This window comes from Sorex fumeus, unplaced genomic scaffold (assembly GCF_029834395.1).
Source record: "Sorex fumeus unplaced genomic scaffold, SorFum_2.1 ptg000037l, whole genome shotgun sequence".
NCBI classification, from domain to species: Eukaryota; Metazoa; Chordata; class Mammalia; order Eulipotyphla; family Soricidae; genus Sorex; species Sorex fumeus.
Window position 1 is genome coordinate 383,336 of NW_026606094.1, and position 144,179 is coordinate 527,514.

Genomic DNA, 144,179 nt, shown 5'->3' on the forward strand with positions numbered 1-144,179 from the left:
GGCACAACCTTTTCCCCATCACCATTTGCTGTTCTCCAGCAACCAGCCTGACCTGGGGGTCAGACACAATGAGCAGCTGAGCTGTCAGCCTCTGGCCCAGCCCTTCCTGTGAGGGCCCCTTCCTGCCCCGAGCCGGCTTTGTCCCCATCCTTCCTTCCTGAGTGGCTGAGGCCCTCCTGCCAGCCCAGGCTGGAGCCCAGTTCCGAGCTTTTGTATTTGACAACCTGTGAGCAGAGCATCTCGCTGTTGCCCTGGGGGCATGGGATGCACCCCCTCGGCCCTCCCGGGGACCTGTGCAGGGTGGGTGGGTGGGCCAGGCTCACATCCTCCACATCTCCACTTTCCGAACTGTCCAGAAGATGTAAAAGGAAGAGTTTCCGCCCAGGAGGAATTTCCGCCCAGAGATACTGTTCTTGCTACATTTCCTGAACCAGCAGGCTGCTAAGGCTTGGCTGCAGAATTAAAGATCACATTGAAACCTTGAGAGACTGCACTTTTTGGTTGTTGTTTGGGGGCCACAGGGATGGTGCTCATGGATCACTCCTGTATCCCTCAGGGAATTAAAAATGGTACCCCAAGAACCAGCTGGGAAGCGAACACCCTTCACTGTGCTCTCTCTCCAACCTGAGGTTGCGTATTTTTCAAATTTCCTCCTTCTCTCACATTTTTCCCTCTCCCAGCTTCAAAGAATGGCCTTTAAATCATAGATTACCAAACTCTTGTCAGACTAAACCTGAATCAATGTAAAACTTTAAAAAAAAATGCTGACGCCAGGGCCAGAGACATAGTACAACAGGAAAGGGGCTTTGCTTTGCACGTAGCTGATCTGGGTTCGATCCCTGGCACTGCACATGGTCTCCCCAGACCTGACAGGAGTGATTGAATTAGGAATCAGTTCCTCGGTTGCAGGGGCCATCCTTTTTGGAGGGAGGTGGAGAAAGGAGTTGGTGGGGCCCCACCCAGCGGTGTGCAGGAGGATATTCCTGGCTCTCACCTCAGGAATGAGCCTTGGAGGTGCTCAAGGGACCATACATGGTACTGGGGACTGACACGGGCTGGGCTGCACATTCTCTCCAACCCAGAATCGAGTCTCCTTTGTGGTGCTGGGGTGCTCTTAGACCCTCCACATGGAGAATACTCCTATCCCCTCGGAGAACCAGATGCTGGGGCCCCCAGTTGAAGGCAGGGCAGACAGAAGGTACTCTGTTCTCAGCAATCCCTACAGGTGAGCTGTGACACAACACGGTTGGTCTGTTGGGTTTCATTCTGTTTGGAAGAGCATTTTTTTCACCAATGAGAATGTCACACCTGGAACTGAAAGTCTAAAGCCACTGAAACCGAGTAAGGCATGGAGATCCCTCCCTGCCTGCCCAAATGGGCCGTATCTCCGAAGCCAGGGAAACGGCGGACTTCATGCTTTGGCCGCTCTGCCGTCTCCCAAGTATCTGATACACGCAGAGTCTGTTTCTTTGCCCTGGGCAGCAGCTGGGAGCAGAAGCCAAAGGATAGAGACCGGAGGGTGGGGGTGGGGCGGTGTAGAGTTTTAGCTGTCAGGGGCCAGGACACACTGTAAGTTATGACTGGGGTGTCTCTTTTCTTGGACTTTGGGGACATGTCCAGCGGTGCTCAGGGCTTACTCCTGGCTCTCTGCTTGGAGGAGCTGAGGGGATCAGATTCAGATCAATACTGGGGATCATATCAAGGTTCACCAAATACAACGCAAGTGCTGTAACCCCTAGGCTTTGTCTCCTTCTCTGGCTTGGCATTGTGTTTTTCCCTCCGTAGAGGTGTCTATCTCTAAGGTCAATCCCTTGGAGGGTGCATCGGAGCAGATGGCTGGCCGGCAGTGAGAGTGAAAAAGAATGAAGCGCTGGTGTCACTGTGGGCGGGGGTCAGGCTATGGACTTGGGGAGGGGGCGGTGTCTGGGCAGAGCAGTGAGGGTGTGGGAGGGAGACTGGCAGAGGGAGCCACTGCATGGTCAAGGCCTGAACTAGGAACTGTGGTTGCATCCCCAAAAGCTCTTCTGAGGGTCCTTCCCGGGGCTCATGGTGCTGTTCTGGTGAACTTCCTGCCTTTCCTCTGAATTCCCGCAGCCTCTCCACCCCTTCAGCAAAGTCTGGAAACACTCGGGCCTAGTGGTGCTTTGGGGAGATGAGAGATGGGGCAGCAGAAAGGGGTGCTGATGTCACCATTGCTCCCATGCTGCGGTTCTTTTGGGGGTGGCGGGGGGTCATGTTCCACTGAGGGCATGGCTGGAGCCCACAGAAAATTGGGCAGAGTCCATAGCACAAAGTGGCCCCAGCAGGGCAGGTGAGGGCAGGGAGGTGGGGCAGTCACCAAAGTCACCTGGTGAGTGCGCTCTGTCTCTGTCTGTTTCTCTCTGTCTCTCTCTCTCTCTCTCTCTCACACACACACACACACACACACACACACACACACACACACACACACACACACAGAGTCCCACCACACGATCAATCAAGGTGGTCTTGAGCCAAATAGATCTGGATAAGATTTATTGATCAGACTGTTTTAGAAAACCAACAGCAAAACACTGACAAGGTACATAAATACAGATTGGACATTTTTGGGTAAATTCACTATGTCTCCTACCTGCTGGCAGGAACCCGGGGGAGGTGGGAAGCTGTCCCGACCATATGGCATGCACACCAGACTGCAAAAGGACTCCCACACTACTGCACAGGACTGTGGCGAAGAGCTGAGCGCCAGGCAAGCATCGTGCAGCCCAAGCACACCTCAGATCAAGAGCCTATACCGGGACGTGCCCCGTGGAGGCTGCGTGCAGGGGGCCCCCCCCTTTCTGGCCTAGGTGCCCCTGTCAAACCCGTGCCCGCAGGGGCCTTGAGAGGGAGACGCCTGGAGCTGGAGCTGCCCCCACACTCGGCGAGGCTGCGGCTCGAGTGCAAGTAGTCAGGGTGGTTCTGCAGCCTGCTTGGTGTTCTAGAGCGGCCCCCGGGTCCCAGGGAGCACTGCAAGCCCGCACACAGAGCAGAGCCTCTTCGGAAGTCCTATTATAAAGGGGGGATGTGGGGGCGGGGAGAGAAAAAAACGTGGACAACGGACTCACGAGATGGCACCACTTCTGAAGCACGACGCAGGAATTTCTGTTCTAACACCAGACCGGGGAAGAGGCTGCTTTCTAAGGGTGCTGGGAGGGGAACCCCCACGGCCGGGTTCGGGGATGGGCGCGTGCACAGGGAGGTCAGCACACAATTCCGCCCAGTGCTCCATGAGTCCTGAGGTACAGGGGAAACCAAGGAAATGGAAGCGGATGGTGACCAGTGTTGGGAGCCGACGCTCCTAGGGCCAGAAACCCTCATCGCTCCTGGCATTCAATGTCAGGACAACGAAGAAGAAGGGAGAATGGCTTTTTGTGCTACATCAGAGTTGCTGGCGGGCGCACGGTTCTGAGATGGGCATCACCTCCGACCGCCCGGAAGACCACACGGGAAGAAACCAACCAGACTCTGCAGGACGCAGTGGGAGAGGATGAGTCGCCCTCTCCTATAGGCCGAGGAATATGGCTGGAGAAGGTATTTCCAAAGGGGAAACAGACCAGGGTCCTGCCTGCAGGGACGGAAAAGTAAGCAGTGTGTGTCCAGCGCCAAAGAGATGTGCTGGAAAGAGGGGAGCACCTCTGCCCCTGCCGACCAGCGCCTACCCTCCCCTGGATGCTAAGAGTTCTGCGGTGGGAGCAGGAGACACAGCCTAGATCTCGGGGCAAGGTACCATGCTGAAGTCAGGAGCCCAGCCGGCTCCCAGCTACGGCAATGGCAAGTGTCCCCAGACCGGCGAATCACAGCTGCTTCTTCTGCTTTCCACTTCAGTTTCCCATTAGCCCTTGTTCCACAGAAAGGAAGGTGCTCTTGGGAAAGGGAGGTGTGTGTGTGTGGGGGGGGGGGGGCGGGTGCAGGGAAGGAGTATGAATGAACCGATCACTGCATGGAAAAGCTGAAACACTGACTATGGATTTCAACTAACTGTGCTTTACTCTTGCTACGCTCGATAACCAAAGGTCATGGCCAGGTACCTTCGCTTAGAAATGTTAGCACTTATGATTATATTTGAAAATCTAGCTAGCGTACTGGACATGAAGAGTTTACAGCAAAAGTTGACATCATGTCCCTAGGACCCTGAAAAAGAGACAGATTCTGCCAGTGGAGAAAGGATTTGAGTTTGGCCCCTGAACAATAGTTAAAATTTCAATCTACTCTATACTGGGATTCATAGATTTTTCCCCCCCCCCAAGATGTGAAAATTACTCTATTAAATGAAGAAAGCATCGTGGTCTTCATTTCATAAAGCACTGCATTCACAAAGATAAATTAGTATATACACAGGAGAACTGAGAGCATTAAATACTAGATTTTAAGTCTTCATCTATTTGGGAAACTCCTTCTAGGTAAACTTCCCTTATTTTTTTCTGAGCAAGGAAATGTAGGAAGAGATGCAAACAGGAAAGAGTTGAGAGATGCCTGGGGAAAAAAGTCTCAAGTCTGACAAACCCAAGGGACACCGAGCCTCTAGGAAAGGGAGTTAAGAGGACATGAACGTGTACATCCCAGTGGACCGAGAGGGCTTACAGCAGCCGACTGTGGCGTAAAATGCGGTTATTATCGTCTTTCCCCACGACAGACAGAAAGGCGTCTACCTGCTTTATCGTCACAGCCTACATATAATCTGTATATATCTCTACGTGTTTCAATAATATTGCACTTCAGTTACGGGACGGCGGGACGCGGCTAGGAGTGCCTCCTTGAGGCACAGAGCAGCAGGTATGAACTTGCCCAAGTCAAGAGAGGGTAAAGAATCTGGAGCGCTGGCTAACGGTCTGCTAAGATGCCTGGCAACCTGGCACCGGAAATTCTAGTCGCCCCGCCTCCCCATCACACACCGAGTTTCATTTGGCATCCAAAACAAGTTATGAGCGTGTGGCACTCCGAGGAGCAGCCGGCCGCACGCTCACGAGCGTTAGAGACACTTTGGACCGAGAACGCGTGCTGGGGTGAAAACTCGCACAAGGCCTTGGGTGTCAGAAGGCCCAAGTCGACCTCAAAGAAGACTGCCCTGGGAGTGCGCTTAAAAAAGGGTACGAGCAAGTGGGGGCGGTCCCTCCACCACTTGCCCCCTCCCCAGCACCATGGCAGCTCCTCAGGCCCAGGGAAGGAGAAGGACGACCGGGGCATTCAGTCTTTGGTCCCTGTGTGACTCCATGACAGAAGGCCTTACCCCACCCCGGACAGCAGGACCCGGTCCATCCCGGACAGATCTCCCCCCACGACCTGGAGCCATGCGGCAGATTTCTCTTTTGAACCCAGGACGTGCATCCGTGCGCCCGGTGGGTGGCCAGAGGCGCAAGGCCCAGCAGACTTGCTATGGCAAGAGGGAGGGCTGGGGCCCTGGGTCTGTGGCTACCCTCACGCCCCCAGGACACACAGGGGCTCTTCAGAATGCACTGACGCAACCCTGCGGAAGAGGTGCCGTACTAAGGCCCACTGGGTGTCTGAACCTCAAGGCCCTTTTTTTCTTTTCTAGAACTGAACACCAGGTGCTAACTTTCTAGTTGCAAGGAGGATCTAAAATCCCTTTCTGGGATGAAGTGGTAGTGGGGTTGGGGGGTGGGGGTTTGGGGGGGGGGGGAAGAAAGAACAAAAGCGAAGTGAAAACAGGCACTTAAAGGAAATACAGGTCCCCACTCTCTGGGCGGGATCTCCAGGTGTGAAGCAAGGGGCAAGGTCTGTCACCTCTCTTAGAATTCAGAACCAAACCCAAGCAGGGCTGAAATGTTACACCAAAATGATAGGTGGCCCTGCTCCTCCCTCGTGCGAGGTTTGAAAACGAGACTGAGTTCTTCAGCAAGGATGGCTGTGGGCCCCCGCCCCTCCCCCCAACCCCCAGACCCTTCATCCGATTCCCAGTGGCAGCACCATGCACGGGAGAGCAGGCAGGAGAGGAGGCGATGGGCGAACAGAAGCAGGGCCCCGTTAGCGCTCGAGGGACAAGACCAGTAGCCTGAGAAGAGGGCGGGTGCGCGGCCCTAGGAAAGAAACAAGATCGGAGACAAACGGCCGTGCACGAGAAAAGGCCTCTGTCCCCGGGCACGATGCTACATATTTCAGGGATCGACAGTTCCCTGTGAAGAGATCAGAGATGCTTGAGACCGCTGAGACGCAGAAGCGCGTTTCGAAACTGCCCAGGATGAAATATCTGCAACCACCAGAAATGTCTGAAGTGTCCTTGGCGCACGACGATTTCTAAGAGCAACAAGAAATAGCACAACCACAACACACAAGGGCATCCGCCACCCACACGCCCACTCTAACCCCAGCTGGCACCATGAGGACAGGAGACCGTCTCGATCCAAGAGCTGCTCGATGCTTCGCTCTCCACCGAAGCCAGAGCGTGGGTTTGGGGGTCACCACGAGGCCAGACAGGTGTCACCCACTTCTGCCAGGAGACCCAGCCTCCTGCCCATGTCTTTCTGAAGACACAGCTTTATTCACCGAGGCGCTACAGACGACCTGAAAGGTTCTCAAGGTTGGCCTTCTTGTTCTAGCCCCCAAATTTCTGGGTTTCCATTGATTTCATTTTTGATTCTATTGGTGATGTTGCTTAGAACAGTCAAGGATTGGCTGACATGGTCCTATGTTCAGAATTCCTTAAAAAAAATGTTTTTTAAAAAAATCTTATCCTGATTCAAAACATCATTAAGGTGATTTCAGACTTCACCCCCAACTCCATTTGGTAGAGGAAGGATGTGAGTGTGTGCGTGTGAGTGTGTGGTGGGGGTGGGCGGTGGGCAAAAAAGAAGAGAAGCAAAGTAAGCACGAGGGAAAATGAGATTTCCATAAACTGAAAACCAACTTACAGAAAGGCATCTGATGTATTTTCTGAGTAAGGCCTTGATCAGGGTAACCAATCCTCTGTAGCACATTCTACACTGCCCATAAATAAAGGAGTCTCTTTAAATTAACATTTCCAGTATCAATGAACAGTCCAGAAATCTTCATTTCAAGCGCTCGATGAGTCCCTGTGTGAGTCCCAGGTGCAGAAGCTGTGTTCGGGAGAGGTTTGCTAGGTTGGGGAAGGCCGCGAGCAGCTTCTCCCAGGCCAGTTCCAGCAGGCTCGGTACCACCAGCCAGATCTTAAACAGTGACCCAGTCCGTTTGTTCTCGTGGATGTTGACCACTCCTCCGTGAATATACATACACCCAGCCTAGGAGCAAATGGCAAGCAGAGAGGACAGATTCAAAAGCCAGGGACAAACACATGCAGACTGATGCCTCTACCCCCAAGTGAACAGCAGTGCGGGCCGAGCTGAGATATGGTGGAACAGCACCTCACCAAGCCCAGTCTAGTCCAGAGAAACCAAAGGGAGCAAGAAGAGTTAAACGATGGTTTTTACTTATTTACCTGTATGTTCGTTTATCGCTTTTTTAAAAAACATCACACCTGGCAATACACAGGGGTTACTCCTGGCTCTGCACTCAGGAATTATTCCTGGCGATGCTCAGGGAATGCTGGGGATTGAACCCGGGTCGGCCTTGTGCAAGGCAAACACCCTACCCACTATACTATCGCTCTTGCCCCATGAGTGACTTTTAAGAGGGAAAATTCTTGTCCCCTCCCTCCCCACACACCTTTTTTTTTTGTATTTTAACAACTACAACAAGAATTAAAGTACGCAGAGTGTCAAATACTGAGCAAACAGAGGCAAAGATAAAGGTCTTCGCCGTCAAGGAATGAGTGGGGTTTTTAAACTGTTAAGGACAGATGCTGCACTTGATCTGAGCCAAAGGCTGAGAAGCGATCACAGCTCTCTAACAACACAGAGGGGAGGAGACTCTCCTGCTCTCCTGGGTGAAACCTCTGACCTCACCATCAGGCCTGAACGGTGGCCTTTCTGTCACAGTTTACTGCCTGGCTGGCTGGTTCTGGGACCACTCTCAGTTGTGCTCAGGAGTTACACTAGCCTGGTGCACAGGGGTCACTGGGAGACCTGGCAGGGCTGCGACCCGAACCCCACCCCTATTACACATGCCAGGCCAGTGCTGTGCCCCAGACCAAATCTCCGGCTATGTTTGGGCTCCGCTTTTCTCAGAAAAATGGCCAAGCTCTGAAAGGAGGTTTTTTTTGTTTGTTTGTTTTTTTGTTTTTGGGGTCATACCCAGTGGTGCTCAGAGGTTACTTCCGGCTCTGCACTCAGGAATTACTCCTGGAGGTGCTTGGGGGAACCATATGGATGCTAGGGATTGAACCCGGGTCAGCTGCATGCAAGGCAAACAAGACCCTCCCTGCTGTACTATCACTCTGGCCCCTGGAAGGAGGTTTTTACAAGCACAGTCTCAGCCCAAGGGAGTGTCCTACCAGGAAATGTTTCTCCTTGCTAGCGTCTCTGCGAAGAACCCATGCCACCTGCGGCTGTGTTAAGGAAGACCGGACAATCCCAACTTACCGGCGTGACCGCTGCGCAGTGGAAATAGACGGGCTCTGGCATGGTAGCCGGGAGCTTGACCCACTGGAAAGTCTGCAGGTTCAGCTTCCAGATGTCTCCCAGGATCACTTCCCCATTGTAGCCCCCGCAAATGAACACGTCTAGGAAGAAGAGCGAGCCAGGGTCACACAGAGGCAAAGGGCCCCAGTGGTGGTCACTCCCGGTCCAGGAGCTGCCCCCCCCACCAGGGGTGCCCCAGGCCCTGCGCGCTCTCTCTCTCTCTCTCTCTCTCTCTCTCTCTCTCTCTCTCTCTCTCCTCTCTCCTTTCTCTCCTCTCTCTCTCCTTTCTCTCTCTCTCTCTCTGAGATTTCCAGCAGTGCTCAGGGGCTACTCCGGGCTTGGTGCTAGGAGATCACTCCCCATAGTGCTCAGGGGACCATGTGGTGCTGGGGAATGAATGTGGGTTCTCACATGCAAAATACCCCTGTGAGCTATCTTCTTGGCCCAATTATACCTCTTTTAAGGGGTTATCATTAATATATATGGGATATTCACATTTGCTTTTGCATGCAATAATCTAAATTCAATCCCCGACACCACTTAGGATTCCCCAAGCACCACCAGCACTGACCCCTGATCACAGTGCCAAGACTAAGCTTTGAGTACTGCTGGGTGTGGACTCAAAACGAACAAAAAATAAAGAAGAAGATATTCTCAGCATATATACAACTCCAAACCTGAAAGCAGAATGTTACTTAGAAGGCTTACCATTTTTTATTTGAACACAACTGTGACATCTTCGGGCTGCAGGAAAACCTGCCAGACGCAAAAACATAGGAATTCCATTAGTCACAGAAAGACTTGGCATAACGCAGACAAGGGCAGAGCAAAAGGCCACTACAAGCAAGCAACCTACTCAAGAATAATCCCTCTGTCGCATTAAGCAAACACTGTCTAGTCCTTTTCATCCATTCCCAGCTCCCATAAAAATAATGTCATCATCAGTCTCGTGATGGCATCGTGTGGTAAGGTAGGTGCTCGGAGTCTTAGGAAAGGGTTACTACTGGCTTCCCCAGCCCTCGGACCCACAGAGACAGGGAGTTCTTGATTTAAGTGCCGATTTGTATCCCACCCACATTCACCCACATGCAAAGAATTTAACAACTTCCTAGAAGTCTCTTGCTCAGTGCTGAGGAAGAGGAGTGGGGGTCTGAGGAATATAAATTCAATCTCAGACTAGTTTAGGACTTACTTTCTTCCTCTACTACAACTGAACGTATAAAATACTTTTGTTAAAATTAAAAGAGACTTGGGGAGGGAGTGACAGTATAGTGGGTAGTTGCTTGCCTTGCAGTGGCTAATTCAGGTTCAATCCCCAGCAACCCCATATGCCCTCCCTCCCCCCCAGCACCACCAGGAGTAATTCCCGAGTATTGGGTGTGGCCCAACCACCCAGTATCACCCACTCCCAGCGCAAAAAAAAAAAAAGAGACAATATTTCAATTTTACCTATTTTTTCATGAGGTTTTGTTGCAATTTCCTCCCATGCATTTGTTTCAAGGTTGTAAGCGTGGATCTTGAGAGAGAAAGAGAGGCAGAGAGTTAGAGAGAGAGAGAAGGAGAAAGGGAGAGAGGGCAAAAGGAAGAGAGAGAGAAAAGAAAAGAAGATAGTCACAAATAATCTGTTATCCTGAAAACTCAATTTTAACAACATACATTCTTGGTTGAAAAGTCTTTCTTTGGGGGCTGGAGTGATAGTAAAGCAGGGAAGGTGTCTGCCTTCCATGTGGCCAACCTGAGTTTAATTCCGGCATCCCATATGGTCCCCTGAGCACTGCCGGGAGTGATTCCTGAGTGAAGAGCCAGGAGTAACCCCTAGTATTGCCAGGTGTGCCCCAAACAGCCAAAAAATAAGTCTTTCTTTGCTTTTCTCTGATCTTTCATGGTTCTAATACCAGTTAAATATGAAGTGAAGCAGTTGAAAATTAAACATGGGCTGGAGAGACAGATCGATGAGCTGACCATATTGGATCCTCTGTACTGCACATCCCCCCCCGCCCCAAGCACTACCTGAAGCAAGCCGTGAGCATGGATTGGGGTGGGGGGTAATCCCTTAAGCACCTTTAAGTGCCCCATCCAAAAAAAAAGGACCCACATTATCTAATTTCAAATTTTTTTTTTTTTGGTAAGTGTGGAACTGGTGGGAATGGCATATGCTGGGATGAACCCGGGGCCTCACACATACGAGGCAGATTCTCTGCCTGAGTCACAGCCTCATTCCTATGGCATCGACTTTCATAAATCACAGGGGAAAAGATGTAGCACAAGAAGCTGAAACAGTAGCACAGCAGGTAGCTGCCCTGTACACAGCTGACTTGGGTTCAATTCCCACCCCACCCCCCAGCATATCTGGTTCCCAGAGCACCACCACAAGTGATCCCTAAGCACAGAGCCAGGAGTAAGCCCTGAGCATCGCTTTAGGTATGCCCCCTCCAAAAAAAAATTTTAAAAAGCAAAAATGTTAGAACTCCTGCAGCTACTCTATTTTCCATGATGTCACTTTATAGATTCCAGAGAAAAGCAAACACTGGTGAGAACAAAAATGCAGGGCTGACAAAGCTGGAGAAAGGCCAGCGAGGGCCCGGAGCAGCCAGAGCCTGGGCACCTGATCCCAAGGCGGGGGAGGAAGTGGGGCTGGGAAGACGTGAAGAGGGAGGAGCAAAGGCCTGCCTGGCTCTGCACACCGCACCGCAGAGAGACCGCGGGCAGCAGGATGGGACGGACAGACAGACAGTCTGGGAGCCCTGGCCCTGATTAACTAGACTCTCCATTCAGGCGACTCTATCTTCCTTCCGATCCTTTTCCTCTGCCAGCTGACACTGGAGATAATTTCCATTGTTTCTGTCTCTTTGGGGGAACCTCACAGTGAAGCTATGGGCCACCAGAACTGCACCCAGCACTGGGAAGGAGGCCCCACGGTGCCGGAGATAGAACCCTGGGCGGGTGCTCCTGCCCTCTGCGTCATCTCCCCAGTGACCCAGAGACCACTTTCACGAAGAACATTCAGTGTTAATAAGCCCACCACCACCTGGAATGTGCAGAGTTTGGTCTTACTTTATAGAGTACTCATGCAGGGGCAACAGGACAGCGAGACGATGCTTGCCTGGCACTGTCGATCCGACCCAGGTTCAGTCCACAGCACCATATATGGTCACTCTTGCCCCACCAGGGGTGATCTCTGAGCACAGAGCCAGGAGCATGCCCTGACACTGCCAGGTGTGGCCCAGAGACCAAAAACAAACAAAAATGTCTCATACAAAATAAGTGTTGGTCAAGAACCTGCTTAAGAATAAATACCTGTAGTAACAGAATTGACTTGCTAGCCTGTGCCTGACCAAGGCCTCTGTCTATTCCTCCCTCTCTCTCTTTTTACATATACCTTGTTTAAGGAATAAGCTGTCCAGGAAGTACCGCCTCCTAAGATGTAAATCCTCTGCCCATCATGTGCGATTTCATGTCTGTACCTGAGAAGAAACAACAGAATCCATTTATAAGTAGTGAAAACAACCTACTTAAGACTGGGTCCCGGGCTTCTAATCGCACCATTATCACTATTAGTTCAAAATTATACATGGCACATGATAGGCATTACTAGGCAACCAGTAAGAATGCAGGCATGGAGGATGATTACTATAATAAGAACAAATTTTCTTATCATCAATGGGGGGGGGAGGGAAATTGTGTAACACCAGCTAGGCTATGAGCCATCCTACACACACACATACACACACACACACACACAGGAAATGATTGGAAAGATACATTCAAACTATTAACTCGTTATTTCCAAGTTTAGCTTTTGTTTACATTTTCAAGATTTTTCTCCAACCCTTTTTTATGGTATGAGTGATGACTTTGTATAAGAGAGGAATTTATTACAAGAGTTTTTTAAAAAAAAGTGATTTTCCTATGTTTAATTAGAAACCGTACACTATGGGCTTTCAAATTAAGATATTTAAGATATACAAAGATATTAGAAAGTTATGCTACAGAGAACTGTGGATGTAATGTGAAACACCTACCAGAACTTTCATCCAAACAGTCTACCTAGAAGCTGAAACAATTTATAATATGTCCATAAAATGATTTAAAGGCAACCATGTGAAAATGCTTTGAAAACTTAATCTATTTTCTCCCTTCCCTGAAGGCCCTGGTGCTGATAAAATAAATTACATCAAAATTATTCCGGCAACCGTCCGTCAGCCAAGCCCTCTCACGGCAGCTCTGCAGTGACCAGCCCACCAACACGGCATGGCACAGAGAAAGTCCTCCCTGGCAACCACACCATTTTGTTTAAGGCCACAAAGAGATGTTGGATTAGCCTAAACACCCTTTTGCCATCTTTGCTTTTAAAACTGGAGGGCCTAAGGTGACAGTACAGTGGGCAGGGGTTTTGCCTGGCACTTGGTCATCCTGGCTCCAAACCCTAGCATCCCACATGGTCCCCCATTAGTGCCAGGAGTGATTCCTGAGTGCAGAGCCAGGAGTAATCCCTGAGGATCGCCAGGTGTAGCCCCAAAACAAACATAAATAAATAAATCTGGGTAAGAAAATCTTTTTTTTTAATTGAATCTTTGTGAGCTACAGTTACAAAGCTTTCATGTTTCAGTCATACAATGATCAAACACCCATCCCTCACCAGTGCACATTTTCCACCACCAATATCCCCAGCACCCCTCCCCCCACCTCCGTCCCACCCCTCCCCCCGCCTCTATGGCAGACAATTTCCCTCTTTCTCTCTACTTTAGGGTATTATGGTTTGCAATACAGATACTGAGAGGTCATCACGTTTGGTCCTTTATCTACTTTCAGCACACATCTCCCATCCCAAACGATCCCTCCGAACGATCAATCAAGAGATCATTGATTTAGTGATCTCTTCTTTATCCCGGTTGCCTTCTCCCACAGCTCATGCACGAGGCAGGCTTCCAACTGTGGAGCAATCTTCCTGGTCCTTGTCTCTACTGTCCTCAGGTGTCCGTCTCATATTGTGTTATTTTATATTTCACAAATGAATGCAGTCATTCTATGTCTTGTCCCTCTCTTTCTGACTCATTTCACTTAACATGATACTCTCCATGTCCACCCACTTATAAGCAAATTTCATGATTTCATCTTTCCTAACAGCTACATAGTATTCCATTGTGTAGATGTACCAAAGTAAGAAAATCTTTTTAAGTTTTTCTAGAGAGTGTAACTGCATGATGAGGCAAGTGGAAGACCTAGGTTCGCTAGCAGCAACTCAGGATCACTGGCTCTTTGGAGAGAGCCAACAGAGTACATAAAACAAATGTCCCACTCGTTCCCTCCTTTTCTCCTTCTTTCCTCCTTCACTTCCTTCCTTCCCTCTCTCTCTTTTTTTAAAAAAGTTTTATTACTTCCCTCAAAGAGGCTACAATCTAGTCAGAGAAGCAGAACATATTTTCATTTCTTTCCTGTCTTCTCTGCCCTTATCCCATCATTCAGAACTTCTTTTCTTTCTGAACCTGACCCCCTTCCTCCTTTCATTTAATTATTTAATTTTTATCTTTTTGAGTCACACTCAGCAACGCTTATGGGTTACTCCTAGTTCTGCACTCAGAAATTAATTCTGGTGGTGCTCAGGGGACCATTTGGGATGCAGGGGATCAAACCTGGGTCCACAAGATGATAGCTCCCCACTGAGCTATCACTCCAGTCCCCCCTTGTCTCTTTTTAAGTTGTTTTTTTTTCCCCTTTTCCTTTCTATGAAATGGGACCATATGTGATACCAGGGATTTGAAGCAGTGTCAGCCACAAGCAAAGCAAGTACCTTAGTCCCTGTACTTTCTCTCTGGCCCCTTCCTTCTCTCATTCAACCCTCCCTCAGTTCCTTCCCTCTTTGCTTCTGTCTAGCCAATCAACCCTCATTAAGTACCACTTAAGGGAATGGTATTTGTACCCTGTGTACAACTGTGATAACCACTATACTACAAAAACTGGCGGTTATCACAGCTGATAGCACCGTGGTAGGGCGTTTGCACAGACAGCCCGGCAGAGCCGGGTTCGATCCCTCCGCCCCTCTCGGAGAGCCTGGCAAGCTACCGAGAGTATCTCGCCCAATATGCCAAACACAGTAACAACAAGTTTCAAAATGGAGATGTTACCGGGCCTGCTCGAGCAAATTGATGAACAATGGGAGGACAGTGTTGTTTGACAGAGTACAGCTGTGAGCAAAGAAGCAAAAGGATTCTAACGTGCAATTTAAGAAGGGAAATGAAAACCAAGAAAGAAATTACCCTTATTTACAATATAAAAATTAGTTATAATTGCTACCATTGGTTTCTTCTACAGTGTTGCTGTCATCTTAGGAGGAAACAGCATGAAAAAAATTCGATGGTTCAGAGAGATACATCATTCCCTCACCACAATACCCTTCCTTAACATTGACCTGAAACTGAACGTAATAGCCAGTTAATTACTTTACTCAGACCAAAGGGTTGTTTTTTTTTCTCCAAACCATATTATCAACATTCTGGGGGGAAAAAAGTGAAAAAGTAAAATCTAGCAAGAAATAATACATCTGCTTTATTTGGTTTGATCTGATTTTTTTTTTTTTTTGGCCACACCAGCTGTGCTCAGATCCCTGGCTCTGTGCTCAGGGATGTCTCCTGGTGGGGTTCTGGGGACCATATGGGATTCCAGGGATAGAACACGCTCAGCCACGTGAAAGGCAAGTGCCCTGCCTGCTGTCATATCTCTCAGCCCTCAAACATGCTTTCCTTGAACCCTCGATCATCACCTCTCTTCCGGGAGATCACAGGACAGGTTGTTTGGTTTCAGTTGTGTCCACTCTCTGGTATTGAGGTCCAGTTTGTGCAGGTCTGTGCTGTAAATGTAGCCAGTTGTGCCCCCAAAAACATAAAGGGAGCCATTGATGATCGCCATGGCCTAGAAACAAGAGGGGGAAACGACAGATTTCTTAACACTTGACTGCAGGTTGCCAGAGACCCCAGAAGTCAGGTTTCCTAAAGCTTTCTTGTACTTTTTAACTTTCTAACACATCAGACCCTGGAGCCTGGGGATATGGCTCAGAGGCAGAGCGGCTGCCTGCCAGGCCTGAGTCCAAGAGCCTGACCCCGGCAATTCTGCCAGCACACTCGGTGCAGCCTCCGCCCAGCACCAGAGCAGTAACAAAGAAAAGAGAAGGGACTTTTTTTTTTAAAAGGAATTAATTTTTTTTTTTTTTTGAGTCTGGTGCCTTAGATCACTCGGCGATTTGGGCTGGAGCGATAGCACAGCAGGTAGTGCATTTGCCTTGCACGCGGCCAACATGGCCGACCTGAGTTCGATTCCTCCGCCCCTCTCGGAGAGCCTGGGCAAGCTACCGAGAATATCTCGCCTGCACGGCAAAGCCTTGCAAGCTACCTGTGACGTATTCGATATGCCAAACACAGTAACAATTGTCACAATGGAGACATTACTGGGCCCACTCGAGCAAATCGATGAACAACGGGATGACAGTGCTTTAATTTTTTTTTTTAATTGAATGGCTCTGAGGTAGACCCTTACTAAAGCTGTTCATGATAGGTTCCAGTCATACAGTGTTCCGACACCCATTCCTCCACCAGTGTACATTTCCTAGCACCAGTGTCCCCAGTTTCTCTCCCATCACGCCCCACACCCCACACCCCATTTAAGGAATATTTTTTAGTTAATAAAATAGCAGACACTTAGAGGACTTCAGAGTTAGAGAACCCAAAGATTAATTTTAGAAAGGTAAGTCTTCCTAAAGAATTTCAATACCTAGAAATGCAAAGGAGAGGTCAAATGATCCCTAAGGCTTTCAGCCAGTCAGACACTTACAGACCACAAAAATTTCTAATAAAACTCATTTTTTTCCTAAGCTGTCTGAAAGGGAAAAGGCGCAGGCAGAAGATGCCAGAATCCCATACGTAAGGCGTCTTGAGTTGATAGTCCTAAAACCCTGACATTCCCTCAGACTCTTCGGTGCGGGGGAAGGCATTGTTAGGATCACTCCTTAGAGCTCTGGTGTGTCCTGGCGGGGTCCACATGCAGCCCAGAAGCCAGCTGGCAGAGAAAGTGCCCACCAGCCCTGAGGGCCTCCGAAGGATGGTGGGCTGTCCCTGGCAAACTCGGATATAATTTTTCCAACCTAAAGTTTAACGTGCTGAAATCTCACTGGAAAAACAATCTCTACACAGTTCAGTTTGGCTCCAATTAATTAGAAGTATCTTAATGAAGTATAGTGGTCATCTACTCTAGGACCTAGATGGGAAAGGTTGTCAATGAATTATCATACTCGAAAGATGAGGGGACCACACAGTGGGGGTGGGAGTGGGGCTAGAGTGGGATGTGGCCTTTACAGAAAGTTCCAGACAGCGTTAAGTCACTAAGTTGGATCAAAAACAAAAAGGGGGGACAGAGCAACGGCACATTAGGTAGGGAGCGTTTCTTGTATGTGGCTGACCTGATTCAATCCCCAGCATCACATATGGTCCCCCAGTCAACCAGGAGTTGCTTCCTGAGCCAGCCTGTTGTGGCCGAAACAAAACAACAACCAAAAAAAAAAAAAAAAAAAGGAAAGAAGGCAAGCTATCAGATTTAGGAATTATAATTCTACATTAGAACTGAAAACTCAAATACAAATATTAACCCATATGCCTGCCACAGAGGCCAGGGGTGGGATGGGGTAGGGGTGACGGGAGGGATACCAGGAACATTGGTGGTGAAAAATGTGCACTGGTGAAGGGATGGGTGTTCAATCATTGTATGATGGAAACTCAATCATGAAAGCTTTATAACTGAACTCACGGTGATTCAATAAAAAATAAATAAAAATATTAACCCACAGTAAGACATTTTTTTTTCCAGGGCAAGAGAGATAGAACAGCGGGTAAGAAAGGTGCTTGCTTTGCACGTGACAACCCAAGTTTGATCCCAGGAGCCCATATGGCCCCCACAAGTACCGCCAGGAGTGATTCCTGAGTGTAGCCAGGAGTAATCCCTGTGCGTCAGCTGGTGTATCCCAAATGCTCCTCCCTCCCTCCCTGATGAAAAATGATCTTTCCTTTCACTTGAAAGACCATGGGATGGAGGACATAGCCAGCCCCCGATACCTGTCCGTAGATGCGGCTGGGCTTCTTCCCCCGGCAGCTGAGCAGTGCCCATCGCTTATACTTCACGTTACAGACATGGACATCGTTGCCGTTGCTCTCACCAAAGGGAATGCCGGTGCCTCCAAACACTAACAGGTTGTTTCCATGCAGCACGACTGGGGAGGGAGAAGACAAGTTCCACTGACGCACTGGCTACCTGCAGTAACCCCGAAGAGCTGAGGGCTGAAACGCGTCAGCACTCACGCACTCAGGACGGCTCTGGCCACCGCCACCTCCTTCCCACAGAGTTGCGTGGGGAGGGACCCACGGCCAGGGCGGGGACTAAAGGCCAGAGCTCACTGCTTGGTACCGGGCTTGTATCCAAGACCCATCTCTGGAGCTCCGGAGAGACTGTGCACGCAGTGCTAAATGACGCAAACTACCAAGCACTCCCGCCCATTACAACCGCCCAAGTGCACAGGGAAGCAGAGAATGAAATACCATCTTTGCCTCAGCAAAGAACCACTGAGAGGAGGGATGAAGGGATAAAAGAATCATTCCGTTTTTTACCAGGGGAATTATCTTCACATTTCAAATTATAGCTTCTGTCATCTTAATCCGCACCACATAAAATGCAAGCCTGATACCCTGCTAGCAATTCTGGCATTCTTTCCTATGTATTCTGCAACTGCTGTGCAAGTGTGCACACACATACATGCTTACATGTACTCTCCATCGCTCTCTGATGGCCAAAGAGTGCTACCGTCTGATATAAATGGCGTTCTCCAGCGTTTCACTCAACAGAGCGTGAACGATCAACAGCCAGGGCTCTGCGGCCAGCAAGAACTACACTTCAATTCTCATGGAGCCTTATAAAAATTAGTGTCTCTAAATTTATCTTTCCAACAATTGTCTGAGGTAGGGTGGACCGTTATCTTGTCCATTTTTATAGCTGATAACCAGAAATTGAAAACAGTTTAAAATCAGCATTTCTCTGGGGCTAGAATGCTATTACAGAAGGAAGAGAAGGTGCTTGCCTTGCATGCAGCTGACTCAAAGTTCGTTCCCAGCACCCCATATGGTCCCCAAAGCATGGTCAGAAGTGACCCCTGAGCACAGAACCAGAAATAAGTCCCAAACACTGCCAGGTGTGGCCACAAAACCAAAATAAATAAATAAAAATCATTATTTTCTCAACCAGGGGCCTTATGGTCCCCATAAAGGCTTCCAGGACATTCCAAGGGGGTCACAGGTAAAAGTCAATGGGGGACACCATGGCAGGAGACTAGGGGGCCAAGCAGTAGGAGAGGAAGCCTAGAGGAAGAAAACAAAGTAGAAAGAAGTTCACAGTGAGAGAAAGGGTGCGAAATACTGGTTCAATACTGGCTAGAGGCATAGAAAGAACCTTGCCAAGGGGCTGGAGCCATAGCACAGCAGGTAGGGAACCTGCCTTGCATGCGGCCAACCCAGGTTCTATCTCTGGTATCCCATCTGATCCCCCACACCCCCCCAGGAGTGATTCCTGAGCAGAGAGCCCCGAGTATTACCCACCGCATCCAAAGGAAGTTGTGAGGACTGGCTGGATCCCAGGTGCGCACTGCTCTGCTCAGCGTCACTATAAACCCCCTTCGATGGCCTTCTGTTACATTTTCCCTGGTGTATATGTTATTCTCTATACTAAACTCTGCAATATTAATCTCAATTCATAGGAAAGGATCTTGAAACTAAAGGTCATCTAGCAAGGACTGGAGAAACAGCACAGGGGATAAGACACCTGCCTTGTACACAGCTGACCCTGGGTGAATCCCAGGCTTCGCATTTGGTTCTCCAAGTACCCTCAAGCATGATCCCAGAGCACAGAGCCGGGACTAAGCCCTGAGCATCACTGGGTGTGCTCAAAACCCATCCAATCCCCACAACAACAACAATAATAATTTTTAAAAGATCAGCTGGCAGGTAAATGGTATACAACTAGATTAAAACTCAGGCCTAGGCTATTATTATTGCCACTGGGAAAAAATAGGTCCAAGCACATAGCTGCATCCTATGTCAGTTATTACAGTCGGGAGCTGCATAAGGTCGGCTGGCCCACGACAGGCAGCACACATGCCATGCCCGACAGGCAACACGCATGCCTGGTGCCCCCAGCCCCACCAGGCGACGCAAGCCGGCCCCACAATCATCCGCCCGCCCGGACCTCGCCGGCACTCACGTGACATGGACGCCAGCTCCCGGGGCATGTAGCCGTCGGTGCCCATCTGGTGCCAGACTCCCGTGGCGAAATGGTAGCGCCAGAGCTCCCGGAAGAGCGGGTAGTCCTCGTTGTCCGGCCCGCCCGACTCGTCGTAGTCGGGGTTGTAGCCTCCGAACACGTAGAGGTTGGTGCTGTCGGCCACGCAGCGGTGCCCGCTCCGAGCCGGCGGGGGTCGGTGGCCTGCAGGAGGGGGAGAGCGGGGTCTTGGTGGGCCGGCTCTGCGGCCGGAGGAGGGGCGCGGCCGGGGCAAGGCTTTTAGGTGCTGAGGTTATTTTAAGGATTTCCCATGTGCTACTTAGCATTTTAAGGAGCTAGTCTCCACTCCTATTTCATAGGACTGTTTTCAGGGTTTGTATCTATAGGATGATCCGCCCCCCCAAGAGCACCAAAATGACATTATAAAACTCGGGGTGGGGGTGGGGGAATGGCTGATAATTAGGAGTTTTCAAGAAAAGGGGGAGGAATTTAATAATCCCAAAGCTTAAAGGATAGTTCATTTCCTTAAAGGAAAAAAAATAAATCAGACCCAAAGGCCAACTCAGTTTAACTGTAAATATTAGGATATTATATAAATATGATCGCAAATGTGAGTCAGAAATTTTTAAATGCACATACATAAAACCTTTGATTTTTCCACTATACACTTTAAAAAGAAAGCTGGCTTATAAAGAGTTTGATGTGAACTTTATAATTTAGATGCCATGTCAGTCACTATGGCTATCCACAAAAAGATGCTTATGTTTATGTCTGAGATAAATATACTTGGAGCATCTTTCATCCTATTAGGAACTTCACTGATAATAACTATTTCTATAATTTATATTTAAAAGCTTTCTGAAGTTTAAATTATATGAACTAGTTCACTAGAATTACTTCACTAAGATTATTTTAATTTAAAAAATTATATTATGTCTGCTGCCCTTGCCATTTTTATACCAGTCTCCACAAACCCTTTCATAGCAATACAGCCAAAGATGTTTAAATATATCAGGATGGGGTAAGAAGTGATTCTGGCTCTCAGCCTCTAAATACACGTCTACTTTCCTATGCTGGAAATAGATACTAGTGTAATGTTAATTTGCCAGACAACTGGGAGCCTAACAAGCAACTTTTACACAAGTATTTATTACCAACGTGACATAGGCCTGATGCTTTTATTTTTCCAAATAAAAAACCCACTTTGAGACCAGAGCAATAGTACAGCAGGTAGGGAGTTTGCCAACCCAAGTTCAATCCCCGGCATCCCATATGGCGCCCCTAAGCACTGCCAGGAGTAACCCCTGAGTATTGCTAGGGGTATGACCCAAAAAGCCAAAAGGGAAAAAAAAAAAAACATTTCCAGAAACAGAAAAGAAACAGCCCAGTCACTAATACACCAATGATGTTCTCTGAATTCAGCCTGACCTGTCAGTCCCGGGACTGGTCTCCAGCTCGAACCCAGCCCCGTCGCCCTCCCGGCTAAGGCTAGTTTTGCCCTCACAGCCCAGCCTGCATCAGTCTTGCTCTGCTGCGAAAGCAGAATCCCTCGCCTTTGACCGGTTTGCTCTCCCTCCCCTCACGCCCATCTGAGCAAAGGCTTCCAGTCTCACCCATGCAATCTTTACTCTATGAGGCCCCTCACAACTCAGTACTGTATTAGGATGCTCATGTACAATAAGTGGTAAGATTGGTGCACTGCAATTATGGAAATAACATGAGCGCAACATGAGGCAAAGTAAAGTCAGAAGATCTGCCAATGTGCTGGGATTTATCTCAAGCAGTGAACTCCATTTCTCAACTCAAACACATGAGGGTGGGTGTGGAAGAAAGGGCAAAGGCTCCTAGAACTATCAAGGTTTGGATCCATGTTCTTTCTCGCTACTTCCTTGAGCCAGTTGCTGAACCCCCACTTGATCACTTGACATCCCGTTACTTATCGATTTGCTCGAGCGGGCGCCAGTAATATCTCCATTCGTCCCTGTTGCATGCTAGTGTAGCCCAATGGCGTCTGCTTGGTCTAACGACCCCCCACTGAACGTAAGTTTTCTCATCTAGACAGGGGGCTGCGGCTACTGTGGCTCACAGATTTCTTACATATAGGAAGTTAAATTGCTTAGTGATGTATATAAGCATCCTTCCAGAGGCTGTGCAATACCTGAGGGTAGAGACCCCTAACTGCCTTCATCCTTTTATTACCAAGACTAATGGGTACAGAAAACACTGGACACATTTATAACTCGATTTCTCTACTTCTCTCAACACCCCCTGCCCCACCCATGCCAGGGATCAAACCCGGGGCCTCACACCTGCAAGGTAGGCATTCTACCACTGAGTCCCAACTCCAACCCAGTATTTCTTCTGTTCTCTAAGTGAACTTTAAACTTCTCAAAAGCAACGATCACAGATAACGAATATCCTGTACAACACCTAACACAGTTGGGGATCTACAATAGGCACACGAATTAACGTTGAATTTGGCTTCTGGGCAGGGTAGACAAGGATAATCAAAGCAGTGTACCACTCTGGGTGGATTTCAAGTTTTGTTTTGCTTTGTTTGGTTTTGTTTTGAGGAGACTCCAGGCTGTGCTCGGGGTTTATTCCTGGCTCTGTGCTTAGGGATCACCCCTAGCACGGCTCATGTGGTGCTGGGGATTGAACCTGGGTCAGCTGCATGCACGATAAGTGCTTTATCCCATGTACGATCACTCTGGCTGCTAACTCTTTTTGTAGTGCTGGGCCTCAAACCCAAGACGTCAAACATGCAAAGTAAATTCTCTACCACTGAACTTTATCCTGGGTCTTCGATATTATCATGGTTAAACTTAAGAGAGACAATTTCAGGAAGGAGAGTTGGATTATGCGATGGTCTCTGCTTTTAAGAACTGGCAAGACACAAAATGTTAAGAAAAAATAGGGGTAAAACACATGCCTTATGTGTAAGAGGGGCCCTATATTTGACTTCTGGTACTCCCAAACAAACACAAAACACTGAGCAAAGTTACAATGATCAATAGGTGAGAGCTCTGGGAATCTCTATCACAGCATTTGCTTCATTAGCCACAGTCAAAATAATTTTGTTTTTTTCTTCAGGGGGTAGGGGGGCACACCTAGTGGTGCTCAGGAATGATTCCTGGCAGTGAATCATTCAGGGGGCCTTATGGGATGCAGGTGATCAAAGTCTGGTCAAAAACATGCAGGGCAAATGCCCCACCCACTGTACTAGCTCCCCAGCCCTTCAGTATAATCTTAGAAATGGTATCATGCAGGGCTGAGGCTGCACACATGTACCATATGCCCGCAGTACCACACAGCCTCCTCAGCAGCACCACATGTGGCCCTGGAGGTCCCTAAACACTGGGGGAGCCCTGGAGGTCTCCGGAGCCACAGGGCCTGAGCAGCACTGCATCCTCCGACCCTCACACCCAGTTGCCAGCTCACTGGCTTGAGTATCATCAGGAGTGGCCCTGGCACTCCTGAGCCTCACTTGGGAGACAAGCTCCCCCCAAATAAACCAAAATGCTTTGAGGAAAATATGGCAAGAAATGCAATGTATTCGAGGATTTCGCCTAAGTGGCTATACATCAGAAGACGACAATTCCTAAAAAAACACTGCCAACTATTTTTATGACAAAACTCATGAATATGAATCAAAGGCTAAGGACTTCGCGAGAAGATGACTTTACATTTATTCATGCTCATTCATTCAGGGAGTCAAAAATATCCTATTGGACACCTGCTCTGGCCCATCTGTAGGTGCTGGGGCAGGAGGACATGCTGCTGGTATCTCTGCCCTCGGGAGCCCTGAGCTGCGGCCACACAGTCTGAAGCAGCGCCTACGGGTAATATCTAATTCTCCTGGGCTGGGAATGAGGCTGGTCCAAATCCAACAGGTCTGAAGAGTACCCACTGAATTTTAAAGACCCAGGATCCGAAAAAGATGTTAAATTACTAATTTTGATTTTAAATCTATGCAAAAAATGATTCCTTTTCCTGGGTTGAACAAAAACGGCAAAATTAACATCAGTTTCTATTTTTTGGTGGGAGAGGGAGTACCAAGGATTGAACCAGGGCCTCATTCACTTTGCTGTCTGTCTTTTCTTTTTTAAACAGGGCTACTAGAGAATTTTTTATTTTGTAGCTCATGTAATGTTCCTACTGGACAACACTGAATCTATCTCAATCGCTGGCTTCTGTAAATAATTTCATTATCTATGCAAATTAAACTGCAGGGGAAAGAGCATCTGATCAATGTTTGATAAATATTAAACATCCCTGTCAAGAAACTACTAGCTGGGAGTAAAGAGATAATTCTTCTTTCTCTATATCAGTAACTGCAGATTTCTTGGAAAATACTTATAGTCCCAGAGTGACTAACTCATGAGAAAGCTGAATTTCATTTTGAACAAATCATGGGAATCTGTCAGGCTAATGTCATGGAAACTAAACATTAATTTTCATTATGCAAGGTAAAGCACAGGCTCACCAATCTTGATCAAAATGAATTTGGGGGTTTTAGCATCTTTAAAGCAGTTAGGTGATTCCTCTCTTGAATTCCCCATGAACAAATCCCACACTTCCAAAAGTGCCTTCTACAAATATCTCCCGCAGGGCTGGGTCACCTGACTCAGTTTTAGAACTGGACCTGGAGCCAAGCTGAGCTCTCTGCATGCAGCAGGCGGAAGGGGTGTGTGCCCAGGACAGCCGACCCATCAGCTCCCCCACGTGCTCAGCATGTCACCAGGACTGGCTCAGAAACTTACAGGAGGCAGGAAAATGGACTTAGCTTCTGGCAAATGCAGAGAGAAGCCAGCTACCTGTGTTTACTCCACACATTTTTTTTTTTAATTTTTGGGCCATATCTGCTGTGCTCATGGCTTACTCTTGGCTCTGCTCAGAGAGAACTGCTGGTGGTACTTGGGGGACCACACACAGCACTGGGATCAAACCCAGTGAGCAGCATCCAAGGCAAGCATTACCCGTTGCATTAGCTCTCTGGCCCTACAACCAGCATTTTAATAAGGCTTCTTTCCCACATACTTATATGCGAGCATTTCTAGAAATACAATTTCTGGGTCAAAGGACTATATATTCAAAATTGTTAGATGCAATATTGGCATAGCAATGTATCTCGCGCCAGAAAGTGGAACAATTTGTCCTGCCTCCTAGAAGTACAATGGTGTATGTGACCTATCTCGTCATGCTCTTTTTAATTTAATTTGTGCAAACTGGTGCCAGGCTACTTTTTATTTTCCTGGTTTACTAGTTCACATGTTTATTGGATTACTTGCACTTCTCTGGGGAAGCACTAGATCACATCTATTGCCCACTTTTCTTTCCATTGGGTTGTTTTCTCACAGATCTATAGAAAGTCTTTCTTCCAGACTGCTACTTGTCTTTTTACTTTCTAGGGTGGCTGGCTCAGTCTTTTCATTCAAGGTTCATTTGCCTTAAATCTCTACATTGTTACTAAACCATAAAAGTAGTTTCATTTCTAACAAAATCCTTTGCTCCTCTCGGACAGCCTGGCAAGCTACCGAGAGTATTCAATATGCCAAACACAGTAACAAGAAGTTTCACAATGGAGACCTTACTGGGCGTGCTCAAGCAAATCGATGAACAACGGGAGGACATACAATGTTCATATTAAAAACATGACCACACCCAGAACTTGTTATTGTTATTATAATTATTATTAGTTGGGGGGCCACCAGTTGTAGTTACTGGTTTTGGCATATCGAATACACAGCGGATAGCTTGCCAGGCTCTTCCGTGGGGGCGGAATACTCTCGGTAGCTTGCCAGTCTTTCCGAGAGGTTTGAGGCCCTCCATGTTCCCGGAGCGAAGAGATGCCATTGGGCTACACTAGCACGCGACAGGGACAAATGGAGACGTTACTGGCGCCCGCTCGAGCAAATCGACGACTAACGGGAAGTTAAGTGATTAAGTGATTAAGTGGGGGGCCACAGCTTGTGATGCTCAGGGCTTACTCCTGGCTCTGCACTGAGATCATCCAAGGTGGTGTTCAGGGAAGTATTACCGAGTGACAGGAATCAAACCCTGGTTGGCTGTGTGCAAGACAAGAGCCCCGCCCCCTGTATTCTCCTTCCAGCCCCAGAACGTATTTTTATATATTTTATGAGGTGTGGCTCTATTTCCTATCACTACCACTTCCCCCACCCACCACCCACACCCTACTCAATAAAAAAAAAAAAGGCTACTGTCTCCTAATCACTTGTGAAACATACTTTCTATGTTGGTTGAAATAACACTTTAATTTTCTTCTAAATTAATATGTTCTTGAGCGTAATTAGGAAAATCCCAACACCAGGTCTAATCACCCTGGGCCAAAGTCTATTGATCGTAAAGAATGCACACAATCAATATAAAACAACATCACAGAATCCTAAGTGCAAAGCTTGCAAATGAAGTAGCATATAACATTTACTGCTGAGTTAGTCCATTACTTACAAGGTGTAGCTATTCTCTGGATATATTAGCAAACACTGGTGGTAAAGTAATTTTATTTTGAAAATCCTATTTTTATTATTTTTATTGTGGGGGGCTATACCTGGCAGCACTCAGGGCTTATTCCTGGCTCTGCACTCAAGGATTACACTGGCAGGACTCAGGGGGGTCACATGGGGTGCCAGGGATCGAACCCAGATTGGCCACATGCAAAGCAAATGCCCTACCTGCTGTACTATTGCTCCAGCCCGGTTAAGTCATTTTGCATATGCATATATCTGTTGCTTAAATTATGAAATAATTAAAAACATCAAATACCCTAGCAGAAAAACTCAGCTGAACAGGTCAGTCAGTGGCCTGAAAAGACAAGTCCCCTATTGTCCAGCTGGAATCCTGCACTGGACAGCCAAGGCAGTGGAGCCAGCTGGCTCCAACTCCCTGCTGTCCCAGAGGCCCTCCCACTCCAGAGCCTAAGCAACCCCGGCAAGCCTAAGAGTTGATGGGGTTGCTTTTGCCTAAGAGCGCAAATGTCAATGTCACTTCCTGGTTAAGTGTCTCCAAGCTCTCAGTGAGATACATATAGATACACAGTAAAGATTCAGCTTCTGAGGACCTAAGAACAGAAATTAAAGGGGTGGGGAGTGGGGGGTTGAATTGGGAGGGGAACACTGGTGGAGGGTATGGTGTTGGAATACTATATGCATGAAGCCCTACCATGACCAGTACTGTAAATCATGGAGCCTCGGAACAAAACAAGAAGAATAAAAATAAAGTGAGCTTGCTTTGGCAGACTCTTGTATAGTCAAGAGTTAAGTTTCAAGTCTGAGCAAAGCTTACCTGAGGTCACTGTCACCCTCTAGGACCTAGTTACATGTTAGCATGGGCCACTGGACTCACCCTGTTCCACTAATTCTTGATTTCCATACCACACAAATTATCAGAACTCTGATGTACCTTTCAACATCTAGGACACATTCCCCTGTATATTCTTTTTCAAAATTTCCCCAGCTATTTTTCCCATTTAGTCTTTCAATGAACCCTAAAATCAATCTAAAAAAATCCCATTGGTAGTTCTTTCCAGGTGACCAAACAAATGTCACCAGTAGTGGGACCAAACAACACCATGTGTGGTGAAATGAAAACAGTACTAATTTCTGTTCAAAATGTATATGCCAAATGAAACAACCCCAAACCAAATTCTACACTGTAACTAGTTCATACTATTGTAGAATGTCAAGGCTAAAGATACATGAGAACTGAATGCACAAGGGTTACTCCAGGGTCTGGTTCCAGGCTACTATGATACAACAAATATCACAATCAAGCTGAATCATGGGGCTGGAACAACAGCACAGAAGGTAGGGCATTTGCCTTGCATGCGGCCAACCTGGGTTCAATTCCCAGCATCCCATATGGTCCCCTGAGCACCACCAGGAGTAACCCCTGTGCATCACCAGGTGTGACCTCCCCCCCAAAAAAGGGCCGAATCATGCAGATTTTCTGGTTCGCCAGTGCCTATAAAAGTCATGTTTACATTATACTATAGCTCCATTAAGTATGCAATAGCATTGTTTAAGAAGCAATGTACAGGGCTGGAGTGATAGCACAGCGGGTAGGGCGTTTGCCTTGCACGCAGCCAACATGGAAGACCCAGGTTCGATTCCCAGCATCCCATATGGTCCCCCGAGCACCGCCAGGAGTGATTCCTGAGTGCATGAGCCAGGAGTAACCCCTGAGCATCGCCGGGTGTGACCCAAAAAGCAAAAAAAAAAAAAAATGTCTTTGTTCTTCAGAAATAGACACTAAATTGTGTAGGAGTCAATGGGTATCAGGTCTGCAGTCTACTCTCAAGTGGTTCACACAGAAAACACTGTTCAGGCATATGCATCTATATATTATGCATGGAAAAGGGAAGAAGGGTTCAGCTAATCAGTGGCTGAATAAATAGCAGTACTCCTACATAAAAAAAAAAAAAAGGAAAAGGGAAGGGTTAGATGAGAGAGGAAAGAAAGACAAAGTGAGTGTGATCCAGTACCACCATTTGGGGAATATGAATGAAGAACATGGGGGGGGGGGGGGAATTATCACTCTTGTAACTTCTCTCTGAAATTATGTCTAAACAAATACAAAATAGGGGCTGGAAAGATAGTCCAGCAGGTAGGGCACTTGCCTTGCACATAGCTGAACCAGGTTTGATCCCCAGCATCCCACATGGTCACCCAAGCACCACCAGGTTATTACTGACTGCAGAGCCAGGAGTAATGCCAGAGCATTGCTGGGTGTGGCCCCAAACAAAACAAAACAAAACAAAGCATAAAAAGAAAACTGTTAAATACATCTGGGATACCATGTGAAAGAATATACTTTCTAGCCAGTTATTCTTATCTAGTTTTGCTATTAGTACAGCTAATATTAGCATTGTTTAATATTCGTATGTGAGGGCAGGAATGTGAGTACAGTATGTAGGATGCTTGCCTTGCATGAGGCTACCCTGGGTTGGATCCCCACCCAAGGTTGCCAGGAGTAACCCTTGAGTGCAGAGACAGGAGTAAACCCTGAGCACCACTGGTGTGGCCCAAGAACAACAACAGCAACAAAATATTATTGGGGGCTGGAGCAATAGCACAGCGGGTAGGGCATTTGCCTTGCACACGGCTGACCCAGGTTTGATTCCCAGCATCCCATATGGTCCCCTGAGCACTGCCAGGGATAATTCCTGAGTGCAGAGCCAAGAGTAACCCCTATGCATTGCCAGGTGTGACCCAAAAAGCCAAATGTGTATATATATATATATATATATATATATATATGCACTTATATATATATTAGTATGTGCAGGAAGGGGAAATTATAAGAGATGCAAAAACATGAAAGCTGATCTTTGTTTTTCTTTATTTGGGGGGCTGGGGCAACATCCAGGATACTCAGGAGTCAGTCCTGGCGGTGCTCAGTGGGCATGTTCATTACCAGTGATTGAACTAGGATTGGTGCAAGCAAGGCATGCATCTTACCTGCTGTACACAATCTCTCTCACCCATTTGTTTTGTTTTTGTGGTCACTCCGGTGGTGCTTGATACTGGCTCTGTGCTGACAGGATATGGAGCGCCAGAGATCCAACCCAGGGTTCCCATATGCAATGTGCTCCAATCCTCTGAGTGGTCTCCCCAGCCATTTTCTTTATTTACACTCTTCCACTAGGAACGATAACAAATCAGGCCAGAGCGACAGTACGGAAGGTAGTGGACTTGCCTGGCACATGGTGGACCCAGGTTCGATCCCCAGCATCCTATATGGTTCCCCAAGCACTGCCAGAAGTAATTCCTAAGTGCTGAGCCAGGAGTAAGCCTTACGCACCGCCAGGTGTGACCCCAAAAAACAAAAAAGATGTTTCTGAGATGCCCCCACATTATGAGGGGAAGAACTGACTTGCTTATGTTCACTACCAAACAGTATTTCTTCGTATGAATAAATGCCACGTTTGACTTCCCTAGTCTGTATTACGTGAGTGGACATCTGGGTGGTTTCAAGTCAGGGACTATTTAACATTGCTAGGGCAGTTTTTGTAATGATTTCAGTTGTACAGGGGCCTACTTTTTGTTTGTCTGTTTGCTTTTTTTTGTTTATGGGCCATACCTGCCAGTGTTCAGGGCTTACTCTGGGCTCTGCACTCAGAAATTACTCCTGGTGGCGCTCAGGGACCATATCGGTTGCCAGGGATCAAAGGGGCTCACATTTTGTGGGCTATAAATCTAGCAATAAAATTTTGAAGCCATTAATTAAATAAAATTGTTCTTTACTGGATTATTTACAAAACAGTATTGCTAGTCTTTTTAATGTGACAATTCCTGTGGGTATATAAACTGACCTCACTGTGGTTTTAATATGAATTTCTTTCATTATTAATGAGATTGAGCACCTTTTAACATTTACTGGCTAACTGAAAATTTCCCTTTGGAAAAAGCTGCTCAGGTCTTTTAAATATTCTTCCACCAAGATGCCTTTCTTTTTCTTAGTGGTTTGTAACAAAATTGCTATATATATCCTTGAGATTAAAAAAAAAACAACTTTACTTTTCACCCTATATTATTTCCATATTTATAATTTTCTTTTGATAAGCATATATTATACTCATATATTCTAAAGCAAGGGTGCCAGAGAAATGGTACAGTGAGTAGGGTACTTGCCTCACAATGGCCGATCCAGGTTCAACCCTTGGCACCCCATATGGTCCCCCAAATCCACCAGGAGTGATCCCTGAGCACAAAGCCAGGAGTAAGCCCTGACCACAGCTGGATGCTGCCCAAAAATCAAAGAAAAAATATTCTACAGCAAAAATAAAATGTTTAGCAGTTTGAATTTTCCCTATCCTCAATTTGCATGTCATCTGGAATGTTATAGAATGAATAGATACATAAATATAGACATACATAAATACTACTCTTCTTTTATTTTTTTCACCCAAGTCCTGAATACTTCTATATCTTCTATATCTTAGAAATATTTTTCTAACATAATAGCCTTTGGAGCCTTTAGAAAAACAACTGGTTTTACTAGTTTCTTTGCAACCAGATGCTTATTGAGTTCCTTCCTTCCTTCCTTCCTTCCTTCCTTCCTTCCGTTCTTCCTTCCTTCTTTCCTTTTCTTCCTCCTTTCCTTTCCTTTCCTTTCCTTTCCTTTCCTTTCCTTTCCTTTCCTTCCTTTCTTCCTTCCGTAATTTTCTCCAAATAGCACAGCGGGTAGGGCGTTTGCCTTTCATGCGGCTGACCTGGCCAACCCAAGTTCGATTCCTCCACCCCTCTTGGAGAGCCCGGCAAGCTACCGAGAGTATCTTGCCCGCACGGTAAAGCCCAGCAAGCTGCCGAGAGTATCTTGCCTGCACGGCAAAGCCTGGCAAGCTACCCATGTATTTGATATGCCAAAAACAGTAACAACGAAGTCTCACAATGGAGACATTACTGGGCCCGCTCGAGCAAATCGATGAACAACGGGAAGACAGTGCTACAGTGCTACAGATGCGTGTCATAAACTTTCAGAGATGTTATTTTGACCCACCTAAACATTAATAAAGATGGGTAGAGAGTTCTGTATTCAAAATAATTTTCTCCCAGAACACTGAAGGTGTCTTCTGGCAAGCTATGTTATAGGTGAGACATTCAACATATCATATTCTTAGTCTTAAGCTCCTCTGTTTCCTGATTTCTAGCACTGAAATTCTAAGTAGTTTCATAAAAATTGCCCTTGCATGGGTGGAGGGAATGGTACAGCAGTGTTAAGGTGTTTGTCCCTTCATGGGGCTAAATCCAGTGGATCCTTGGCATCACATGTGGTTCCCAAAGCACCACCAGGAATGACCCCTGAGCACAGAGCCCTAAGAACTACCAGGTGTGGCTTTCCCTACAAAAGACAAATGCCAAAAATTGGTGTCATGCCTATTATTTAACATCCCACCTGCATTTTTATTTCCACAATCAAGGTGACAATGTAGCTACATAATTATTTGGTAATATCTTTTCCGCAAAAGCACTTATTTTTTAACTTTATGGTTCAATCATTTGACTGGGGAAACGTCCATTGATCACTGACCTGCTTTGTTAACCATTTCCATCATAATCAGTTATTTTATTTATTCGTCTTAGTCATCCTCTTTCAATAGTCTCCCTAGTCCCCATTCATGGCCATAAACAAAGGGTGAGCTGATTAGTAACTCTAAGAAGGTCTGAATTTTCTCATCAATCTCATTATTCTATTTCCCCATCTGCAAATATGTGTCGATTCGATAGGGGTTCTCTGCAGGTAAGTGGTACAATGAATGGCAGACAAGTTTCCCCTTAGCAGTCAAGAGAAGGGACGTGGTTTTGCTTTCCGACAGCTCAAACAGGGAAGGGTACATTTTGATGGTACAGGCTTTAAGTATGTCTCAGTCCTTGATGAAGCTCCCTCTTTTTTTCTCCCCAGCCCACACCCCCATTCTAATGTGAAGATCTGGTACCCCAAGTTCTGCCTTGTGTCCGAGCACCCTCACCAAACCCAGCGTACAAGAGAGCTGCTTGCTTCACCCTTCCCAAAGCAACCCCACTATTTTGCTTGAAGAGGGATTCTCAGAGCTTTAACCTCAGAAGCATTGCTGTGGCCAGAGGTTGTTACACGATGGATGGGAGATGAGGAGCAGGGCAAAGAGCTACTTTAGACTTGGCAGTCCCTTATTTGGACCGAACTGCCCCCCAATCTGCTCCCTCTTCCTCCACCCCAAGCTGACCCCAAGCTTACTAAGAAATCTGGACTACTATTCAGGACTAAGTTTTATTCTGTTCTGGTTTCCCAATCCATATAATTCCAGTCGCTATTGCAAAAATGTCTCAAATGTTCTACTTTCATAACAATTCTAGCAGCTAACATGAATTCAACATAGGCTACATAGAAAAAAGTTTCTCAGGGATGGAGCAATAGTACTACAGGGAGGGCACTTGCCTGGAATGCAGCTGACCCAGGTTTGATCCCTAGCACCCCAAATGATCCCCGGAGCCTCACCAGGAGCGATCACTGAGGACAGAGCAAGGAGCAGGCCATGAATACTGGGTGTGACCCAAAACGAAACCAAAACTAAACAAAAAGAATAAGAAATCTGTGCTGGAGAGATAGCACAGCAGGTAAGGCCAACCATGATTCAATCTCACTGTTCCTGGTTCAGTCCCCAGCACCACCTCTGGCCCCCAGGGTACTGCCAGGAGTATGCCCTGAGCAGAGTCAGCAATAGCCTCTAGCAATGACAGGTATGGCCCAACTGCCCCACCCCTCAAATAAGGAACTTGCCCAGAGTTATAAGTTGGTAAATAGCAGTGACTGGATTCAGACAGATGATCTAGCTTCTAATTATTTTTTTTGCTGTTTAATATGATTATTATTTTTTCTTAAAGTAAAGTTATCGTGCCCATTTTGGAGCTAAAAGTGAGAAAGTAAGTGGGTGCATTCTGGCCACCATTCTGTTCTCTAGAACTAAAAGCAATGGCTTTTACTACACCATCATTTTAACCGTTTCTAGAAAATATTCAGGATCTAATGAAGGAATCCAGTGACAGAAAACAAGCCCTGTGAAACTGTTCAATCAAAATCAACCCAGATCATGAACTGGACTCCCCAAATGAAGTTTTCCATTTTGGGAATCCAATCCACATCCTATGTTGTGTAGCTGCTTTAAAAAAAAAAAAATGACACCAAGCAATGGCATTTCCATGTTCTTTGCAACCAACAAATTGACTGGCATTCCTGAGAAGATGGAAATTACCACGTGCTTAGCCCCATCCTCTTCTTAACACGGGACACATGTAACAAACCTCCAATATGCACTGTCCTTCCAGCTAGGCAGGAGACAGGAGAGCCACCAACTCTGTCCTCAGACAGCTGAGGGCAGCTTCCGGCACTCTCCACCAGAGTGCTGGGGGCCCCGCAGCACAGAACAAGCAAACGGGCCTCCCGGGGAGATGCCTGGAAACAAAACTTAGACCAGGTGTTTAAGGATATGCTATTTGTTTGAAGACATTCAACTAAATTTATCATCTTTTCTGTCAAATCTGTCCCCTCTCTTCACCTGTACACTCCTGATAATAAAAAATATACTAATAAAAATAATTTTTTAAATAAATAAAGGTCCATGCAGAAAGCCAGGGCCTATCTTGACTTTTCCTTCCTCTCCTTCAACCCATGTAATTCCACTTCTTTATATTTCAAATCAGTTATCTACTCTATCCAGACTACTGTCTTTGTTCCAGCCCTTGACAATGAAAATAAATTTGTAAGTGGGCTTTGAATAAAATCTCTTACCTAATTGAAAAAACAAAACTCATCCTTTAGCTAGCAATACAGCTCAGTGGTAAAGTGTATACTTCACATGTCCTAGGCTCTATCCCCAGTACCAACAAGTATAAAAACAAAAAGTTGTCCTGAAAACTCCCCCTGCACGGGACACAGTACTCCTCTGGGCCCTCTCAACTTCCTGCACTCTGTTTGTACCACGCTGAACTTCCCACATTTTCTACAAGCACCATGCCCTGTTTCGTTGCTTGGTTCCCCAGTGTAAGATGCTCCAACCCTCCCACCAACACCTGTGCAGTCTTTTCCCTCCTGAAAAGTCAGCCTGACAACCTCCTCTCTCCCTTCCGAGTAACACTTCTGCGGACACCCAGGCCGAAACACCTCTCAGGGCACTTGCCACCGAAAAATTTAAACTCAAATCAGTCGGTAGCTGCTGACTTGATTCTCTCATCTCCAGATCATCCACGCTCACAGAGCACCTGCTACAAGGGAGCAATCAAGAACTACGGAAAAGACAGAAGAATGAACGGAACAGTTAACGAATGAAGGTACTCAAGTCTGTGGAAGCTCGTGAGGTAATCAAAGGCGAACATGGAGAGAAAGACAGAGCACTAGAACAATGCCCCCTTGAGTGGGTAGGAAGGAAGAAAGAAGCTAGTGAAGGCAAACAGAATGAACAGTCAAAGAGATAGGAAGAAAACATCTAGGACTGTAAAGGTAAGAAACCCAAAGGAAGAGAAAAATGTAAGAGGGTGCAAGCAGTCACTAGCCTCAAACCCTGCAGGCAGGTCAGGGCAGGAGAGCACTGAGACAAGGCCCTGTGGACACTATTGATGTGGCACGACCCCCTCCACCCCCAGCACAGTGAGAGACCTGCATGCTCAGCCACTCAGGATCTGAGGGCTTCTACGGTAATCAACGGTATCAGACTTACCTGGGCTACACTCTTTTTCCACAACTGAAAGAAACGGAAAACCAACAACCATCACATGAAAACAAGATCCCACCATCTGGATACATTATTACCTTTGTTTGGGGAACTGGAGGGTGGTGGTGGTGTTCTATTTGTCAATAATAAGTATTATACTAAAGTCTGTAAACAATTTCTTAATTATTTCATTTTAGCCAAACCAACTTGGCTTCCTTGTTGCTAATGAATAAATTAGTGTTCTAATTTATAAATAGAAAAAGAAAACCTGGTATCAAATTAGACATGTGCACATCTTTCCTCCAAAAAAAAAAAAGGGCACTGAAATCACTTCTTTGTATCAATATTTAACTCAGCTATGTGATATGCCAACTCAGTAATTCATCTTAACTCACTCAGGCTTGACGTTATTCGTTTCATGCTCTGTAGTTTGGCTGCTGAAAATAGGTGGGACACCAGATAATCATCGAGAGCAGCTGCAGGATTTCCCCATAGGTTTTTGGTTTTAGTGTTTTGTTTTCTAATAATCTTGTCTGTCAACATTAGATACAGTGCTTTACAAATAATAAGATCTAAATGACAACATGAAGCATGCTTGCATGACAATTTGTTTTATCTAAAAAAACAGTGTGAGCAAAGTTACAATCGTTGGGGCTGGAGTGATAGTACAGAAGGTAGGCTGTTTATCTTGCACATGGCCAACTCAGGTTCAATCCCTGGAAACCCTAGCGGTCCCCTGAGTACCACCAGGAGTGATCCATGAGTACAGAGCCAAGAGTAACCCCTGAAGAGCCCAAAAACAAACAAACAAAAAAAAACAAAACAAATAAACAAAACCCCCAAAGTTACAACCCGTTCCTGAGATTTTTACTTTTCTCAATACAGACTGTTTTTCTGGGGCGGGGCAGTGGAGGGAAAAGCCAAAGGAATGCAACATCTCTAAAAGAGGAAGAATCAGGGCCAGGGCAATAGCATGGTGGATAGGGCATTTGCCTTGCACATAGCTGACCTGTGTTTGATTCCCAGTACCCTATCTGGGATACCAAGCCCCACCGGGAGTGATCCCTGAATGTAGAGCCAAAAGTAAGTAAGCCCTGAGCACTGCCAGGTGTTGGCTCCAAAAACGAACAAAAAAATTAAGAATCACTAGTCCTAAGGATGTGAACATTTGAAAAGCTTTTGATACATACTGCCAAGCTGAGTCCAGAGAGCAGTGTAAAACCCACACTACCTTCACTGTGCAAAACCACTTTCCTAGGCCCTTGCCAACACTGCCAAACTTAAGTTTTTATGACCTAACAGGTAAAAAAAAAAATCTTATTTAAATTGTCATACTTACAACAGTGAAAATATTTATTTGTTGACTTTTTCTATTTATAAACTAGTTATGTTCTTTTACATATTTTCCTCGAGGGCATTGCTTTAAGACTACTGATGGCTCTTTATATATCTATGATATTACCTATTTGTTATATTTCCCCTTTATTATTTTATTTAAGTTTAATATGAGATTTACTAATCATATTTAAAAAATTATTTCCCATGTGCATATTTTATTAATTGTCCAAAGTTCTTTTCTTCCTTTCTTTTTTTGGGATGCCTCTATTCCCTTAAGAATTTTAGTAATCTGGTTACAGCGTAATAGAGATACCAGTGAGATGATTTATCTTTACCACTGAACATACATAAGTCTAAGTCCCTAAAATAATTACAATTCCAATAGTTGTCGACATGAAACATAGGTTTAAAATTAAGTTCTTGATCTCTGTTACTCTAATTTTAGCTGTTTAGATGATTTTTAAAAACCAGAGCTTTGAGTTTAGAAAATTCATTCAATGTTCCCTTAAACCCAAATGAAGCACAGATCTCTTGCTAGTTATCACCCACCTCTCAAAAACCTGTTAGGGATCCTTATGATGGGACAGGACTGAATGAAGCGCCTCCTAACTGGGTCCCATCGTATTTTCTTCTTACCTGTTACCACAATTATCAGCAATAAGTCAGACACATACAACACATGGCAAATAATACATAGTTACTGCAGTTATAAAGACAGAAAAACAGGAAACAAAACAATACTTGAATACAGAAAGAAGTGATGCAAAGTAGCATTTAACCCTGTTTTGGAAGTCAAAACAAAATTAAATTAGTATATAAGCAGTGATGAAGTTTTCAACAATTATCTCCAAAAGAACACAGACAATTATGCGCACCATTTTTGGAATTCTGGTTCAAACAGATTTGCATTCAATAATCACCAATGCCATCTTGTGGCAAAAATTCAGCAGTTTTATGAAAAGAATAGAAACTGACTTTCTCTCTTTTTTTCAAAGTCGGCTGAAGCCAAAATAGGAACTCTGATTATAACCAATTCAGCACAAGTTGGGCTCCTGTTGTCTTCTGGGTTTTGGGAGAATTCTTTGGTCAATTATATGATTAAAGAGGATAAAGTCAATGGCACCATTTTCTAAAAATGAAACAAATGGATTTTGCTACAATGGAAATGTTACAGTAGCTCATTTCAACCAAATAAAACAAGCATTTAACATCTTGGCAGATGGAAGGAGATTTGTCTCCCTGTCCAGGAAGCCGTCAGCTCCACATCAACCCCAATTAAAACGTGCTGTCTTGGCTTTTTCCCTCTGGAGAAGCCCCAGTTCTCTCTTGAATATGTACCTCTCTTTCTCTCACTTCATAATTCTCTTCATTTCTTTAAATAAAACTGCTTTTTTCTTTTTTTAAGAAAAAAGAAAATCCTCACTTCTAGCACGTAAGAGAAATGCCAGATTTCACATAGAAATGTTAAATGGACAATTTAAATTTTGTCTCTTCTGAAAGTTTCAATAACTCCCAAAGATAGCTCTTGTTGGCCATAAAAACAATTAACATTGGAATGCATTCATTTTCCAAAGAGCTTTCACACACATATTACCTCCTTTGATCCTCACAACAACCCTTATGGATTCAAGGGTGATTTCTTAAGCACCTGCTCTGTGAGGGTTACAAAGGGCTGATACCCCAGTTCTCATGAGCTCCTGGGCTGAAGACTTCAGAAACTCAGTAAATCACTGCACTACAGTGAAACAACTGCTGTTAAGAGGGCATTCCAAAAACACTTGGAGGAAATTTTATCCTCTTAATCTTGCATTTAAAATGCTAAAGGAAAATTACATGACAACAATGTAAGAGGCAGGATGCGATCTTTGAGGTTCCACCACTAAAAGCTGCCTCCTCTCCATGCTGCCTACTCTGTCCCTGCTCCTCATCGTTTTGCTTTGGTCATTGGAAATATATTGAGATATTTATCAGCAAGGTCTGGTTAGCTTCATGTAGTAATTGTGCACAGAGACTATAAACTCTGGGCAATTAAATGGTATAATCGGCACATGTAGACTTAAGACAGACTCTTGGACAAGGGGGAGAACTCTTTATCCTACAGAAGAACTTATCTTTTCCTTCGCTAAGTCTTAATTAAATCACTAGTTTCGAAATGTTGCAGATCCTTGCAAGGCTAACACAAAAATCAAAAAATGTGGACAAGGCAATGCGCTTTTCAAATGCTTATATATTCCATTTAAAGGCCTGTCCTTTTCTCGGAGATTCGAAACTTTTAATATTAACATGAATAGTCAGTTTTCTTTACTTGATGAGATTTGGTGTAAAAATGGTTCCTGGGTTTACTTTTTCTTGGAAAAAGTTATTTACAAAACTATGGATATCATATATACTTTTAAAATTTACAGGTTTATGGCATCCATAAACATATAGAGAAACACAGTTTTAAATCAATATAGTATTTATTGATGACTCAAGTTCAACATTGTAAACCACACTGTCAAAGGATACATAAGATGTATAAACACTTCCCTTGCCCTCAAGAAGCTTAAATTCTAATTAGGGAGACAAGACAGACACAGAAAACAATTAGCAATACAAGACAGAATATAACAAGTGATTAGCTTATAATTTGACATTTTATGTATCAAAATCATTAAAATGTACATACCCTTTGACCCAGCTATTCCACTTCTAGGAATTTATTCCTAAAGAAATAATCATATATGCATGGAGAGATGTATAGACAAAGGTACCATGATATCATTTATAATGGTATAAAATTAAAAACACTTTGACTGTCCAATGGTAGGGAGATGGTTAAGTATGCTAAATAAGCATACTTAATTACATTCATATCCTACATTGCACTAAAAATATATAGATACAAGAATATTTACTAACAGGAGAAAACATTCATGATACATTGCAAATGAAAAGTCCAAGGTACAAAGCAGTACTAAAATTTGATACCATTTTAACAAAGAAAAAAGTGTGCACATGTATTCATGAAAAAATGCAGGAAGTATAAACAACAAATTTGAATTATGGTTTTCTCTGGGTGGTTAATATGAGCAACTTTTGTCTTTTTCTCCTTAGTATTTGTCCCAAGCTTTCTCATTACTCTTAGTATTACTTTGGGGCTGGAAATGAGATAATACGCTATAGTAATTTTTTTTAAGTTATGGTCAACAAAATACTGTCAAGAAAAGTAGCAAAGTGTAAATAGTGGCAATGTTTTAGGGGATGGGGATTATTCGAAATTGTGACGATTTATGTTTTAATGGAAAAATATGAGACAAGTTTTGAAAAACGAAGGGAGTAACAACAGTTACTAGTGAACTGGAGTTGTAATGAAAAATCCTTTTTTTCCCCCCTGGGGATCAGAGAGAGCACTAGTACAGCAGGTAGGATGCTTCCTTTGCATCTGGCCAACCTGAGTTCGATTCCCAACACCTCACATGGCCAGGAGTGATGCTGCAGTGCAAAGCAGCGCTAGGTCTGTGAAGGCCAGAGCTGCTCTATGGAGGTTATTCATATCACACAAGCACTGAGTTCAGAACCCACGTTTTCTTTCTGTACCCAAAGAACAGAAAAAAGGAGAAGCTGCACAGAGCCAGTATTTTCCTTTTCGGTTTCAGGTATATATATTCATGGTCTGTCATATTGCACTGAAGCTTCAGTTCTTACATATTCAAACTGTCAGACTTCATTTGTGATTGCTTCTACTCTTCAAAATAAAAACCATCATTCTTCAATGATGTCATCTATGTTTTATTTTTTGCTGACTTTAAGAAGTGTTTCTCATTTTTAATTTAGATTCTTCTGCGATAAATATGACACAGTCACTGACTGAATGGAGACAGTCTGCTGAGCACAACTGGGAGCAAGTTTCCTTTCCCCAAAAGTCCTGCCTTTAAAAAAAAAATATTCATAATCTAACTAAGTAAGAAATGCCTTCAGTGGGCTAAACCATGAGGCATCGCTGATCTGCTTGAAGAGCCTATAGCTCTGGGCACCACCCAAATGGAGGCAAGCAGCCCTCAGTGCGAACCAAGCTCCAAGGAGGGCAGCGGGAGGAAGAACTGGCAGAACTGAAAGCATGGGGGGTTGGGGGGACGGCAGGGAGGGGGGTGTTCAGAGAAGTTACAGAGCAGATCAGTCTCTCACACCTGACTCCACGGGGTAAAGCATTACAGAACGGAAGATTGGCCTCAAGAGAAAAAGCTGTGATACCTCAGGTTGGGATCACCAAGTCAGGACAGAGCCCTGAGTGGACATGAATGCCCTGGCCGAAGAGTTGATGCTTGCACAAAGTCTGGCAGTGGGTACTTCCTATCCCAGTTCAGAGTCAGGGTCAAGGTGCCGCAATCAACAGATAAATTCTGAAGAAGGAATTTCTGAGAAGAAAAGGAAGTCACAAGAAGACTGGCGGGACTCCCCCAAAATGAACAACACAAACCCAGACTTATTCATGAAGAATGGAGTGTGACCAACAGGGGAACGCCAACCCAAAGCAAGTCTACATGTGAAATAAAGACCTTAGAATAAGGACAATTAATGCCCTGATGAACTGACTTAAAAATCAACCTACCACTCATCTGGCAAAGGGTTAATATCCAAGATCTACAATGCACATGTAAAACTCATCAAGAAAAAAATCAACCTCATCAGAAAATGGAAAGAAGAGATGAACAGAAGCCCAAAGAAGGCATACAGACAGAAACTGAGAACTGGTCTTTACCAGGAAGCATGTAACTGCGGGGGGTGGGGGGGGGGGGGTGCGGGAAGAGTCAGATGGACAGGAGCTGTGTGGGACACCAGGACAACAGTGGAGGAAGCTGACATTCTGATGGTGGGTGTGGGGCTGGAATGTTGGATGCATGAACTTCTGCCACTATCGATACTGTGTACAAATCACGGCACCTAAAATAAAACTGTAAAAGATGGCATACAGATGGCCAACAGTATATATTTTTTAAATACTTTATATCACTTATCATCAGGCAAATGCAAATTAAAAACCAATTATCACCCCACACCAGTGAGACAGGCACACACCAAAAAGAAAAAGAAAAAAAAAATCAGTATTGGCCTGAAAGAGGTGGGGGAGGAACCCTCATCCACTGCTGGTGGGAATGTTCACTGGCTCAACCTTTTTTGAAAAATAATATGGACTCTTCTCAAAAAACTATGGGAATTAGCCTTCCATATGACCCAGCAATACCTGTATTCATTGGGGCACAATTCATAACCTGGATTCATAATTTCAAAACCTGGAAACAACTCAAGTGTCCAAGAACAGATGATTAAAGAAACTATGGTACATACACTCCACAGACTACTACTTGTTTTAAGAAACAATGAAACCAGGGCCCAGACTGATAGTACAGTGGGTAGTGTGCATTCTTCACACATGGATGACCAGGGTTCAGACCCTGGCACCACATATGGTCCCCCAACCTCACCAGGAGTGAGCCCAGATGACAGAGGCAGGAGGAAGTCCTGAGCATCACTGGTGTTGCCCAACCCCACCCACCTATGATCTCCTCCAAAAAAAGAGGGAGGGAAGGAGAAAGGGAGGGGGGAGGAGGGAAGGAAGGAAGGAAGGAAGGAAGGAAGGAAGGAAGGAAGGAAGGAAGGAAGGAATTCATTTGCTACATATGGATAGATGTAGAGAGTATCATGGTAAGTGAAGTTCATCAGAAAGACAGGGAAAGATGTAAAATAATCTCCCTCACATGTGGGTATATAAGAAAGCACAGTACGGGGGCTGGAGCGATAGCACGGAGGATAGAGCATTTGCCTTGCATGCAGCCGACCCGGGTTCGATTCCCAGCATCCCATATGGTCCCCCAAGCACCCCAGGAGTAATTCCTGAGTGCAGAACCAGGAGTGGCCCCTGTGCCTCGCCGGGTGTGACCCAAAAAGCAAAAAAAAAAAAAAGAAAGAAAGAAAGAAAAGAAAGTACAGCAGGGGAATAACAGAAGGCCAAAAGCAACCAAAGCTGAGAACTGGTCTACAGAACTGAGTTGATCACAGCAAGGGTGTGGGGATGGGTGGACTGAGGAACACTGAGATGGAGGGTGTGGTGCTAGGACACCGAATGCACTAAATCCTGTCTTAACAGTACTGTGAGTCATGGTACCTAAAATAAAAATAAAATAAAGTCAACTGGAACTCTGAGAAATTGAATTCTGGTCATTAAACTAAAAAGCCTACGAGGTTAAGGACTAAAAATATAGGGGGATGGAGTGATAGTACAGCGGGTAGGGCCTTCACATGGCCGACTAGGGTTCAATCCCTGGTACCCCATATAATTCCCATATGTCCCCTGAGCACCCTCAATAGTGATCCCTGAGCACAGAACCAGGAGTAAGCCCTGAGCACAGCCAGTGCAGTCCCAAAATAGACAATAACAACAACAAATGTATATATACACTTGTATGTGTATATATATGTACATATATATACACACACACATATAAAGAACAAATTAATCTGAAAGATGAATTCAGTAGAGTCACCAGAATATATTATAGAAAAAAAAAGAAGTGTTTTTTTTTCTTTTTTTTATTTAGTCACTGTGAAATTACAAAGTATTCAGGACTGGGTTTCAGGTAAAAGGATACATACATACAATGTTTCAACACTGGTCCCTTCAGAGCATAGAAGTGTTTAGGTGTGTGTGTGTGTGTGTGTTTGTGTGTAAGGTATACAAGAGAACTGAACAATCTCTGCTAATATTTCAACACTTACTGATTCTAAAACTAGAAAGACCAGTATTGAAAGCAGTGTAGTACTGACCGAGGGATGGAACTTTAAACTGACGGCAGACAATTGCAATCCAGGGGCTGGAGTGTTAGTGTGGTGGGTACAGCACTTGCCTTACACACAGCAGACCTAAGTTCAATTCCCAGAACCCCATAGGGCCCCCCTAGCCCCAGCAGGAGTGATCCCTAAGCTCAGAGCCAAGAGTAAGCCCCGAGTACTGCTGGTGTGGCCCAAAACAACAAAGAATTTCAGTCCAATCTATAACCAACTGACATTTTCGGGGTCCCTCCCAAGAGGTGCTCAGGAGGTCCAGGGGTCCCATCTCTGGTAGCAGAGGGGCATCCCATGCTAAGGGCAAACCTCAGGGTTCATACACGCTAAGCATCTGTTCTACCTCTTGAGTCATACCCCAAGTTCCTCAACTTTTGTTTTGCTTTCTTTTTTTAGGTCACACCTGGCAGTGCTCAGAGGTCACTCCCAGTGGAGCTCCAGGAACCATGTGGTGCCAGGATTTGAACTCAGGATTCTGATATGCAAAGCAATGTCCCCCAAATTAATTTTTTTGAGAGGGATGTCTCCCAGTAGTGCCCAAGGGGAATAGGAGATACTCTTAGTGATTATTAGTCAACTCTGCTAGTGGTTCTATGTGCAGGCCTGAATGTGTGAGGCCCTGTGCTGTCAGGATTACTCAGGTCACCCTGGTAGTGTTTGGGGCCCACCCCCAGTAGTGCTTGTGGGGAGGGGGTGTGAGATAGGGGAGGTGAAAGGGGTCCACATGGTGCTAGGAACTGAATATGTGTTAATCTTGTTAAATTAAAGGCATCCAAAGAATGGAGGCAAGGCATGTAACATTAACATCTACTCTCCATCAACAGCACTGAAACAACACTGTCCTCCCATTTTTCATCGATTTTGCTCAAGCAGGCCCAGTAACGTCTCTATTGTGAGACTTGTTACTGTGTTTGGCATATCGAATACGTCACGGGTAGCTTGCCAGGCTTTGCCGTGCAGGCGAGATACTCTCGGTAGCTTGCCGGGCTCTCCGAGAGGGGCGGAGGAATCGAACTCGGGTTGGACATGTTGGCCTCGTGCAAGGCAAACACAGTACCGCTGTGCTATCACTCCAGTCCACTCTCCATCACTCAACTAACTTTGGACAAGTGACAAGACTACTTAATGAGGGAAAGAACAGACTTCCCAGTAGAAAGTCCTGAGGCAGATGCATATGCTTTGAAATCTAGACTTCCATTATCTACTCCAATTCTCAAGTGTGAAAGTAAAATACTTTTTTTAATATGAAAGATGCAAAAAAAAATGTTTACCTCAGACTTCTGGTGAAAGAATTACTCAAGGAAACACATCTGGAATGTAAAAAACTGATCTAAGAATAATGAACAAAGTGCAAAAAAGAGAAGAAACTGAGAAACCAGTTAAGCTTAAATAAGTGCTGACTAGAAGGGAGAGAACAGCAACACAAAACCTCGCCCTTACTCAGTACCATTCAGCACCACAATACCAACAGGAGTAACTGCTGAGTAAGAAGAGCTGCTGGGAGAAGGGAAAGCAGAGGGGATGGTAAAGTCCTCATCGGGTTCAGAACAGCTACAGAAAGTGATTACTCAGATGTCAGCACAGAGAAATACATTTAACTATGTGTAAAAAAGTTAAGACGGGAACGGAAAGAGTCCAGAGTGAGTAGGGCACTTTCCTTGCATAGTTCGATTCCCACCACCATATATGGCTGCCCAAGGTCTGCCAGGAGGAATTCCTGAGCGCAGAGCTTGGAATAAACCCTGGGCACAGCTGGGTGTGGTCAAAAAATTTTTTTTGAAGAATACCCAACAGGGGCCGGAGCAATAGCACAGCAGATAGGACATTTGCCTTGCATGCAGCCGACCCAGGTTCAATTCCCAGCATCCCATATGGTCCCCTGAGCACTGCCAGGAGTAGCTCCTGAGTGGAGAGCCAGGAGGAACCCCTGAGCATCTCCGGGTGTGACGCAAAAAAGGAAAAAAGGGAGGGGGAGAGAGAGAGAGAGAGAGAGAGAGAGAGAGAGAGAGAGAGAGGTAAAGATTATTTAGCATTCAAAACCAATGAAATTAACAAAATAAGGAGAAAAAAACATGATTGTCTCATTAAGTGCATAATATGCATTTGATAAAACTGAACAAATAGAAAAATGGGGGAGGCAGAAATTTCTTCAGCCATATATAAGATGTCTTTTAAAAAACCTACAGATAACAGTTTATTAAATGGAAAAATATGGAGTGCTTCTCACTGAAGACAAGAAATCAGAAAAGGCTGCACGCTATTTCCACTTCTCTCCAAGACTGAATATTCTAGACAGAGTAATAAGACAATACAAGGAAAAGAAAATAAACTAAAACATGGAAAAGGAGACTCTACAAACAATTAAAATGAAGAATCAATTAGGGCTGGGAATGTAATTTAGTTATAGTGTGATGTCTCAAGCATGTGAAGCCTGGGTTCAATCCCCAGCACCACCACACTCCAGAAAAGGAAACTAAACACAGTGATTAGGCAGAAGGTTATTTTTTTTTCACCCAAAAGTACTCTCTCTGGGCTCTCAACTGAGAAACTAACAATAAACTTTTAGACATTTGAAGAGTTTATCTAGCACAAAGCGGCTGGGTATAAGCGATAATGCAAGGAAAATCTCTTTAAAAAAAAATTTTTTTTGGTTCCTGGCACCTTCGCGCCGCTGCGCACGGGCTCCGAACAGGAAGTGGACGGCCGGTGGCTCGGTGGCTCGGCTTGGGTGGGACAGTCGCCAGGGATGGCGGAGCGGGAGGATGGAGCGGGCGTCCGGGCTGCTCTCCTGGACGCTGAGCCGAGTCCTGCGGCTCTCGGGCCTCTCTGAGCGGAGCGCGGCCCGGCAGCCCCGACCATGGAAGAAAAAGCGCTCGAGGTTTACGATTTGATCCGTACTATCCGAGACCCAGAGAAGCCTAACAAGCCTAATACTTTAGAAGAACTGGAAGTGGTGACGGAAAGCTGCGTGGAGGTTCAGGAGCTCAGTGAAGAAGATTATCTGGTTACTATAAGGTTCACTCCAACAGTACCTCATTGCTCTTTGGCGACTCTTACTGGGCTGTGCTTAAGAGTAAAATTTCAGCGTTGTTTACCATTTAAACATAAGTTGGAAATCTACATTTCCGAAGGCACCCACTCCACAGAGGAAGACATCAACAAGCAGATAAATGAGAAAGAACGAGTGGCTGCTGCGATGGAGAACCCGAACTTAAGGGAAATCGTGGAACAATGTGTCCTCGAGCCCGACTAAGGAATAATGTAGGAGCCACAGAACTGCTGTTTGTAAAATGTAAAAGACTCATGTTTAATACCTAGGTGATTTGTACCTCAAAGCATTTTTAGATTATTTCCAAACAAGAATTAATTCAAAGTATTACCTACTTTGTTTCATGTATAACATTCTCAGGATTTGTAACACTTAAATGATCAGAGAAAAAAATATTTTGTAGTTACTGTGTGTAAGATGAGTTGCTATTTTCCTGATAGGACTACTTTTCATGTTAACTATTTACCATACCCAGTTGTATTCAATTTAAATCATTGCTCTTTAAAATAAAGCAGAGTTGATTCTTAAAAATAAATAAATAAACGGTGGGGCTAGAGCGATAGCACAGCGGGTAGGGCGTTTGCCTTGCACTTAGCCCACTTGGTTTCGATTCCCAGCATCCCATATGGTCCCCTGAGCACCACCAGGAGTGATTCCTGAGTGCATGAGCCAGGAGTAACCCCTGTGCATCGCCAGGTATGACCCAAAAAGGAAAAAAAAATTTTTTTTTTAAAAAAATGGTACGGGTACTGGTGCCAGAGTGATAGTACAGAGGGTAGGGCACTTGCCTTGCATGCAGCCAACCTGTGTTCAGTCCCTCATATCCTATATGGTCCCCTGAGTACCACTAGGAGTGATTTCTGAGTGTGGAGCCAGGAGTAACCCACTGCTGGGCGTAGACCCCACCCCCCAAAAAATCACATATTGGGGGCCAAGGATGTGACTAGTGGTAGAGTTCATGCCTTGAATGTTCTTCTAGATCTGATACCTGCACTGTACATACACACACAAGTCACATATTGTATGGTTACATTTATGTAACATTCTGAAATGACAAAATATAGAGATAAGATTACAAGATAAGATTATATCTCTGGGCCTATCAGGGGAGGTGACTGTGATTATAAGAGTGTGACATGAAGAAGCCTTGTGATCTATCTATTCTGGAACTTGATGAGGTGGTCACACAAGTCCACAATTACATTTGCATTTAACACAATACAGCACATACATACAAATAATTGGATGTAACACTGAGGGAATCAGAGTAAGGTTGGTAGATTGTATTAATGTCTATTTCCTGACTGTGTTATAATAAAACAGTAATGAGATATTATTATTCAAGAAAACTCAATGAAAGGCATGTGAATGAAGTTCTATTATTTCCTACAACTGTTTATGAGTCTACAGAATCTCAAAGTATAAAAGTATGAAAATTATACAAAACCTTAATTTTTTAAAAAAATGAGTATTACAGTATGGGACAGACTGTAGGCAAAATAATGTATATACTGGGGCTGGAGAGATACTATATGAGGTAAGGCATTTGCCTTGCATGCAGCTGACACGTGATCTCAAGTTGATCCCAAGTGACACCTCAGCATAGAGTCAGAAGCCCTGAGCACTGCCAGATGTGTGCCCCCCAAACCAAAAATGCTATGTATATAAACAAACAGGAATTTGGAGGGGGGTATATTTTGTTTGTTTGGGGATTCTGGGCTATACCCCAGGTCAAAATAGCTCAGAGACTATTTCTGGCTCTATAGTTAGGGATCACTCCTGGCAGTATTAGGAATCAAATCAGGATTGGCCACAACCTGATTTGAGGTATTTGACTAAGAAGATCTAAGAAGAGCTACTGACAGATAACGCAACCTAAGAATTCTGGTTAGTGATCATGCCACGTGGTATGAGCATTTCAAAAGGAAAGCAAATACTGTCTTCAGAGTTGCTGCAGAGTTGTGCACCATCTCAGAGCTCAAGAGCTCCGTGCCAGTAGCCCGAGGAAAGCCTGAAACACAGCCTGCACTCGATTCCTTGGTGCACCCAGAGGACCGTTTCTATGGAAGATACTTGACATTTGTTTGACTTACTCCATTCCTCTGCCCCTCTCGGAGAGCCCGGCAAGCTACCGAGAGTATCTCGCCCGCACGGCAGGGCCTGGCAAGCTCCCCGTGACGTATTCGATATGCCAAACACAATAACAACAAAGTCTCCAATGGAGACATTACTGGGCCCGCTCGAGCAAATCGATGATCAACAGGAGGGCCTTTACTTACTTACTTACTTACACCTTGGGGTTAGCAGTGACCACTTTATAAGTAATTCTCTTCTTTTTTTTTTCCTTTTTGGGTCACACCCGGCTTTGCACAGGGGTTACTCCTGGCTCATGCACTCAGGAATTACTCCTGGCGGTGCTCAGGGGACCATATGCTAGGAATCGAACCCGGGTTGGCCGCGTGCAAGGCAAACGCCCTACCCGCTGTGCTATCACTCCAGCCCCAGGAAATTTCTTCTTGTGAAATGAGATATCATTTATTGACTGACTAGATTATTCCTAGCACTCAAAGACACTCAGTTAAAAAATTTGCCTTTTGCCTTTCAAAATGAGATGTAGGGTTTTTGTTGCTGGTGTGTGGTGGTCTGTTTTTGGTTCCTTGTTTGTTATAGTTCCAGGGATCAGACCCAGAGGTTCACGCATGCAAGGCTGGTACTCTGCTGTTGTTGAGCTACGCCCCTAGCCCAGAATGAGATCTGAACCCTTATCTTCATACTGTTATGCTTCATGTGTACAGAGCATTCTAAGGAGGCCTCCAGACTGTCTCGAATACTGTCAACACATGTCATGCATCAATATATACAAACTACAGTAAGTTTACTCTAATTTACGATGCCACCTGTACTGCTATGGTTTAGTTAGCATGCTACTAATGAGGATGTGTATGTGTTAGTGTACTTTGTAACAATACTGTTCTCAGAATTCATTTAATCTTCACCACAACTGGAATACCAGATGCTACTGATAAGAGATGCTGTTATGATCCCAATTTACCAGTAAGGAAAGTAAGAGAGATTCAGTGATTTGCACAAGGTGACTTAGCTCAACAACTAAAGAGCTGGGAATCAAGCCCAGGCAGTTTGGATGCAGACCCACTTGGCGATGCTGTAATGCTCTATTCAAGCCAACACCTGGAAATGTGCATAAAAGATGCACCTGACAAATATCTGCTAGATAAATAAATGAATAGAAAGGCAGTGGTTCTCGACTCCAGGCCCACTCTCCTGCTCTCCCAAAGAAGTCGCTCTGATCACCCAAGATTCTGGTACTATGTCCTACTACCCCACCACACTTCCCCTCCTCAAGAAGCAATACCATCCTTGTCCCAGTGGGGCAGGGTTTTCTAAGAGTCAAACATGGGTAACAGTAACTGTGCTGCCATCTTAAATGTATGCACTTTAGAAGTCATTGAGTAAGGACATGAGCAGCCACCGACTGTCCTCCTGTCCTCCTCCTCCTCCTCCTCCTCCTCCTCCGGAGGGAGTCTCAGCGTTCCTCTGTGGGAAAGGCAACTATTTTCCTCCTAGACACCAGTTATTTTATCTTCTGCCTTTGACCACATGCGTTTTAGTTATTTTAAGCATTCTATTTTTAAGTATCTCTCAGTTTATAAACCAATGCAAATATTTTGAACAGAGAGAAATAAATGGTAAGAAGTGAAAATTGCTGGTTTTGCTCTCTCTCTCATTCTCTCTTTTTCTCTCTCTCTCTTTTCTTTTTTTGCAATTTCTGTTGTTTAGCTGAAGTTCCTGGCATAGAGGCACTGCCAGAGTCACATGTGCCTTAGCACAGAGCCAGGAAGAGACCCTATGCACAGCAAGGTCTCCTGCCATGGGGCCAAGGGCTGGATTAACAGCAAAAGCATCTGAGATCCTGAGTGCCTGTGAAGCTGTGAGTGTGCTCCCAGAGATGCCCACACGCTAAGTACAAGGTTATGTTGCTTGGCTGTCCCAGGGCTGCACACAACCAGGTGAATCAAGCAAAGGAAATTCTCCCGCACAAAACCAAGCAAGCAAAACACAGCAAATACAGCCCAGCAAGCCCCCTCCAACTATGGGTGTGTGAGCATGGCAGCCAGGAGTGCAACCCCCAGGAACAGGTCCACAAGCGCCTTGAACACCCTCAGTACATGCTACTACCAACAGGGCACAAGCACCACCACAGAGCACATGTGTGACCTCAGAGGAGACCGACAACCAAGCCTGTGCATGACCCCAGTCATCACAACAAAGGGTAAAAAAAACAAAAATTTGATTAGGTTCCCTGCCATGCTTCATTTTCCTCTTTCCTTTCACTCCAGCCTCTTCTCTTCTCACAGCTGGTGATATTCAAGGGTTACTCCCAGCTCTGCACTCAGGAATTACTCCTAGTGGAGTTCAGGGGACCATATGGGATGCTGGGGATAGAATCTGGGTCAGCCACATACAAGGCAAATGCCCTCCCCATTATTGCTCCAGCCCCTCTTCTCTCATTGAAAGAAAAATGAAAGTCTGATAAGACTTCTTTTCATCCATCACATGTAAAATGAAGTAATCATAGTACACTGAGAGACAAATATCCGGTTTACTCTCTGTTATTTGGTTTATAGGATCCATTGCTGTCAACTGGGTTCAATCCCCAGCACTAGATATGGTACCCCAAACACTGCCAGGTGATCCCTGAGTGAAGAGCCACAAGTAAATCCTAAACGCAGTCAGGTGTTGCCCAAAAATAAAATAAATAACCTGGACTTGACGAAAAGCAATAAATGTTTGTGCTAGGCTAAAGTGGCAAAGCAGCACAACATTTAACAATAAAATTTGAATATCTGACGTCTAAGATTTTTTGAGTCTAATATTTAAAATAAGCTATTTTAAATATTCAGTAATAATACTGTTAAGTAGAGAAAATAAGAAAATTTAAATTCCAAATAAATACTTATAAAAGGATCAGAGAGATAATACAGGAAGTAAGATGCTTGCCTTGTATATAGCTGATTTCCAATCAAATCCCAGCACCACAAACGGTACCTCAAGCACTGCCAGGAGAGATCCCTGAGCACAGAAACAGAAGTAAGTACTGTGTACCATTCTAGGGCCCTCCAAAATCTAAAAAAAAAAAATTTTTTTTTAAACACATCAGAGCTTCTGGTAGCCAAAAATACCAGGTAATGCAGGACTTGTGACTGAAATCTCCAGGCTCACAAAGAATCAGGAATGGGCGAACTCCTCCCATCTCACTGTGCTTCCAGTAGCCTGGAAGTCACGCTCATGAATTGCTTCTGGCACCATATAAGCTCATTAACAGTATGCTCCAGAGACACACAAATAAATCTCTTGCAAGAGAGCAACACAAGAGCAACACACCACAGAGATGTCTCCAGACCCAAAGTCACCATTCAGTTAAAAAAGAAAAGTTAAATCAAATTAACCTCAGCTGTATAACCGTATTTAAAATTTTAGAACTCCTGGAACAACATCTCATACGCTATACCACTGATGTACCAAGAGTCGCACACCACATCTGAGGGGGTATAAAGTAGAAAGCAACCAATATTGGGGAGGAGAAAAAAAAAAATATATATATAAGTACACAAGGCTCAATCTCTAACAACATGTTAGTAATCTCTTATACAAGGGCTTAATGGCTCCAGGGTGAAATATAATAATCTTCCACACTTTCCTCTAAGGAAATTTTCTTGGATCATTTTTAGCGAATTATTTATAATAAGCAATACAAAATAAATTATTTAGGTCCTGTTTTGGGGGCAGGGTTTGGAGATCGAAGTGAAAACATTCAAAATATGGTGGTAGGAAGGTGTAATGGTGGTGGGACTGGTGTTGGAATATTAAATTTAATGACTGTGAACAACTTTATAAAAATTTAATTTAAAATAATACATCAACGCCAGAGCAATAGTTCAGTAGGTAGAGCACTTTTTGCCTTGCACATGGCAAAACCTGGATTCAAAACCTGGTAACATATATGGTCCCCAAAGCCTTTCCGGAAGTGATCCCTGAGCACAGAGGCTGGAGTAAGCCCTAAGTACCACTGGTTGTGGCCTGTCACTGTCACTGTCCTCCCGTTGTTCATCGATTTGCTCGAGCGGGCCCAGTAACGTCTCCATTGGAGACTTTGTTGTTACTGTGTTTGGCATATCGAATACTCTCGGTAGCTTGCCGGGCTCTCCGAGAGGGGCAGAGGAATCGAACTCGGGTCGGCCATGTTGGCTGCGTGCAAGGCAAACGCCCTACCGCTGTGCTATCGCTCCAGCCCCTAAAAACCAAATATATCTCCAATATGAATTCTGCAAGGAGGGCATGATTTCTAGGAAGACATCTGCATGAAGCACTATATTCAGAAATAAATTTTTCCCAAAAATCATATTTTACATGAAACATTTATGTTGAAACTTTTATTTTTCAATAAATTCAGAGGTAAGTTTTAGACTTAAAACCACTACCGAGCAGAAAAACTTTGGACTGCAGCTTTAAGAAGGTATTTCTCTCTCTGACTGGTTTTCACCCTGTTTTTCATCCTTTTTTTTTTTTTATCTTTTCCCTTCATTTCTGTTGCAATGAGGATGGGCCACACACCCACTTGGCTGTGTTGCTCCCTAGGGCAGCAGCCCTGGCTGCTGTGCTGACACCGTCTCTCACTCCTTCGGCTTCCTTCTGGATGAAGAACTCACCAAGGCAAAACCCTGATCACAGTGCTCCTGCCTCTTTGGTTGCAGTGCTCAATGCAAACTGCAGCACCAAGAATCACAGACAGCAGAGCAGCCAGGCTTAAAGGACAGAACCAAGAGGACTTGCACCAGAGCCTGGGGCAGTACTAGAAATCGAACTCTTGGTCTTAAATTACAAGGCAGGTGTTAAAAGCCACTAAGCTAGCCTGGACTTGTTACTAAAATCTCCAGGCTCACAAGGAGTTAAATTAATTTAATTAATTTAATGGTGTTGGAATATTAAAATTAATGGTTAAATTTAATGACACTCTCTTCAATGTTTTGTTTCAAATTTACGTGTATATGTAAACCAAAAACTATTTTCCTTCTCTCTGAAGTTCAAGTTTGGAATGCACATTAGAAATGTCATATCCTGCGGCAGGTTTATGTGATTGTGCTTTATGGAATTTGTTTTATGTGACAGCAAGATATTTGTGGTTAGCATTTGATCAATTATACATCTGATTCAAATGAACCAAGTTGACAGTTTGTTGGTGAAACCATATGGCAGGAGCTACCATGGGTCAAAAGAGAAACAAAGAAAAAGCACCATCCAATTCCAAAGACTATTTCTCACCCAAGACTATCTGATATCTCGCTATTCATCATATTTCTAATTCCACTATTCAATCTTACAGACAACTCATGTTTGCATCTTTCATAAAGCTTAAAGGAAATCTATTGACATGTAGCAAATATGAAACAGAAGGTCACAAAATTGGACTAGACTCTAAATATAGCAGAACGCAATTAAAAAAATTCTGATGTGGTAAGAGAACTGTGAGCAGCGTTCTACTTTAGGAAGGCTACTTTTGTTCTGGGACCAGAGAGAGTACTCACTGTGCTGAATACACGCCCACTGGGGCCAGACAGGGAGCTCAATGGGCCGAGTGCAAGCTGAGTGCAACCCAGCCCCACAAGGTTGTGTGACCCCCAACACCCACAAACACACACAAACACAAAGAGCACCAAGAATGACCTCTGAACAAAGAGCCAGAAGTAGTCTCTGAGCACTTCTCAGTGTGGCCCCAATATATATATATTTTTTTTTCTTATTTTAGTATATAGAGTATAGCATGGACTACATGGACTAGGGAAGGGAAACTGGGAATAAGAAAAACATTGTTTAAATAGTCCACTTGAAGCAGCCAAGGCCTGAGTTTCAGCAATCACAGAATGAACAGGAAAGCCAGGGGGCATAAAAGAAGACAGCAAGGTGCTAAGATCCACGCCGTCTGCACCCAAATGCTGCTCTGTCTCTCACAATTAGCCACATGCCATGGACAAGGTTCTGTTCTCTCAGTCTCAGCTTCCTTCTCTACGAAAAGTGACAATCACAATACTCACTACAAGAAACATTTAGAGAAGTGCTGAGTCAATAATATTGGCATGGGGATACGACCCAAGGGCTTCAAGATGAGCTGGCTGCAAAGCTGAACAAAAGAAAAGCATCACGAGGGAGCCAGGGAGAAAAGGGCCACCTGCCTTGCAAGCATGAGGTCATAAGTTTGATCTCTAGCATTATATCCACCATGTACAAGAATGACTACAGCAACACTGCCAGTTTGGGATCCCTGGTACCCAACAAAGTGATCTTCACCACCATGCGACCAACCAGATGTGTGAGTGCCACGACCAGGATCCGAAAGGTAAATGAACACAACTGCAAATCTCAGCACACACCTGCGCAAAAGATACAACCCAAGTGTGTGCACATACGATCAAGTGTGTGTGAACTCCGACCATCGTAACAAAAAGGCAAGGGTAGTGAAAATTAAATGAAATTAATGTATACATTTTTAAAAAGGCAAAAGTATGCATGAATTTTTAAGTTTTGTAACAAAGAGAACTTTTAAAACACACATACTAAGAGCAAGTGGAAATACTTAATCACTCAGGCAGTACTCAGCCGCAATGTTTTAAATAGCAGGATACCAAAAACAATCTAAATATTTAACAACTGGATGGCTGGTACAGCCACCTAATACAAAATTTTCAGCCACGAAGAACCGGATCATTCTAAATATGTTAATACAAAACAACCCTCCCAAATATGTTTTAGTGGGGTCTTCTTAAGCTGCAGAAAGAATACTTTGAAGATAACATAGAACTGTATGCACAAGTACAAACTCAATTTTTGGAGAGACAGCAGAAATTATCTGTTAAATAATACCCCCTTATTGATCCAGGAGGTAAGATAGACTTTCGTCTCCCTTATGTAACATGTTATTTTACCATACAGTTATGTGGTATTTTCAGTTTCAAAAACTAATGAGAAAACAATATGGAGATACTGAATAGGATGAGTTCAATGATTGAAACCTCATTTATGTACTTAAGAGAATATAACCTTTGTGTATTCAACAAACTTGCCAGTACAGATATCCGGGTAACAGTCAATGGAATTATGGGCTTAAAAATAGTAAAGAAGGGGCTGGAGCGGTTGTAGAGTGGGTAGGATGTTTGCCTTGCATGCAGATGACTTGGGATCAACCCCAACCACCCAATATGGTCCTGAACACTGCCAGGAGTGATTCCTAAGCACAGAGTCTGGAGTACGCCCTGAGTATCACCAGGTGTGGCCCAAAAAGAAAACAAAAAATACTAAAGGGAAAAAAAAAAAGATCACACCACCAGGGGGGCCGGGTAATCCCTGGCACCATTCCCAGGCCCTGGGTAGGTTGGCCCCAGACCTCCAGAGCACCAGCTGAGAGGCCCAATAGAAAAATAAGAGACCAGTCTCTCAACCAACCTTCATGAAATGAGTCACAGTACTGTAATAGCTATACAGAGCCACCACTTTGGAAACTGATGTGATACAACTTCTGAGGCATATCTGCCAAGGTAACTCTCCCTGCTCCTTGAAACAGGCTCTGCTCTTGGAGGCTGCAAAATCCTTCAGAAGTTCTGGTTTTCCTCCTGTTTTACTGACTTTAATTTGCTTCCTTCTCTCCTTCTCACCTTCATGAGTTACCACCCTCTGCCCTTATTTTTATTCAATATGCCTTGATCTCCAGTCCAATGATTCTAAGCACCATCTGTATGTTAATAATTCCAAATTTTATAACTCGAGCCTTCCCCACGCCCTTGAGTTTGATTTATACATCAAGATTGCCTTTCCATGTTTGCCACTCAATGCCTCTTTTGCAGACCACAACACCCAAAAGGAGAGAGAGAACACAGGGGATTGCCCTGCCACAGAGACAGGGGGGATGGGGGGATGGGGGTGGGAGGGATATTATCCATGGTGGTGGAAAATGGGCACTGGTGGAGGGATGGGTATCTGATCATTGTATAATTGAAACCAAAGCACAAAAAATTGTAAATCTACAACTTAAAAAAAAAATAAAATAAAATAAAGGGGAAAAAAAAAAAGATTGCCTTTCCCTTATCCTTTTATTGACAGTCAATAAGCATCTCATCCTGTCATTGCCAAGACAGCCGGAGTTGTTAGTGGTGGTGGTGATAGGGGTAGGAGATAGTGTCAGAATCCAACTAGGGTCTCACACATGCAAGACATATGATACCACTTTAAAGAGCCATATTCCTAATACCCTCCCATTAGAATGCTTTACCAGCCCCAAAACACCACCCCTTCTAATCTACTCCATTCATTTAATGACACCATAATCTATCCAGTTTTTTTTTTTGGGGGGGGGGGGGCCGGGCCACACTCAATGAGCTTACACCTGGTTCTGCATTCAGGGATCACTCTTGGCAGATGCATGGGGGTCCATCAGGGGTGTCAAGGATCAAACCTGGATCAGCCGTGCACAAGGCAAGTGTCCTACTACACTATCTCTCCAGCCTTATCCAGTTGCTCAAAATAAAAACAGAAGTCCATCCTGATTCCTTTTTTCTTCCTATTCCACAGGAAGTCCTGTCAATGCTGCCTTCAAAATATATCTCATAATCAATCCCTTCTCCCCACTTCTACCACTATTCTCTAATCCAAGCCCCCATCATTTTTTAATTTTGTGCCATGCCAGGGATCATGCATGCTAAGGAACGTTCCTGCCCCACCATCCTATTTCTTTGAGAGGAGGGGCAGGACATCCTCTCATGCAGTGCTCAGGGGCCAACCAGAGTAGGCAGCTCAACTCAGGTCTTATGTGGTGCCAGGGACCCCTCAGGGCCACACCAATGGTGTGGGGGGGACTCCAGGACTACCACGGCAATAGTTGGAGTCAGGGGCATATAGTGCTAGGGATTCCCCGTACTATCTCTCAGTCGCCCCATCTTCACCTTTTTTAAACTATTTACCCATCATGCTTTACTTTACCATTTCTCACAAGCCATTCTCCAGTAGCAGCTGGAAGGAGTATTGAAAACTGTAAATTTGGTGGGATAGCCCTCCAGGGACTGAGCACTAAGCATTGAGGCACTAGGTGGCGCTGGGAAGAGTTCCCAGCTCCTATCTACTACTGCATGGTGTGACCCCTAATCCAAAAAAAGGAGTAGGGCAAATAAATTAAAAATGTAAGTCATATCATATCTTTCCCATACTTCAATCAATAGCTTACTTTGTCTCTAGAATAAAGAAAGGCCAAAAATTCGGTTTCAGACACAAAGAATTTGAGAACTATGAGGCATATGGATAGAGATATGGAGGAAGTATGGCCTTCAACAAAGATTTGGGTAGAAGTTACAAAGTTGCCTCTCCTTATCTGCATATGAATGGAAATGTAAAACTTGGATATGAAAAAATACCTAAAGTAAATTAGAAAAAAGAGGCATAGGATCAAGATTCCCATTTTTAAGACCTTACAAAGAGGAAAGATCAACAAAGATTAAAGCTGAGAGATCAGGGGCTGGAGCAATAGCACAGCGGGTAGGGCATTTGCCTTGCACACAGCCGACCTAGGTTCGATTCCCAGCATCCCATATGGTCCCCTGAGCACCGCCAGGAGTAATTCCTGAGTGCATGAACCAAGAGTAACTCCTTTGCATCACCGGGTGTGACCCAAAAAGCAAAAAAAAAAAAAAAAAAGCTGAGAGATCAGGCATCTGTAAAGATGGCTCAAAGGCCGAGCAGATGCTTTGCATATGGGAGGTCTGCGTTCAACCTCTAGTTGGGTACTAGAGCACCAATCTAGTCCCCAGAGCACTGTAGGCATCAACCCCCTGAGGACCATCTGAGAGCAATCCAAGTGTGGCCCCCAAACCAAAATTAAATAGGGACTGCACATATTAACAAAAAAACAGATCCATTATCAGGGAAACACAGGAAAGGATGTTTCAAAATAAAGAGAAACTAAGATAAAAACTGACAACCATCCACTTGATTATAACCATACACAAGTCATTTGTGATTTCAGCAAAAGCTATTTTGAAGACCTGATGGGTAGGAAAAGCAGTGAAGACAGTTAATGCTTTCATGATCTCAGCTATTAAAGGAGAGAGATTAAAAGAGATAAACCTTGTGCAAATTCAAGTGGAATGGGAATGACTCACTGAAGGCACTAAACAGAGTTAGCATAATAATGTAAAATGTTATGAAAGGCAGGAGGGCATGGAATCAAAGCACAAATTCTGCTACAACTACCTGATACGATTCAGCCTAAGTTCCAGTACAAGAGAGTACTCTTTCAAGCAAAAGCTAGGGTAAGGAGGAAACTGGTTTGGTTCGGTTCGGTTCGGTTCGGGTAGGTTAGGTTAGGTTAGGTTTGGGGCCAGACCCAGCAGTGCACAGGGCTTACTTCTGGCTCTGTGCTCAGGGTCTAGAGGGCTCAGGGGACCATAAGGGATGCCAGGAATCAAACCCAGGTCACTCTCCTGCAAGGCAAATGCCTTACCAATGGCACATTCCCTACCTGCTGTACTATCTCTCCAGCCTTGGGAAGTTTGTTTTTTAATTACAGTTGAGGTAACATGGTCACAAGAGTGTTAATGTTTATGTTTTCATTGTACAAAGCTACTGCATCTTCACCACACTAAAGTGCCAAACACCCTCACTATTGTCCTCATGTTACTTCTGATTCGCCTTTTCCTTCCCCCAATCCCCTCTTCCTTGAGTGCTTGGCAATCTCAGTTCAAAGTCAAAGGAACAATGTATGCCTGAAAGTGAATCATAAATATTTTTATAATTCTGTAATTTACAGTCTTTCTATTTTAAAAAAATTATTAAAGGAAGAGGATAAGACTTTGTGAGCAACTGGATAAAGGTTGAATAAAGGGAAGGAACTGAATATGAGTCTCAAGTTTCTTGCCTGAGTCATTAAATTGATGAGAAAACTATTAGAATAAGCAGCACAGAAAGAACAGGTTTGGCAGGAAAGCTGATAAAACTGGTTTTGGACAAGCTGAATTCAAGGTGGTGACATGAGTAGTATCTAGTAACCAATGGCACACAAGCCAGCAAAAGAGGTCTTGGAGGAGACAAATCTGGGCATTGTCAGGATTTTAATAATATCACGCAGGAAAACATGACCAAGAAAGGAAAAGAAACATATACTCTTGGATAGCAACTACTAAGGGGCATACAAGAGAAAATAAGTATGTTTAAGAGCTCAAAGGATAACCAAGAGCTATTTAGGAATAGAGACTTCGATTATTTATTCCCAAAATCTAATACAGGAGATAACAAAATTAACATCTAGAAGAGCTGGGTAGGATGAAGACTAAAAAATATCTAATGGATTTAATGATTAGGACATTATTACCTCAGCAAAACTAGTTAGGGTGAAGACTAAGAGATATCTAATGGATCTGGCTATTAGGGATTAGGACATTATTACCTCAGCAAGAGCATGTGAGTGGAGAACAACTGAGGCAGAAGTGAGACTGCAACAGATGAAAAAAAGAAATTCAAATAAACAACACAATTGTTTTCCCTCCTGAAAGTTTGGCTGTGAAGAAAAGAGGTCAAATAGCACACCAAGTAGGGGGAGAAATACCTACATGATTATTCATGTAGGGCCACTGTCCCTGTCACTGTCCTCCCGTTGTTCATCAATTTGCTCGAGTGGGCCCAGTAATGTATCCATTGTGACACTTGTTACTGTGTTTGGCATATTGAATATGTCACGGGGAGCTTGCCAGGCTTTGCCATGTGAGCGAGATACTCTCAGTACCTTGCCGGGCTCTCCGAGCGGGGCAGAGGAATCAAACCTGGGTCAGCCAGGTCAACCGCGTGCAAGACAAATGCCCTACCCACTGTGCTATCACTCCAACCCCGTGTAGGGTCCAAGTATAGAAAATACTTGGGGGCTTGGGCTGGAGCAATAGTACAATGGGTAGGGCGTCTGCCTTGCACACAGCCGACCCAGGTTTGATTCGTGGCATCCTGTATGGTCCCCAAGCACTGCCAGGAGTAATTCCTGACTCTACAGCCAGGAACAACCCCTGAGCATTGCTGGGTGTGACCCAAAAAGGAAAAAGAAAGAAAAGAAAAGAAAATAGGGGCTTGCCTTACACACATCTGACCTGGGTTGTATCCCTGGCATCCCACATGTTTCCCAAGCACCATCACGAATCAGGAATCATTCCTTAGTGCAGAGCCAAGATTAAGCCCTGAGCATCGCAAGGTGTACCCCCCGCCCAAAATAAAAGAACTGCTGTAAGAGAATAGCTGCTACTTTCTTAATGTACTTTTAAAGGCATAATTCACTCTTTGGGGGTTCCAAAGAGATAGTGAAGCAGGTATGCTGTTCCCTGGCACCCTAAATGGTCCCAAGCCCCTCCAGGAATGATCCCTGACCAAGCACAGAGTCAGGGGTAAGCGTGAGCACTGCTGGTGAGGTCCAAAAAAAAAAAAAAAAACAGAAGGAACAAAAATAATTATAACTCACTGTTTTATATTATTCAAGGAAAAAAGTAAAACATAAAAATGTTGCTATAGGTGTTTTTAAGTAGAATGACTAATGATGATTTTGTTATTTAAAATTTCAACATTTTACAAATTTTAATAATAAGCATGTACTCATTTTCTAGCCGTGGTGGAGGAAGGAGACAGAGAATCGAAGACCTTGCCAGAATGAATGTGTTTCATGAGTAGCAAACACAAGATTCTAATTTAAAGAAGATACACATCCCCAGCAGCATATGGCTCCCCTCTGAGCACAGAGCTAAGAATAGCTCCCGAGCACCGCCGCCGGTGGCCTAAAATAAAAAGGTAAAGAAGACACACAATAAAAGAGATGAAATAATCAGTAGAAAGAGAACAGAAAAGGAATGAAAGATAAAAAGAATACCTGCAGGGTTGGAGAGATAGTACGGTGGGTAGGACTTACACGTGGCCGACCCGGGTTCGATCCCTGGCATCCCATAAGGTTGCCTGAGCACTGTGAGTAATTCCTGAGTGCAGAGCCAGGAGTAACTCCTGAGCATCGCTAGGTGTGACCCAAAAAGCAAATAAAATAAAACAAAAACAATACCTGCACCAAAATGAAGATTTGACTAGAAGTAGCATAAAAGAACACAAACACTACTGCAACATGGTGGTAGAAGAACAAGACTGCTGAAAGGACTAAAGCTCTAAACACATGGAAAAGCATCCCATGTTCATAGAAATTCACATTACTGCAATGTTAATACTGCCCAAACTGAACCACAGATTCAATGTGATGCATGTAAGAATCCCAGCCAAGCTCTGCATACAAACTGATGAGCTGATTTTCAAATTTATGTGGAATGACAAAGCATCCAGAAGAGTCAAAACAATCCTTAAAAGGAACAAAGTTAAAGAATTCAAACATTCTGACTTTAAAACTTGCTATAAAATAATGGTAACTGAAGGCCAAAGAGACAGCACAGGAAGGAAGCAACTACCAGCCCACAGCAGCCCCCACTGGGTCCTGGCACCACATGGTGTTCCCTGAGCACTGGTGTGCGTGGTGCTCCCTTAAACAGACCACAGGACTTAAGGCAGAATGAAGTCAGCACATGGACAGATATAAAGATCAAAGGAATAAAATCAAGACTCTGGAAAGAAATCTATATATTTATGCTCAATTGATTTTCAACAAGGATGCCAAGACTATCCAATGGGGAAAGAATAGTTTTTCAATAAATGGTGCTTAGGATATTGGACAGCCAGCTGAGATAACTCTTAACCTAACATAAGATACAGAGATTCATTCAAATTGAATCAAAAACACAAATGTAAGAGCAAAACTATAAAGATCTTAAGCAGGGGGCAGATTAGTACAGCAGCTAGCACATTTGCCTTGCACACGGCCAACCAGGGTTTGATCCCCAGGCATATGGTCCCCCAGGCTTGCCAATAGTGATCCCTGAGTAAAGAGCCAGGAGCAAGCCCTAAGCACTTTAGGGTGTGGTGAAGTGCTTAGGGTCAAAAGCCATCTTAGGCCAAAACACAGTAATAAATCTTCATGAACTTTCCAGCTGGAAGAGGATTTTTACATATGAAGATAAAAGATGAAACAAAAAAGGAGGAAAAACAGTAAATCTCACTTATCAAAATTAAGAACAAATGTCAAAGAAAGTGAAGATAATCAAAGAACATGAAAAACACTTGCAAATCATATTCCTGATGAGAGGTTTGAGCTAGAGTAAGTAAAGAACTCTTACAACTCAGTTACAAATAGATTAAGAAGGAAAAGGAATAAAAATTCCAACAAGCACATGCAAAGATGCTCAATGTCAATTAAGCTGAAGAAATAAACAGATGGCTGACACTATATGTCATCAAAGAAACACAAATTTAAACCATGAGATACTACCTCATAACCGCTAGAATAGCCAGAATCAGAAAGTAGGCTACCAAGTGTTGGCAAAGAGAACTGGATTCTCGTGCAGAATGTAAAAATCCATCTCCTTAGAAAACATTCTGGCAGTTCTTCAAAAGATTAAACATGGAGTTACCACATGACCCAGCAACATCCTAGGTGTATACCTAAGAGAAGAAAAAATCCAAAGATAGATGACTACAGCAGCATTATTTATTATACCCCCAAGGTGTGTTATAAATGTCAACCAATGGATTAATGAATAACAAAAATGCAATTAGAGGCTACTTAACCTTAAAAAGGAAGCAATGATAACTATCATAGTTGGATGATCTCTGAAAACCTTATGCAAAGATAAAACAGTCTCAAAAGACCAAACACTATACAATCCTAGTCAAAGAGAAAATTCCAAATGGAAATTTGTAGAGATCAGTGACTGCTTTGAATCAAGGTGGAGGTTAGGAGGAAGGAACAGAAGGGTAAGAGTGACAGCTAAAGAATTTGGGGTTTTTCGTGAGGAAATAACAATGTTCTAAAATTGACTAATGGGGTGACTTCACATATCTGAATATACTAATAATCACTGAATTTTATACTTCAAATGAGCAAATTCTAAGCTACGCGAATTCCAACTCAAGAAAGCTATTAAACAAAAATATCAAGAAAAAGTTTAAAGGGGGCAGGAACAATAGTGCAGTGGGGAGGGCATTTGCTTTGCACACGGATCACCAAGGTTAAATCCCCAGCACCCCATATAATCCCCATATGATAAAGGAGTGATCCTTTACACAGAGGCAGAAGTAAGCCCTGAGTACTGCCAGGTGTGGCCCAAAAGTCCAAAAAGAAAAAAGAAAAAGAAAAGAGTCATTAAGATATTTAGAAAACTACAAAAACAAGTCTATAACCTTCTAGACAAAACTAAAACCATTCTCAGAAGGAATTTTATAATTTAAGCACCTGGAAAGAATATTATAAGCATACAACATTAGAAGATTGGAAAGGAAAACAAAATAAACTTAAGGAAAACGACGAGAAAGAGTAAAAACTAGGAAAAAGAATAGAAAAAAAAGAATTTTTTTTTTTAAATATGGGGGCTGGGAAGATAAGCTCAATAGGCTGAAATAAACTTTGCACACAGGAACCCCAGATTCAAGCCCCACACCACAGGGCAAGATTGAGTACTGAGCCAGAGACCCAGAGCACCTGGGAACTGCACCCAACAAAACAACAAAAATATTCAAGGGGCTGAGATCTCGTCTGGTGGCAACCTTTTCAGTATTGGTCACAAGCGCAATCCCAGGTTCTGCCCACATGTGCAGTGTGACCCTGAATCTTACTGGTTGTGCAGCAGTGGGCACACGGCAGCCTGATGTGTGCAGGCACAAATAAAGCACATGGCCTGTGGCAAGCAGAACTAAAAACATACGCACACCACAACCAGGAATGTGATCCTTGTGAGCACCACAGCTAGTGAGCACTACAACCCCAGTGTATGAGTTAGAGTGCCACCCCTCGCACACCGGGGTGTAAGCACTAAGGCATGTGGTCCCTAGAGAGCACCACAGCCAAGCAAGTGTGCAAGTCCCAGTCAACACCAACCGCACAATGGAGAGAAGAGAGAAAAAATACATCCAAGAGCTGATTATAAACAAGCTAAAGAGGGCAAGGTCCACATACACAGAAGTGATACTTAATAATGCAATGATACAGTCACAGTCTGTATCATTCTGTATCATGATCATGATCATTCTGTATCATTCTGTATACAGTCACAGTCTGTATCACAGGCTGGAGCGGTAACAGAGCGGGTAGGCTATTTGCCTTGCACGCAGCCAACCCAGGTTCAATTCCTCCATCCCTCTCAGAGAGTCCGGCAAGCTACCAAGAGTATGCCGCTCACACTGCAGAGCCTGGCAAGTACCTGGTGGCGTATTCGATATACCAAAAACAGCAACAAGTCTCACAATAGAGACTTTACTGGTGTCTGCTCAAGCAAATCAATGAACAATGGGAGGACAGTACTACGACAGTGCTACAGGCACAGTCACAAGAAATTCCTTTTAAATCATTAAATACCATCTTCAAACAAATGAGTTTGAAAATGTGGACAAACTGAATTTTTTCTAGGGCAATATAAATTATTAAAGTTTCCCCAAGTAGGTTGAAATTAAAAGCAAATTATCATAGAAGTAGATAACTATCAATAACATAAATTATTAAAGCTTCCCCAAGTAGATTGAAATTGGAACCTAATTATCGCAGAAGTAGAGATAACTGTCAGAGAACTATTCTCCCTTGCAAAAAGCAAAAGGCCCAATGATTTCACCTTAAGTTCAACCAAAACCTTCAATGCCAGGTAGCCAGAGAGGGAAAGAGGACAAACAGCATAGAAAAAAAGCAAGTTTTAAGAGCCGAGAGAGAGTAAAAAGGGTAGGGCGTTTGCCTTGCACGCAGCCTACCCAGGTTCGATTCCCAGCATCCCATATGGTCCCCTGAGCACCTTCAGGAGTAATTCCTGAGTGAAAAGCCAGGAGCAACCCCTTTGGTATCACCAGGTGTAGCCCAAAAACAAACGAAACAAAAACAAGTTTTAACATCATTTTTATGAAATTGTCATAATCCAATAAAGATGAAACATGAGAAACTATGAAGAAATTTTGCTTAGATAAAATCACAAAATTTCCCAAGCTCAGGAGCTTTTCCCAAGCTCAGAACCCAGCAGCACATTTAAAACACCATGACAAAGTGTACTAATTCAGGAACATGCAAGGACAGTCCAGGAACAGCAAACCTACAGTACAATTCACCACAATAGATAAAAAAGAAAAATTCTGTAATCCCCACAGATGGGGATGACAAGTTGAACAAAGCATACTAGGCATATTCTAAAATATTATAAAATAACAGCTGACTACTTTAACGTGGTAAAACATGCACACATCTACACGAAAGCCAGGTCTAATCTTAAATATAAGCAAGGACTAAAAGCATCTCCTTGAAGTCAGGAATAACACAAAGATTCACAGCTATCTTACTCCGTAATATCGTGGGGAAATACTTGCCAAATCATGTTGACAGAGAAAAGTGTATGGGAACCCCAAAGATCCTGCCTTGCAGGTCTAAAACCACAAATTCAATTCCTGGCACTGCCCCAAATACCATGTGTAACTCCAGCAGCACTGCTTTTCGGGATCACAATGAAGTGTGTGACCTCCTTCCAGCATTGCAACTAACTGTGCAAGCACCACAGCCAGGTACGTGGCTTCCAGCAAGCCCTGCAACCAAAGAGTACTTGAGTACCACCCCGGTAAGTTGTGCAAGCCCCAGCAAGCACCACAACCTTGTATGATCCCAGTCATCACAACTACCATAACAAAAGGAAGAGAGGAATGAGGACCAAAATAAAAAGTCACTGTTTAAAAAAAAAAAAAAAGTCTCTTTACATGGTGGTGAAAGGATAATTCAACTGCAAAACTCAAGGACAAACAACCAGAAAATCATTACAGATAGTATTAGAATTCCAAAGGTGGCTAGATCCAGTATTAATGTGCAGAAATGAGAGCAGTCCATAGCCAAGCCCTGAAAGACAGAACTTAGAAATCCCATTTACAATCAGTATCATAAAATATAGATGCGATACCGAGCTTTTTCTAGACGTTTAGCCCCCACCCCCCGGTTGGTCCTGCTGCCACTGTCGGGGCGATGGGCAGGGCGCTGTGCAGTCCCGTGGCCGAGGTCCTTGCTGGCTGCAGGGCTCACACATTTGCTCAGTGGTGGGGCTCACACACTCTGGCTGAGGTGCTCAGGGTGGGGCGCTGAGGAGCACGCACAGATACTGAGCAGGGGTCCTGATCAGCGGTCACAGATCTTTTTCCGTTGCGGTGCTCAAAGCGGGCAGGCAGTGGTTGACACACTTTAGTTGTGGCGCTCACATACACTTGGCTGGGTGTGGCCAGATGGTGCCAGGGTGGCAGAGAGCAGAGTCAGAGAAACCATGCCGGCCACACGTGGGAACCACCTGGGACAAACTCACCCTCACACACATGCTCACAAAGCAAGTACTTCAGATACTGACACATCCCCCAGTTAGACTAAAAAAAAAAAAAAACACAAAAACAAAAAAAAGAAAACACTTAAATGTCACTGAAGGACAAAAACCAAAAACCTGAACAAGAAACGAATACAGGGGCTGGAGTGATAGCGCAGCGGGTAGTACGTCTGCCTTGCACAAGGCCGACCCGGGTTCGATTCCCAGAATCCCATACAGTCCCCTGAGCACCGCCAGGAGTAATTCCTGAGTGCATGAGCCAGGAGTAACCTCTGTGCATTGCTGGGTGTGACCCAAAAAGCAAAAAAAAAAAAAAAAAGAAATGAATACATATGCCCTGTTCTGGAATAGAGATCAAACCTCAAAAGTATATCAATCATCTCTAAATCAATCTGTACAAATGAATGTAAAAAAAAGTACCAACGAGATTGGAAAGAGAAGCCTGAAGAGCTAATTCTGGGAAACAATGAGAGGATTATATTCAGAAAATGGCCACATCAGGCACAAAGAGGTAAACCGAACAATGAAGGAGAAAAGTAATACTCCCAAATTATAAACAAAAGCAGCATACATACCCATAAAAAAATTGTCATAAGGCCACACCCAGTGGTGCTTGTAGCTTACTCAGGGATCACTCCTAACAGTGCTCAAGGGACCTTACATAGTGACAGGGATCGAACCCAGGTCAGCCACTGCAAAGCAATGTCCCTACCCGCTGTAGTACTGCTTCAGCCCTTCATTTTACTTTTAATTAGGAATAATATTAAAACAGAAGCTCTTTCTTATGACACGACACCTAAAATTTAAAGATGATGACTCTAAAAAGTGTTTTTGTTTAGGAGTCTGGAGAGAAGCTCAAGAGGTAGAGCATGTGCCTAGTTTGTGTGAGGTCCTGAGTTCAATCCCTGGCATGATATGGGCCCCAAAGCATAGCCAGGTGGCACTCAAACACCACACTGTGCAACAAAGGCTTAAGCACTGCACCATTATGCCCACAAACTAGGCCAAGCATCACTGGGTCCAGGGTCACTCCCACCAGAAGCGCTGAGGCAGCCTCCTGCAAAAAAAGTTTTGCCCTGTACCTGCAACCGGGGTTTGATACCCAGCACCTCATATGGTCCCCAAAGCCCACCAGGAGAGATTCTTGAAAGCAGAGCTAGGAATAAGCCCTAAGCACAGGCAGGTGTAGCCCAAAAAACTACCACACAAAAAATTCTTTTATGTTCCTGGCCCACATTTAGCAGTGCTCAGGGGCTACTCCCTGCTCTGTGCTCAGTGGTTATTTCTGGGATGCTCAAAGAAGCATGTAGAGGGGTTACTGAGCCTGGGCCACCTGCATGCAAAGTCCATGCTCAGCTGAGATATCTCTTCAGTCCCCCTATAAAATTTATTTTTTGAATTTTTACTGAAAAATAAACTAGCAATAAGACCAAAAGCAAAATGGCAAACTGAAAATTATCTACAATACATGTCAAAGAGTAGGCACTAATTTCCATAAAACAAAAAATCATAGAAACAAGTATTCCTATATGAAAAAAATAAAAGGGCAAGGGATATAGTTCAGTAGTGGTAGAGACATGCCAAACTGGCAAAAGGCCCTGGATTCCATTTCTGGCACCAATAAATAAGAATAATATATATGAAAAATAAAAGGATAATATAAGATGCTACAAGGAAAACAAACATGACTTTTATGGCTACATATCTGAAAAAAGAAGAAAATATACCTATTAAGCTAGCAACTTATGGGCCAAAGCGGTAGGGCCAGCAGGTGGAGTGTTTGCCTTCACACGGCCAAGCTTGGTTCGATCCCTGGCATGGTCCCCCGAGTACCACCTGGTGTAATTCCTGAGCAAAGAGCCTGGAGTAACCCCTGAGCAACGCCAGGTGTGACCAAAAAGCAAATAAATAAACAAATAAATAAACAGGCAACTTAGAGTGTACTACAGATATTGGTTAGGGTGCTTGCCTTAGATGCAGCGGATCCTAGTTCAATTCCCAGCAACTCATAGGGCCACCCAAGCATCACGAGGAGTGAATCCTGAATGCAGAGCCAGAGAATATCCCTGAGCATCACTGGGTGTGGCCCAAAACACACACACATACACATACACAAAAAGGTTTTAATAATCCACTATTCTGTGACCTCTGACACATGAAGCAGCACTCAACATCACAGTAGACATAAAAAGGCAGAACCTCTATGGAGAGTCACTTGACAGCATTTATCAAATCATAAGTGCTAATTTACTTACAACCAACAATTGTGCCTCTAGAAATTCATTCTAAGGACAGACACAACAATGTGTACAAAGTTATATGCATACAAGATATTCATTGTATCAATCACTTATGTTAGCAAAACTGTAAACATTTTAAGTGCTCATTCAGAAGAAAGAAATGCCACTCTTTTACTTATTTAATTTTTCCACTCCTACTCCGCCATTTACATTCTCTATCTCTTCTAAAATATACACACTAAAAACATCAATGGTTGTTCCTAAGAAAGCCAATTAGCTAGAGTCAAGAAAGAAGGAAAACTAATCTCTATTCTGTGATCTTTTGCACCATTTGGATTTTATTCCATGAATAAACATTGGGTGTAAATTTTAAGAGTTTAGTAATTGTTCACTTTTTTTCTCTGATTTGCTAGCTTTCCAGTTCACATTAGCAACAGTGTTTAACTGTTTTCCCACCTAACACACAGTATTTAAACAGACTTATTATTAAATAATGATAGCAAAATGGGTTTTGGTCTTATCCCCATGATTTTCTTGCCCCTGAACTCTACTTCTACATAACTACAAAAATAGCACTGTTCTCTATTCTTTACTGGGTGTACAGAAACAGTCAGTGGTAGATAACTGGAGAAAGAAATTATGAATTTCTCGGTCTCATGGGACAAACATCATTATTGCAATTATGGGAACAAGTGAGAAGTTGTTTCACAGTGTTTCACGAAGTTTCATCGGCACTGTCACTACAGATACAAGATCAAGTTCTTTATTTTTCATGTTTAAGAACTTTTATTTCCATATGTCTAGAGTCAAAAGGGCTACACTCATCAAATTCACAGGAAATTAACTGCTTACATACAAAGATAATGTTTTAATTTAAATTTAAGAATCTATGTTTGTATGTATGTGTACAAAGCACATATATAGAATTATGATTTGGTAATCCTGATATGAAATGTATGAAATGTCCATATACAAAATTTACATGCACACATGATATATACATATGTGTATATAAATATATGAAAACTAATTGCGCCTAATAAAAAATCATGCAAATGACAAACTTAAAGAGAGCCACATTGTACTATGAGTGTGTACAGGGAGAAGAAAACAGATCAGAAGCATCATAGGAGGTCCTTTTGAGAAACAGAACGTGATCAATCAGAGAACCAAGAGCAGAAACATGATGAGAACAGAATGAGGAAAGAGAGGGGTCCTGGTGATGGAACAGCATTTGCAGTAGCCTTATGGCGGAAAAGGTAATGGTATGTCTAAGGAGGAGGGAAAAGATGCTCTTAGAAGCAAATGAATATGACAAATGACAACTGGAGAGTAAGAAAGAGGGTGAACCACACTGTGACTTTGATGCCAGATGAAGGATTCTGGCTTATCCTAAAAACAACAAAGATCTAGCAAAGTACTGTAAGCAAAGGGGAAAATGGACCCGTGCTTGCAAAAACAGTAGTGCACTGCAGGAAATAGTCTGGGTAAAGGTGGAGGGCTTAGAAGCTACTGCAGAGAGGCCTAAGCAAGGGATAATGGCATGGACTACAATTAGAGAAAAAATTAAAACAGGCTTTGGTGATTGATTATATCTAAAATGTAGAGGAGAGGGAAATATTGAAGCAGATGCATAGCTGCATGAATAAAGATGCTATTACTGAAAGAACACACTCCAGGGTGTTGTTTTATTTCATCTGGGGCCAGACAGAAGTGAAGGACGCAAAGAATAAGGAAGGATCCAGGTGCTCTATATCTGGAAGTCTTTGATGGAGGGGCGGAAAAAAAAAAGTAGTTCTGCTATTTAAAAAAAATTGTTTTAACCTTCAGGATTAACCATGAATAAAACAGTCCTAAACATTGCTCACCCTCCCTTTGGCCTAAAAATCTGTTAAAATATCTTAAAATTAAATCATTCAATCGAGTGGGGGGGAGTGGTTTCTGAGACAATCATTAAGAAAATCAAGGATAGGTGTAAAGAAGAAATTCAAAGTAAAAGCTGAACCCCCCCCCGCCAAACATTCCCAATTCTAAAATGAATAAAAAGTCAGCAGTTGCCTACTTGGAGAAGGAGGAATAAAGTATCAAAGGGGGAAAGGTGCAGAAAGAAGAGGCTTTCTGACCCCAGTGCATGAATTTTCACACATTTGTCTTTACCTCTGGACAAATGGCTGTTCTTGGCCTTTTGTGCTAAGGGAATGCAGAGATAGCTCCACACCTAGGCCCGTTAATAGAAAACATGGCTTCCACTGCCATCAGGTGGTGGCCCTGGGGAAGTGTACCCTGTCCAGGTTCTTGGAGTCTGGGAATGCCAAGCTTGAGTCCCAACATAATTAAGCTAAGATCAAAGACCTAAAAGATTGCAGCAGTAGAGGGCAGTCTGGTGAGTCGCAGGCAAAAAATGTATCTTCTGAGCTCAAAACAGCGTTTCGCTATTTATTTGGGGTGTAAAACAGATACCTGTCCCCTCTTATTCAAGTTAAATATCACACAGTCAGCAATTCTAAGAATGCCCAGTTACTTATGCCGTCAACCCAAACCCAATTCCGGGTACTGTATATTATATTTCTTTAAAAATGCCTTAATATTCATTTTGAAGGCATGTATAAATGGGTTCCCGTGCATTTCTAGCACACATCAATAACCGTATCACAAACATAAGCAATTGTCTCACTGAATATGCACAATTCCCTTTACCTTCAAATTAATCAAATAACAATTTTGTACTCCTGCTTATAAATACAAGACATAGTAAGTAAAACAATTCACAAACCATCATGTTCTCAAAACACATCAGCGATACAAATAACATCACTAATAAAATCAACTTCAACATTATTCACAGAAAACATGGTGAATGATTAACACATCATTCCTGATCGTTCTCATCATGGTAAAAATAAGCTTGCCAATAAAACATGTCATTCTGTGCAGGAATGGAGTCCTTGCTTCCTTCTCCTACGCTTAAGATTCACTTACAAAGGCACTTCTTTCAAATTGTCTTGACATTCACATCAATTCCATTTGTCTTGGTTTTTCTTTTTAAGGCATCTGAACTCAAGGACAGGGAATTTTAGGCCCAAAACGTGAAGTAATGGCACGAGGTCTATTTTCCCCATTCTCAATCAGCTGTCAATGTAGCTGCAGCTTAATTTTCCTCACTAACTACATCCTTGGTCTTTTGTTTTCTCCCCCCCCCCCTTAATGTCCCGACACTATTATCCATTCCGTCTTTGGACATTCCTAACCATTCATAAATCAACTCGTTGTTCCCTAATTCTCAAGGCAGTTTCCCCACCTACCCGTTTCCCACCACCCAACCCCCATTCCCCCTCCTTCCTTGTTTCAGAATACCTAGCACACACACACTGAGAGGTGGCTTTCACCAGGAAATAAAAAAATAAATAAATAAATAAATCATCCTTTGGAATGCTCTTTCCTCTTCTCGCCTCAATTTAAGCACCCTTTAAAGATTAATTTTGCATAGCTAGGCACCCAAGGTCTTCCTTTAAAGCAGATCAAACTGCGGAAGAAGAAGAGACACGGGGTTGGTGGGGGGGGGGAGTGGGGGGAACCTGGTAAGCGAAACATTTGGGAATGTCAATAAGACAGCGGCCTCTGCTTTGAAAAAGAAAACACAACTCTCAGCACAGTGCTTTCAACAGAGAAAAGAAAAGAAAAACAACAACACTTTCCTCCCCCCCCCCCACTCCTCCTCCTCCTCTTCCACCTCCTCCTCCTCCTCCTCTTCCACCACCTCCTCCCCGCCGTATTCCTGTTCCCCTCCTGACCTCAAAGGCACCTTTTCCCTTTTCTCTGATCCCCAGCCCCTCTCCGCTCAGACGAGGGGCCTGCTAAGGAAAAATTAAAATAAAATAAAACAAACCAGAGAAGCAAACCCCGGGAGAAAAGAAAAGGGAGCAGTCACCTCCCCGTCCCGCCCGCCAGCTGTCAGGCGGGACCAGGTCCCACGACTCACCTGGCAGGTGCGGCCGCCCGGAGAGTTGCACGAAGCGGTTGAGCTGGCCAGTGACCCGACCCCCGTTGCCCCCACTGCCCCCGCTGGCCCCGCTACCTCCGCCGCCACCGCCGCCGCCGCCCGCGGCGCCTCCTCCCCTCCGGCGGTTCCTGTCCCAGCCTTGGGCGGCCGACATGACCCGCGAACGATCGCCGCAGCCCCGGCCCGGCAGTCCCCGGCCCGTCGGCACTAGGCACCACGGAGCCTCCTTCCTGGGCTCCTCAAGAGACCCGGGAGCCAGGGGAAGGGGGAGCGCCCGGTCTCGGCGGGGGCCAATGACCGACTTCCTTGGTGACAGACAGCCAATCAGCAGTCGTCTTCTTGGTAGGTGGAGGGAGGCGGGGAGAGACGTGGTAACCATAGCTATGGCTAAAAAAAAAGTGCGGGGGGGGGTGCGGACAGGCAGAAGCAAACGCTCGTCACTCGCATCCACCGGACGGCGGCGCGGGCAGAGCCAGGCGGGCTAGTCGAAAGCCGAGTGCGCGAGGCCCCGCCTGCAGAAAGCGTCCCAGGGACTCCCCGCACGTTCAGCATTCGGGAACTCTTTTCAATAAACACTGAAATCAGACATCCGATATGCACAGATATGCACATATCTGGGGGAGACAGTGTTTTGCCGGCCTTTTGCAGATGACGAATTCTTTCTCGGACCGTTGACACACACAAAGGACTCTCGGAGGAGGGGGAAGGTGGGAGATAAGGGAGGGCGGAGTCAAAGCTTAAATGTAAGAAAAGAGGTTTCATTTGTCCTGTCTGGCAGTTGGACTGGCTGAAGTCCTCCCGTCTCGACTTCCAAAGCAGACCCATCTGAAAGCTGGTTCTCGAGAACGATAAATGTTCGAGCTCGCCAATAATTAGGGGAATTCAAATGAAGACCTCAATGAGAGGTCAATGGCACCTTACTAAAAAGAAAAAAAAAAATTTAGGCCATCAGGAAGTAGAATGCTTAAGAAAAGGTCCTTTCACTGATGCCTAGAGTCTATGTAAATATTTTTTGATCAGTCAAAAAATCCCTTTTGCCTGTAGAAAATCTGAATCAGCCTAGAGACAGGAAGGAGTACAGAAGAAGACTTGATAGGAGGAAAAAGTAGAAGTACGGGTGAGAAATGTCTATTGTTCTAAAATAAAATGTTGGCTTTGCACTTACCAGGCGCAGTGCAAAGTGGGAAAAGACAGTGAGTGATTGGGGGTAAGGTGTGAATTCCTCAGGAGGGGAGGGAGAGTCCGGGGGATTAGGGCGCTCGCATTGCAAACACCCTAAGGCGGTTAGATTCCTCGTACCACACGGGTTCCCCACCCCCCACCCACCCCCCAGCGCTAGAGGATCTACCACGCTGCAAGAGTGGCCCTGGTGTTCCGGACTGCAGAGGTCTTTGCCTAACTGTTTTCGCAGGTTGGTCGAGTGCTGCAGGGCGTGGCCCCTTTAAGCACCCTCACCTACATTGGTGGGGAGTCCAAAAATGAATTAATAATAATAACAATACAGAAATGAAATTAACAAAATTCAAACAACCGGATAAATAAGCAAGTTTCTTCAACAAATAAAAAAAGTCTATTAGTTTTTTTTTAAGTGATGGTTGTAGAACTCTATAGTAAAAAAAAATCATCGAGGGGCCAGAGAAATCATATAAGGGCTTATTCCTGGTCTGTGCTCAGTGATGACTCTTGGTGGTGCTGGAACTCAAACCCCTGCCAGTCGCATGCAGTGCAAGCATCTTACCTGCTGTACTATCACTCTGGGCCAGAACTCACCTTTTAGAGAAACATTTAAAGTATTTACAAATAAAATATTGTGACATTTGGATTATGTGTCAAAATGATCCAGGAAGAGGTTCTGAGCCTGGGAACAGGATGAGATTGTAGATTATGCAAAACTAGACAAGAATTAAAATGTAACTGGATGATGGATACTTCACTATTCCCTCTCTCCTTTGGTGTATGTTTAAATTTTTCCCTCATAAGTTTTTTTTTTAAGTAATTCTTAAGAGGCCTGAAAATAACTCAAAGGGTGAACACTTTCTTGGCTTGCAGAAAGTCTGGATTTGATTCCTTGGCCACCTCTTGGAATAGTCCCCAGCACTTCCAGATATGACCACAAAACAAAACCCCCCAAAATTGGAGAGATAATTGCACATGAAGACTCCCAATGTTTCAAGCCAGAATGTACTTGGGAACCAGTACAGAGACAGAGAAACTTGAACTAGGGGTCAGAGAGATAATAGGGATAAAACTTGCCTTGCACTGCAAGGTGTGGGAAAGAAAGAAAGAAAAAGAAAGGGGAGTCACCACTTGCTCTGCACGCAGCCAACCCAGCATCCCATTTGGTCCCCTGAGCCCACCAGGAGTCATCTCTGAACATAGAGCCAGGAGTAACCCCTGAGCAACATCAGTGTTGCCAAAAACAAACAAACAAAAGACAAAAAGAGGGAGGAAGGAAGGAAGGAAGGAAGGAAGGAAGGAAGGAAGGAAGGAAGGAGAGAATAGAACACTATTCACAATAGCACTTCACAATCGCCAGAGTCTGGAAACAACCCAAGTGCCTAAGAACAGACTGCTGGATAAACAAACTATGGTAAATCTATAGGATGGAATAGTACACAGGCACCAGGAAAGATGAAGTCATGAAATTTGCTCATAAATGGATAGATATGTCAAGTATCATGCTGAGTAAAATAAGCCAGAAGGAACAGGACATACATAGAATGATTGCAATAATTTGGGGGATATTAAAAAAAAAACAGTATGAGACTAATATCCAAGGACAGTAGAAACAAGGCCCAAGAGGACTGGTCCACAGTTCGAAGATTGCAACAAGGGGTCAGGGCAGTTAAGATAGAGAAGGGACCGTTGTGACAGTGATAAATTGGAAATGATCACTCTGGGCAAGAACTGAGTGCTGAAAGGAGGAAAGAGGATATAGATGATAACTTTTCAGTACCTGTACTGCAAACCATAATGCCTAAAAGGAGAAGAGAGAGAGAGAGAGAGAGAGGGAGAGGGAGAGAGAGAAGAAATGTGTCTGCCATAGAGGGCTGTGGGGGGGCGGGGGTAGGTGGCAGGAGGGAAACTCGGGACATTGGTGGTGGGAAATGCACACTGTTGAAAGGATGTGGGCTGGAACATTTATGACTGAAACCCAATCATGAACAACTTTGTTGCTGTGTATCTCACGGTGATTCAATAAAAATAGATAGATAACCTGAATTATAGTTGGCAAATTGGTGAAGATTTGTTATAAGCAGGGCTTTTTCTAAATTCAGAGGCCTTGTGAAAGGAGAGGCTCTCATTTTTGTGTTTTATCTCCAGGAGTTCACAGGAAGATCAAAGAACAATCCCTGAAAGGAACTGTTTTATTCTTCTTTGAAAGGCCTGCCCTGAGGGTTGGAGAGAGTTCTGGTGTTAAGGTGGCAGGTGCCTTGCCTTTGGCTCATCCTGGTTAGATCCCCAGCATCATTTCCTCCCCCAAGCACCACCAGGAGTCACTCCTCAACAGAGGCAGGAATAGCCCCTAGACACTTTTGGTTGTGGAACCCCCAAAACTAAATTCTTTGGGGTTTTTATCATAGCCTACAGATTTAGGAGAAAGAAAATGTTCTCTCGGCATCCTGTTCCATCTAAATATACATAGGATAACAAAAGAACTTGTGAGATCCATAATTCATGACCAAAGAGTTACCAAAAGATTGAAAAGTAGTTTTCTGTGGGCATGGCTCAAGTGGAGAGATGGCCCAAATGGCACTGCAGAGGGAGAGAGGAGCAGAGAGGAGCAGGGTGGGGAATAAACCATCTTACATACAAAGAAAAAACAATGAGAACTAGGGATGGAGAGAGAGTACACTGGACAGGGTGCATGCCTTGCACAAGGTCAAACCCAGTTTGACCCTAAGCATCCTATATGGTCCCCCAAGCCCCATCAGAAGTAATCCCAGAGCAAAGAACCAGGAGGGAGCCCTGAGCACAGTTTAAAAAAAAAAAAAGCAAAAACAAAAATGAGAGCTATATTTGACTTCTCCTCAGAATCCATGCAAGCAGAGAGTGAAGTAAAACATTTGTTATGATGTAGGGGCTGGAGCAATAGCACAGCTGGTAGAGCGTTTGCCTTGCACACGGCCAACCTGGGTTCAATTCCCAGCATCCCATATGGTCCCCTGAGCACCACCAAGAGTAATTCCTGAGTGCAGAGTCAGGAGTAAACCCTGTGCATTTCCAGGTGTGACCAAAAACAAACAAAAAAAAATTAACAAACAAAAAAATTCAGGTGTAGAGCAAAACCAATCAACTTAGAATACTATTTCTTGCAAAATGATCCTTCAGGAGTGAAGGAGGTTGGGGTCAGAGCAATAGTACAGTGGTGGAGAGGAAATTTGCCTCGGCTGATGGGTTCTTTCCCTGGCAGTCCACATGGTCTCCATCAGCCCATATGGTGCCAAAGTACCACCAGGACTGATCCCTGAGTACAGAGCCAACAGTAAGCCCTGACAACCAGGTGTGGCCCAAACTACCACCACCCCCTCACCACCAACAACAACCAAAAGAAGAGTGTAGGTATATTTTCTCAGACAAACTTTCAGGGAATTTCTTGCCAAGTATACCTGCCTTGCAAAAAATATTAAGGGAAGCTCTTTAGCTGAAGAATATGAAGGGAAATGATTCTGATCAGATAAACATGGCTCTATACCGAGAAAGGGAAGCCAATAGAGAATGAAGACATGAAGTAGGTTCACCCAGATTCATGCATCCCTAAGGGGTATGGCTTGAACTTTAGTGAACTTTACTTTCTTGCTTGAGCTGGAGACCCATACTCCCTGTATCACTACCACACCACTCTGAGATCCTTCATTTTCATTGCCAAAGACTAGAGTCTCAAACCAGAAGAAATAGTGTGCTCTGAAAAAAGCAACTGACCCACCTCTTTTTTTTTAGCCATGACTTTGGGGTTGAGGTGGGGGTGGGGAGATTCCCAAGACTTGCTCAGGAGGCCAAAGGCCCCTAAGTAACATGACTACTAAGAGTACTTGGATTATGGGATTATTTTGACCACTGTGGCTGCCCACTGGTGCTTAGCTGACCATGTGGTGGCAGTGGCCGAAGGGGGTCTGGACATGTGCCTATTCCTGCCCATTTACCCTGACAGGGGCCAGAGGAGTGGGTACATTTCCCAAAAAATGTTGGAGATCAGGAAGGTGGCAGCTGAATCAGTTCTTTCTGGAGGCTTCCTGAGTGAGAATATGTTTTATACTTCTCTTCTAGGGATCGGTGCTTGCTGGCGATCCTTGACATTTCTTGGCTTGCAGCTGTGATGCATCAATCTTTTACTTTTCTTTTCTTTTCTTTCCTTTCTTTCTTTCTTTCTTTCTTTTTTCTTTTTTTTTTTTTTTTGATGGTGCATCAAGCTTGACCTTCATCCTCACGTGATATTCTCCTCGTGCATCTTGGTGTCCAAATTTCCTTCTTCTTAGAAGGACAACAGTCATGTGGATTTAATTTATACCCAAATCTGGTATGACTTCCTTATAATTTGATTGCTTCTTCAGAACCCCATTTCCAAGTAAGAGTGCATTAACAGACTCCAGGGAGACATAAATTGTGGGTAGAAGCACTATTCAGATCAGTATGAAATTTCACAGATTCCCTGACATAAGTTAAACAGTATGAATTCTAAAAGAGAGAAATGGTGAAGATGCTAATGTTTATTGTTTTAAATAGGGAGTTGTGTATGTGTATGTGTGTAGTGTCTGGCATGGAATCCAGAGCCTCATACATGCAAGTCAAGTGTACATATAAGACAAATGCAAATGCATGCAAGATGTTTAGCTTTATAACCAAAAGGACAGAGAGAACAAAAGGTAATGCCCTGCCAGAAAGGCAGGGTGGGATGGGGGGGATGGGGGTGGGAGGGATACTGGGATCAGTGGTGGTGGAGAATGGGCACTGGTGGAGGGATGGGTACTCGATCATTGTATAACTGAAACCCAAGCACAAAAATTTGTCAGTCTACAACTGTACCTCATGGTGTATCACTAATAAATTTTTTTCAAAAAGATGTTTAGCTTTATACTTAACTAAGCATCTTGAACATATTACTTTTGGGATTACAGTATAATTATAAAAAATTATATATTTTTTATTTCCTTATCTCTTATAGACTCAGAGACTATAAAATCCAGTTCCCGGAACTGCGACATCTTTTTATGACATCTTATTATCTCATTATTTATGACATCTTATTATCTCATTATTTATGACATCTTATCATTTCATTCCTACTTTGGACAAACTTGCAGGCTATCAAATGTAGCCTGCCCACAGGGCAGAGTCTGGCAAACTCCCTGTGGCGTACCAAATATGCCAAATACCAGTAACAATAATGGGTCTCATTCTCCTAAAGAGCCTTGAATATAATCTCAGGGCTAGGATGAAAGAGACATTACTGGGGCCTGCTCGAGGCAATCGACGAATAACAGGATGATGAATGAATGAATGAATTTCCTTATCTCTGTTGTCAGAATGTCCTCACATATGGTAATACCAAACCAAACCTTCAGTTTAACTGATCCCCAGAACTGAAAAAAAAAAAAGATTCCCCTTAGATATGGCATCAAAAGCATGAGCATATGTAGCATTCAAGCCAACATCCTGGAACCCATTTAGAAATAAATTTCTATACCTGCTATGCAAAACTCAGTTGTCATAACCAGTTTCTAGGAACTGGCAAGCATGCCAAGGGAAGGAAAATTGCATCCATTTGAGAACCAGAGTCTATAGATATAAGAGGAAAGGGAAAGGGAAAGTACTTTGCCCGGATGATAAAGCACTCAGAACATGAAATGACTGGACTAAATGTATAGCTTGCTATAGATAGCAAGATCCTGTGAGTCACACACAGCCTTCAAACAGATCAGCTAAACTTATGTTAGATTTTGAAAAAGTGGGTTATTGGGCAATTGGAGAACTTCTGTCGGTCCTGAAATCACTTGTAGAAATAATAATTTGGAGAGACTTGTTCATTGATTGGCAATCAGAGAAGTGCTCATTGAAACGAGTCCTTTGGTAATGGCTGGTTCAAAGGGTTCATGGTTGATTGAGCTTAGAAAAATGTGTTCACTGGGGGTGATTTGTCATTGACTGAACTTAGAATTGGCTTATTTCTGGAAGTTATTATGGGAATATAAGAACCAAAAAAAAAAAGATCCTTAGTAACTTTTTAGTATCAATATTTCAAACTACAATGCTCAGAAGGAGAGACAGAGACAGAGAAGAAAAGCGCTTGCCATGGAGACAGGCTGGGAAGTAATGGGAGGGCACTGGGAAATGTACACTGGTGGAGAGGTGGATTCTGGAATACTGTATGGCTGAAACCTAAACGCAATCAAGACTAGGCTTGTAAAGGTCTATCTCACAGTGATTCAATAAAAAAAAGTAAAAAAAAAAAGTTTAGTATTCTATATGCTACTGGATTGATGTGGTGTCAATTTGTGAGAGTTCTCTTTTGATTGCTTGATTTTTTTTTTTTTTTTGCTGTTTGGGTCACACCCGGAGATATACAGGGGTTATTCCTGTCCTGTGCACTCAGGAATTACTCCTGGCGGTGCTCAGGGGACCATATGGGATGCTGGGAATCAAACCCAGGTCGGCCACATGCAAGGCAAATGCCCTACCCACTGTGCTATTGCTCCAGCCCCTTGATTTTTTTTAATTTAGTAGAAAACAAGGTAGTCAGGACCTTCTGTTTGTTGCTCTGCCATTCCAGTGAGGTTTGCCTCCAGCTGACATCACTGACATGACTACTCTGGAGTGGGAGACAGAGCCCGTCCTTCCCAGCTAGGTTCCAGCAGCCTCCATACCTGACTTAAGCCATATAAACAGACCCACACTACAGCTCCTGAAGCACATGACCTGTCATGTAGCCACATGATACATCTACTAAACAAATTACATGCTACTCACTGTTGTTCTCCTATCATTTGGTGAAGATGGGCAAAGAAGAAAGAGAGCAACCCCAGGCTAATCCTTTAGCATCTTCCAGTGGTGGGGGTGTATAACTACAAAAACTCACCCCCAGAACAGCAAGAATACTAGAAAACAAATGGGGAAAGCATGTAGAAGCCCACCAAGTTTAATGAGTGAAAATTACATTGCTGAAGACAGAAACAACACCAATCAGCTCAGTAAATCCTCAGACAATGTCTTTAGTGACACCATGATAAGGGTGTTCAATGAGTTCAAAGAAATGACAGTACAAGTAGTGGGCAAAGCACACAAAGCTTTGTGCTTTTTTTTTCTTTTTGGGTCACACCTGATGATGCACAGGGGTTCCTCCTGGCTCTGCACTCAGGAATTACTCCTGGCGGTGCTCAGGGGACAATATGGGATGCTGGGAATCGAACCCGGGTTGACCACATGCAAGGCAAACAACCCACTGTACTATTGTTCCAGCTCCTTTGTGGGTTTTTTTTTGTTTTGCTTTTTGGGTCACACCTGGCGATGTACAGGGGTTACTCCTGGCTTTGCACTCAGGAATTACTCCTAGAAGTGCTCAGGGGACCATGTGGGATGCTGGGAATCGAACCCAGGTTGGCCACGTGCAAGGCAAATGCCCTACACGCTGTGCTATCACTCCAGCCCCCACTTTGTGCTTTTTTTAAAATAAATTTAATTTAAAAAAATTTAGAAAGCTGTTGCAATCATAAATGGCAGAAAAGCAGATCACAGGAAGTTGATAATTTAAAAAGTTTACAAAAGCTCTGAATAACAGAAGCTGAGTTCTAAGATAAGGAGGAAACCGCTAGGAAACAACAGAAGGTGGCAAACAGCCTGAAAATAAATGAAGAGCACACCAGAGAACTATGGGATGAGTTCTAGAGAAACAATATAAAAATCATCAGAGTCCCTGAAGGACAAAAGGGCAAAAGTGATAAAGAAACAACAATGAAACACAGACAAGAATCACTCAGAGTTGGGCCAGAGAGATAGTATAGTGGGTAGGGCTTACCTTGCACACAGCTGACCAGGCACCACATATATTCTCTGAGCAGCCCCAGGAGTGATCCCTGAGCATAGAGTCAGAAGTTAGCTCTGAGCACTGCCATGTATGGCCCAAAAAATAAAAATAAGCAACAAAAAAAACTCAAGATGGTCTTTAGCAAGTGAGGACTTAGTTACTTTTTAGTTTGATGATGCCAGGGATAGAATCCAGGTCCTCAAACTTGCCAGGCAGGTGCTCTACCACTGAGGACATCCCTGTCCCATTAAGTAAGGTCTTTAAGAGACCATAATCATAGGGGCTGGAGAGACAGTAAAGGGTTAAGACACTTGCCTTGCACATGGATGACCCTGATTTGATTCCTCACACACCATATGGTCCCTGAGTCTGCCAGGAGAGACCTCTGAGCATAAAACCAGGAGTAAGCCTGAACACCGGGTGTGTGTGTGTGTGTGTGTGTGTGTGTGTGTGTGGTCTAAAACAAAAAACAAACAAAACAAAACATTCAGAACTATGGGAAAATGCACTTGTTTGGTGACTCTACCCTAAACTACATCCCTTTTGTTCACAGCCAACCAGTGTCAAAAGGACACACTCAAGTATTTGTCAGACAAAAAACGGAATGATCAGTCACATCAGATGTCATGGGCTGTGAAGCCCTCCTATACCATGAGTGACAGTTGCCATTTCCTCACTTCTAAAAAAGATAGAACTGGGGTCAGAGAGATTATGTAGAGGGTAGCGCCCTGCATGTGGCTGACCTGGGTTTGATCCCATTCCATACAGTGCTTTGAGTATAGCCAGGAATGATTTCTGAGTATAGAGCTGAGAGTAAGCCCTGAGTATCAGTAAAACACTGATGGTTGGAAGGATCACTTTGGATGGGAAATGTGTGCTGGAAGCGGGGTAAAGGATCAAATATGATGGCCTCTCAGTATGAGAAAGAGAGGAGAGAGAGAGAGAGAGAGAGAGAGAGAGAGAGAGAGAGAGAGAGAGAGAAGTGCCTGTCATAGAGATGGGGTGGGATGGCAGGTGGGCTAAAGGGGATATTGGTGGTGGAAAATGTACACTGGTGGAGGGATGGGTGTTGTGGGAACATTATATGACTAAAACCCAATCATGAAAGCTTTTTAACTGTATCTCACGGTGACTAAAAAAAAATAATAAAATTAATATAGAATAATGATAATAATGAAGCTAGAACTGAGAAAGGCCACATGCATTCATTATAGAAGCCTGATAACACTATAAGGCTTCTGGTGGGCCCCCCATCACTGAAGCATTGGGAACGCTTTGCAGCCTCCGCTTGGTACCAGCCCCCAGCCCGCAGCTCCAGACGCTTCACGTAGGTTCCCAGCAAGAGTGGGCGCGGGGAGATCGCGCGCGGCCCGCCGGCCAAATCACGCGAGACCGCTTCCCCCTTTCCCACTCCCCCTCCCCTTCCCCCCTCCTCTTCCCCCTCCCTCCCCTCTCCCCCTCCTCCCCCCGCGCGAGGCGCTCAACCGCCCAGAACGGAAGTTCCTGAGCCGCCCGGGCCGCGGGGGGAAGCGAGTCGGCAGCGGACCAAGATGGCGGCGCCCACGGAGGGGCTCGCGTTCGCCTCAGGGGTGGAAAAGACTTGGGGCGCGCTGGTTCGCTCCCCAGAAGGAACGCCCCAGAAAGTCCGGCAGCTGATCGATGAAGGCATCGTCCCGGAAGAGGGGGCGGCGGAAACGTGAGTGGGCGAGGCGGGGAGCGGGGCCGGGGCTGTTTTCCCCCTCTCAGGCCCGGGCTGGGGTCGCCTCAGACAGGCCAGCGCGCGTGTGGACATGGGTGTGTGTGGGGGGGGGGGTAGGGGGCTTCTTCCCGGACCCTGTAAGACGCGGGGGGGCGTTGGGCAGAAACAGCGAGAAACTGGTGGTACCCCCATTGATTCGGTATTTGGATCCACTTGGGGGACGTCGAACCGAAATCGGCTTTGACGTGGCGGGATTTCGCCTCACGACAGGTGCGGGAGGAAGAAAAAGGAGGAAAAAAGAAAGAAAAGGAAAAAAAAAACCCGCCGACTGCACCGCTGACTTCTGAGTTTCTTACTTAATAATTAGCCTTGGGCCGCCTGGCCAGGTCGAGGGAACGCCCTCTCGATAATAATCTCTCCAAGGGCAGTTACTATAAAATGACTGCCGTAGACCTGGAAGGGGAACCAGTTCCATGGGGGGTGCAGTTATCGAGCTAGGGGAAGATTAAAAAGCAATGTCCTCACAAGTTTGATTGTTAAAAAAAAAAAAAGTTACGTGCCTAGCCGCAGGTCCGTTATTTGCCATGACTTTGATGTCGTTATGGCTAAAATGGACTTAAAAATGGGTCTAAAAGTAGGTATATCGAGCACAACAGGGTACTAAATACCAGTGGTTTCCAGGGGTGACAAAAATGATAGATTCTGCCGAGTTTTAAAAATCACCTTTAATTCAGAGGGCGGGGGATACACAGTACAGTGGGTTGGGCTCTTGCCTTTCCCTGTGGCCAACTGAGATGGGCCCTCCCTCCCTCCAGCATTTCCAGGTGGAACCCCTGAGCATCACAGTGTGTCCCAAAAACAAACAACAAAACAAAACGAAAACACTTTTTTTTTTTTACATTTAAAGTTTTTTTTTTTTTAATTTTTGGGTCACACCTGGCGATGCTCAGGGGTTACTCCTGGCTCTGCACTCAGGAATTACACCTGGTGGTGCTCAGGGGACCATATGGGATGCTGGGAATCGAACCCTGGTTGGCCGTGTGCAAGGCAAACGCCCTACCTGCTGTGACGTCACTCCAGCCCCGATTGAAGGAAATTCTTTTCGGCCAGAGTAAGTTAGTAAAGGAAATAGTGTTTTACCCCCTTCCAAGTTGGGAGCCTCCAGTTTTTTCTAAAAGCTACATTTGCCTGAGATTCGCTGTGATTTCTTTATGGGAGATTCCTAGGCTGGAGCCATAGCACAGCGGTAGGGCGTTTGCCTTACAAGCGGCCAACATGGCCGACCCGAGTTCGATTCCTCCGCCCCTCTCGGAGAGCCCGGCAAGCTACCGAGAGTATTCGATATGCCAGACACAGTAACAACAAAGTCTCCAATGGAGACGTTACTGGGCCCGCTCGAGCAAATCGACGATCAACGGGAGGGCCTTTACCTTTTACCTTACTTTGACATAGTTGGTCCCGTCCCATTTATTACCGAAATTGTCACTTGACTCCAGCCGCTTCTCCTCTTTTCTCTCTCCCCGCTAGACACTTTCATTGAAAATGAGAGAATTGTTGTACTGAAGTTTTGGGGTTTTTGCATATTTGTGCCGCACCTACCAGTCCTCAGGGCTTATTCCTGGCTCTGCCCTAAGGGATCACTCCTACTGGGGCTCAGGGAATGGTAAGGGTTGCCAGGAAACCAAACCCAGGTCGAGGAGGCTGAGAGATAGTACAGCAGGTAGGGTACGCATGGCCAACCCGGAATCCATCCCCAGCGTCCCATATAGTTCCCTTGAGCACCATCAGGAATAATTCCTGAGTGCAGAGCCAGGAGTAACCCTTGAGCATCGCTTGGTGTGGCCCCAAAACAAAAACAGACCTGGATCAATTGACTGCAAGTCAATTTTTTTTTTCTTTTTGGGTCACACCTGGTGATGCACAGGGGTTACTCCTGACTCTATACTCAGGGTACTCAGGAGTTACTCCTCCTGGCGGTGCTCAGGGGACCATATGCGATGCTGGGAATCAAACCCGGGTCGGCCGCATGCAAGGCAAACGCCCCACCCGCTGTGCTATCTCTCCAGCCCCTGCAAGTCAAATTTCTTAACTCCTGTACTATCTCCCTGGTCCTGCACTGAATTTCTTTATGTGAAAAAAAATTTGTTCATAAAATCTAAAGATATTTGAGGCTTTTATTGTGGGATGGAGAAGGGGTGTTGGGTCACATCCAGCTTTGTTCAGGGCTTACTCCTGGCTCTTTGCTCAGGGATCACTCCTGGAGGTGCTAGGGGAGCCCTGTGAACCTGAAAATAAAGCTGGAGTCAGCTGCATGCAGGTCAAGTGCCTTGACTCCTGTATGTTCTCTTTAGCCCCTGATTTGAATTTTCTACTTAGATCTTTGCCAGGGGATGGGCACAAGGGTCAAACCAGATAGAAATATCAAAGTATTGTTTCTCTTTCTGAATCAAATTTCTTGTTGGTTCAAATTCTATAATATAGAGAAGGCTTCAATAGAAAGACTTCTTTTCTATTCATTTAAGTTACACAAATATATTTGCAAGGACAGTGTATAAACTTGAACCATTTGCCAGTGTAGATTTAGTGGAACTCTGCTGAAGTAGAAATTTCTTGAGATCTAAGTAGGGTAAAATTGTAAAGAGATTTGAATGGCAGACTAAAGAACTGTGATTTAGGTATTGAAAAGATAGTACAGCGGTCAGGGCACTTGCCTTGAGTGCAGCCGACCCTGGTTCTATCCTTGGCACCCAAGCCTGCCAGGAGTGATCCCCTGATTTTTAAATTATTTTTTAAAATTTTGATATATTTATTTATTGCTTTTTGGGCTGCACCCAGCTATGCTTAGGGGCTACTCCTGGTTCTGCACTCCGGAATTACTCCTGGCGGTGCTTGAGGACCATATGGGATGCCGGAGATCAAACCCGGGTCGGCTATGTGCAAGGCAAACACCCTGTCCACTGTACGATCACCCCGTGAGCCCCTGATTTTAAAACCAGAGTAAGCCCTAAACACAACTCCATATGGTCCTAAAACAAAACGAAACAAAAAACTGCTTCAATTTAGAAAGAACTGTGAAAGCATGGAAATGTTAAGAGGAATGCTGTGCCTGAAAATGACTCAGACCAATGAAAATCTTCTGTGATCTGTGATGTGATTAGTGAAGCTCCATACAGCATATCTAGTGATGCCATAAAAGGATGACCCTTCTGTTTTAGGAAAGACCCTTCTGCCACGCTGCAGTCAGTCAATGGATCACCCCAGGAAGAACAACCTCCTTTGGAGTCAACAAAGAAAGAAGCCTTCTTTAGTAGAGTGGAAACATTTTCTATATCCTTTTTCAGTTCCTGTGACTTGTGCTTTCAACTTGTTACTGACAGTTTTATTTTCCAGGGTATTATATCTCTTACTCTGATGTGTTAAATTTAAGAATTAAGTTTGGTAATAAATTATTAGTAGTATTAGACTCATTTTACAGAAGAGGAAACAGTTTTAAGTGTGTGAGCAAATGGATTCTGTAGACTTACAACGCAAGGTCCACCTGGTAGCCAGGATTATAGCTTAAGGCTCAACCTGGACATCTTCCTATTTTGGGGGATATTTCCTGTTTCTGTCTCTTTCTAGATATTCTTCTGTGTAGTTAATTATCTGTTGTTGCAAAACAAATTGCACTAAAGTAGACTGGTTTAAGATAGCACTACTTTTTTCCCCCGTTCTGTGACTTAATGTGCAGGGCCGGCTCAGATGAGGCAGGATCTCTTCTGGGTTAGTCATCGCACCAGTTGGGGCTCTTCTCTGGAAGATTTTTCTCCCAAGCTCAGGCAGGCTGTGGTTGCTGGGTGAGGGCCTCAGTTCTGCGTAGGATGGGGTGTCCACCCGGCACCTGCCTCGGTTTCTTGCTCCATGGGCACTTCCACGGGGACAGTTCCCACCATGGCAGTGGGCTTCCATCAGAGACTACAAGACAGACAGAAAGGGTTCCTTTTGTGGATGGTTGGTTGTTGTGATTTTTTTTTTTTGGTTTGGGGACCACACCTGGTAATGGTCAGGATTTCCTCTTGGCTCTGCACTCACAGATCACAGCAAGCAGCGCCTAGGGGGCCTTTGGGGATACCGAGGGTTGGACCTAGTAGGCCACATGCAAGGTAAGGCAAGCTTCCTACCTGCTGTATGGAGAGATATCTCCATCCCCTCCTTTTGTTTCCCCTGTACACACACCCAATGGTACTCAGCTGCTCAAGTCATTGCTCAGGGATTGCTCCAGGTGATGCTTTGGGCACTTGGCTGTTCTGGGAGTCAAACCTAGGCCTCCAGCACAAAAAGCATGTGTGCTTAAGCTTTGAGCTCTCTCCCCCTCCCCTAGAATGACTCTTAATACCCTAATCACAGCAGGGAAATTCTATCACTGCTGCCATTTTTCTGTACCCAAGAGTGATTTTTCAGAAAAATTAAAACAATTGCAGACTTACAGAAAATTTACACCGGCTGCAAAGAACTTCCCTTCTGAGCTATTTGAAAGTGAGTTGCCTACATGGTATCTCATTGTTCCCAAATATTTCTTCCCTGCAACTTTTTCTTTCATGACCATAATGCAGTCATCAACATGAACTTTGTGCAGTAGCCACCCTCTAGCCCTCAGATTCCAGTCCTTTGTACTGACAGTTTTCTTTGAAACAAACGTGTCTAATTGAGAATCTTCCCTTTTTTTTCCCTTAAATTTCCTAATCTTGATACTTTCAAGGATTGCAAGTTAGTAATTTTGCAGTTGTCTGATATTTTCGTTAAATGAGATTCTGATGATAAGGGTTATCAAGGAAGTGGTGCTGGTTTCCATTTGGGCCCATTGGGAACACATGGCTTTGATTTAGCTTTTCCTGGCAATAAATAATCACTTGGCTGAGGGGATGTTTCTGTGCCTTTTCTACTGAAAAGACACTCTTTCCTCTTTCATAATTCAAGTTCTTTTCTGGGGCTAGGGAGATTGCCCAGGAGTTGGAGTGCATTCACAAGGTTCCTCCTTTGTGCCACATGGACAGGCACTGCCCAGGTGTGGCCGTGCTGAGCCCCAGCACTTTCTCAGCCTACATCTGGTTAGAGCTATTAATACTCTGGCCCAGCAGTTCCAGGAATGGTGCCCATGGTCCCTGTGGGCATGCTGGGGACACTCCCCTCTGCCCACACATAAAGGTTTATGTGTACCGCCCATGAGAAGTTCTTCGTCATCCAGCCCCCTCCATGTACTTCAGGGACTTCCTGCTTACCATCATCTTTAATAAAATTAAAGTTGCTTATTTATTCATGTGATTTATTACATGAATTATTTATGAATTATAATTGATTTCATTTGTATCAGCATGGACTTCTAATTTCCTTTTTGAGTGGGGAAGGACACACAATGCTCAGGGGTTATTCCTGTCTCTGCTCAGTAATTACTCCTCGCAGAGCTCAGGGGACTGGGAGTCAACTCAGGTTGGGTGCATGAAAGACAAGTTATCCTACCCACTATGCCTAATTTCCTTTTTTATCCAATAAGTGATGGTGTCAGTAATCCATTTTGTGTGTGTGTGTGTGTGTGTGTGTGTGTGTTGTTTGTTTTGTTTTGGGACTACAATTGACCTCTTGCTCCAGGGCTTGCTCCTGGTTCTATGCTCAGGGTTCACTCCTGGCAGTTCGGGAGCCATATATGGATACCAGGGACTGAATGTGGGTTGGCAGCATGCAAGGCAAATGCCTTATCCACTGTACTTAGTATCTTTTCAGCCCTACTGGTTTGTACATTGTTGTTGTTGTTGATTTTGATTTTGGAGCCACACCTGTCAATATTTAGGGCCCACTCCTGCCTCTGGCTCAGGAATCACTCCTGGTGGGCTTGGCAGCCTATTAGAGGTCCCAGGGATTGAACCCGGGTTGGCTGCATGCCACTCTGTCCCCTCTCCCCCTACCCCCACTTTTACTTTTATTACATGGGCCATTTCCAGCTATGCCATGGGACAGTGTGGAACTGGGTTCGGTGCTCTGGTTTGGCAGTGTTCAGGGAACATAGGTCTATACCAGCCCAGCTGGGGGTAGGGATTGAACACAGGGCCAGGCCTCTGAGGGCCCCACATTGTTTTACTGTTGCCTCATCATTGTAATACACTAGCAGCATCGTTCTTCTTAACTTGAACACTCCTTGAAATGGGCAGGGAAGCCCCTCGAGCTGTCTCCACTTGTCTGTGCCAGATACGGCTGGGTCACAGTTGAATGTGACATGCTCAAGTGTTCCAGCTGTCAAGCTTTTCTCTGTGCCAGTTTACAGCCAGCTTTTGATTTTGACCGATGTAAGTATAAAGTAGAAATGATAACTTTCTCCAGATTCAAAGATACATTACACTAGGGGGTGGATAGTTGGGGCTGTACCCAACAGTGCTCAAGGACTACTACCAATTCTGTGCTCAGGGGTAGCTTCCAGCAGTGCTTGGGGGCCATGTGGTACCTACAGTCAAACCATAGCAGAGCAGATGCTCCATGTGCTGAGCTATTTCTCTGACCCCCCCCCCCCCCCCATATTTACTTATTTGTTGTTTGGTTCACACCCAGTGGTGCTCAGGACTGACTCCTGACTCTGCTGTCAGGGATCATTCCTGGCAGTGCTCAGGAGACCATATGTGATGCTGGGGATTGAACCTGGGTCAGCCATGTGCAAGGCTAACATCCTACCCACTGCTCTATCACTTTGGCCCCATACATTTTTAATAACTTTTATCTAAATTAATTAAACTGATTTACAAAGTTATTGATGGTTGAGTTTTAGGCATACAATATTTCAACACTAATCCCACCACCAGTGTCAACTTCCCTCACTAGTGTTCCCATACTCCACGCCCCACCCCCATCTGCTTTCAGTGTTTTTGAACTGTGTTTTGGATATATAGCTATACTGCTCTTCCACATCACCAGTATAACTGAAGCCCAGATCCCTGTTCCCGCATTACTTACTCTTCTTCTTCCCCCCCAGATTCTTCTCTGTTCTTCTCTTCTCTAAACACTGGGGTCCAGGATGATCTAGCATCCCCCTTTAGTACAATACATTTCCTCATAAATAAAGGGAATTCTTTTGTTTTTCGTTTTTGGGTGACACTCAGCTGTGTTCAGGTCTTACTCCTGGCTCTGGGCTCATGCTGGCCAGACTCTGGGGAGCCCAACTGTTGCTGGGGTTGAACCCAGGTGGTCTGAGTGAAAGGCAGGTACCTTACACTGTACTATCACCGCCCAAAAAGACAGTTCTTTGAAATGTCCGGCCTAACAACATACACTTTATTGCTTTTGTGACTCATCTCAGGATCCTTATTTAGAACTTGTTTTTTGGAAAATATGAGGCAGTTACTGTTTTCATGTCTTCTTAATTTATTTTTTATTTTTAGTTGTATCTGTACGTTAAAAGACTCTGGGCCATTTGTGACTTGTGTTTTGAAGCCTTGTTCCCTTTGTGGGTTTCAGATAAAGAGCGCTGTGCCGAGCTGAAGAAGGCCTTGTGTACTGCCCATGAGAAGTTCTGCTTCTGGCCAGACAGCCCTTCTCCAGGTACTGGCCTCAGAGACTGCCTGCTTCCCCTCTCTTCCTGATTCCTATAATCTTCATTTCTGATATATATATATATATTTTTATACTATGTGAAAAATCTAGTCTTTGAAGTTTCTCTTTCTTCCTTTCAATGTGTGCCTTTTAAGAAAAATTGAGCTTCCTTATGACATGTAATGGCATATGACATGTCAGTCACTTAGCCATATATACTTGGTGGATTTAACCCTCACAAAAGCCCTGGGAAATAGGCATTCTCCAGCCAGTTTTTTAAGTGAAGAAACTGAAAATCAGAGGTCTCATAACTAGTTAGTGAGATGTGGGTTCAAAACTGTGGGTATGCGATGCATGTGTTCGGTGGTTGAGAACTGCCTCCCCAAGCCAGCCAAAGGCGACAGGAGAACGAGGGAATGAAGGAATGGGGCCATAGGCTGGTTGGTAATCAGTGACCATTTCTTTTTCTTCTTCTCTTTTACAGCATAGTTATATAGAAATGAAGGGTGGGGGTACACATAGGTGGAGTTGAACATTATCATAACAATAAACAGATTTGTAAAGGCCCTCCTGAAGGGGAAGTTCTTCTAAGAGATTAACTCAGGGACAAAATCTCATCTGGGGGTTCAGCACTCTACTAGGAGATCTCAAGGGTAGGATTCCAACCAGGATGTATTGCTTTTTTTCCGTTCCTTAGCTAGTAATCCATTTATTTCTAGTCATTTTGTATGAACATAGCAGGTTGGCTCTTCCTGAGAACATCTCACTGTATATCCCAGACTACAGTCCTCAGGCCAGGTTAGTCTTTCCTAACCCCAGCAGAGTCCTTATTCAGTTACTTCTTTTTGGGTCATGAGAGACTTTGTTTCATGACCGTGCTCTTAACGTTATTCTTAGTGTGTCCCTTTTTGATGCCAGGGTAGCTTACAGCCGTGGGTCCATCCAAGCCCCTCGCCAGGACCCTCCATTTGGGGGTGTTAGGAAGTAAGGGCAACAGAGGTTTAAGTCAAGTAAGTATGATGGATGCCCGGGAGTAAATATTATTCAGAAGCATAGCATCAGCTGTCTTCCTGTGTCTATACAAAAAGGACATTGCTAAACCATGCAAAGGACTTAAAGGCAAGAGAGAAGCAATATAGGATTATTAGTGCCTGATGGTATTGGGTGTGCCTTGGGAGCACTGCGATGGGAATGCTGAGGGAGGAGCAAGAGCAAACCAATGTTATGCAACATTAAGGAGCAATAACTGCGGTTGAATCTGATCTACATCCTGTCTTTTGTACCCTAGCTGAAAACCCATGTTCTGAGTGGGTTTCCTTTAGATGGTGCACAGTAGATACTGATAATGGTGGATAAACAAGGTTTCATTATTAAAACTCATACAGTCTCCAAATGAGATGGATTATTAAGAAATGAAATGTGTGGGCTGGGAGAGATGGTATAGCAGATAAGCCACTCAACTTACCCAGGTTTCATCCCCAGCACCACACGTGATTCTCCAAACCCTGCCAGGTGTGGTCCAAAAACCAAAAGAAAAAAAAGATACACCCATTTGTAGACAACAATTCCCACTCTCCCCCCCCACACACACACTCCTGTCCTAGACTTCTTTTTTGAGTTCGAGAGATACAGATAATATAAATGCATGTATGTGCATACATGTATGTGTGTATACATGTTATATGTATACCTGTATGTGTATATGTACATTTACACATATGTTTGTTTATATTTGTGTGTGCATGTATTTTGGGGCCATATCCGTCTGTGCTCAGGACTTAACTCCTGCTCCGGCACTCAGAGATCACTCCATTTGGGACTTGGGAAGGCGTATAAAGTGTTGAGGATTGACCCTGGGATGGACTCATGCAAAGCAAGCACCCTACTATCACTCTGTCTCCATATTTTCTCCCCCCAAGACACACACCCTTTTACTGGTGCCAGGAATCAAACCTAGGGCCTCACAAATGCAAGGCAAGTACTCTGTGGTCAAGGCTGGCAACTTGATTTATATTTTCGACTACTTTCTAAATATTCACATCTAGTATATTCTAGGTGCTTGAAACTCATACACAAAACTGAATACTTTGGGGCTGGAGCAATAGCACAGCGGGCCTTGCACGCGGCCGACCCAGGTTCGATTCCCAGCATTCCATATGGCCCCCCAAGTACCACAAGGAGTGATTCCTGAGTGCAAAGCCAGGAGTAACCCCTGAGCATCGCCGGGTGTGACCCAAAAAACAAAAAAAACCTGAATACTTCTTTTTGTTGTATTTTTTTTCTTTTCATTATTTTAAGACCACACTAGGTGATTCATAGGGGTTACTCCTGGCTCTGCACTCAGGAATTACTCCTGGCAGTGCTTGGGGTGCCAAGGATCAAACCAGGGCCAGCTATGTGCAAGGCTCTGTAATGTCTCTACCCTCTGTAATGTCTCCTAGTTCTGAATAATTTATTTTTTTCATGAGATCCCAGCCCTGTTGCTGCTCAGGTAATACTTTAGACTTGGGGGTCACTCCCAGTAGTGCTCAAGGTATCGTATGGTGCTGGGGAATTGAACCTTTGCTTGCAGAGCATGTGCTCCAGTCCTTGGCACCATCTCCCTGATCTGATCCTGCCCCTTAATTGATCTCCACAGTGACCTTTCAGTTATCCCTGCTTTGATGGCTTCTTCCACATTGCAGAACTATTGGCATCTCTCACCTGCAGTCAGCAGTGGCCCCAACCTCTGCCCAGTTCTGTGTGCAAAAGGGCTAGCAGCAGGTGCGCAAGCAGGCAGTTCACAACCTCTGCTTTCACCTTCCCCTCCCCTCTGTCAGAACCTGAGGCCTCTTTCTTGGGCACAGACACATGTCCTCCTGCTTACAGGGGAGGCAGCAGCACCCTTAACGCCTGCCGTAGCTAGCTCATACCCCAGCTTCTCATGGTAAGGTTTTTGGATCAGCTCTGTGTCTGCCCCAGCTGCTGCTGCTCTAGCTGGGCAACTGCCGTGGGAAAGAGTCGTCACTGGATATTTTTGAAAACTCTCCTGGGACAAGGGCCAGTCACTCTGAGGCATTAGGATTTTCCAGGTAACTGCAAGGACAAACAGTGCTGGTCTCAGGGATGGGGCTCTGGTACAGATATAAAGGAGAGAATCTTTTGATGGTCCTTGCTCTGCTTTTACTGCTGACAATTTAAAAAATCCTATTTAAAAATATTACTCTTGGGGGCTGAAGCAGCAGTACAGCAGGTAGGGTGTTTGCTTTGCCCATGACTGACCCACGTTCAATCCCCAGCATCCCATATGTTTCCCCTAGGTGACTCCTGAGTTCAGAGCCAGGAGTATTCCTTGATAACCTCCCTGATCTCTGGGGCCTCCAGGTGTGGCCCCAAAACAAAATGAAAAAATTACTCTTTTGTACTTACTCTTTTATAAGTACGCAAGACCTGTCAAGAGTTTATTCTCTCATTTCAGGTTCAGATATTTACAACTCAGGCAGTGGATCTCGTATGCTCACTCGCCTCTGCTCTCTTTCTTTCCTGAAAACATTCTGACTATCTAGAAACAACAGAATATCCAACTCCTTCAACTCCATTTATTACTCTGTCCTGAAACATGAAATCAACAGTTCTCCAAAGATTTTGCTCCTTGGAGATTAGAGATCAGAATTTAGTTGCTGGACTAGGGTGTGGCTAAGAAACAAAAGATATGTCTTACCTTCATGAGACTTGGGTTTGGCTCCTCGTATTCTGAAAATAATTTAGAATTGCATGGGTTGGGAAGGTCTTGGACGCTTTGCTGGAGGTAGGATGAGGGAACTGTGGGCAGGGCACTTTTTTTTATTCCAGGCACTGCATATGATCCTCGGTCCTGCCAGGAATGATCCCTGAGTACACAGCCAGGAGAAAGTTCTGAGCACTTCTGGGTGCAGTCCAAAAACAACACCACAACAAACTTAATTTTTTTAAGGGGGGGGGATGTGGTTGTTTTTGGTTTGGGGACCACTCATAGCTGTTGTCAAGGCTTAGTCTTTTTTTAAAAAAATCAGTTTGGGCCCAAGCAGTAGTACAGTAGAGTGCTTCGCACATGGCTGACTTGGGTTTTATCCCTGGCATCCCCTACGGTCCCCTGAGAATCACCAGGAGTAACCCCTGAGCATCACAGTGTATGACCCACAAAGAAAAAAAATCTATTTTTTATTGAATCACTATGAACTACAAAGTTCCAAAGCTATTTGTGATTGAGTTTCAGGCATACAAAGTTCCAACACCACTCTCTTCAGTGATCACTACCCATCACCAGTGTCCCCAGTTTCCCTTCCGTCCTCCAGTCTGCCTCTGTGGCAGACACTTTCCCCATCCCCCATTGTCCTCATGTTCCTTTTCCTAACTTATCCCCCTCATCCCTTCCCCAGTGCCAGTCTTCCTACTGAAGACCAGTTCTCTTTCTCTTTGTTTCTATTGCCTTTCGTCATTTGATATTCCCCTATAAGATTTCTTTATATCCCACATGAGAGAAATATTCTGAGTCTGTTCCTCTGCCTCTGATTTCACTCAGCATGATACTCTCTGGGATCCATCCATGTAGCAGCAAATTATATGACTTTATTTCTTTGGCTGAGTAGTATTCCATTGTTTACTATTATGTATGGGATGCTGGCAATCGAACCCAGGTCAGCACATATGAGATAAGTTCCCTACCTGCTGTACTATCATTTTAGCCCCAAGTTTCTTTATCCAGTTACCTGTTTTAGACATTTGGGTTGTTTCCAAATTTTGACTATTGTTAACAGTGCTGCAGTGACCATTGGAGTACAGATGTCTTTTCTGCAGTGTGCTTTTATCCCTTTGGGTATATTCCCAGAAGTAGAATTGCAGGGTCATATTGGAAGCTCATCCAAGTAGGAGAGGAGCGAGCGACCAAAGGAGGAGACCAAAGGAGGAGAGGGCTGGAGCGATAGCACAGTGGTAGGGTGTTCGCCTTATAAGCGGCCAACATGACCGACCCGAGTTCGATTCCTCCGCCCCTCTCGGAGAGCCCAGCAAGCTACCGAGAGTATTTGATATGCCAGACACAGTAACAACAAAGTCTCCAATGGAGACGTTACTGGGCCCGCTCGAGCAAATCGACGATCAACGGGATGGCCTTTACCTTTACCTTATTGGAAGCTCAATTACTAGTTTTTTGAGGAATGTCCATATTGTCTTCCAAAAAGGCTAGACCACTTGCCATTCCCACCAGCAGTGAATGTAGGTTCCTTTATCACCACATCCTAGCTAGCACGGTTGTTGTTCTTTATGATAAGTGCCAGTCTTTCTGGTTTGGGATGACAGTCTTTCGATGTTTAAGTTGCATTTCTCTGATGATTATGTGGGGCTTATGGGACCACCATACGTGGTGCCAGGAATTAAACTGTAGTCGGTTGCATACAAAGCAAGCACCCTATCTGCTATATTATTTGGCCTGGAAAAAATAATCTATTTTAATTGCTGTTGAGATTGCTTAGTGGTAGAGTTTGTGCCTTGCACATGTAAGGCCTCGGGCCCAATCTCTGGCAATGCAAAAAACCAACAATGAAACAATCGAAAACTTGATTGCTAGTGATATAGTATGTAGTAGACAGAAGTATTGCTTGGGGGTTCTGTCAAATAAAGCTGGAAAAGGAAAAAGTTTTGACACTGTTTTGGTTTTTTTGTTGTTGTTGTCATTTGTAATTGGGCCACATCCAGTGATATTCAGGCCCCTTTAGCAGTCTGATTGAGTATAATTAACATAAGAGAAGCAATATATGTGTAGGTATATAATTAGTAATTTTGACATATTTGTATACTCACGAAATTATCACTAATATATTTCTGTTTAATATCATGTATTTTCCCAATTCAATGCTCACTCGCTCTCCCTCCCTCCCTCTCTCTATATATGGGGGGGGGGGGGGTGTGTGTGTTGTTTACAGCGGCACTCTGGGTCTACTTCTGGCTCTGTGCCCATGGGTCACTCCTGGCAATGCTTGAGGGACCATATGTGCATGCTGGGAGCAATCAGGGCAAGCGACTTAACATCTGTCTCTCGGGCCCCTGCTCTGTATTCTTGTATCCTATTTTTTTTAAGAGTTTTCATTGATCTTTGAGACTTTTACAACATTAATTCTCCTCTTCCTCCTTGGGCCACTGATACACGGGTTTTTATTTTAAATCACTTGAATGTTTTCTAAGCTAACTGCATCCAGACCAACACCTTAGTCTCCACTCAAATGCATGCTCCTGGTATCAATCCCTCCTAGAAAAATTTTTTTAGTAATGTTTTATCACACACAGTAAAATCTCGCCCTCGGGCCTCTATCCACACTGAACTTATTTATGACTTCTCGGTCCACAGGCACACTGCGTTCTGGCCCTGTGAAACTATTTTAAATTCCCCCAATGTGCCGTCCTCTGGTCCTTTGCTTTTATACACTGTTAGCGGTCTTTCAAATTCAGTGTGGACCAGACTGCTGAGAACCCTTTCCTGAGACTGCTTTCAGACAGAATTGCCGAAGCTCTGTGCCCTTCCCCACAAATCACTCAGGTCTTAATGTCATCAATTTTTTTTTTAATTTATTTTGAATACCCAACCCTCCACCAGTGACTATTTCCCACCACCACAGATCCCAGTATCCCTCCCATCCCCCATTCCCCCCATTCCACCCTGCCTCTGTGGCAGGGCATTCCCTTTTGTTCTCTCTCTCCTGTTGGGTGTTGTGGTTTGTAAAAGAGTTTAAACCTGATTTTCAGGGAGAAACGTTGGATGATTTACTTTCCATTGATCACTTTGTATCATCAAACTTTTTGCCACTCTTACATTCCCCCCTGTTTTTCTGTATGTATTTCTTTCTTTGCTTTCTGACAGTTTGTGCTGATATCTGTGTCTAGTGGGAATTTTTTTTTTTTTTTGGTACAGATCGCTTTGGAATGCTGCCATTGGATGAGCCCACTGTTCTTGTTAGTGAATTCCTAGAGCGTTTTCAAAGCCTTTGTCATTTGGATCTTCAGCTTCCTTTCCTGAGGCCTGAGGACTTAAAGGCTCTGGTAAGTATGCTAAGAGGACTCTGATCCACAAAGAACCACCTGTGTCTCAGCTGACCTTTTAGTAAATGAGTTCCATTTAAACTTGGAGCTTTAAATATTTTCTTCACAATGATGTTAACGTTCTTTGCTTCATTCCTCATCCACACTTCCCCCTGTAATGTCAGTTTAGATGTGATTCTTTTATTTTGTTTGGTTTTGGTTTTGAGCCATACCTTGTGGTGCTCAGGGCTTACTCTGCATTCAGGAGCCTCTCAGTGCTCAGGGAACCAAATGAGATGCCAGAGACTAAACACAGGTCAGCCATATACCAGACAAATGCCCTACCACTCTACTGACTCTCTAGCTCTTAAATGTGATTCTTAAAGCACCATAAAACAAATTTTATCTTTCTGGTTTGGGGCTACATCTGCCAGTGCTCCCTGCTCTCTGCATAGGGCTTGCTCTCAGTGATGCTCTTACTCTCAAGGGACCATACATAGTGCCAGGGATCAAACCCGGGCCTCTGCATGCAAATCATTTTCTCAGCCCTTTGAGTCATCTTTCTGCCCATTGATCTCTTTTTTTTTTTTTTTGCTTTTTTGGGTCACACCCGGCGATGCTCGGGGGTTACTCCTGGCTCTTGCACTCAGGAATTACTCCTGGCACTGCTCGGGGGACCGTACAGGATGCTGGGAATCGAACCCGGGTCACCCCATGTTGGCTGCGTGCAAGGCAAACGCCCTACCCACTGTGCTATCGCTCCAGCCCCCATTGATTTTTAACTCACTCTGTTACACTGTATAAAAAGAAAGTACTTAAATGTGACTTTGTATTTTTTTCCTTCTATTTTTTTTTAATTGAATCACTGTGAGAACAGTTATAAAGCTTTCAGGTTTAAGTCTCAGTCATACAACGATGGGCTGGAGCAATAGCATAGCAGGTAGCCCACCTGCACAGCAGAGCCTTGCAAGCTCCCCGTGGCATATTCGATATGCCAAAAACAGTAATAACAAGTCTCACAATGGCGACGTTACTGGTGCCTGCTCGAGCAAATCAATGAACAGTGGAAGGACAGTGCTATAGTGCATACAATGATCAAACACCCATCCCTTCACCAGTGCACATTTTCCACCACCAAGAACCCCAGTATACCCCCCCTTCCCAACCCTTCCCCTGCCATTGTGGCAGATGATTTCCACTTTACTCTCTCTCTACTTTGATTACATTCAGTTTTTCGACAGAAACCTACCATTATTATTTGGAATTTTCACCCAACATTCAGACCTACTGAGAAGGCATCATTAGATAATTTGTTTTCTATTGCTGATAATGAAGAGCATATGATGTTGCGCAGCTGTAACAGGGGCCGAGCAATTCTGGATTTCCCATATTTTAGTAATTAAGTCCGGAGAGATATCTGCCAGAAGCCACTGGGTTCCGAAACTAGTTTGTATGCCTCTGGGATCATGGCCATTCAGGAGCCAGAGGAGCCATTCGTGGGCGGCAACTCTGGGTCTTGTTGGGGTGGGGAGAAGGGGGGTGGGGAGAAGGGCCGATTCCAGCCCCCATCCTTTGAGGTCCCCTCGTGTCTCGCCACTGCAAGCACGTACCTCTCAGTCCTGTAAGCTCTGAAAGATGTCTGTCACCATGTCACTGAGGGGAAGAAGGCGGAAGGGACAATGTCCTCCTGCCCCCCTCCCCGGGGCGGCATAGGCCATAGCTTAAATCACAGTCCAGAAGCATTTCTGCCAGAAGCTGCTGGGTTCCGAGATTGGTTTGTGTGCCTCTGGGATCATGGCCATTCAGGAGCCGGAGGAGCCGTTCGTGGGCAGCTCGGGGTCTCGTCAGGGTGGAGAGAAGGTTCAGTTCCAGCCCCCATCCCGTGAGGTCCCGTGTGTCTCGTCACTACAGGCTCGTACCTCTCAATGACTTTGCATAATTTTTATTGTATACCATTTTAGAAAGAGAGTGCTGGAGAACGTATAAACTCCTTCCTTTTGATTACAAGTTTTAAAATGCTTGTAGTTGAAACCAAAACAGAAGCCCTGTCCTACCTTCTCTTTAGCATTTTGACATCCTTCCAGAATCTGCCCACGTTTCTAGATGCCAGTGACTACTGGTAAAAGTTCCTGTTTCTGTTTTGTACAGTTTATGCTTGTTCCATAAGAATACTAATATGGTATAAACCTATTTCACTTATGAAGTGGTGATCTCAGTTAAAATATGGATTTCTTTTTGGTTTGGGGGCCACACCTGGTAGTGCATAGGGATTATTCCTGGTTCTGCACTCAGGAATTACTCCTGGTGGTCTTAGGAGACCATATGGGATACTAGGAATTGAACCCAGGTTAGCTTATGCAAGTCAAACTCCCTATATGATGTAGTATCTCTTGAGTCCCTAAAACATGAATTTCTTGTGTCTGAGGAGTGTTAGGATCTGTCTCCATTCTCCCTCCCTCAGCACAGCTTGTTCATCCATACTAACCTTACTGACTAGTAACCTTTCCAAACTAGTTCTTGGGCTAGAGTGATAGTACGGCAGGTAGGGCATTTTCCTTGCATGTGTCCGACCCGGCTTTGATCCCCGGAATTCCATATGGTCCCTCAAGTACCGCCAGGAGTAATTCCTGAATGCAGAGACAGGGGTAACCCCTGAGCATCGCAGGTGTGACACACACACACACACACACACAAAAAAAACTAGTTCTCCTTCAAGATCTTCTTGGGTTTTTTTCTCTCTGATATTTCTGATCCTAACTCTTATTCACATGCTTATTCATTTTCATCAAAAAGTATAGCTGGGGGCTAGAGCGATAGCACAACGGGTATGGCATTTGCATGCGGCAAACCCAGGTTAGTTTCCCACTACCCCATATGGTCCTTCAAGCACTGCTCAGGAGTAATTCCTGAGTACATGAGCCAGGAGTAACCCCTATGCGTTGCCGGGTATGACCCAAAAAAGAAAGGGGGGGAAAAAAGGTATAACTATTGGGATAGAGCAGTAGTATAATGGATTAGGTGCTTACCTTGCACATCTTGCACACAGCCATCCAGGTTTGATCCATGGCATCCTATATGGACCTGAGAACCACCAGGAATAAGCCCTGAGCACTACTGGGTATGGCCCAAAACCAAAAAATACAAGTAGGGCCAGAGAGATAGTACAGAGTTAAAGCAAATTCCTTGCACATGGCCAAGCTGATTCTGTCCTTGGCACTGCACATGGTCCCCAAAGCACCGCTAGAGTGGTCCATAAGCACAGAGCCAGGAGTAAGGCTTGAGCATCTCTAGATGCAGCCAAAAACCAAAATGGGCCTGAAACTAGTACAGTGGCTAGAGTGTATGCTAGGCACCACCTGATCCTCAGAACATCACTGTGCAACCCTAAAGCACCAGCCACGGGCCCAGTTAGGAGCTGGAGAGATAGGACAGTGATTAGGATGTTTGCCTTAAACGCGTGGTCAACCCGGGTTTGATCCCTGCCACCACATATGGTCCCCCAAGCCTCACCAGAAGTAAACCCTAAGTACAGCCAGGTGTGACCCAAAACCCTAAAGGACAGGGCTGAAGAGATAATACAAATGGGTTCGATCCTTGGTATACCAAACGCTGCCAGGAGTGATTTCTGAGTGTAGAGCCAAGAGTAACCCCTGAGCATCCCGAATTTGGTGGTGGGAAGGTGGTGGGATTGGTGTCTGAATATTAAGTGTAATCAACTATTGTGAACTTATAAAATAATTTTTAAAAAATTAAAAAAAAAAAGAGTAAACCCTGACATTGCCAGGTTGGCCCCAAAACAAACAAAAAAGAACCATTGCTACAGTCAGGACTTCCTTGTATGGTGGGGTCAAAAAATTTTTGTTGTTGTGTAATAAAAACTACTTTGTTTCACTCAAAAGTAGCAGTATCTAAATTTTTCAGAGAAACTTAAGTGCTTTGATATATCTGTACTTTGAAAAGGAATATTTATTGTTCATTTCATTGCCCTCTGGGTACTCTGAGAGGAAATCTTTACTGTATGGTACAGAGGCTTTTATTTTGTTTCATTCCACTGAAAGCTGTTAGAGATTTCAGCACCAAACTATTAATTTTTAATTTTTGGCCCCTGTTACAAGTGTTTCCCTATCTCTAGCCAAGGCATTTTCCTTCACCATAATAGTTATTATTCTTAGAAGAAAAATAAAAGCTCTGATGAGTTCTATTGTTCTGTCAAAAACAGGATCTAGAGCTCAGGACTAGGGAACCCCAGGTCCATCCTGTCCCCGCACACTACTGATGTGACCTCTGGAACCAGGTGTGCCCCCCTCCCCCCCAATACAAAGCAAGTTCTGGGTCAGAGATGTGGTAGAGCCCATGTCTTGAATGTTTGAGGCCCTGCATTTGATCTCTAGATCTGCTTCCTCGCCAAAAAGAAAAATAGAAAAAGAAGACGTGGATTCATGGTCTGGCCAGAATATAAACAGCATCTGATCTGCATTATTTAGGTTTGAAGTTTACGGTTTTGAGGAGGTATCTACATTTGGCAAGCTGAAAATCAGTTAGTACTGAGAAGAGATTTGGCAGTTGGGTACTTTGCGTGCAGCTTCTGAGCTGGTGGAAAAGGATGATCTAGAAAGCTCTTTTGATTCCTTTGCTCTGTACATACGAGAGATTAGTCTTTTCTAGACAGGAAACTGTGTTCACATTTGCCATTTACTTGGGGGCATGAGACAGGGGTCCACTCCCAGCCATGCTCAGGGGCTGCTCCCAGAAGTGCTAGATGTTGAACCCAGGGCCAGTCATGTGCACGGCTTGCTCTTTATCATCTCTTCGGCCCCACGCATTTCTTCAGTTACTCTTGCCTTGTACCGTGTTGGCAACCCGGTGGTTGAAACTTTTTGGTCTTCTGTTTCGGTTCCTCTGTAGTGTTTGACAGAAGACAAAATCAGTCTCCTCCTGAATCTGCTAGAAGATGAGCTTTATCACCAGACAGACGAGAGAAAAACTGCACCCAAACTTGGCTCGGACATCCAAGTTCACATCACTGCCTGTGTCCTCGCTCTGTGTGGCTGGGCATGTAGGTGAGCCTGTGATTTGCCCAGCGATCAGGTCTTTGAACATCAGTCACAAAAGGGGCTGGGAGCTCGTGGTATGTTCCATGCGAGAGTTGAAGAGAGACTAAGCAGGACTGAGGGGGCTGGGAAGCAGGGCGGGGGTGGGGAACGCACCAAGAATCAGCAGCAAAACCAGGATTAGAATCCAGGTATTCTTGGCACACCTGAGTTAGGTCTTTGGCTGTCACTCTGCAGCTGGGAGTTTGTATTCCTGCAGATAGTGATGTGCCTTTCTATTTTCAGAAAGAGACATTTCGGTTTAATTGATTTAAAAAAAAAAAACTATCAAAAGAAACACCAGCTGGCAGGCTCGAGGCCCCTGTTGGGGTTTTTCAACCCAGCTGCTTGGTTTGGTATGGACTCCCTGTGAGACTGAAGACTGTCAGACCCTCCCTTGCTTGACTTTAGAGACCGTCCATGCATAGGTTAAGGAATCTCGTTCTTTCAAAGGTAGAAATTGGGGACTGGGGAAATAGTCCAGCAGGGAAATAGTTCATGCACCCAACCCAGGCTCAATCTCTGGCATCCTATATGGTTCCCTGAGCACCACCAGGAATGGTTGTTTGCTTGTTGTTTATTTATTTATTTGTGCTTTTTGGGTCACATCCAGCAATGCACAGGGGTTACTCCTGGCTCTGCACTCAGGAATTACTCCTGGTGGTGCTTGGGGGACCATATGGGATGCTGGGAATCAAACCAGAGTCGGCTGCATGCAAGGCAAATGCCCTACCTGCTGTGCTATCGTTCCAGCCCCCAGGAGTGGTTTCTGAGTGCAGAGACAGGAATAAACCCTGAGCATTGCTTGTTGTGGCCCAAAAACAACAATTTTTTTTAAAAAATAAAAGTTAGAAATTGGGCTAGAACGAATGATAGTACAGTAGGTAGGGCGTTTGCCTTTACCTGGCAAACCCAGGTTTGATCCCTGACATCTGATATGATCCCCCAAGTACCACCTGGAGTAATTCCTGAGTGCAGAGCCAGGAGTAAGCCCTGAGTATCACTGGGTCAGGCCCAAATACCATAAATCAGGGGTGGAGTGATAATACAGCATGTAGGACATTTTGTAGGACATTTGCCTTCACAGGGCCATCCCAAGTTTGGTCCCCGCCATCCTATGTAGTCACCCAAGCACAGCCAGGAGTAATTCCTGAGTTCAGAGCCAGGAGTAAGCCCGGAGCATCACCAGGTGTGCTCCCCCCCCTCAAAAAAATTTTTTTTTATTTTAAAAAAAGAAAAGGTGACCTTTGAACAAACTCACTGGCCTTTCTCTTCCCCCCTAGCCCTTGCTCGGAGCCCATGCAGCTCTCCCTCATCACGTGCTCCCAGTGCATGAGGAAGGTAGGGCTCTGGTTCTTCCAGCAGATTGAGTCATCTGTGTCTGAGCTGGATACCTCTCTCAGCATCACCAGCTCCCCCATCCCAGGTCCTGATGGCCGCCCCGAGCGCTTCCCTCTGGTGCCTGAGTCTCCTCGGAGGATGATGACTCGGAGCCAGGATGCCACGTTTTCCCCGGGCTCAGAGCAGGTAATATACACCCAGCTGGCTCATCTGAGCAGAACTTTGCTAAATGGTATCCTTGGCAACAGTGATGTCGGTGGCATAGTTGGACATGAATGGGGGTAGATCTTATTCTAACCTTGTTAATCAGAAAACAGCATGTGGTTGGACTGGCACCAACTTGGGTTTGATTCTCAGCATCCCATATGGTCCCCTGAGCATCGCCAGGAGTGATGCCTGAGAGCAGAGCCAGGAGTAACCTCCCTGAGCATTGCCAGTGTGGCCTCCTCAAAAATAAGGCAAAGCAAACAGCAAGTGGTGTTTTCATTCACTGGCTGCAGTAGAGAAACTCAGTGCCTTGTTTTGTGTAGAAATGTCATCTTCTTTGAGGCGTATAATTAGGACAGTACTTGCATTTGTTCTCCTCTTCTTCTGGAAATGCTTCTTAACAGAATCACGCGCTTTCATCCCTGAGCTGACCTCCACTATCTCTCCTTTCCTTCAGGCTGAAAGGAGCCCTGGGCCCATCATCTCCCGAACTCGGAGCTGGGACTCTTCCAGTCCTGTGGATCGTCCTGACCCTGAGGCCACTAGCCCCACCCCCCGAACCCGCCCGGTAACCCGAAGCATGGGGACAGGAGACTCGGGCCTGGAGATGCCGTCCAGCCCTCTGCGCAAAGCCAAGCGCCCACGCCTCTGCTCTTCCAGTAGTTCGGTGGGTCTGCCTGCTGGGTGTGGCTCCAGGCCGCAGGAAACACCACCGCAAGTTTCAGTTTGTGTTTCTTTAGAATGGGCTCTACAGAGGAAAGAAAGATTCCAGGCTCACTGCATGTGTCTGCGTGGGCACTGGCAGAGTGTGCCTAACAGAAAGGGAACCAAGGGTATAGCTCCAAGGCAGAGCACAGCCCTCATATGAACGAGGTCCTAGGTGCGTTCCCCAGAACCAATAAAACAAAGTAAGATGGGGCGCTGGAGAAAGCTTGGAATAGGGACGCATGAAAGGACCTGAGTTGGAGGGGTTGTGATAGTACAGCAGGTAGGGCGTTTGTCTTGCATGTGGCCGACCCAGGTTCGATTCCCAGCATCCCATGTGGTCCCCTGAGCACCGCCAGGAGTAATTTCTGAGTGCATGAGCCAGGAGTAACCCCTGTGCATTGCCAGGTGTGATCCAAAAAGCAAAAAAAAAAAAAAAAAGTGAGTTGGAGCCCCCTTTACATTGGGAACCTTCGCAGCAGTGCAGTTCTGGCCCTTACACTGGGCGACCCAGCCTGCTTGACTGAGTATCGTAGGCGCAGGGCTCCTTAAGTACTATTTGGGATCCTGTCATCATCACCACCCCCATCCCCAGACAAAACCAAAAGGTTAAATAGCAAAGTCGAAAGGCCAGCATTCAGAGGAGAATTCCATGCTGGAAGTATGCAGCCAGGAGATTCGGGGTGGACAGCTATTAGAGTCCCCAGAACTCACCAGCCAGCTGCCCTTCAGTCACGCGCTTTCTCTCCCTCCTTCCACAGGACACCTCGTCCCGCGGCTTCTTTGATCCCACCTCTCAGCACCGGGACTGGTGCCCCTGGGTGAACAGCACTCTTGGCGAGGAAGCCAGAGAAAACGGTGTTTCAGAGGCGGACGGCAGCCCCGCAGCCGAGCCGGGCTGGCGGCTGGTCCTGCAGGTGCTCCTGGCCCACAAGCAGGCTAACCAGCCTGAAGAGACTGAGTCCACGGTGAGCCGTGCAGGCCGGGCCGAGGCGGGTGTGGGAGGAGCTGCGGTGGGAGTCCTGGGCCGGCGCTGCTCGTCGAGTCACGGCAGACACAGTCTGGCATCATTGTTACCAGCAGGTGTGGAGCAGGTAGCACCTTGCTAATATGCAGCCGGCCATTAGAGTCCAATAAACGCTCTCTGTGCAGCCGGAAAGGAAAGCAAGAACCAGAGGGGCAGGGGTGGCTGCGCGGCGGGGTTGCGGAATAGCAACTGTCTGCTGCTGGCTCCGGCGGGAGCTCTGGTTCTGTACTCTGGGCCCAACTCCTCACTCTGGTTGGCCCATGGGCCCCAGCTCTGGACACTGATCCTCAGCCATCGCAGAGCTGACCACTGCTGCTGATACCATCGGTGGCCAGAGGATGTGTCAGGGGTCAGCACCTGGGGAAAGAAAGCAGGGCACACACTGGGCAGGGCGGAACCCTGAGAAGTCAGTTCTTTCTCCGGAGCTTGCTCATTCCCAGCTTTGCTCTGTAGCCTGCCTGGTATAAATATGGCCCTTCCTGTCCCCTCTAAGGATAGGGGACACATAACTCAGCAGCAGACAGTGGAGAGACGTCTCCCCAGAGTCAGGGCTTGTGCAGGATCACAGAATCCCACTGCAGATGATGCTGAGAGCCTGAGAATGCCCATGTGCATCCCCAATAAATGTGTAGTGAACGTTTGCTCATTATATTGCTGGGGGGAATGCATTTTTCCAATTAAAATTAAAATTAGGGCCAGAAAGAGTAGTACAGGAAGGAAGGCAGTTTGCCTTGCCTATGGTCGACCACGGTCTCCTGACCATGGACTCCTGAGCTAAGAGCCAAGAATAGCTTCTCAGCACCATGGGGTTTGGCCCAGACTGACACCCTCCCCCATCAAAAGCAAACAAAAAAACAAACACCTTTGGAAACTATGTTAAGCTCTCTGAAGTAGAAGGTTTCATGGATTCTTCAAACTGGAGAGATTAGTCAGTGTTTCCCAGAGTGGACAGATGATGCCGTCCCCTGGAAGGCTCTGGTGGTAGTCTCCGATGTTCTGTTTATTTATTTAAGGTAGATTTGCGGGGTGGCGGCTAGGGGCGTGGGGAGGGTGTTGCTAAGTAAATTTTCTCCTGAAAAGGGATGTCGTTTAGGAACCTGGCTTCATTCTGTCTTTTTGTTTTGTTTGACTTTGCTCATGGCATCCTCTTGGCTCTGAGTTCAGGGATCACTCCCCGCAGTGCTCAGGGGACCATATGGAGTGCTAGGGATCAAACTCAGATCTGTCACCCCTCATCCCACCCCCTTATGGCAAGCACCCCACCTGCTGTACTGTCACCTCAGCCCTGATCTTTCCTCACCAGTGAGCCATGAAACAGTGCGCTGCCCCAGAAGACAACAAGCCCACCCCACAGGGCTTGGTTTAGCATGGGAGAAGCTGATATCATCGGCCTCCCAGTGCCAGGACGTTCAAGGTTCACCTTCCCACAGCTGTTCTCACTGAACCGAAGCTTCACAGGGTTGTGGGGAGGACCATCACGTTCAGAACAGTTTTAGTCTATTTTCCAAACCACGAATCTTTCCAGTGGTGTCATTATACATGGACTAAATTTCCCTTGGTCACTAATTAAGACCCAGCCTTTTCCCTGATCACTAAAGGACAAGAAGCCAGTGAGAAAGTCATCTTTGGCCCCACACTAGAGGTCACTTCGTAGGTTCTTTTACTGGTGGTGTCCACTCCCTTAAGGACACCCCAGGCTCTCTGTTTGGATGTTCAGACAGAAGCAAGGGTCCTAGCCCCCCGAGAACGTCTCTGGCAAAGTGCCTTGTCACCCTGGAACCCTCAGTCTCAGACCACATCATGTGCAAGCTCAAATGACCGCAGAATCCTTCCTATTCTTAGTTCTGCCAGCTGGAACGTAAGCCGAGAAGGCCAGGCTCAGAATTTAAACTCTTTTGGGTCAGTTAATTTTTATTCCTTGGCCTTGGGGTGTACTGTTCACCCCCACCGAAGCATCCCATCAGGGCGAGTCCTCATTCTGAAGAAATGGCAAGCCTAGAGCCAGGTCATCCTTGTGGATGAGAAAGATGTAAAACGTTCACTGCTCCACGGAGTGGCCCACTTGTCTTAACAGAGATTAGGAGGGGTCCTTGTAGGGAGGGCTCGAGGAGGGATCCAGGCACTCCGAGAGTGCTCACTGGAATCGCACAGTAGATGCGCCATAACTTCTTTTGTTGTCTGGCTTTAGGTGTCTGTTATGTGGTGCTCATTAGGAAATAGTTTTACTCAATCCCAGACAGACCTTTGTCATTGTGAGAGAAAGCCGAAACTTGTTTAATCTCTGATCCTGATTTTCGCCCTCTCTCTCTCCCCACAGAGTCTGTCAGAGAAATCCAGGAAGGTTTTTCGAATATTCCGGCAGTGGGAAACTTTAAGCTCATCATGAAGCCAGTTGTGACCATTTCTGGAGAGAAGCAGAATAAGTGACTGTGAAGGATAAAGTCTGAATCCCGTTTGATCAGCCAGTGCCAAGTTTCCTTCGTTCTGGTTTAATCCTAAGGAGTTCCTGCTTTGGTAACGGCAAGTGGTCCGGTCTGCATCTACCAGGAAACCACTGTTTCCTCGCGGCCGGGGACAGGGCAAAGCTGCTTCAGCTCCACGTGTCAGAGGAGCGTGGAATTAAAACTTGATGGAAGACCAAGGACTTGAGCACTTTCATTGTTTGTAGTGTCGAGCTGTGTTGCAAATTCTTTGTGTCCCAGGAATATGACAGTATATGTATTAAAATATTTGTTAAGATTCTTAGGGCTGGAGAACTGTTTTTCTTGTCTTCCGGGCTGACCCAGGAGAGGTATAGTAGTTGGGGCATATGCCTGGCATGCACCAGTACCAGGATTGATTCCCACCACCAGGTGGTCCCTGAGAATGGCTGAGTGCAGCCCTGGGAACCCCCAGCACCACTGGAGTGGCCAGGATGTCTCTGACACTGCAGGGCCAGAGCAGCTTTGCATACTTTACCCTTGCTAGAGACTCGCTGGAAGGGCCCCACCCCAGAATTTCAAGCTCTGCTTGGGTGACCCTTCTCTCTACCACCACCCCCTCACCACCACCCAAAAAAAACAAACAAAAACAAACAAAAAAGGCAGACTGAACTTCTGTGGAAGAGTCCACAAAGTCAGATTTGTTTTCAGTTTGTCTGCAAAGTCTAAAAATCTTTCATGATGATTTCCCAGCCAGAGGCAGAGGCAGGCTACTTTCCTGGGCTCTCGGGGTGGGGTGTGGGGATTATCCCAAACAGAGGGAGCCGCCAAACATTTCCTCTCATCCCCAGTTGGTGTGTAACAGCAATAACAGACTAAGGGGGGAAGACGCTTCATGTGGCTGCGAAGACACAGCCCATGAGAGGGGCTCCCTGAAGCAACTTGACATCACGCGGCAACAGTCTTCTCTTGACCTGCTCCCACAGCTCCAGACTGTGACCAGGAAGACTGCAAAGTTCTCCTCTGAAATGTCTCACTTCATTCCTGTGGTTGGCCCTTCTTAGAACTCAATTTGACTTGGGCAACACCCAGTGGTGTTTGAGTTACGACTCCCAGTTGGTTTCTGGGACGGGAGGGAGGCAGTCTCTGCAGTGTTTAGGGGCTAGACTGTGCTGAGACTCCAACCCGGACCTCCTGCATGCAGAGCATGGGCTCCAGCCCCTTCAGTCTTCTGTTTGCCCCCGCAACTCTCTTGTTTTATACTACAGTATTTTTTTTTAACTTGGGGGGCCACACCTGGCAATATTCAAGGCTTATTTTTATCAGTCTCCAGGGTCCTCTTGAAGGTTGGCTAATGGGCAGCTCAGTATTGTTTACAGAAGAGAGGTTTCAAGGCTCCTGGAAGGGAGGACACTTGCCTTGCATGGGTTCAAACCCAGGCACCCCATTATGCCCCTCCACGCCCCACCAGAAGTAATCCCTGAGCTCAGAGCCAGGAGTAGTCCTGAGCACTGCCAGGCCACTGTCACTGTCACTGTCCTCCCGTTGTTCATCTATTTGCTCGAGCGGGCCCAGTAACGTCTCCGTTGTGAGACTTGTTACTGTGTTTGGCATATCGAATACATCACAGGGAGCTTGCCAGGCTTTGCTGTGCAGGCAAGATACTCTCAGTAGCTTGCCGGGCTCTCCAAGAGGGGCAGAGGAATCAAACTCAGGTCAGCCGTGTCGGCCATGTGCAAAGCAAATGTCCTACCCACTGTGCTATCACTCCAGCCCTAAGCACTGCCAGGTATAGCCCAAAAACCAAAAGAGAGAAACTTCCAGCCCAAAGCAGATTTGCTGGGGAATTGAGGACCTGGTGACATAGAAATGTGCCCTCCAGGGGCCAGGGATGAGGCTCAAGTGGCAGAGCACAAGCACTGCATGGACACCACAGGCCCCAGCTCCAGCCCAGACAGGTCTTTTCTCTAGAAATTCAGTCTCTACGTGACAGGAGGAGGAGGATTCATTCTCTAGAAATTCATAGTCTCTACGTCACAGGAGGAGGAGGATTCACAGGGTTGTTCGGATGGACTCCAAGCCCATTTTAGGTTAATGTAATATGAGGACTTAAATCTTTTTTTTAAACTATATTTGGTGGTAGTGGGGCTTGGGTCATACCAGCAGTGCTGAGGGCTTACTCCTGGCTCTGTGCTCAGGGATCATTCCTGGCAGGGCTCAGGGAACCATATGTGATACTTAGGATAGGACCAGGGTCTGTCTTATTATTGTTATTTTATTTTATTTATTTATTTTTGCTTTTTCGGTCACACCCGGCGATGCACAGGGGTTACTCCTGGCTCTGCACTAAGGAATTACTCCTGGTGGTGCTTGGGGGACCATATGGGATGCTGGGAATCGAATCTGGGTCGACCACATGCAAGGCAAACGCCCTACCTGCTGTGCTATCTCTCCAGCCCCTTATTATTATTTTCAATGTACATACTTTAACTGTGACACAGAGACACAAAGTGAGCTTATTGGGGAAACAGAAGTGACAGAAATAGACTTGCTTGGAGCAGAGTTGCCGCAGATAATCTGCACTGTAGCACTATTCTCCCATTGTTCATTGATTTACTCGAGTGGGCACCAGTAACATCTCCATTGTGAGACTTGTTACTGTTTTTGGCATATCGAATACTCCACGAGAAGCTTGCCAGGCTCTGCCGTGCGGGCAGGATACTCTCAGTAGCTTGCCGGGCTCTCGGAGAGGGAAGGAGGAATCAAACCCGGGTCAGCCCAGTGGCAGCGTGCAAGGCAAACGCCCTACCCGCTGTGCTATCGCTCCAGCCCCACAGATAATCAATTTGTGAAAAACAATCCTATCTCAAGAGAGAAAATTGCTGCTCCTGAGGAAGATACTGGTATAATTCTGGGAGAAAAGCCACATTTCTGAGGGCATTCTGAACATGAGTGGGGATTAGGGGGTGTCACTGAGGAATTGTGAGGGGCTCTTAAAGCTTTCGGCAGATAAGTTTGTGGAGCTCAGTCTTGAAGCAGTTAATCTTGTTAAAGGGAAACTCTCTGACTCCTGGCGGCATTCTATTTTTTGTTGTTTTGAGGGTCACACTTAGCTATGTTCAGGATTTACTCCTGATTCTGCTCATGGTCATTCTTGGCAGGGGAACCAATTGTGGTGCCAGGGATCAAACTTGGGTTGACCCCGTGCAAGGCAAGTACCCTATCCAATGTTCTATCACTCAAACTTACATTTATTGTTTTTGCCTCAGGGCCACATCCAGCAGTACTTAGGGCTTCCTTCTGGTTCTGTGCAAGGGATCACTCAGGGGACTGCAAACGGCACCGGGGATCGAACGTCAGTTGGCCATGTGCAAGGCCAGCACCCTACCTGCTGCCATCTCACTCCAGCTCCAGAAGAATTCTTTGCTCTGGTGATGGGACAGTGAGAAGCAGAGTTCCGGGGGCATACCACCCCTCTCTGATGCTATTACAGTCCTGCACCGCTGCTGAGAAGGAGCCTCAGAAAGGAATGTCTGCGGGCCAGAGAGATAGCTCAGTGGGTAGGGATCTTACCTCACATGCGGCCAACCCAGGTTAGATCCCCGACTCCCCTGTTGATCCCCCCCTGGACCCCCCAAAAACACACACAGTCCACCAGGAGTGATTCCTAAGTGCAGAGCCAGAAGTAAATCTTAAATGTTGCTGGGTATGGTGCAGAAAGCAAAACTAAAGCAAAAAACGAGGCTGGAATGATAGCACAGCGGGTAAGGCGTTTGCCTTGCACACAGTCCGACCCGGGTTCGATTCCCAGCATCCCATATGGTCCCCCGGGCATGGCCAGGAGTAATTCCTGAGTGCATGAACAAGGAGTAACCCCTGTGCATCGCTGGGTGTGACCCAAAAAGCAAAAAAATTAAAAAAAAAAAAAAAAAAAACTAAAACCGAAAAGAAAGGACCTTTGGCAGAACTCCAGACGGGAGCCCGGAGAGAGGGGAGCATGCAGGACTCCTTCCTACCACACGCCTGCGTTTCTTCTCACGCTGGGCTCCACGCCTGCGGTTTCTCTACTGGAAACCAGAGCTCAGGCCACGCATTACCAACCTGGCACCCTTTCCTACCCGCACACACAGCCCCAGCTTTCTCTTGGCTGTTTCTGAGTCTCCTGAGCTGTAGTTCATGTCTCAGACTCTGGAAGATCCATGGACTGGCTGTGGCCTATGGGCCCATGGGCATCTGTGTACAGCATCAGGTCAGCCCCGCCAGCAGCAACTGCAGAAGGACGTGTCCTTCCATCCCATGTCCGCTGTGCTCACTCCGGCAGCAGCAAAGGCCTCCAGCCCCCTGCACATGTCTGGGGCCAGAGCCACCCGACTTTGTGGGTGACCCTCAATGCTGCCTGTGTGAGACTCGGAGCCTCAGGCGCAGTGATGCGCTCAGGAGAGCCATGTGATGGCTGTAGACCCCACACATGCTCACAGTGCAGACAGGCAGCCCTGGGTAGGGTTGGGAGTGCCCTGGAGATGCCCCCGGCCACCCCAAGGTCCCGTGGCACAGCCTGAACTAGGAAAGAAGCAATCTCTCTGCCCTGGCCACTTTCCCTAGGATCTGGGGTGTCAGCAGGGGGAGAAGGGGCTTGAAGCTGTCCTTGGCGTCTTGCGGGCCCTTCAGAAACATGTGAGCACGATTCTGCTGTGCTAGGGTTGACCTGGGTTCTCCAGGGCCACATTCACATGTTGGGGACCTTGAGGATCAACCCAGTGATGCTCAGAGGGTTGAGGAGTGCCAGAACCGAACCATGCCGGGGTCAGTCACATATGGGAGAGCCTTCACTCCTGTACTAGCTCTCCGACCTCATAAAGGCATTTTTCTTTCGGTTTTTTAGGGGTTTTTTTTATTGAATCACTGTGAGATAGACCCTTACGCTTTCTTTTTCTGGCTTTTTTGGGTCACACCAAGTGATGCTTAGGGGTTACTCCTGGCTCTACACTCAGGAATTACTCCTGACAGTGCTCATGGGACCCTATGGGATGCCAGGGATGGAACCCAGGTCGGCCATGTGCAAGACAATGTACTACCGCTGTAATGTCAAGATGCTGTGATATCCTACCGCTGTACTTTCGTTCCGGGCCCAAAGGCATTTTTCTCTATTCTCTTCTGTGCTGCTGTCCAGAGAAGTGAAGTCCGTTGAGTGAGGATTCCTCCCTCACTAGGGAGCCAGGGCTGGTGTGTGTGTGTGTGTGGGGGGGGATTCTTTGTTTCCTGTGCTGTCAGCAAATCTATGAAGGTAGACGGGGATTGGGTGGAGGAGGGCTGAGTGGCTCATTATTGCTTCCATGACAAACCTCATTTCCTTGACAAGAGGGCTGGCAGGGATTGCTCACTTGGCTGGGTGCAGGCTTTGCGTGCAGAAAGTCCTGGCTCAATCCCCAGCACTGCACAATTCCCAAGAACCAAGAAGCCAGGAAGCAGCCCCCCCAAATACCACTAGGGGGGCCCAAGTGATAGTACAGCGGGTAGGGCACTTGCCTATTGCAGGGCTGACCCTGGTATGATTCTCTGGCCCCTGAGCGCCACCAGGAGTGATCCCTGAATGCAAAGCCCTGAGGAAGCCCTGAGCATAGCAGGATGGGACCCCCACACCAAAAATCACCACTGCCATCATCTTCATCTTCATCATCATCATCATCATCATCATCAAATTAAATGACAGGAACCACTTACAAAACCCAGAAGTATGGTCTCTCCCTCACACAAGACTATTAGGTGCATGTGAATGACGGTGCCTACACTTGCAAACTCTACCCAGCTGGGACACACATTCAGACACAAATGTGGCAGGGATGAAAAGCAGAGCTCACTGAGTCTGCAGTTGGAAACCACTGCTCAGCCAGTATCCACAATGAAGTGAATTCTATTTGTTTGTTTGACAGAGGCAGCACGCCCAACAGTGCTCAGGAGTAGCTCCTGACTCTATACTTAGGAATTACTAGGAATTAATCCTGGCGGTGTTCAGGGGAACCACTTTGGGACTCCAGGGATCCAACCCAGGTTAGCCGTGTGCAAGGCAAACATCTGATGGGCTGTAGTACCTCTCTGTTTTTTGCTTTTTTTTTTCTTTTTGGGTCACATCCGGCTATGCATAGGGGTTCCTCCTGGCTCTGCACTCAGGAATTACTCCTGGAAGTGCTTGGGGACCATATGGGATGCTGGGAATCGAACCCGAGTCAGCCACGTGCAAGGCAAATGCCCTACCCGCTGTGCTATCGCTCTAGGCCCTGTAATACCTCTCTGGTTCTAGGAGGTAAATTCTTACCTATGACACTGCAGGGAGGCTGGAGCGTTGGACCTTGGAGGTGACAGGGAGATCAGGGAGTGTGTCTGGTCATATGAGTCCCAGAGTGCAGTGGGAGCCTGCTCGCAGAGGGAACCCTTGGTACCACAGGACACAGGAAGCCAATGGGACGCAATGAGCCAGCGAACAGCCTGTGTCCCTGAATGGGTCAGTTCTCCGCTGGGTCTCAAGTATTTGCGCTGAGGAGAACTGAGAGGAGAATGTGGGCTGGCGTGGAGCCTGTGTGACCCTGCAGGGTTCAGCCCAGCTTTCTTGGCAAAGAGGAATGAGACAGTACAGCAGGCAGGGTGCTCGCCTCTCTCGACGCTGAGTTAGATCCCCGGCATCCCACATGGTCCCCTGAGCACTGCCAGGAGTGACCCAGACCCCCACCTGACCCACTCAAAAAAAAATTTGTTGAGAGGGGAAATGCTGCTTGCACAGAGGAGGAGAATGGGAGGGTGGAACCCATGAGAAGGCTGGTCACAGCTGCGAAGGAGCCAGCAGCCAGCCGTGAGTGGCGTGAAGAACGAGAGGAGGAAGCAGGAGAACCTTGGGGTCCAGCACCGGAGGGGCCAGCCACACTGGTTCTGGTACCTTCTGGGACTCCATTCAGGGCGAGGAAGCTAGAGACCGGGGTGGGGGGTGGGAGCGGGGGAGGCCGCAGTGCGTGGACCGTGTTGGAGTCTCAGGTGTTTGGAATCTAGAGTGAAGCTCTGGGTCTCACTGCATCCGTCTCAGACAGTGATACGTGTCCCCCCAGTAGTCTTACCACACCAAGGGACCGCCCTGGTAGACAGTGAAACAGGATGTGTGTGTGTGGGGGGGGGGGCATTTCTAGAAGAAACTAGCCTTGCAGTTACTGGCTTGGAACTTGTCCCCACAGAGCAGTGTGCTTCTTTTTGAAAAAAATTTTTTCAGGCAGATTTTGTTTTTGTTGTTTGATTTGATGATTTGATTTCCTTTTTTTTTTTTTCTTGTTTGCTTTTGTACCCCGCCCAGTGGTGCTCGGGGCTTATTACTGGCTCTAACCTCAGGGATCACTCCTGTGATGGCCCTCTGGGGTTCATGCGGGGTGCTAGGAACAACCCAAGTGGGCCGTGTGCAAGGCCAATGCCCTCCCCGATGTACTATGGCTCCGCCATGCTTTGGTTTCTTTTTGATCCATTCCTGACCATGCTCAGAACTTACTCCTCACTGTACTGTCTCTCCAGCCTCATGCTGATGTGTGTGTGTATGTGTTTAATGATTTTTGTTTGTTTTAGATCCACATCCAGCAACGCTCAGAGCTTACTCCTGACTTTGTGCTCAGGGATCACTCCTAGCGGTGCTTGTGGGCAGGGAACCATATAGGGTGTTGAGCCACATAGGGTTCTGGGGTTCAAACAGGGTCAGTCACATGCAACATATGTGTGCCTCAACACTCTGGTGTTTGTAAAAAAGATATAACTGCCTAAAAGGACCATTTTTGCAACCTTACAGTCCAGTACAGATAGCATTAGAAATCGTCATTCCAGGGGCTAGACTGATAGCCCAGCGGTAGGGCATATGCCTAGCATGTGGCCGACCCAGGTTCAATTCCCAGCATCCCATATGGTCCCCTGAGCACCTCCAGGAGCGATTCCTGAGTGCAGAGACAGGAGTAACCCCTGAGCATTGCCAGGTGTGACCCAAAAAGAAAAAAAAAAAGAACTCGTCATTCCAAGGCCTTTGCCCATTTGTACCATCCATCCAGGGTAGCCTGCATGGGGGCTATGTAGGTTCTGGGTTTACCAGTGCCTGCGACCTCTAGTCCATGAATAGAACTTCTAGAGCCTTCCACACTCCCGACAAGGTCAGAACCAAGGTCAGAACCGCGCCAGAGATGCCCAGCAGGCCCCTCAGTCCGTCAGCACAGCTTTCGGGTGCGCCGGGCCTGCCTTTCCCCAACAAGCCCTTGAAGATTCTGGGTTTTGCTTGAACAAAATTTGCATTTCCTCTCCAAGTTCTCAGTTTTCTGAGAGGTTCAGATATGTTCAAAGACACTGAAGAGCAAGTCCTGTGGCCCAGCTACCACTAGGCAGGGCTGCTCCTGAACACAGGCTTCTGTCCCAAGTTGGGCCCACCTCCCAGCACCCCGGTTCTGAGCCTTCCCCTCCCCAGGCCTCCTTAGCCTCCCTCAGCTCCTGTCAGAATGCCGCCATTCCAGTCTCCCTCAGCTCCTGTCAAGATCCCACCATCCCAGCCTCCTCAGCTCCTGTCAGGATCCCACCATCCCAGCCTCCTCAGCTCCTGTCAGGATCCCACCATCCCAGCCTCCTCAGCTCCTGTCAGGATCCCGCCATCCCAGCCTTCCTCAGGTCCTGTAAGGATCCCGCCATCCCAGCCTTCCTCAGGTCCTGTCAGGATCCCGCCATCCCAGCCTCCTCAGGTCCTGTCAGGATCCCGCCATCCCAGTCTCCGTCAGCTCCTGTCAGGATCCCGCCATCCCACTCCTCAGCAACTCTCAGAATGCCGCCATCCCAGTCTTCCTCAGCATCTCTCGGGATGTCACCATCCCAGAATGAGTCTCCTGGCCCGACTCTTCGGTTTTCTCCAGCTTGACCAGACTTTGCAGGCAGAATGCTGGGGCTTTTCCTTCTGAACTCATTTCACACAGAATTCTCCCAGCTCGTCTGTGGTCACCTCAGAGCCAGCTTTGAAATCTCTCTCACCCTGTTCCATCTTAGCAACAAAACAGCTGCTTGGGCCAACCAAGCAACAACTCAAGAACAAACACTTCCTCCTCCTCCACCTCCTCCCCCCCCAATTTTCCTTGCTATTTTTAGTTTGGTTCCTATTCTGGGTTGTCTTGGGATTTCTCTAGCTGTTATCCAGGTCAGCTGAGCCAAGCTGGGCGGCTTGGGGGTGGATGGCGCCTCTGAGCCCTCTCCTCAGAGAGGTGGCCATTCCTGTTGTGTCCCAGGCTCCTGGCTCAGAGGAAGAGTTTCTAGAAGGATCTCTGTAAAACTGGCAGGCCCAGGGGTTGGGGTGGGGGTGGGGGTGGGGGCACTTCTCCAAAGAACTATGCCGAGTTTCCAACCATTTCCATACTAAACTTTGGGGTTTTCTTTCATCATTTCTGCCTTGCAGCTGATGGCCAGAGAAAGGAGGCGAACTCTTGCTCAAATAAGGCAGTAGCTGACCTTAAGGATGACAGCGATAATAACACAGTGGGGAGGGCTCTTGCCTTGTACGCGGCTGACCCCCGTTCAATTCCCAGCATCCCATATGGTCCCCTGAGTGCAGAGCCAGGATTAAACCTAGAGCACGCCAGGTGTGGCCCAAGGGCACACACACAAAAAAAGGTAGTTCAGAAGAAACTTCAGATGTCAGGGGCCCCAAGCGCCTTCTGAGGAAACCCAGCTCTGAGACATGACAGCACAGGCCCAGGTCCTTGCCACGCATGTCCAGTGCAATGAGAACAAAAGCAGAGGATGAAAACACCCTGTTGAGTGAACTTGGCCTTGGGGGCTGGGCAAGGGGGCAAGTGGTGGGGCCTTGGCAGTTGTTTTGAAGTGACCTTGGGGCTTGCTGGCGCCACCTCCTGGTGAGAAATGAGAGAGCAGGGGGGGCGGGGGAGGCGCTGCTTGGAGAACCCCAGGAGCGTCTGGAGTGGATTTTGCTAGGACAGGAACCAAAGGGACACATGCAGGGCAAGATCAGGGACAGGGGCCATACCAGAAGGGAATCACCAGTATGGATGCTACAAGGGTGGCCTCGGGGGTGCCTGGTAACCTGGATGACCGAGGGTCTGCCGGCTGTTCTACCTCTAGAGGCGGGAAGAGAATCGTCTCAGCATCTTCTCCCTGGGTTTCATGGCCCACATTTCCGGAACATAATAAAGAATTGCTCCCCCACCCCCCTCTGTTGAAAGGTATAAAAGGAGTAGGTTCACCCCTCTCAGGAGCCCTCCTTCAGGAGACCCTCCCGTAATCTGGAAGGTCCCCTGCCTTCCTCTCCCTTTGCTCTCCACCCCTCCCCGCCTCAGTCCTGACTGAAGACCAGAACCTGAGCGCTGGGTTCTGCACCCGGGAAGCTCAGCAGTGTAAAGACACCGCGGGGTCCCCCTGTGTAAGCCCTATAAACAGATACTGTTGTATCACTGTCATCCCGTTGTTCATCGATTTACTCAAGCGGGCACCAATAACATCTCCATTTGTCCCAGCCCTGAGATTCTAGCAGCCTCTCCTTACTCGTCCTTCCCAATGGTGCCGTATTGGAGGCTCTTTCAGGGTCAGGGGAAAGAGACCTGTTATTGTTACTGTTTTTTTTTGCATATCGAATATACCACGGGGAGCTTGCCAGGCTCTGCCGTGCAGGCGGGATACTCTCGGTAGCTTGCCGGGCTCTCCAAGAGCTAGCTACAACTAGTATCTGTGTTACAGAAAGGCCTTTGCTCATAGAGAGAGACCGGCTTTAAACTCATGACTGTCTGCTGGAGTGAGAGAACAGCAAAGGAGGGAAGGGCGTTTGCCTTGTACATGACAGACCTGGGTTGGATCCCTACCATCCCATATGGTCCCTTGAGCACCACCAGGAGTGATTTTTAAAAAAATTTTTATTAGTTAGTGAAACACCACGAGGTACAGTTGTAGACTTACAAATTTTTGTGCTTGGGTTTCAGTTATACAATGATCCAGTACCCATCCCTCCACCAGTGCCCATTCTCCATCATTTACATTTTTAAAAAAAATTTTTTTGTTACAAAAATCCCTCCACCAGTGCCCATTTTCCACCACCACGGGTCCCAGTATCCTTCCCCGCCATCCCCCATCCCACCCTGCCTCTGTGGCAGGGTAATCCCTTTTGTTCTCTCTCTCCTTTTGGGTGTTGTGGTTTGCAAAAGAGGCATTGAGTGGCAGTCATGTTCGGTCTATAGTCTACTTTCAGCATGCTTCTCCCATCCTGGGAGGATCCTCCTAACACCCTTTATTTGGTGCTCCTTTCTCTATCTGAGCTCCCTTTTCCCCTAGCATGTGTGGCTGGCCTCCAAGCCATGGAGCAAAACTCCAGGACTGATTCTTGAGAGCAGAGCCAGGAGTAAGCCCTGAGCATCACCTGGGTATGACCCCAAAAAACTGTCCACCTACCTACTTTTAAAAAATTTATACAAAATAAAGATTCTTTGAAGCTTGCTAACTCCTACCGGATATCATTTTTCACTTGATAAACTCGGCAGGGAAGTTGCCTCTTCTAAATCATAGAGGAAAGGATAAAGGGAACTTGGCCTTCTCCTCTCTGCCACTCACCTTCCATCCACCTTCACTTGAGCATGGATCCAGTTAATCCTCTCCGGGGCCACTCTCTTCCCACCTGTCAAAAAGAAAAACAAGAAAAGGAAATGATCGGGGGAGGGGGAAGAGGAGAAATTTGAAACAAAACCAAACCTGTTTCTTACAGCATTGTTCACAATAGCCAGGAGGTAGAAACCCCCTACAAGTCACTGAGGCGAATGGATAAAGACAATGTGACCTATACATGCACTGGGGTCGCGTTTTCCCCTCCCTTGCGGGAAAATGGGCTGGAGAATACGTGGTATGGTGCTTACTTTGCGTGGGTCAACCCTGGCTTGATCCCTGGCACTGCAATAAGGTCTCCTGAGCACCCACCGGGACTGGGTGTGGCCCGCCCCCCAAACAAGAAAAAAGCACACACAGAAAGGTAAAACTTCTGGTGAGCCCCGAGGCTACTGGACTAAACGAGATTAGCAGGGCACAGAAAGATGAGATTCACTAAATGAAGGGGGCGGAGGTGGGGGGTGAAACAGAGAACAGAAAGTCAAATGTGGTTACCAGGTGCACGGAGGGAGAAGGAAATGGGGGCGTGTTGATCAGCGGGGATAGAGTTTCAGTTTTGCAAGATGAAAAAGCTCTAGAGATCTGGGTACAACAATATGCGTGTTGTTAGCACTCCTGAACTCTTTCAAAATAAATATCTGCTCCCCAGCACCATATGGATCCCCAAACACGGAGCTGGGATTAGCCCTTGAGCATCTCCGGATGTGGCGCCAATTCCCCGCCCCGAACCCCGATGTCTGTTACTCTTGAAACAGGTTTAGATTTTTTTTTTTTAAATACGTTAAAATGATAACAGCCAGGAGCTGGGAAAGAGCTCAAAGGGCTGGAGCACATGCTTTGCATGCATATGGGCGGCTGGGCGGCTGGGCTCCATCTCCAGCACCCACTGAGCACACTGGGAGCAAGGCCCAAGCATGGTGTCAAAAGCAGCCCCTGAGCACTGCCAAGATGTGGGCCCAAAAGAAGAAAAGAAAGGAGGGAAGGGGGGGAGAGGAGAGGAAGGGAGGAAAAGAAGGGAGGAGAGGAGGGGAGGAGAGGAGGGGAGGGGAGAAGAGGAGAAGGAAGGGGAGGGAAGGAAGGAGAGGTCAAAGAGGAGGAAGGAAGGGAAGAAAGGGAAGGAAGGAAGGAAGGAAGGAAGGAAGGAAGGAAGGAAGGAAGGAAGGAAGGAAGGGAGGGAGGGAGGGAGGGAGGGAGGGAGGAAGAGAGGGAGGGAGGGAGGGAGGGAGGGAGGGAGGGAGGGAGGGAAAGGAGAAAGGGAGAGAGGGGGAGGAGGAGGGGAGGAAGGGAGGAAGGAGGACGGAAGGAAATCTCCTTTCCTAAACCCTCCCAAAGATCAGGTCATGGCCTTCCTGCCCTGCAGTGATGCAGCAGTACTTTCCAGGACCACGAGATGGCGCCCAGGCTCCACATCCGGTTTTTCCTCCCTAGCTGGAAATGCAATGAAGACAAAGCTCAGCCCCCACTTTATTTACTTGGTGGCTGGTAGGGCGCCACACCCAACTGTGCTTAGGCCTTACTCCTGGCTCCGTGCTCCGGAATCACTCCTGGCAGGGACTCAAGGGGGGCTGGGAAGGGAGGGATCGAATCCAGGTTGGCCTCTTGCAAGGCCAGCGCCCTCCCCAGTGTCCTGTCTCTGCCTTCAGCTCCCACCTGACGCTGGTCACCAGCCCTCCCAGTGTCATTTCTCACCTGGTGCTTAGAGGCGGCTCCTGACCACCTCCTAAAGGCCAAATCTGTCTGTCTCAGGCTCTCCCAGGGTTGGAGAGAGAGAGAGAGAGAGAGAGAGAGAGAGAGAGAGAGAGAGAAGGCAGAGAGAGAGAGAGCGCACCGTTGTGAGATGTGGGAGGCCCGGGTTTGGTGCTGAGCACTGCATGGTCCCCCCGAGCACCTCCAGTGGTGAGCCCCAAACACCAAAGAGGGAACAGACCCTGAGCACTGCAGAGTGGGCTGGATAGATAGTACAGCGGGTAGGGCAGTTGCCTTACACACAGCCAAGCTGGGTTCCTGACACCCTTTATGTTACCCCTGAGCCACCTCGGGAGTTTGCAGAGCCAGGAGTCAGCCCTGAGCATAGTCGGGTGTGGCCCCCAAACAAGACAAAACAAAATGACAGGGGCTGGAGCGATAGCACAGCGGGTAGGGCGTTTGCCTTTCACTCCGCCGACCCAGGTTTGATTTCCACCATCCCATCTGGTCCCCCGAGTACCACCAGGAGTAATTCCTGAGTGCAGAGTAATCCCTGAGCATTGCTGGGTGTCACTCAAAAAGCAAAAACAAATAAGCAAACAAAATGAGAGAAAGAACCACAACTGTCTGTCCCTAGGGAGCAGGAAGAAAGGCAAGAAAGGATATTTGGATTTTTTTTCCCCCTGGGGGTGGGGGGGAGTTATAACTACCAGTGCTCAGGGCTGACTCCTGGCTCTGTGCTCAGGGACCACTCCTGGCAGTGCTAAGGTGACCATATGTGACACCAGAGAACAAACCCAGGTTGGCTGCCTGCAAGCAAGTGCCCTACCCACCGTACTATCTCTCTAACCCCAATATTTGGACATTTCAAGGAGCCAGAGAAGAAATCTAAGGCCAAGATTAGACACAGGGGGCTGGAGCGATAGCACAGCTGGTAGGGCATTTCCTTGCACGTGGATGACCCGGGTTCGATTCCCAGCATCCCATATGGTCCCCCCGAGCACTGCCAGGAGTAATTCCTGAGTGTAAAGCCAGGAGTAACCCCTGTGCAATGTTGGGTGTGACCCAAAAAGCAAAAAAAAAAAAAAAAAAAGACTAGACACAGGCAGCCAGGACAGGAAGCAGGTTGATGAGGGAGACTCAGCTCTCTCCAGGGTTCCTCTCGGTCCCCAGACTGCAGCCCACCTGATGTCATCCCCCTCTGCAGGGGCTCAGGGCAGCCCACTGCCAGGCCCACCCACACCGTGGGGCCCATCGTTGAGACAGTTCAGAGGATGTGGGGAGGTTGACAGCTGACCCTTCTCATGGAGGATCCTGGTTGCTGTACACTCATTAGCGCTGACTCACAGCCCCGGCACCCAAAGGTCCTTGTCCAGCAGGGCTGAGTGGGGAAACCAAGGGCTGGCAAACAGTGTGGCCCTATTAGTCAGTCAATGGCACCGGGCCATGAGTGCGTCCGGCCCAGCTGCCCTCAGAAGCAGGATCAGTGGACACAACAGTGGCGTTTTCCAGAGTCGGGGAAGGGCCTGTCCTCAGCGCCGGCTGACAGGGCCCAGACAATCAGACTCCATGTGTGGCCAGGACCCCGAGGCAGCCCCCTGTCCCCAGGGAACCCAGGCCGAGTCACAGAGGAACTGCCACGGCCCCGCATGGGAACTGAGGCGGCGTCAGGCCCAGGAGTTGGGCCCATGGCTGCCGGCAGAGGAGAGGCTGACGATCCTCAGGGGTACAGGAGCCAGGGTCCACAGCCACAAGTGAACTGGTGGCCCAGTGTGAGCTTCTGAGCCGCACACAGACGTATTCCGTGCCTCAGTTTCTTCATCGGTCAAAGAAGACAGTGCTCCTCATTTGTGGAATATAAAGTAACATAACACTATAGCACTATCCTCCCATTGTTCATCAATTTGCTCGAGCGGGCACCAGTAATGTCTCAAAACAAATCGTAAGACTTGTTGTTACTGTGTTTGGCATATCGAATACGTCACGGGTAGCTTGCCAGGCTTTGCCATGCAGGTGAGATACTCTCAGTAGCTTGCCAGGGGAGGAGGAATAGAACCCGGGTTGGCCACGTGCAAGGCAAACGCCCTACCCACTGTGCTATCGCTCCAGCCCAGTAACATAATGGGAGACTAATACCCCAACCAGGGCTCTGACAGCCGAAGACCTCCAGGACCAGCCACCACCATGCTGAGACCACTCTCCGCACACATGAAGGTACTGGCAGAGGGACAAAGCCACGCGGGTTCCGGGGCCGAGATCTCCAAGCCTACTCGAATTGGAGTCGAGCATCTTCCACCCAGATCCTCCAAATTCCAGTAGGCGGGGGGCACACCCACCACCTGGCCCCCTGGCGCCGTGTAATCCCATCAACGGCCAAGACTCAGAGACTATAAAATCCAGCTCCCGGAACCGCGCGGCCGCATACGTGGCCGCGTGACGTCTTATCAGGACATCTTTTTATGACATCTTATTATCTCATTCCTACTTTGGACAAACTTGCAGGCTATCGAATGTAGCCTGCCCACAGGGCAGAGTCTGGCAAACTCCCCGTGGTGTACCAAATATGCCAAATACCAGTAACAATGATGGGTCTCATTCGCCTAAAGAGCCTTGAATATAATCTCAGGGCTAGGATGAAAGAGACATTACTGGGGCCTGCTCGAGGCAATCAACGAATAACAGGATGATGAAATGAAAAATGAAAAAAATACCCAAGGATAGTAGCAATAAGGACCAGGTGGTTTGCTCCATGGTTGGAAGGCGGCCTCCCATGCTGGGGGGAAAAGCAGAAGGGACCACCAAGCAAAGGCTGCTTGGAGGGCTCGCTCAGGATGGGAGATGCGTGCTGAAAATAGACTCTGGATCAAACACGGTGACTGCTTAGTACCTGTATTACAAACCATTAACACCCAAAAAGAGAGAGTAAAAGGGAATGTACCTGCCACAGTGGCGGGGGGATGGGAGGGTGGCGGGAGGGATACTGCGAACATTGGTGGTGGAGAATGGGCACTGGTGGAGGGATGGGTACTCGACCATTGTTTGACTGAAACGTAATCACGAAAGTGTGTAAGTCTGTAATTGTATCTCACGGTGTTTCATAAAAAAAAAAAATTGCTGAGCTGAAAAAAAACAAAGAAAATGGTGCTCATAGCTATGACATGGGGAGGTCTTGAGAACTCAATGAGGTGTGTGAAGTGCAGAGAAGGGTGTTTGGAACATAGTAAATATTGGGGGCAGGGGGAGTGTCTAGTACAGAGGGAAAGGTACTCGCTTGGCGCATGGCCAATCCAGGTTCAATTCCTGGCACCGCATAGCACAGAGCCGGAAGCAAGCCCTGAGCATAGCCAGGTGTGGCCTCCAAACCAATGTAAATATCGGGTGGGGTGTTTTTTAGGGGCGATAGGGACACCACCCAGTGGTGCTCAGGGCTTACCTCCGGCTCTGTGCTCAGGGATCACTCCTGATGGGGCTCAAGGGACCCTATGAAATGCAAGGGATTGAACTCGGGTCAATTGCATGCAAGGCAAGGCCCTACCCACTGTCCCACCGTCCTGTCTCTCCAGAGTTTATTTTCTCTTTAGAAAGAAACTGAGAACTTTCATCTACTGATTTGTTGGGAGAGGTTTTGGGCCACAATCAGACGTAATGAGGGGGCTATTCCTGGTCATGCTCAGGGGATCATATGTGGTGCAGGGGATCCAGTCGGGCTCAGCCATCGTGTGGCCACCTGCAAGCACACGACTTTTCTCCCGCACTAACTCTCCAGGCCTAAACACTGGATGTTTTTTCACTGAAATACGAATGGGAATGGAGGGCCTCTGATTAGGCCTCTGATTAGAGAAATAACTCAGAGCAAGGAGGACAGACCCAGGGTGACCTCACCTGCTGGATACAGAGAATCACAGCAAGAGAGGAGATGGAAGTGGACGCACCCTCGCCCTTGGATTACAAAACTGAACTCGCCAAAGGGGCTGGGGGGTGGGGAGGAGTTGAGTGAAGAGCTGTGCCAGGGGTGTCGGAGGACAGCGGCTGAGCCTAGGGGGCATTTTGATGGCAGTGAGTAAGGACATCAAAGTGAACACTATTGTAAACTTGTTAGCTAAATTACGCCGATGATAATAATAAGGTGTGTGGAATTACCCTCAGCTGCACACCTGGCTGGAACCCATGACCTCTCCAAACCAGGTGCAGGGCCTGCCCCAGAGGGCGTCGGGCGGGCGTCATCAGCATCGGAGCGCGGAGAGAGGCAGGCCAGCGTTTCCTCACCCCACGCGCTGCCTCTGTGGAGGCCGAGGGAGCCCACGGGCCTCTCCTGACGGCATCCAGGTGTTGGTGGCGGGGCTCCAAGCTGGGCCCCAGATGCAGCGGGAAGCATCTCGGGCAACAAGCCCCAGGCCACGGGAACCACATTTCCGCGGGTATCCCAGGCTGTGGGCCTGGCAGCCCACCCTCGGGAGGTGGGGACTCTGCCAGGCCAGGGAGGGCTAATTACAGCCGTAGTCCCGTCGGCTGGAGAGTCCTGGCTTGTTTGTCCAACAGCCCTTCCCTGAGTCATCCAGCCGGCAGCCGGGACCCACCTGGGCACAGCAGCCTGCCAGGAGCGTCGGCCGCCATCCGTGTGCTCCAGAGTTGGCACTTCCGGCTGCTTCTCCCCTCGGAAAGCAAGTCGGGGCGGTTGGACTCTGTGGGCAGAGCCTGTGGTCGGGAGTGCGCCCGGCAACAGGCCCAGCACCCCAGGGGCCCCACTCTGAGGGAGAAACCACTGCCAGGCCTTCGGGAAACCTACTCCACAGTGGGGAGAGGAACAGAGAGGGGAGGCCTAAGATGTGAAGCAGGAACAGGGAGGCGACACCCCCAACCCCAGCCCCTGTCCCTCACCCCTCGGTCCTGTGGGGTCCCTCAGGCCTGCATTAGGACACGACATATCACAACACATTTCCACATGAGGCCTCAGAGTCAGTGTGGAGCTGGGTTCCTCTCCGGCCCCTCAACCTAGGGCTTTTCCAAAAGCAAAATGAGGAAGAATGTGGTGGTGATGGTGATGGTGATGTTGGTGGGGGAGTTTGAAAGTGACACAAAGTTTTTCAAAGCGTGTCAGCAGGGGGACTGGAGTGATAGTACAGGGGTAAGGCGTTTCCGGAGTTCGATTCCTCCACCCCTCTGGAAGAGCCCGGAAAGCTACCGAGAGTATCTCGCCCGCACAGCAAAGTCTGGCAAGCTCCCCGTGATGTATTCGATATGCCAAACACAGTAACAAGTCTCACAATGTTACTGGGCCCGCTCGAGCAAATCAATGAACAACGGGAGTACAGTGACAGTCACAATCAGCAGTGGCTGGAGTGATAGCACAGCAGGTAGGGCGTTTGCGTTGCAAGCGGTCGACCCCGGTTCAATTCCCAGGATCCCATATGGTCCCCCGAGCACTGGAGTAACCCCTGTGCATCGCCAGATGTGACCCAAAAAGCCGGAAAAAAAAGTGTTAGCAGTGAAAATGGAACTCCCCTGTTCCCTAGATGACGGAGGCGGGAGCAGGGGCCGGCTGAGGAGCAGCCAGGGATTCGCTTTCCTTCCCCCAGAGCCCGGAGGAGGAAGGGGGTTCAGGCCAGAGGGAATTTCCATGGAGGGACTGTCTGGGCCCCAGCGGCCCAAAGGGAACCCAGAGAAAGCCCAGCGAAGGAGGCTTTACCTAACCCTAACCGGCTGGATGGAGGCTGTGTCCTCCAAGAATCACGGCTGAAAAGCCCCATAAAATGAAGTTAGGGCCCAGAGGCCGGGCACCTGGGGCACCCGGGAGGCCTCCTCAACTTCCTGCTGTTTGTCTTCCTCTCCAGTAGCGCCCCCAGTAATTGGAGGCTTGGCAGGGCCGCACCCCACGCGGCAATCGCAATCGGCACCCCATTAAAGCTCAGCATTCCAGGGCTCCCTGCTTTCTAGTTGAGCAGGAAGTGGGGCTGACAGACAGACAGTGCCCGGGGGCAGGGAGCAGGGCAGGAGGGCGGACTGAGACCCAGTTCTGGCCTTGCTGACTCAGACATGACATCAGGGCCCTAATGACTGGCTCTGGGGCTGACCCGCCAGCCCTGACCCTGACCTCATAAAGGAGACTGCAGCAACGTGGAGGGCAGGGCCCCGGGCAGAGGGCAGCCAGGGTGGTCCCTGCCACCTTTTGCCCACCAAATAAGGCCTCCTGGCTTGACCTCCCCGCCCCTAGCACGGCAGGGCCAGGACCCTGGGAATCCAGAAAGTTCTACCTCCTTACAACATAGTCTGAGGGAGACATGGGAACATGGAGTCTCAGAAGTAGAACTGAGTTCATTAGATAAATGAATAAGTAAAGCCCAGAAAGCCATTAGAGAGAGAACCGAACCGTGGGGGCCAGGTGTGTGGTTCATGCAGTTCAAGGATAGCAGGTAGGTCGTATGGCAAGGCTCAGGGAGGAATTTATTTATTTATTTATTTACTGCCGTCAGTACTCATCAATACACTGGCTTGGCTCTTCACTCGCTACCTGTCTGAATGCAAGGTTCCGTCCCAATGGAAAACCAGCAGGACCGTACTACTGTTCAAGAAGGGAGACATCCATGACATTGGCAACTATCGCCCGATCTGCCTATTGTCTGTCATCTACAAGTTGTTCACTCGAGTCATCCTGAATAGGATTGGCAGAACATTAGATGAAGGACAACCATGCGAGCAAGCAGGGTTCTGCAAAGGATTCAGCACCATCGACCATATCCACACAATAACCAAGCTCATTGAGGTTTCTCGGGAGTTCAAGATGCCGCTCTGCTTAACGTTCATTGATTTAAAGAAAGCCTTTGATTCTGTTGAGATGGAAGCGGTCATTGAAGCCCTAGCCAATCAGGGCATTCAAGCCCAGTACATCAGGATCCTCCGTGAGCTCTATTGCGGATTCACTACCAGGATCTCACCATTCTACAAAGAAGTGATCGTTGATGTCAAGAGAGGGGTGCGGCAGGGTGATACCATTTCACCGAAACTCTTCAGTGCCACCCTCGAGAACATCATGCGACGACTGGAATGGGAAGGAATGGGAGTGAAGATAGATGGTCGGCAACTACACCACCTCCGCTTTGCTGATGACATTGTTTTAATAACACCAAACATCAGCCAAGCGGCACAAATGCTGGCCGACTTTGACCGTGAGTGTGGAAAGGTAGGACTACAGCTGAATCTTACGAAGACAATGTTTATGAGAAACAGCCTTGTTCCTGACGCCCCATTCGCTCTCAATGGAACGACCATCTCCGAATGCAACAGCTATGTATACCTAGGTCGAGAGGTCAACATGACAAATGACCTGGCACCCGAGCTGCGCAGGAGGAAGAGAGCGGCTTGGAACGCCTTCAAGAACGTCGAAGAAATAGCTAAGAGGACGAAGAACCTCCGGCTCCGGGCACATCTCTTTGATTCCACTGTTCTTCCTGCATTAACATATGCCTCAGAGACCTGGGCCCTATGCAAACAAGATGAGAACGCTATTCAGGTCTCCCAAAGAAGAATAGAAAGAGCTATGCTTGGAATATCACGTTTCACTCAAATGAGAGAACGAATCCGGAGTTCTGACATCCGTCGACGATCAAGGATCAGGGACGCTGTCTCATTTGCCAAGGTGTCGAAAATCAGATGGGCTGGTCACGTAATGAGATTTAAAGACGACCGTTGGACTAGAGCTGTTACTGATTGGATTCCACGGGATGTCAAGAGACCGCGTGGCCGCCCACCTACCAGATGGTCAGACTTCTTCGTCAAGATCATGAACGATCGGTTTGAGGCCCTTCATGTTCCCGGAGCGAACAGATGCCATTGGGCTACACTAGCACGCGACAGGGACAAATGGAGACGTTACTGGCGCCTGCTCGAGCAAATCGACGACTGACGGGAAGTTAAGTGATTAAGTGAAGTGATTTATTTATTTTGCTTTTTTGGGTTACACTTGGCAATGCATAGGGGTTACTCCTGGCTCTGCACTCAGGAGTTACTCCTGGCGGTGCTCAGGGAACCATATGGGATGCTGGGGATCGAACCTGGGTCGGCCTCGTGCAAGGCAAATGCCCTACCCGCTGTGCTATCGCTCCAGCTCGGGGTGGGATTCTAAGTATCATTGAGTGCCCCACCCCCACCCCCGCCCTGCTGAAAATGGCCCCCACAACAGTAAAATGGAACTGTGGACCTGGGAGTCGGGCTGGGTGGCAAAGCACCTGCCCTGAAAGCATGAAGCCACAAGTTGGATGCCCAGCACTGCCCTTGTGGCCTGCCATGCCCGGCAGGACTGCTGTCGGCCAGCCACTGGGTGGGTTTGCTTGTTCGTTTCCTGGCTCTGTGCTCAGGGACAACTCTAGGCAGAGACCCCAGAGAATGTCGAGGCTCAAACTAGGGTGGGCTGCGTGCAAGGTAAGTAAGTGTCTTCCCCACATTGTACCAGCTGTCCAGAACAGACTGACATTTCTGTTTCCGATGCCAGGGGACCAAGCAAGCGTGAAATCTCCAGGCACCACAAGCCAATGTGTGAGCGATGGCAGCAAGTGTGTGCAAAGCCCCTTTGTCACACCAAGTGGGGGATTAAAACTGTTAATGCAGGGCTGGAGAGATAGTACAGAGGGTATGGCGTTTGCCTTACACGCAGCCGACCAGGGTTCAATACCCGGCATCCCATATGGCCCCCCAAGCACCGCCAGGAGTAATTCCTGAGTGCAGAACCAGGAAAAACTCTTGAGCATTGCTGGGTGTGGCCCAAAAAGCAAAAATAAAAAAGTTTAAAAAAAATTTAATGCTTCATAATGAAAGGGGCTGGAGCCATAGTAAGCATGTGGACATTTGCCTTGCACATGGTTGATCGAGGTTTGATCCCCAGCATCCCAAATCGTTGCCTGAGCCTGCCAAGAATGACCCCTGAGAGCACCAAATCAAGGGTGTTGGGAGGATCCTCCCAGGATGGGAGAAGTATGCTGAAAGTAGACTATAGAACAAACATGATTGCCTCTCAATGCCTCTTTTGCAAACCACAACACCCAAAAGGAGAGAGAGAACAAAAGGGAATGCCCTGTCACAGAGGCAGGGTGGGATAGGGGGGATGGGGGGTGGCAGGGATGCTGGGACCTGTGGTGGTTGGTGGAAGATGGGAGCTGGTGGAGGGATGGATACTTGATCATTGCATAACTGAAACCCAAGCACAAAAATTTGTACGTCTACAACTGTACCTCATGGTGTCTCACTAATAAAAATTTTTAAAAAAGTGATCCCTGAGCGTAGAGTCAGGAGTAAGACCTGAGCATCACAGGGTGTGCCCCTTCCGCTCCCCCCCCCCAAAAAAAAGAAAAGAAAAACAGAGCTCTGGGGCTAGGAGGTGGTCAGAACGCACAAAGTCCCGAATCTGATTCCAGAAGCTACGTGACTCCCACCCTAGACTAGCCCCATGCCAGGAGTGACCCCAACAAATAAAGTCAAACTGTCCTAGCAAACAGATGACTCCAGTGTCTGAGCTCCCTGTGCGCCTGCGGCAGGGGCAGTGAGGTGCTAGGGACATGGAGGCAGATGAAGGAACGTCCTTGGCTGCCCTCAGTCACTGGTGGCCTTGGAGCATCCCCTGTCCAGTGAGGCCAGAGGAAATACAGTCCCTGCACTGCATGCGTCCACAGGACCCGGGAGCTTTGGTGTCCGCTTGCGCTCACACCACATGAGGTGCTCCGGGATCCGGTTACCCAAGGACTCGGTGTGGACGCGGGGGTGTGCCCACAGGAGGGGACAGCTGCTCTCCGAGTCAAGGACAGGTGGCCGGAGGCTGAAGACAGGGCTTAGGCACTTGTCTAGCATGTGGCCAACCCAGCTATGATTCCCTGCACCCCTTATGGTCCCCCACCCCTTAAATACATCACTGAGCACAGAGTCAGGAGTCAGCCTTGAGCACTGCTAGATGTGCCCCTCCCCTGCCCCAAAAAAAGCAAACACAAGAACAGAGGCAGAGAGAGAGAGAGCCTAGGGGAGAGAGGGTGGCAGAGAGAGAGGGCAGAAAGTCCCTCCTGAGAAAGTCGGCTGGAGACTCTAGGGCTCTGGGTGGGGAGAGGGGGTACTCAGCAACTTCAGGGGTCCCTCCCAGGCCCCGCCTATCCCAGGGAAGAGGCAGGATGTGGCCATGTTGAGGCTGGAGCAGGCAGCAGAGGCCACGTGTGGCGTCCCGGCCTCATCTGTGCCCACCCCCTGCAAGCAGACAACCATGGTGGGCCCGGCACTCAGATCTTTGGGGGAGTCTCTTTGGTGGTTGTTTCTGGGCCACAGCTGGCAGGGCTCAGGGGTCACTCCTGTCAGTGCTCAGGGGACCATCGGAGGTGCTGGGGATCAAACCCAGGTTGACTGTGTGCCAGGCAAACACTTTACCCACTGGACTATCATCACTCCGGCCCCTCTTTGGGGGAGTCTTTCCATGTTGTTGTTTTTTTTTTGGGCTACACCCAGTGATGCTCGGGGGTTACTCCTGGCCCTGCACTCAGGAATCACTCCTGGCAGTTCTTTGGGGGACCATATGGAATGCTGGCAATCAAACCCTGATCAGCCGCATGCAAAGCAGACACCCTACCTACTGGACTCTCTCTCTCTGGCCCCTCTTATTTTTTAAAATTTTTTTAATTAATTTTTTTTTCAATTCTTGGGTCACACCCAGTGATGCACGGGGGCTACTCCTGGCTCTGCACTCAGGAATTATTCCTGCCGGTGCTTGGGGGACCATATGGGATGCTGGGAATTGAACCCAGGTCAGTCGCATGCAAGGCAAATGCCCTACCCGCTGTGCTATCGCTCCAGCCCCTCTGGACCCCCTTCTGGAGAGCCTACAGGGGTGCTCCACCTGCATCATGGTCAGACTGTTGGGGGCGTCTTCCCAAAACTGAGGTCTTGGGCTCTTGCTCCTGCTGCGTCACCCAGCTCTGAGCTCCTGGAAGAAGTCGGAGCTGAGAAACGGGTTGTGCCTGTGTAGACCCGATAAAGCCCTCTCCAATTCAGGATCAAGTGTTTTCCGTTCACCCTTGAGCTTCTGGATGTCCTTAATCACTTAATCACTTAACTTCCCGTTAGTCGTCGATTTGCTCGAGCGGGCGCCAGTAACGTCTCCATTTGTCCCTGTCGCGTGCTAGTGTAGCCCAATGGCATCTCTTCGCTCCGGGAACATGGAGGGCCTCAAACCGATCGTTCATGATCTTGACGAAGAAGTCTGACCATCTGGTAGGTGGGCGGCCACGCGGTCTCTTGACATCCCGTGGAATCCAATCAGTAACAGCTCTAGTCCAACGGTCGTCTTTAAATCTCATTACGTGACCAGCCCATCTGATTTTCGATACCTTGGCATATGAGACAGCGTCCCTGATCCTTGATCGTCGACGGATGTCAGAACTCCGGATTCGTTCTCTCATTTGAGTGAAACGTGATATTCCAAGCATAGCTCTTTCTATTCTTCTTTGGGAGACCTGAATGGCGTTCTCATCTTGTTTGCGTAGGGCCCAGGTCTCTGAGGCATATGTTAATGCAGGAAGAACAGTGGAATCAAAGAGATGTGCCCGGAGCCGGAGGTTCTTCGTCCTCTTAGCTATTTCTTCGACGTTCTTGAAGGCGTTCCAAGCCGCTCTCTTCCTCCTGCGCAGCTCGGGTGCCAGGTCATTTGTCATGTTGACCTCTCGACCTAGGTATACATAGCTGTTGCATTCGGAGATGGTCGTTCCATTGAGAGCGAATGGGGCGTCAGGAACAAGGCTGTTTCTCATAAACATTGTCTTCGTAAGATTCAGCTGTAGTCCTACCTTTCCACACTCACGGTCAAAGTCGGCCAGCATTTGTGCCGCTTGGCTGATGTTTGGTGTTATTAAAACAATGTCATCAGCAAAGCGGAGGTGGTGTAGTTGCCGACCATCTATCTTCACTCCCATTCCTTCCCATTCCAGTCGTCGCATGATGTTCTCGAGGGTGGCACTGAAGAGTTTCGGTGAAATGGTATCACCCTGCCGCACCCCTCTCTTGACATCAACGATCACTTCTTTGTAGAATGGTGAGATCCTGGTAGTGAATCCGCAATACAGCTCACGGAGGATCCTGATGTATTGGGCTTGAATGCCCTGATTGGCTAGGGCTTCAATGACCGCTTCCGTCTCAACAGAATCAAAGGCCTTCTTTAAATCAATGAACGTTAAGCAGAGCGGCATCTTGAACTCCCGAGAAACCTCAATGAGTTTGGTTATCGTGTGGATATGGTCGATGGTGCTGAATCCTTTGCGGAACCCTGCTTGCTCACATGGTTGTCCTTCATCTAGTGTTCTGCCAATCCTATTCAGGATGACTCGAGTGAACAACTTGTAGATGACAGACAATAGGCAGATCGGGCGATAGTTGCCAATGTCATGGATGTCTCCCTTCTTGAACAGTAGTATGGTCCTGCTGGTTTTCCATTGAGATGGAACCTTGCATTCAGACAGGTAGCGAGTGAAGAGCCGAGCCAGTGTATTGATGAGTACTGACGGCAGGTTCTTCAGGTGTTCAGGTCTGACCTTGTCTGGGCCGGGTGCTGTTTGCTTCTTTACTGACGAAATGGCGTGTCGGATTTCGGAAGGGAGAACGTTGGGAACGACATACCCATCCTGTGGAATTTGGTATGTCGGCAAGTGGACATGGCTATCGAAGAGATTTGAGTAGAAGTCATGGATAATCTTCTCCATTGCCGTTCTGGAGGATGTGATGGATCCATCAGGACGTCGGAGGGCAGTCATCTTGGTCTTATAGTTGGCGAAGGACAGGCGGGCGTTACGAATACTTTTCCCGGCTTCTGCCGCATCTACCAGTACTTCTGCTCTTCTCTCTTTGAGGTCTTCCTTGATTGCATCTCTGCACTGCTTTGCAAGCTCGGACGTTAGCTTGCGGTTGCCTGAGGCATGCGCCAAACCACGCTGGCGAATTAGCTCAAGAGTTTTCGAAGATAGGCGACTTTTTGTGGCTATCTCTCTCTTGGCGTGGATGTCCTAACGCTTTTTTTTCGGGGGAGGGATGGGGACGGAGCCAGCCTCCCCACACTGGGCACACATTCTACCACGTGACTCAGCTCCAGACCTCATGGGGCTTTTAGTGAATGGTTCGTTGGCTTCTGCCCTACCCTCGAACCAGGGTTTAGGGGGCGGTGAACTGGGACCAACCACAGTGAGGGGACACCTACCTGGCCAGCGTCCTCCTCCTGTCCTTGATGTCCAGTGCTTTTCTGAGGCTGTGTTAGCATCCCAGGAGCAGTATACGTCCTGCCTGGCCATTTCCAGTGAAGCTGTTTCCCAGTCCGATACTGATTCTCATGCTTTTTTCCCCCAACTCGGAGAGCTGTGGGCCTTCAAGGCACCTGAGCCTTCAAGGGAGTAACCTCCGTGCAAGGAGAATTTGTTTTGGGTGCTGACTTGGGGCCCGTTGGGAACATGGGCTGTGGTCCTGCAGGACTCTGCAGCCCCGAAGGGGACGGGGAGGTGGTAAGTTAAGGTTCTGAGCCCCAGGCCGAGAGAGGGGATACCGCGTGTGCGATCACTCTGACCTCCCAGAAGGAAACGTCTTCATCTGCCCTCAGCTCACTGCAGTGCCCCAGTCCCGAGCCCCCTTCTCCCCACCGCCCCTGCGTCCTCAGCACCCAGCACACGCTGCTCAGCAGAAGTTCTCGCTGCTCAAATGAACAAGGAGATGTTTAGAGTTGGTGGAGACGTCGGGGCAGAGCTGACTTTGCTTCGCAGCCCAGACACAGGGTCAGAAGGTTCCATTGTGTCCCTCCAAGTACTTCCTTTGGGGGAGACCGGAGATGATATAGCAGGTTAGGGGCTTGCCTTGCACACAGCTCATCCCAGCTCAGTCCTTTTTGGCAGGGTGGGGGGCCCACTCAGCGATGCTCAGGGGTTACTCCTGGCTCTGCATTCAGGAATTACTCTGGACAGTGCCCAGGGGACCATATGAGATGCTGGGGATTGAACCCAGGTTGACCACATGCAAGGCAAATGCCCTCCCTGCTGCGCTATCACTCCGCCCCCCTCCCCCACCAGCTCAGTCTTGGCATTGCATATAGTCCTCCAAGCATTTCCAAGATGACTCCCTGAGCACAGAGACAGGAGTCATCCCTGAGCACTGCTAAGAGTTTTCCCCAAAGCAAACCAACCAAAATGAAACCAAAAATGAGCCTTGGAAGGAAGTTTGAAAGACACACATTACCCTTCTCTTGTGACTCAGACAGACCAAGGAAGGAAGTAGAAGGGAAAATTGTCCGAGTTCTAGGAAGGGGACTGAGACGTTATATTTAGGGTGAGAAATGAAGAGAGAGACCTTGGCCCAGCAAGAACGTGGCCTGCCTTAATGTCATCAGGTGGTGTCTGATACGACTTCCTCGTTCCTCTCTGTCTTGATCTTGCTTCTTTTCTTGGTTTGTTTTTGCACTGCCAGGGATGGAACCCCAGGCAAATGCTCCCCACTGAGCCGCAGACTTGACCCCACGCCCCACCTCATCTGAGGTTCACAGTCTGGGAGAGGTAAACAAAAGAATTTAAGTGCAAGAGCTTTTTTTCGGGGGGGGGGTATTATCATTATATTATTACAATTATTATATTTATTGTTTTTGGATTTTTTGGCCACATTCAGCAGTGCTCACTCAGGGTGGACTCCTGGCTCTGTAGTTGGGGATCACCCCTGACACAGCTTGTAATATGAGGTGCCAAGGATAGACCCTGGGTCAGCATTGCTGTACTATCAGGAATATTATTATTTTTATTAAATCAAGGGTTACTGAAGGCCTGGGGAGGGCTCCATTGGTGCAGCACCTGCTGGGCAGATCTGAGACCCAGCGTTTAATCCCAGCCCAGCCCCTCCACACAGGCTGAGTGTCATCTCGGACACCACAAAGTATATGATCTGGGATGGAACAATAGTACAATGGGGAGGGCATTTTCTTGAATGTGGCCAACCCGGGTTCGATCCCTAGCAACCCATATGGTCCCTCAAGCACCGCCAGGAGTAATTCCTGAGTGCAGAGCCAGGAGAAACCCCTGAGCACCGCCAGATGTGATCCAAAAGAAAACAAAGCAACAACAAAAAAAATCAAAGTGCATGATCTTCAGTGAACAAACACAGTGAGGGGTGTGTGTGTGTGTGTGTGTGTGTGTGTGTGTGTGTGTGTGTGTGTTGGGGGAGTGATTTTGACATCAAGATTAAAAAGCACTGAAGCAGTGCGACCAGTGCAGCCCCATCGGCAACAAAGGGAAGGAGGGGAACACAAACAAGGATCACATACTTGGCAAAGAACGCTCAGGAAGCCCAAAGCAGTACAGGTGTGCTTGGGTCTCAGCTGACCCTCCCGCTCCATAGCGCTGGGGAAGCCACCTTCACGTTCAACCTCCCGGGTCAGAGAAAAAGAGCAAGAAGTGCTTTGATCGATCGTAACAGGAACAAAAAGTTACTGGCCCGGTAGAAAGATACCACAGCAGATAGCTGCTCACCCCATATGTGGCCGACCTGGGTTCGATCCCCGGCATCCCATATGGTCCCCTGAGCACCACCAGGAGTAATTCCTGAGTGCAGAGCCAGGAGAAGGCACTGAGCATCGCTGGGTGTGCACCCCCACCCCACTCCTCAAGAGTTTTCTCCCCAGCCTTGTGCTCTGAGAGATGATCTCTCTTTAGAACGTGCCTTAGCACCAGCCGGGAATTTAAAAGATGGCTCTGGGGCTGGAGCGATAGCACAGCGGGTAGGGCGTTTGCCTTGCACGCAGCCGACCCGGGTTCGATTCCCAGCATCCCAGATGGTTCCCTGAGCACCGCCAGGAGTAATTCCTGAGTGCAGAACCAGGAGTAACCCCTGTGCAATGCCAGGTGTGACCCAAAAAGCCCCCCGACGCCCCCCAAAAAAAGGTAGCTCTGATGGCACCTTGTAAAACAAAGCTTTATGCAAACAAAATATTTTTTCAAGTGTGCTCCTGCAAACAGAGCCACGGGGCAATCCCTCTTGTCATGCACGGCTGGCCGAGTACGGGATGAACCAGCTGCAGGTGGAGAGACTCGGGCGGGGACAGCCAGCCCGCCTGTCGCCCTGTTCCGAGTCACAGCATCGAGCTCCGAGTCTGCCGCTGCTGCTGCCTCTAGTCACCCGGCAGCAGTGAGTCACACTCTGCCTCTCTCTGAGCTTGCTTGCACATCTATAAAATGCAGAGATTAATTATGCTGTTACCCTTTGTTGGATGACAATGCTTTGTCCTTGCTCCTCCCGCAGGGAGCTTAGGTTTATTGAGTGACTCCCACCACAGTGCTCCCGAGGCACACCCAATTCCATCAGGCACTAATAAGCCTATATTGCTTTTCTCTTGCCTTTATGTCCCTTGCGTGGTTTAGCAATGTCCTTTGTGTACAGACACAGGAAGACAGTTGATGCTATGCTTTTATAACATGGGACTTAATGGACTTCAAATAATATTTACTCCTGAGCACCCATCATATTTACTTGACTTAAGCCTCAGTTGCCCTTACTTCCTAACACCCCCAAAAGTAGGGTCCCGGCAAGGGATGTGAATGGACCAGGGGCAAGCTGTAAGCTACCCTGGCATCGAAAAGGGACAAGCTAAGTGCCACGAGAAGTATAATAAGTTAAGAGCATGGTCATGGAACAAACTGTCACTGTCATTGTCCTGTCACTGTCCTCCCGTAGTTCATCGATTTGCTCGAGCAGGCCCAGTAACGGCTCCATTGGAGACTTTGTTGTTACTGTGTTTGGCATATCGAATACATCACGGGTAGCTTGCCAGGCTCTGCCGTGCGGGTGAGATACTCTCAGTAACTTGCCAGGCTCTCCGAGTGGGGTGGAGGAATCGAACTCTGGTCGGCCACGTTGGCTGTGTGCAAGGCAAACGCCCTACCGCTGTGCTATCGCTCCAGCCCAGAATAAACTGTCACGACCCAAAAAGAAATAACTGAGTAAAGGACCCTGCTGGGGTTAAAAAAGACTAACCTGGCCTGAGGGCTGTGGTCTGGAATATATAGTGAGAAGTCCCTAGGAAGAGTCACTCTTTAAGCTTAATGTGTCTCTTACTGAGCTGATACAAAATTACTAGAAATAAATGGATTACTAACTAAGGGAAGGAGAAAGCAATTTACCCTTAGATGGAATCCCACCCTTGAGCGAAGCTCCTAGTAATCTCGAGTGCTGAACCCCCAAATGAGATTTTGTCCCTGAGTTTATCTCCTAGAAGAGCTTCCCTGGGAGGAACTTTTACATCTGTTTAGTGTTACGATAAAGTTCACCCCCACCTATGTGTACCCCCACCCTTCATGATTTCTATATAACTATGCTGTAAGAGAGAAATAAGAAGGAAAAGAAATGGTCACTGATTACCAACCAGCCTGTGACCCTGTTCCTTTGTTCACCCGTAGCTGTTGGTGGTTCTCCATCACCAAACACACCCACGCATTGAACTCACATCCTTCTCACAGCACAGTCAGATATAAATGAAACACGTAAACAGTTAGTAAGAAAAAAAAAAGAGAGAAGTAACACAGGAGCTTAGAGCACCTGCCTGCCTGCTTTGCAAACGTAAGGTCTCGAGTTCAGTTCTCAGGGTCACTGTATGCATAAAGCCTGATCCTGGAGACTCTGTTGTTTGTGATTCCTGTACCCAGTCACTTCCTGCTGCATTGCAGCTAGGTGTGAAGCCACACACACAACAATGGCATTTGACCTCAGCTATCACTGAGACTATAAGGCATGGGAGTACTGTGCCCAGGAAGTACAACCTCCGGCAAACGTGTACAGGGACCACAGAAAGCCGGCGAACACTGCAACAGAGAGTGAGGCCCCTGCTGTGCATATGAGCTAGAGCCCCACTAAAGGACTGCAGGCCTTGGCAAGTGCCATTGACACGTCAGTGAGCACCGCAATCTGATGGGAGGCCCCGACACCACAGCTAAAACCATGGGGGCACCACAGCCAGGCGTTTGTGTGACGCCCAGTCCTTGCAACAATAAGAATAATAAAGTAGAGGGTGGGAGCAATAGTTAGCTAGGAGGGCGCTTGCCGTGCATGTGGCTGACCTGGATTCTTTCCTCGGCACCCAGGTGGAGTCCCTGAGCCCCACCAAGAGTGATCTCTGAGTGCAGAGTAAGTGATCCCTGGTCATGGTCACGGTCCTCCGGTTATTCATCGACTTGCTCGAGCGGGCCCAGTAACGTCTCCATCGTGAGACTTGTTGTTACTGTGTTTGGCACACTGAATACATCACGGGTAGCTTGCCAGGCTTTTGCCGTGCGGGCGAGAGACTCTCGGTAGCTTGCCGGGTTCTCCGAAAGGGGCAGAGGAATTGAACCCGGCTTGGCCGGGCTGGCTGCATGCAAGGCAAACGCCTGGCCACTGTCCTATCGCTCCAGCCCAATCCCTGGTCAGGAAGTCCTGAACTTGCCAGGTACGGCCCCAAACCAAAGACAAATGAAAATAAACAACAAATAATGATAAAAACTGCTGCCTGTCCTTTGCAGAAATGACAAAGGACATTTCAGCACCCAGAGTCCTGAGGAGGGAAGGATTCAGTTTCACAGCTGGCTGAGGCACAAGGGGTCAGTGTCTTGGCGATAGGCCTGAAACCTTTTGGCAAACAGGCTAGAGACCCTGAACGTGCCAGCAGTAACAGGTGCCCCCAGACGCTCCCCCAAACACAAGCGCTCTTTTCTTTACCAAGGATATTCCTTCCAAGGGCCACAGTGATACTACAGCAGGGAGGGCATTTGCCTTGCAGAAAGCTGACCCGAATTCGAGCCTTGGCATCCCCAATAGTCCCCCGAGCACCACCAGGAGAAATTCCTAAGTGCAGAGTCAGGAGTAAGCCCTGACCATTGTCAGATGTCACCTAAAAAGCCAAGAAAAAAAAATAGATTTCTTCCAGGACCAGGAAGAGATCAAGAACTGGAATACAAACAAAGGATACTTGGAGGGCTTGCTCAGCATTGGAGATGCGTGCTGAAAGTATACTATAGACCGAACATGATGGCCACTTAATACCTGTATTGCAAACCATTAACACCCAAAAGGAGAGAGAGTAAAAGGGAATGTACCTGTCACAGAGGTGGGGGGGAGATGGGGGTGGGTGGTGGGAGGGATACTGGGAACATTGGTGGTGGAGAATGGGCACTGGTGGAGGGATGGGTACTCGACCATTATATGACTGAAATGTAATCACGAAAGTGTGTAAGTCTGTAATTGTATCTCATGAAGTTACATTAAAAAATTTTTTAAAAAGTGGGCTGGAGTGATAGCACAGCGGGTAGGGCGTTTGCCTTGCACGCGGCCAACCCAAGTTCGATTCTCAGCATCCCATGTGGTCTCCTGAGCACTGCCAGGAGTAATTCCTGAGTGCAGAGCCAGGAGTAACCCCTGAGCATCACCAGGTGTGACCCAAAAAGAAAAAAAAAAAGAACTGGAACGCATGCTTTGCTTTACACACAGTGATCGGGGTCCAATCCCTGACACCACATGGCTGGATGTGTCCCCAAACTGTGCTTCCCTGCAAAAAAAAAAAAAAAAAAGATTTCTTTCCATTTTTCTTTCCTTAGTCCAGTGCTCTGCCTCCATTGTCATGGCCTCCTGGATGTCCTGTTGGATGTTCTGTTGTCACCTCCAACTATGGCTAAAGTCTTTTTTCTCAGAGCTGGAGCACTAGCACAATGGGTTGGGTGTTTGCCTTGCACGCGGCAGACCCGGATTCGATTCCCAGCATCCTATATGGTCCCCCGAGCACCACCAGGAGTAATTCCTGAGTGCAGAGCCAGAAGGAACCCCTGAGCATCGACAGGTGTGACGCAAAAAAAAAAAAAGAACAAAGTCCCTTCTCTCTGTTATCCTCTGCCCCAGCCCCTCAGGCTGACACCTGTCCATCAGCACCTGTCACCTGGCCCTCAATCTCTTGGCCCCGCCCGACACTTTTGTTCTCTGATCATTTAGGCCTCAGCATGTGCCTTCACTCCATGCCACCATGTTCTATCCTCTGGATCTTGCCACTCGCCCCTGGAGCAGCACCCTAACCAAGCCTCAGCTTTGATTTCAAAATTCACCGACGTCCCCCTACGTAATGAGCTGGGCTGCTCCTGGTGTGATTTCAACAGTCCTACAAGAAGATGATTCTAGCCAGGCTGGTCCCCACAGGCTCTTCCTGAACCGAGCAGACCCGCCCGCTGCACTGCCAGGTCTGTGCCAGCCTCCCCGAGGGGCAGACGGCTTCCCGGCTCCGCCGCTCTGCTGAGACTGGGCTCCCCTTGGGCCTCAACGACGGCTCCCTGCAGCATTGCTCTGAGTCCTCGGCGCGTTTGCCCTTCTCGAAACACCTTTGCTCGAACAATGACAAAGAACACAGGCGCTGAGCAGTGTCGCATTCTCTGGCCATGGCATGGGACCATCTGGTCTAATTGGCTGCATAGCGACGAGTGGCTCCCAGGGTCCTTTGAGCACTGCTTGGGAGAAACTCCTTCTCCCTCCAAAAGAAGGAACACAGAGGGGCTAGAGAGATATTACAGCGGGTCAGGCTTTTTCCTTGCTGGGGGCAGACCCAGGTTCGATCCCCAGCATCCCCATATGGTCTGGAGCACTGTCAGGAGTCTGAGAACTTCCAGGAGTAATTCCTGAGAGCAGAATCAGGCGTAACCCTTGAGCACTACCAAATGTGGGATCCCATCTGCAGAAAACAACAAAAAACACACAGAAGGAATGTAGAAAGCGCTTGCCTTGCATGTATGCGGTCAACCTGGGTTTGATTCCTGGTATCCCATTTGGTTGTGCCCCAAACACCACCAGGAGCAATCTCTGAGCGCAGAGCCAGGAAAAAGCCCTGAACATGGCACCGAGCCAGGAAAAAACTCAGAACACCACCGGATGTGGCCCAAAACCCCAAAATAAATTTTAAAAAATTGGGGGTCAGAAAGATAATACAGTGGGTAGGGTGTTTGCCTTGCAAGCGGCCAACCCAGGTTCAATTCTAAGCATCCCATAAGTCCGTAAGCCCCAGCAGGAGTGATCCCTGAGTGCAGAGCCAGGAGTAAGCCCTGAACACTGCCAGGTATGGCCCCCAAACAAGAACAAAACTAAAAAAAATTGTGGATTCTGGGATGGGGGAAATAGGGGAGATGGTTCTAAATGCTGGGGCACATGATTTACATGTAGGAGTCCTTGGTTTGATCCTCAGAACCTCATGCTTCTCCGCATACCACTGGGAGCAATCATTGAGCAACAACCTGTTATGTCTCCCTGAGCACGGCAGAACATGGCCCCCAAATAAGATAGAAAACAATCAAAGATAAAAGGAAACAATATGGTTTCTAGGGGGAAACTCCCTGAGTTGAAACCCTGACTTTGCCAGGATTTAATAGCTATGTGACCTTGAAGAAGTTACTAACTTCTCTGTGCCTCGTCTGGAAGATGAGGCTATTACTATGCTTTTCTTGATGGGATTAAGTGTGATGATTAAATGACTCAATACATAAAGAGTACTTCAACACAGAGTTACCACGTGACCTAGCACAAAGCAGGAACTCGAACAGAAACTACACAGCAGTATCCCTTGCTGCATTCTTCACAATGCTCATTAGGGGCAATGGCGCAAGCGTCTGTCAACAGGTCAGTGGATAAACAATAGCTGGTATTTCATACGACAGAAGGCTATTCCAATAATATTAACTCAACAATTTTTTTTAAAAGACGGAAATTCTTGGGGCCAGAAAGATAGTGCAGTGAGTAGGGTGCT

At 46.7% G+C, this 144,179-nt stretch overlaps 2 protein-coding genes and 2 pseudogenes across 3 annotated transcripts; 2 read left to right on the forward strand and 2 right to left on the reverse strand.

The window, feature by feature from the left end:
- Window positions 1-6,381: 6,381 nt before the first annotated feature.
- KLHDC10 (kelch domain containing 10) lies at window positions 6,382-73,232 on the reverse strand. Of its 2 annotated transcripts, XM_056118044.1 has the most exons (10): window positions 72,958-73,232; window positions 36,916-37,002; window positions 19,806-20,027; window positions 17,615-17,769; window positions 15,277-15,425; window positions 11,896-11,980; window positions 9,966-10,032; window positions 9,225-9,272; window positions 8,478-8,617; window positions 6,382-7,238 (listed from the first exon to the last, which is right to left on the reverse strand). In XM_056118044.1, exons 1-10 carry the CDS (start codon window positions 73,130-73,132, stop codon window positions 7,029-7,031), a joined length of 1,338 nt encoding a protein of 445 aa, XP_055974019.1. In that variant the 5' UTR covers window positions 73,133-73,232; the 3' UTR covers window positions 6,382-7,028. The 2 variants fall into 2 exon arrangements, with proteins under 2 accessions (XP_055974019.1, XP_055974020.1); XM_056118045.1 differs by lacking the exon at window positions 36,916-37,002 and having other exon boundaries at window positions 6,384-7,238.
- LOC130027932 (uncharacterized) lies at window positions 7,672-7,833 on the reverse strand (annotated as a pseudogene).
- On the forward strand, window positions 45,951-46,762 carry LOC130027349 (cytosolic iron-sulfur assembly component 2A-like; annotated as a pseudogene).
- A 10,280-nt stretch (window positions 73,233-83,512) lies between the features above and the next one.
- Window positions 83,513-109,387, forward strand: ZC3HC1 (zinc finger C3HC-type containing 1). The gene is made up of 10 exons (XM_056118255.1): window positions 83,513-83,693; window positions 86,912-87,023; window positions 89,863-90,013; window positions 91,173-91,256; window positions 98,170-98,297; window positions 103,182-103,336; window positions 104,650-104,893; window positions 105,372-105,581; window positions 106,381-106,587; window positions 108,964-109,387. Exons 1-10 carry the CDS (start codon window positions 83,548-83,550, stop codon window positions 109,030-109,032), a joined length of 1,506 nt encoding a protein of 501 aa, XP_055974230.1. The 5' UTR covers window positions 83,513-83,547; the 3' UTR covers window positions 109,033-109,387.
- Window positions 109,388-144,179: the final 34,792 nt, after the last annotated feature.

Coding starts and splice junctions, on each gene's coding strand:
- ZC3HC1 (XM_056118255.1), top strand. CDS start 83,548: ATGGCGGCGCCCACGGAGGGGCTCGCGTTCGCCTCAGGGGTGGAAAAG. Junction 98,298..103,181: donor CTGAGGACTTAAAGGCTCTG/GTAAGTATGCTA, acceptor GTTCCTCTGTAG/TGTTTGACAGAAGACAAAAT. Junction 103,337..104,649: donor CTGTGTGGCTGGGCATGTAG/GTGAGCCTGTGA, acceptor CTTCCCCCCTAG/CCCTTGCTCGGAGCCCATGC.
- KLHDC10 (XM_056118044.1), bottom strand. CDS start 73,132: ATGTCGGCCGCCCAAGGCTGGGACAGGAACCGCCGGAGGGGAGGAGGC. Junction 11,981..15,276: donor TGTGATCTCCCGGAAGAGAG/GTGATGATCGAG, acceptor GTTTCTTCTCAG/GTACAGACATGAAATCGCAC. Junction 9,273..9,965: donor AAAACCTCATGAAAAAATAG/GTAAAATTGAAA, acceptor TGCGTCTGGCAG/GTTTTCCTGCAGCCCGAAGA.